Here is a 132,538-nt window from a genome sequence, read left to right on the forward strand (position 1 = left end):
TGCAGGAAGGAAACAGACGGAGTGGCAGTCTAAGCTAAAGCTGTGGTCCCTTCAGGAGAGCCCAGCATGGTGCCCATTTCACAGCAGGGGGCCAATATGTGTGTGTTAGTGTGTGGAGTCGAGCAGCAGGTCTGCGGCGGCGCTGTGAAGGATTGTGGGAGCCCACAGAGAAGCAGCTGCCCACGGCGCCAACACCTACAATCAGAACTTAAAGCAGCAAATTGTTCCTGGGTTCATGTGAGGCGGCAGAGCGGCGACTCAGCAGTTTGGTCCTCACTCAGTGTGAGAGCTTTTCATGACTAAACAAATATTCCAGCAGCACTTAATATTCCTGACAGATGGCTGCTCACAGCGCGGCCCCTCGGTCTGATACTCTAAATGCTGCTGTCACCTTCCAGCTCTTTAAGAGAAACAAATCAATTCTAATGATCTTATTTATTCATTTTTTAAATTATTTGTTACTGTGATGAAAAACAAGACGGTTACTGAGAAGGCTACAGGCTTTTAGTGGGTTTTAATTTGCTTTCATATTTTAATAAAATCCAGAAGTCAAAGTCCAGTGAAGGAGAATTATTGCTTAATAATCCAGTGAAACATTGAAATAGCACAGAAAAATATATTCAAGTATTTTTTAAAATCAGGCAGCTTTTACTCCAGATATCTGAACTGACTTAAGTTGTTTCCAGAGAAAATAAATATTGTTCTGCTTAGAAAAAACACAATAAACATTAGACTTTGGTGAACTTTAGATCATTTATGCAGGAAGAAGTCAGAAATGTTTCCTGCTGTAATTAACGGCCAGGCAGCTACAACCATCTGTGATCTGACTCTTCATTCAGACTCTTCTAGTTTTTCTCTTCAACCACAAAACAAATCCATAAACACAAAATATCCCCAAATATAATCAGTAGTTAGCAACACGCTGCAGAAGCTAATGCTAGCTTGCGCTAACTTCAGTCCAAATTATTTCTGCTTTGGAAAATTGAAATGCTTAGGCACCAATGTAATTCCGACATCATAATTTACATTTTCTATAATCCCAATAGATATTACATTTATATTTATATCTTTTATTGTTGCTGGACGTTTCTTGTTTAAAATAGTTATTGGGAAAAAAAGAGAAACAAACAGAGGAAACAACTTCAGATTTCACGGATATAAACGAAGAATTTGTAACAGTCAAAAACTTTAACATAAATTTCAAAGTCTCTTCAACCGAAAGTTTTCAAAACAGACAAGCATATTAAAGCTTTAAAATGTGTCCAGAAAAATATATTTAAGGGAAAGTAAGTGAACAAAATATTTTCAAAATTAGCAAAAGTGCTAAAATGCTAAAGGATAATTCAGCTGCACCATGAAGGTGCTGACAGTCTTCCTGTCCACAAACTGAGGATTAGTGAGCTAACTGATACATTTGTATTTTTGCTAAATCAAGTAACATTGTTTACTGAACCAAAGATGAACTATAGAGTTCAAAATGGCTGGGATGAGTTATGATTATTAAAATACACCATGTCATCCTATCTGATTGCAGATTTTGGTGATATTAATGGACAGAGATTATGCTGGGAATTAGATGACCAATTGTTATATATTTGGCCATAATAAAAGAGCGTGGGCCTAGTAAAGGCAAACAGAAGACTTTATTTCATGAACTTGAGTAAAGGAGTAATGCCCTTCATAAATCTACCAAAGAAATGTCAAACCTGGAGCTCAAGCCTGAATCCCCTAAATCTGTTGGGATTAACAACCTCTGGCCAACCAAACTGTTTTATGCCAATTCTAATCCTCAAACTTCAAAATCCCTTCCTTTGAAAAGTTTAAACTTCCAAAAAATGAAAATAAGATTTGACAGCTTATCATTCTGCCACCTGTGAATAAACCTGCAGACTGGAGCTCATTTTATGGTGAAATCTGTCGGCGGTGTTGCTGGCATCTCAGATCTCTCTTCAGTTTGAAGGACGTGTGGAAAACCTGGTTTTTGTTTCCTGAATGAAATCAGGCGTCTTTTCATTGAACCTGCCTCTGTGAAAGCGGCTCGTTGGTTTGTTGAAGTATTTCCAACGTTTTCTCCTCTCACACTTCTGCTGATGACGAAGCTTCTTCGGTTAGCTTGGATTTCCTAAAGACGCTCATCTGAACGTCTTTCTTTTCCATCCTGGAAATAAAGAATTAGAAGAAATAGAGCAATTCCAACGAAGCATCTGGAGGACTGACTTTCTAAGATAATTGCTTTCAAGGTGAATTAGAAGTAATTACATTCTCACTACACTCCTGAGGATGAACTAAGTTTGTTTCATGACTAAATAGTTTGGAAAACTAACATTTTCTGCAGGATTTTCTGACTGACGTTATCAGTTCCTCGTCTCTTAATTTCAACCAGCTGAGATCTGGACTTGGACTGAACCTTTTAAACTCTGAATATTTTCGATCTGCTGCTGTTCTCATGGTGACTCAGTTTGAAACGAGCTCCAGGTTTCAGACAGATGGACTCACAGTTGACTGGAAGAGGAGATAATGATGAAATCTGTTTGGTTTCATTTAGTTTAGTTTATCTACACAGCAGATTCTCAACAAGCTCATCTCAAGATACTTTGCAAGATAATCCAATTTATAAACATAGATATTGTTCATAAGTCGGTTACATTTGTTCCAGTGTAATTCTGGTCACATTGCAGTTAAACTCAGTTTATTGTGCTAATCAGTAAATGAAACCCAGCGGATCTGCGTACGGTACCAGGTGGAGCTGTTGGATTATTAGTCATTTATTAGTCATTTCTCTGAGCATCACTCTCGCTCCTGTTGGGCTAAATCTGCTCAAACTTTCACTTCTAGAGACTTTTTCAGTTGCCTGAAATGTTTTCCCAGTTTTTCTGTCTGTCGATGGACTTCAGCTGGTTCGCAAACGTCTTTTTTTATAATCTTTCCCAGTTTGATTCGCCCAACAGAAGCTTTTCTGGATCCATTACTTCAAACTTTGGCATTAAGTTGAGTAACATCTATTTGTTCCAGATCTACAAACTGCCAAACCTTTTGGTTTTATAGAGTCGGTCACACTGATGATGACCAGTTACTCAAATGATTTGATCACATAATCTCATGAAAGCTGCAAGTGTCTAAGTTGGAAGAAATATGGCCTAGTTAAAACCTTCAGAGTTAAGAGTTTTATTGTAATGTGACTAATACTTTAAAAGGGAAGTTTAAGGTTTATAAATTCCTGTTTTGCAGTAAATGAATCAAACTATGTTTGGTTTGAGTTGTGAAGTCCAAGTTTGTAAAAGCAAACAGATCAAATCAGTTGTGAAAAAAACTATAAATCCTGACGAGGCGATAAAATTCAGAGAACAGGCGGCCAGGACCTGAGTAGAGGAATAAGATCCATGATGTCTTCCTTCATTAGCAGTTTGAATCAGAGAGAAGATTTGTTTTAAACCGAGGCTGTTGAGCAGAGCTGCAGCCGAAAGACTGAGACTAAACTGTCTGAAGCAAAACATTCAGTGGAAGACATTTTAATTAAAGTTTGTGCCGTTGTAATGTCGCAGGTATTATAAAGCTATTAGCTTACCCGTTAGCTCAGCGCTGAGCCCTGCAGCTGGGCTGTTTGGAGTCTTAATTACAGGTTTATATCCAGTGACTTTGTTTACGATCCATTTTCTGTTGTGCCAACAGATTCTGCAATGTGAACACTGTTAAAACCAAAGCAGATAAATGAAACTGCTTTTGTTTGATTGAGGGAATTCATGCATCTTTAGAAACTTTCAAGTTTTTCTACAGCAAAAACTAATTTCTTCACAAAGTTTGTCAGACATAAAAGTTGTGGTTTTGTTCCTTTTCCAGTAATTACTAAAGAATCTCCTCAAAATCCTCTTTACGTTCCGCAAGGGTCAATATTTGGCCCCCTCTTAGAACAGTGCAGAGACGAGTGATATATTATAAAACCTGCTTCTTTCATTGTACCACTAAAGCCAACAAGCTAATTTTAGCTGCAGTAAACTTTAGAGCTGTGTATTTATGTACTTACTTACCAACAATCTCATTCGTAAAAGGTAGAGTATCTATAGAAAAGGTTTAAAGTATCCAACAAACTTATACTTGCAATATTTACAAAGTGCAGTTCAGTATTTATCAGGTTCATTAATTGTTTTCTCATATCAATACTTCATATCCAAGACGTATCCAACTACATATATCATGAATAAAAATGTTCTAACTTCTGCATACTTAGTTTTTAGCCAATTCTTGGTAGATTTGCTCTTAAAATGGAACTTATTTTTCTTCACAGTGTCAGATTTTACTTCAGCTTTGTTTTTCGCTCATTTTCCTCAAACGCTCAACATGAGAGAAATGTTTAATTTATTTCGATGTGCCTTTAAATTTGTCTACCAGGCCGTAAAAAAGGTAAAACTCTCACTGCGGTAATCAGTGTTATTCTAATTTGATCTGATCTTGTGTGACTTCAGTCATCATAAATGTGATTAAATGTGTTTGTGTCGTTGTTTATTGCACTCCACAAATTAAAAAAACATTTTATTCAGTTTTTGCTGTTTATTTGCAAAAGTCTTTTTTTAAAATAGTCTAGAAAAACACATAAACACTTTGATCATTTCACAATACAATCATATAAAAATATATATAATCAAATTTGATGAATTGTTCATAACAAAGTAATTATTTTTAGCTTTTCACTTGATCTGAAGGGAAAATTTAGAGAAGTAACAGAATGAAGCTGCAGCTTGTTGGTCTCTGCTGATTCTTCCAGGCATGAAGAACAAAATCAGATGGAGAGAAAGAAGAAAAACTTAGTTTTATCTTTTATTTTTAGGAGTTGGACTTCAGCCTGCAGTTAATATTCCAACGTATGAAGGGAAGCCAAAGGCAGGAGGCTGAGTTTAAAGTCAGAGGAGGAGCCAGAACGGACCTCACAAAGACAGCAAACAAGGTCCCAGTGTGCAGCAAGCAGAAACACACACACGCACACCAACACACACACACACACACACACACACACACACACGCACACACACAAACACACACACACACACACACACACACACATGCATCAGTCACTCACCATGAGGGTGATGAAGTGCTTGGCTCTTTGAAATATTCAAAGTTTGCCCCTGAAGACGGCTGTAAATCTTTCTTTCTCCCCTGAATGGAGTCGAGTTAATGACGTCAGGCCGAGCTGCGCTGCATTCACGTTCCCCACAAAGAAAAAAAAAAAAACAGGATTTCAAACATCAAAGGTCTGAAAAGTCGGTGAACTTCTCATTCATGCTTCCATTTGAACGCGACATCTGTGCAGCTCAGAACGTTTTCAACCCAAATGCTTTTGAAGATGAATTTCTTTCATAACTCTCAGACCCTCAGGTGTCCGAGCCGATGAAGAAATTCAGCCGAACCAGGTCTTCCTCAGACAGCTGGGCCTTGTCCAGATGATCCTGAGATAATTTAACTCAGCCCTCCGCTGGCCTGATTTCAGCAACGCCTGCAGAGTTCCTACAGGAAGTTTGAATCGACAGGATTCAGTTTCATAAAACACAGGAGTTACTGACCACTAAGAGAGTTTGAAACTCGCTGCGGCTCCAGTAATGTGTTTGTTTACCTTGTTGAGAGACAGATGAGTCTGCCGTCGCCTTTTCTCCTGGGAATGTTTGAGTCTCCTGCAGAGGTCTGATGCCGTCTGGGTCGGCTCCTTCTGCTTCACTCTGACTAAACACCTCAGTGATTAATCCGCCGTCTCTTCAGCGGATGATGCTCCGCTCTCAGATTTCTGTCATGGCTCTCATGTCTGTCAGTGTTTTTAATTGAGCTAACAGGAGAACAGAGTCAGGATGAGTTTTTCCTTCCTGGACTCATTCATAGCTTCGTCTCCTTTTGATTTAAAGTTTTCTCCCAGTAAATGAGCTTCCTATTCAACTATCCACCTTTTTAAATTGGATCTAGTTTACCATTGACCTTCCTGATCTTCACATTAGGAAATGAAATGCAAGCTTCTTGGACTTTGTCCTTTCAGTTGGATATTAAAGAGGTGAACAATAACACGTGTAAATCCTTTCCATTTCTTATCTGTGAGGAGAGCAGAGAATGTGACCTGAGTTGATCTGGATGAAATTGAAACTGAAATGGATTTTGTATCCTTTTGTCCATGTCAGCTCGCTCAAGTAAGCAGATTAGGAAAATCCTTGCCAATCAGTCTTTAGGCAGAAACATAAGATGAAGATTTTGACAATATTTTTCATATAATCTACATAAATTCATGGATGCTGCTTTAAGTTTTTTGTTTGCTTCTGTCTTTTTGTTTTCTGTCTTCAAACTTTGCATAAATTCCCAGAAGACTCGCCGTCCTTTAACAACCTTCTGTTTTCTCCAAAATGATGGATTTAGTTTGATTGCAACACTTTCTTGAACAAAACTCCCAGAAGGCTCAAATGAAATGTTTGAATCACAATTTATTCAATAACATTAGTTTCCAGCAGTCACTCAACAGATTCACAAACCTTTCATGTTGTTAAAGAAACTTTTTGGTTTTGCTGGGAGAAAAACAGAGTAAAATGTAACAGCATTCAGAAACTATTGCAGATCCAACATCAATAATGATTTGTCAATAATCATTATTTCATTATTTCATTGCAGCCTCCTGATGTAATGAGAAACATGAAATAAAACATGATAAAACAGGCATGAAATCCCTGTAATGTTTCAGGAATCAGGACCTTTTCTCCAAACATCAGATGGTTTTGTGCATCAGGAGGTTTGAGCCTCAGAAAAAAAGCCAGAACATTTTGGATCTTCCTCCAGAGCCTCATGCATCTCTGCAGATAAACACTTTTATTTGTGGTTCAGTGCATCCAGGGGAGGAAAGATGGTAAAAGTTTCTCCTGCTCCGCGTTTTTTAAAACTAGAGTAATTTACAGAGTAAAACCAGCTGGAAATCAGAGATTAAAACTGAGACGTCCTTCACTGTAAGGAGCAAAAATATGATCAGAACGACTTTTATCCTGTGAGGCTTTTCTGTCTTTTCCAAGAGAAACTACTGTAAGAAAAGGCAGTTCAAAGTGATAAAACCATGATATGATTAACAAATATAATGAGAACATGAAACATTTTCTCAAACCAATCAACAAAGACTTCCTGTTTTTGTTACAGGCTGAACAGATTTCACCTTTTTGTGGATGAATAATTTCACATTGAAGAATATTATCAGTGTTATTCCTGTCTGTAATTATTGTAATATTTAATGAGTTTTCTGTGGATCAATACGCAGCGTTATCAATGATCAGCCACGTTTCTCCTCATGATGTCATCTTGATGTCTCAACAACCAGGAAGTTGATTTTCCGGGATGACCTCATCTCGCTGCAGGTGAAGAAAACCATTGTGCTGTGAACAGAAATACCTGAAGCTTCTCCTCAGGTAAAACCTCAGTAAACGGAAATCAGAACCAGTCAACATTCCTCACTGCTCTCTTTGGTTAGCTTCACTCAACAATCTGCACTTTCCTTGAGCAATCACTCCCATTTGCATCCCAGCGGCTCTGAGTCGTTCTCTTATTGCATTAGAATGAATGTGTTACGTTTCACATCAATAGAGTCTGATTGGAGCCTCTGGGAGGAGTTTCTGAATCAGGCTGTGATCAACCGGCCTGAGCTGCTGCTGGAAAACAAAACACAAAGTCTGATGAATAAAGCTTCAAGCTGTGATGCTCAGGAAACCAGTTTGAGATGGTTTGACCTTTGTGACCTTGCAGCACTGAGGCAGTGGTCAGAAGGCTGTGAGGTTTACGATTCTGAACCGACCAGCTGAACATTTCAGACCAGGTGATGATCGGATCCACTGGTTATCTGAGCTACTGTTGGTTTTTCATATCTTGATGCAGCCGGATCATCCTTCTCTGACCTCTGACCTCCATGTTCATCCACAGACCTGAAGCTCACTCCATGTTTTCTGTTTTTTACACCTTTCTATGGAAACTTGAGAAATCTTTTTTATCTTTTTGCACAGAGTCATTTAAAGCTCCAGAATGTAACTTTTATCAAAAATATGTTTTAACATATTTGTTGAAATATAGCTCACCTATAGTTATTGAGTAAAAGTATTATATTCATGGTCTTATCTCAAATAAGTTAAAGTTCCTCGGTCAAAAGTTGACTGAAGTTAAAGTACTTTTGAAAATCCCCAAAAGTACAAATGATATTTTCTAATATCCGTACGTTGTTGTTTTATGTTATAAGTGTTTTTTCAGAACCTTGAAATACTGAAACCTCCTGATGATGTTCTGACAGGTAGAACCGCTCGGATACAAGACGGCACCAGTAAAAACATATGCAAAAAATATCATAAAAACAATGAAAACTATTTTCATCATGTCTTTTTATTTAAAACGTCCCCACCGCCAAAAAAGTAAAAAATAAAAACCTGAGGAGAAACTTTGTTTCTCCTTCCTGTAAGTCATCCTCTACAAAACAAAATGGCGTCATGTGAAGCAGCAGCTGAGCCGGGACTCTGAAGTATTTCATGTTTTTATTCGGCTGTTTTCTTGTTTTCATTTTAGCAGCTGAATCGTCTGTTTCTGCTCTGACATGCAGCCGTCATGAAAACTGAACAGAGCAGATTTCACAGGAAGACCTCCTGCACAGAGAGAGGGAGCGAATATGAAGCACAATTAGCCGCCATGCGGAGAGGGGGGCGGATCTGTCACATCGCCGCCTGAAGACGAATCTGGCTGAAGAGGATCCCAGTGTGTTTCTAGAGTTCTGCTCAACAATTATCTCTGACAAAGTGGCTTCCAGCTTCAACGGTTTGGAGCAATTCAGCAGAAATGTTCTGTAAGGAAGAGAAGATATTTCAAATAAAAAGGTCAAGATAAAAAATAGTTGTTTTTTTTTGTTTGTTTTTTTGTGACGTGGACAGACATTTGTAGTGATTTGGCACTAGATAAATAAACTGAATTTAATTGAATAACTTCCTAATATATAGCTCATTCAATGACATAAGTTAATGAAATGTACCTCAGTCAGATGAATTTGGTATTTTTGAATCGCTGGATTAATATTTAATTCTTACTGGAAACACAGAAACAGTCAGACTTCAGCCTTTGGTACTTTATTTTTGATACTAACAGCAATCAGAACGCAGAGAATAATTAATATCCAGACATTAATGATACTTTAATTCAACAGCCAGAACTAGAAAATATGATCCACAGGAATTCTAGCATTGCTTTTATTTGAAATAGATTTATTCTAAAAGAAAGTTGAAAGATTAAAGAATAAACATAAATATAAGAAAAATTGTTAAAGACAGGAAGTGGAAAATCTGAATATTTATAAAACTATCCAGTTGTTAAATGGAAAATATGAAAATATGAAGCATCATCGTTAACCTGCTTGTCGTCAACGTTTCCTCTGTTACTCCAGCCTGTCGGTGTGTGTGTGTGTGTGTGTGTGTGGGTGTGGGTGTGTGTGTGTGTGTGTGTGTCAGTGCTCTCCTGATGTTTGGGAATTGCACCAACATCATCTTATCGCCTCAGCAGCTCGATAATCCTGATTTCTTCTCAACATTTTTCTGTGGCAGTAAAAGTTTGTTGCGTTCAGTAAATATTCAGTTTTCCATTCCAGTAATGATTTAATCCCATTTAATCCCGTTTTGTTCTGCTAATGGGTCGTTCATTCAGGATGATTTTCACTAACAGATTGGATCCTTTTTTAAATTTCTCTAAAAAGAAAATAATTTACATAAAGAAACCTTCCTATATTACATGCTGCTGTTTGTGGCTACTTGGATAAATAAATATGATTTTAGTAGCTGTGCAGTTCTGTTTGGTTTATCTCTACATTCAGAGCCAAATGCTTTGAGCTGCTGAGGAGGAGGAACATGTGACCAGTGGAACTGGGAGTTTTTATTTAAAACGTCCCAGAAATCCTGCATAGTTTTAGGCGACTAATTCTGGTTTTATGGATGTCCTTTTGTGGCGCATGTTTCTCAGAGTTTCTGTAAATATCCTTTTTTTAATCTGCTTTATTAAACCAGCTGGTAGAAAGCAGCTTCATATCTTCATATTTTGTACTGAATCCTGTTTGAATTGTTTCATCTGTACCTGAGTTTCAGTTTGTAGAAGTGATTCATCTTCATGGAGCCGTTTATGACAACCTCTGCAATTACAATTTTTCACTCAGCTAACATCTGCTGTATAATCCTCTGGTTTTATACAGGAAGCTACAGATTAAAGACATCTGAGTGGAAATATTTATGAAAACTAATAATAAAAAGGAAGAGAACCACATTTTCTCTGCTGTTTAATGCAGAATCCTGGTTGTGTTTGTGACACTGAGCGCCTCCAGCCCAGATTGATGAAACCGTCTGATAAAAACGTTCTCCTCTGAAGAACACAAAGCAGAACCTGTCAGGTCAGGTCAGGAAAACGTTTCCTCTCAGCGGTCGGACACTTTGATCCATTCATCATCGGCGGCCTGTTTTTGTGAACGTGGAGAGCTGACGGAGTTCACCGTGTTGTCAGCAGCTCGTCTGATTCTCTGCAGCTCATCTTGGAGTTTGATCTGCTGCTGATGACGGCGCCGAACATTAAGCTGAACTTTTCCCTCACAGCAGCTAAAAGCTCAGAACAATCTTCAGATCAGAATTAGGAAATATTCACATTTATGTTTCATAGACCAGAAATGTGACAGTCACAAAAAGAGGGAACACGTCAGATTAAGAAGTTGTGGATTTTAAGATTTATAATGATGTCAAAATGTAAAAAAAAACAAACAAAAAAACAAGTAAATGTGGCTTTTTGAATGTTGGCTCTGAGAACAGGGTGAGAGAGAAAAACTAGTTTTCTGCAAACCTGAGTAAAACAAAACATTAGTAAGTACAACTTCAAATAAAAAAGCACAACATTACCAAAACGACCCAGTGGGAAACTGAAGACTGGTTGGATGTTTCAAACTGGAAGTTATTCTGGCTTTAGAGCATTTGTCAAAAATATGAATGTTACCAGTGATGGAAACATAGTTACCAAAATCATTACTTATTTAGCTTCATCGTACAAAACAAACAGAGGATTTATTGGATGTGAGTTAATGCTGCTACAAACAGTAGGTGGCGGTATTCACCTGGAAGTTGTTTAGAGAGAAGAAGAAGAAGAACGTATCTACTGCTGTATATTTAGATTGGGACGGTAAAACTGTGACTGTCTGCTTATCTGAACAAAGAGAGAGAAAATGCCAGAGTAAGAGGTGCTTAGTTTGTTGCTGTGGTTTACACTTCTGGGCCACCGTACTTTTCAAATATATTAACTCACCACCCAGCACTGACTGTCTATGATGCCAAGTAAAAGTCAAGAAGATTTCCTGGAACATGTGAAACATTTGGCAGACGACGTCCAGCAGGTCTGAACGTTTCCTTTCTTCCATCTGCTGATGTTCTCCTTGAGCTGATGAGTGAAATTCACAGCCAATAAAGGCGGCCATCTTGATCGTGATTCATTGTCCTCCAGCTTTTTGGTTCCAGATGGATTTTTATTCATGAGCATCTGGTTTAACGCTGAACAACTAGACGACACGATGCCAGGATTAAAGAGACCAGGAGCAAGTAAAGTACAAAATAATGGCAGGTCAGGGATTCATAATGATGATTTTATTTTTTTTAAATATTTCATACAGTTCAGTATGGTTCAGTACAGAAATAATTTATTTATAATCAGTATTGAGGATGGCGGTGCTTTGTTTGGGAACCTGAGGATCTTATTTTTATTTTTGCTGGTTTCTGAAAGATGATGTTTATGTTCTGGATCAGTTTGGAAATTGAAATCTATCGATTCCTAAACATAATGTGGAAAAGTAAGAAGTGATGATGATGATGATGATGGACAGATCAGATCTGGACTTCATCAACGTTTCTTAGCTCTGATGTGTTGAAGGCAAAGCTCTTAAAATCTGATAAATTAACATTATATTTATGATCAGTGATTCATTAACATATTTATGATCAGTGATCACATCAGAACATCCAGACCCTGTCATGATCGTCTGGTTTCTGTTATTTCTTTGTTAGTTTCTTCTTTCTTCTCTGTATTTAGTTTTTTTCTCTTGTCAGTTTTCTCCTGCGGTTTGTGGATCGTTTTTAATCGTGTCTCAGCTCTGGGTGCTGCTCTCTCTCCCAGCTGTTCCACGTTTCCTCTAATTATCTCACCTGGCTCTCGTCTGGTTTTCTGCTGCCTGAGTATAAAATCTTCCATGATTCTTTGTATTGTTCATTTCTGATTCTCCTGTCCTCTTTTAATCTTTTCTTTCTTCATCATTAAAACTCTTCATCTCTTCTCTCTACCTCTGATCTTCCTGCTTTGGATCCAGATAAAAACCATCACATTTCAAAAATGTTAATGAGCTTAAAGACTTGATGTTAAATAGCATCTTCCTCATAATACTGCATATTCTGTGAATTATGAATAAGGCATTGAGATTTAGTTGAACTTCGGACCAATATAATTCTTTAAATGGAAATCCTGTGTGTTTATAAATACATGCTGATATAATTTTGTATTAAACCCTCATTGGTCGGATTCTTTATTTTCTCTGGTTTAAACCAAAACACTTCATGTTTTCTTTAACATCAGAGTTATGCTGATTGCGTCTCAGCTGCAGATCTGTTGGAAATAAAAGCTCTTACAGAAACCTGAGCTCTGGCCTTCAGAGAATTGACCAATTACACAATTTCACCTGATTGTGGACTCTCAGCTTTCTGCTGCTTTTCTCCTTTTCACATGCTGCTTTAAACGTCCATTATGGATTCGTCTTTTTAAACATTAGCAGCATTTTCCAGATTCCTTGTCTCTGTCCATTAATGCTTTTAGTCAGAACTTCAAGCTGGAGCTCATCCTAAACCCGTCGGTCCTCTGACGAATGTTCAGGATTTAAAAGCAAAGTTTTATTTTTAAAAGTAGCTCCAGTAAACAAGCCGGCAGTAAATGTGATGTCAGAGAAACATCTAAATGCCAGTTTCTAAACGACTGATGGAGATCTGGCCGGAGTTCATTCTGCAGTACAGCGTCTCATCTGTGGGAGACTCCGGGGGGAAATGGGAGAAATCTCAGTGGAAACGAGGGAGATGTCTCAGTGGAAATGTGTTTCTGTCACCTGGGAGGAAATAAAATGGATGCAGTGACACAGGAAGGAGAACCTGAGCTCTGCCTGTCGTGTGTCTTTTTGCCTTAAAAACCTTTTGAGAAAATTCACGTCTGTTCTTTTTCTTTTTGACATTTTAAATAACTTTCCATGAAGCCATAACTCAGATTGTTGATAAAATAACCTGACCATAATGACGTCACAGCTTTTCAGGCTTCTGATTGGTTCATTCACAACGTTCCAGTTAAATATAGGAGCTACGTTAGATATATTTTAAAGTGTAACTCACTCCCCTGTGAAAACAAAACACAGACAAGTCTTGAAAATGTTCATCAAAGTGGGCGGAGCCTAGAAACACTAAGGGGTGTGGCTAAAAAAGGAGGGCAGCGCTGAGATGGTTTTAGACAGATTTACACAAAAATGTCAACATTTCTACAGAAACATGAAGATAGAACCGGTATCAGTCTGTTTAGGCAGTTTATCAGCAAAAGAAAGTTGTTATGGAGTTTGGTTTCACTTTAAGACAAAACCTCAACCTGTTTATTTGGGTAACATCATAGAAAAATTGTAATTAGATTTCTTTAAGAGGAATGAACATTATATGGGGAACATTTAAATAAAAAACAGTCAGGACATGAAACTGGGACCAAATTAGAAACAAAGTCGATGTTTAGGAACAACCTGGTTTCAGGTTATATAGATTTTATAGATTATAGATATTTATGGGCAGAGCTGGGAAGTCGAGTAAACCTGACCCAGTTCCACCAGTTCAGTCAGAAGGAATGGAGAATACTGGTGAAAAAACAATTCTACAAAAAATGGAGAAACTTCTGAATTTAAAGGAATATTTATAACAATCTCTGTCTGATCAGCAAAGCGACACCAGATGACCGACTCCGTCTTCAGTAGAGGAGAGAAGTGATGGTGGTTAAACAGAGCAGAGAGGAAGTGAAGGAGCGGTCAGCAGGAAACAGAAAGGTTTTCTGTAAGGCCTGAATCCAGCAGAGAGAGGTGAGCCCAACACAAACCGCCAGCTGAAATGAAACATTCTCCTGATGCAAATGTGGCCCATTTAACGGCTGGTAGGAACTCTGATTGAAATTTTGGATGCGTGTGTTGGATGAGAATAAAATGAGAGACGTGGGCAGGAGGACGCGCGCTCCTGCTTTCATTTCCACACATCTCTCCTTCCTCTGTGAAGATACAGCAGCTCAGGTCTCACTTTTATTCCTTATTAACACTGAAGACTATAAACAAGTTGGATAAAAGAACTGCCTGCAACGCCTCAGTAAAATCTGAATAATTATGTTGAGGAAATTAGCCTGTTATAGTTGAAGTTCTTAAAATGATGAGTGAAGCCTGGAGAGGCTGTTGAAGCGTTTATGTTCTTGTTCAGCCGCTGACCCTCCTGCTCCGTACGGCCGAACCGCAGCGCCGCTTCCTTCATTTCCATCCAGTCAGTTCAGCTCAGGGCTTTTACTGCCACTCAAACTGCGGCTGCAAAAACACAATGAGACAATTACTGCGTCAGGAAAGGTGCAAATTTAAATTTATGTTCAAGCAATAAGGTCAACGCATCCACGGAGTCCAAAGTAGCGTCATGGCAGGTCCTTCCTCCCAGCAGATTCTCCCAACAAACTTCTGTTTACATTTCTGCTGTTATTTTCAGATTGTCGTATTAAATATGTTGCGTTTTGCACACAGCTTGTATAATTTCTAATTATTCTGCTCTGATGATTCGTGTCAGCATATTTCTGTCACTTCACTGCTAAAATACCTGAATTTTATTTTGTTGTGTTTTATTGACTTGTGTCTGACTGGGCCGTTTATAGCATTTATAGAGAAACTCATCCATATTTATTAAACTGATGCCAATTACCATCAGGAAAAACACATCTAGTGTAGAAAATAAGGAAAACACATCTAGTGTAGAAAAGAAGGAAAACACATCTAGTGTAGAAAAGAAGGACTCTATGTCAGCAGTAAGACGTTTCCAAATGTTTTCAGAATATTTTCAGAAATTTCTCCTCATCCAGTCGTTAAAATGGATAGAAAGACTTTTAAACTAAACTTTATGAAACATTTTTCTTATCATTTTATTCTCAAAGAAAAAATTTTTTTTCTAAGTCTGCTTTTTCTTGTTGCTAAAGCAAATCAATTTTGCTAAATATTTAATTTTTTTCACTTTCCATTCAGAATCTAACTGTAAAAATAGAGAAGTAGATTGGAACTCTGTTGGTTGTTTACTGTGGTAATTAAAGAAAAATGTTTTCCCATCAGAAATATTTACAGATAGAAAAACTGTTGGTCAGTTTTTGCACAACATAAATTTTATTTTCGCCTTTGGGGGAAACAAAAGTTTTAACAGAATAAGAATTAATCTTCAGATGTTTTTCATTTACAAATGACTTTTAAAGTTGAGAGAAAGAAAAATTGGTCTGACTTAGAAAATGTGTCTTTAAAAACCTGCTTGTTTTTTCCTTTCATGTCATGAAACTGTGGAGCTGCAAATCTGAAAGCAGATCCGTTCTGCATCTTCTGAGGCAATTTAAAGTAAAACAAAAGACAATTTAAATGCTACTGGAGTAAAGCAGCAAATGTTTTAGCAGACAGAAATCTTTCTGAATTATTCTGAATGCAGAGCATCAGTCTGGAGAAGCGTCTATGTTGCATATTTCTATGAACTCATCTTGTATGAGCAGCTTCCTGAAACTGTAAAGGAAAATGATTATTTGTTGGCGCTTAATACAGTTAATCTACGACATGTGTAACAGTTATATACAATACTCTTATTTGGAACAGGTCTCGTCTGAGATGCGGTAAGCAGACAGAGCAGGGCCCTTTGCCTCCCCCACACTAGAGCAATAAATTTGCATTCCAATGGAAGTGGGGACTACGGAGGTGTCTGTGAAATCTCATCTTAGGACGTTTGGCGCCAGGGATCTTCCGTATCAGGCAGCGATGGGCACGAAGTGGTCCGCCTTTGCTTAGATAAAAAAACAGACACCTTTGCTATAAATCAGGAAGTCACAACTTTCTTTGGGGGCCTGAGGGAGTTCTAATTGGTCGAAGAGCAGAACGCCTTCTTTGCATATATTAAATAGGGAAACGCCTCTTTGGTTAAAATTTCAGGGCAGCACCGGAGAGGGGCTGAGAGAGTTTTTTTCATCTTTTCTCCACGAGGGCGCCTTTGTCTGTCTTATATGTTTTGTGTTCGTCTGTCTTCCCTTGTGTGTTTTTATTTTCATGAGAAAATGCATATCTCTGTATCTCTGCAGCTTTGTTGTCGATTGCTTTGTATGAGATTAAACTCTGTGATCTGTGACGTCATTCTGTTTCGCCGTACTTTTGCAGCCGTGATGACATCCGCTCGCGACCCGGCTAACAGGAGGAAAAGGAGAGCCATGCTTTTTCCAAAATTTAAGCTAACATAATAACTTTCCTCTTTAACAAAACCAAACCAGATCTGTAATCTGGTCATCTCAGACTCTGATTGGTCGGGCTAAAGACCCAAACACAGACCCAAACACACACTCCGCAGCACGTAGAGCTGCGATGAATAGATCCGTCCTCTCCCACCCTGAACGCCTCATGGCGACACAAAGGCTGAGCGCTGCACCTCCAGCAGCACAAAACGTTTCCAACGTCTCCTCATAGTCAGGTCCGTCTCACTGAAGTTTCTCTAAAAGCTTTTAGTTAAATAGCAACGCATCAGCAGCGCGGCTCCAAGGGAGAGACGGAGGGCCAGGAAGCAGGTTTCCTGCATTGTGCCGCCGTCTTTCTGTACATTCATTGCCAAGCAACTGATAAATTATGGGAGTGAAAAATGTCAGGTTATTTCACTGCAGAGGCTGAATCATAAAGACTTCATTATCATCTTAATTAGTGGGACACAAAAACACAAAGTCTGACCAAGTAGAAACTAAACCAGAGCAGAAACTTTGGTTTAGTTTCTAATATTTGAGTTCAGTTAAAACAGGATAAGATAAAAGTTGAATTATTTCAACTATAATAAAACATTTTAACCATGTTATAAGTGAAATGATCTGCCAGAGGAATCAACATTATTGATTTTAAATCAGCTCCTTTTCCTGCTGAAAAGTTACTTGTAAGTAATTTTTGTCTTATTTAAAATGTTCTAAGATATTGAATCTGTAAGATTTTGTTTTGCAGTGTATTTTCAGATGAACTCTTTTCTAATGTTGAAGGTTTTTTACTCTCCATGGAAGCAGAGACTCAATAATGTTTCTTTGCATTTCATTTCTATTTTTAATAAATATATTTAATGTCTTTTCAAGCTAAAGTTTTTTTTTCTGTTCAATCACAACCAATCACTTTCCACTCTTCATCTTCCTCACCCTCATCTTCTTCATCATCGATGTTTGGTCGTCTTCCTCAGCTCTACATTCTTCTTCCATCTTTCCTCTCATTCTGCATCGATCTGTTCTTTCCTCCTCCATTCTTCATTTCTTCCTTCCTCTCGTCTCTCTTCGTCCTTCTCGCTCTTCATCGCTCCCATCATCATCCTCTCCTCGTCTTTCCTCCCTTACTTAACCTCCTGCTTTTTATCTTCTGCTTTTCTTGTCCTGCTTTCATCAATCTGCCTCCCACAGAACCTTCTCTCTGCTCTCGTGATCAGAAAGTGGATTTTTATTGTATAGTTCAAATTGAAAACATTTCAGCAGGGCTGAGAAAAAATAATGAATTTAAAGGATAAAAACCCAGACGGTAAGAACATGAAACCCACTCAGTGTACCAACCTTCAGCTCAGAGTGATTTGCTGGAGCAGCTCAGCCAGTCGGTCTCCCACACAGCACCGCTGGCTCCATTAATGTCTAATTGTGCAGAAACGGATCAGAATTTTTTCTGTTGGATATTAGTTTCAGTTTTTACGTTGTTAAAGTGTTTGTGGTTTCTCCTGGAAACGCAGCTGATGTGACCCAGTTCGCAGCGCTCCTCTTCAGGACCAGGGTCAGCTCCGGGTCAGCAGGTGGTTGCCGTGGTTTCCAGAGACGAAACGTTTCTGTAACTTCTGTCCTCCTGGTTTCCTGTAAAGACAAACTCAAGCTCTGATGTTTGTCCTTTAAGATGTAAATGTAATAGAAGAAGTCGACTCCGTTTCATCCAGCTGCCATTCATGTTGGGTGTAAGTTAGAAAAACACAGAAGAAGAAATTCTCTGATCTGTGAGCGAGTCGTTAGTCCAGTCTGAAGGTTCTGCTCGGTTCTCCTGCTGCTGCGGCGACGTTTGTTTCATTTCATTCAGCTGAGTGAAGAAAAAACTTCATCCATCTCCATGCAAACATTTTTATCGGCTCCTAAACATGAACTTTAATATGTTTTATTTGTGTGTTGCTCTGATGTTTAAAGGTTACAGAGGAGCTGAGCTGAAAGGTGAAGCTCATGATTTCACGCTCTGATAACTTTCCAACCAGCAGATCCTGACTGACAGAATCAGAGATGAAGCTTTTAAATATTGATAAATACTTCATGGATATTTCTGTTTATAAAGTGGATTGATGTTTGTTGTGAATCTGTGCTTGTATAAAACCACTCAATGGAGAACTATTGAATTTAACTGAGTTTCAAGGATGGATTTTTTATTTTAGTTTTCCTTCTGCATAAAAAACGTTGTAAATAACATACGGGAGCAATAAAGCGAGATTTTTGCAGGCTGTCGTTAAAAACCATCCAGCAGAGGCAGCGTCTGTTTCTCTGAAGCTCAACAAACAGAGAAAAACAGAAAATCTTTCTTTGTCAGTTTTGCTCTGAGGATGAATAAAAACAAACCCAAAAGTCTGGCAGCGAAAGTTCAGGTTCCAGATTACAAAACATAAAAACTCTACAGGCTTTTTATGAACTGGGATCTCAGGTTTCTAAAAATGAATCAGCCCCTTTGTGATTCTGAATAATTTGGAAAAATCATTTTCACATTCAGCTGTTCAATGATCGCTTAATGAAAGCAATGATTAGGAATCAAAGCACCTTCAGAGAAACGACAGTTTAACTGACAAAAACATGAATTAACCGCAAGCATTAATGCATTAATATTCATAGATTAACCTGATGGGGTGGAGGAGGGTAAAAAAGAGGGAACTTGGGAAAATTACAATCAAAGAAGTAAAAAGGCTTTATTCTATTTTAATGTTAACTTTAATGTTTAATCATGGCCTGAACTCCAGCTCTTTATATTTTCTCACTGAGTTCATTCAGTTCAATATAATTCAGTTTATTTAGTGCCATTTCATAACAAACATCATCTGGAGGAACTTTAGGCAAAAAAGTCGACTAAGTGATGGCAGCATCATGTCAGCTGCTGCCATCAGCTGTCGCTTTTATGGAGAGAAAAACTGAGAAAACACAAAGTTAACGTAAAATATTACAAAATGGAGAGTAGTAGGAAACAAAAGTGAGAAAAAGTTTGCATTAATATTCTGTGCCATTGGATGACACCTTCTTAAAATCCTTAAAGTTGCTCATTTTTCCTGCAGAGGACTAAATGTTACCTTGGTGCCTGACAGATCCGTCACTCTAACAGGTCAGAGGTTATAACGTAAAGAAAGAATAAATCAAACAGGCTTTTTATGAAAGCTTTCACCTTGACAAATATCAGCCTCTTTAATCAAAATCATCTGAAGCTGAACATAAAGCCTGAGAATCTGGGACAGAAGCAGCTGAACTCTGAGGCCGTTTATCATCGTGAATAAACATTTGACCTGCTGTGTGTCATGTAGCAGAATACTGGGACACTTCTGATGTTATGAGATTTATTTAAAAGTTTAAAGTATCACCTCAGCTGTTCTGCTGGTGTTTGTGCTCCAGTTGGGAAAATCTGCATGTCTTTTCTTGCTATCATGTCTGGCAGCTTCCCGCCGCTGAAACATTCATGTGACTCTGAGTGAACGGAGCGGAGACGTGGCTGAAAGGAGCTGCGGTCACGTCACAGCCACGGCGCTCATGTAGCTGTCACCTCCGGTCCGGTCTGCCTTTGTCTCTGTCTACGCTGTGAAAACACACATTCATGTCCTGGAGACGCAGCGCGACCTTAAAACCGACTCAGGAAGTCACTTTATTCTTCTTTTTCCTAGAGAAAGACCCTCTGGAGGGATGCTGGAGTAGAGGATAAGATGTGATGAAAGAGACGGTTGGAACTTCTCCTCCTCTCTGCTCTGCATCCATCAAGCCTCCATCCAACTCCTCTGGGATGTGGGGTCAAAGTTCAGGTAGGATTTGAGCTTTTGAGATGCTGTTTGGCTGCTGTCAGTTTTAAGAATATCATTTTTGTTGCCATGGTTATAAATCACAACAAGCATTCAAAAGTAAAACAATAAGAGCAAAAATCCTTCTAGCTGCATCCAGAACCAGAAGGAAGCATGATCCATGCAGCAATTCAATCCAAAAAACAAATACCATCATCTGGCATGGCAAACGCTGTTTACATGGACTAGGACAGTGGAGGTCGACTCCTTCGCCCGGCAGCGTGACTCCAAGTCAACCTTGTGAGAAACTGAGTCTGAAGGAACCTAAAAACCTTGAGCCAGAAAGCACTGAGCTTCTGAACACGCTGAGTCTTTCTGCTGCTCATTAATCCATACAGCATGTTATGATTTATGACCCTCAGCGGCGCCCCCCCCTGGCCATACGGTCCGACCGCGCGCTGCTCTGCAGCTGCTGCTGGACAGCTGGCTGCAGCCACTGCGTCTGGTTCTGGAGGGATTCAGGTTTTTACACATCTGGACACTTTGCTTGTTTTCTGAGAACAGGTTTTTCACCGGGGACAGAAACACGCTCAGTAAACACAAACCGTACATTTCATTATAAAACAGCAGCGGGAGGTGCTGGAGGAATGAAATGAGACGTTGATGGATGGAGAGAGGAGGAAGAGGAGGGAGAGAAGGGAGGGGAGGAAGAGGAGGGAGAGGAGGGAGAGGAGGGAGCAGTAATAATGGAGAGTCTGGGGAAGACTGGGAAGTAAACACTCATTAACTCCTGCTGGGCTTCAGCTTCCTATAGCGCAAATAAATTGACTGAATCTTTGTGGAAAAATACAATTTGCTTTATGAATATAAAAAATACTTATTGTTATGGGCAAACGACAACCAGGCTTTTCCTCCAAACAAGTAGAACTATCAAAAATTCACAAACAAAAGCAGTTCTGTCAAAGTAACCCGGTTCTTCAGACACCAAGCCAGAATCAAAATGTGCAAAATGAGGCTTTGCTTCTAAAATACATGTTTAGAAAATGTGAGCCTTTTTATGTCTGAATTTCTGATTGTGCAACAAATACGGAGCAATCTGTGATTTTAAACCTGAAAGATTCAGGCAGATTTTCCAAATAAAACAACCTGCTGGATCGTCTGAGCTGAGAGCAAACAGCAGGGATGAGTTCAGACCTGAGAACTGAAAACTGTTCAGAGATTAAAACCCAAGCAGAAGAGGTTGGACCTGCAGTGTTTAAAAGTTTGTGTCGTCGTTCAACAAGACGATCTGATGCAAAACACAAACTGCCAGAGGAACAGATCTTCACCGCTTTGCTTTTTTACTTCACACCACAAGGATCACACTGAGTCGTCTGTAGCCGTTTTACAGGGACGTCGTTTCCATATCGACAGGTGGAGACGATGAATTCTGCATCAGGACGGCTGCTGATCACAGATCAGCTGACAGGGAATGAAGCACCACAAACATCTTGGAAAACTAGTTTCACTTTGACTTCATAGATCTAATTTTCTGCTGCTATGCTGAATGTTTTGATCATCTTGCTTCTCCTTCACAACTAAAACAGTTCTGAACTCACCTGCATCTCTGTGGGAAATTAGTTTTTAACTTTTCTGAATCTAAAAGTCAATGCCACAGCTCCATCTGTACGGCATGATCAGAAACATCCAGTTTTCAGATAAACTGGATGTTTATCCAGTTTAAATGCATTTATCTGCATTTATCTGCTATGCAGATAACATAACAGATAAATGCACAAAAAAGACTTTTTCCTCTAATAAATCAGCTGAAGCCTCACATCCAGGTTAACATCAGCAGTTGAATGAAGATGAAATGAGACAACATTATGCGTCTGGCTGCAGCTGCTGAGTCTATGGCTCTCTAATTTACATGTAAACAGCCCCTTAAATACCATCAAAACAATTCCTGAGTGATTACCTGAGTTTCTGCTGGATGACAGCGTCTGCAAGAATCTTCTTCATTAAGGAGGAGAGGCAGCTCATTATGACCATATTATCATGTTTTCTTTCATGCAGCTCTTGGAGCCTCATTAGAGGAAACATTTGAAACACTGAGAGATTGAAGAACGTAGCTGTCACTCAGATTAACGCTTTTTCTACAGATATTTTCAAAACATAAGACAAACATCTGAAAGGTATTTGAAACATTTAAACGTGTTTTTGTTTTGACAATATGTAGAGTCTATAATCTCTGATCCCAACAACTGCAGCATGTCCAACAATACCAATGGGTCTGCCGGGTGCGGTTAGCTCCACTATGACTGGAGATGCAATAAGATTGAAGAAATGTTATGAAATACATCAAGAAGAGAGAAAATGTTTGATCTGCTGCCGTTTCTTCCCTCTGCGACGTCATAATTTATGATTTCCAGCTCATAGTTTCCATCTGATCCGTCCTGTGAGCGCAGCAATCCCCAGTAAAAGGAACATTTCCAATCCTCAACAGCTACATATCTGAGGAATCACGTTTATTAAGATCAGAGTCTCTGAAGATGACTTCCTAGGAAGTCACCTCTGACTGATAATCATCTACTTCCTGTTTATACATGAGTTCCTGGTTTTTGGCCAATCGTTTGCCGTCCCGTCTTTTTTACAGTCTGTCCAGAAAACAGATGCCTAACCTTTAACCTTTCACCTTATTCACCCTAATGCATGACCTCCAGTCTTCATGCGTTCATCTCACCACCAGCGGTTCGGCGCACATTGATTTCTTTAAACTGCAGAGTTTCTTCTCTGCTGTTTAAGCTCCTGGTTGATCATTTCTGATGCTGCTGAGTTATAATAATTCAAGAAGTAAAATCAATTCCAGCCTTGAAACCAGAACACGGTGTCACCTAATGGAGAGCAGGCGCAAAACGGATCGACTGAAAACCGTTACAATCTGCCTCCAGGTTGCCGTTTATCACGAATCATCAGAAATATTCTGAACTGCATGAGACAGAACCGGCTGCAGAGCGAACTGTGCCTCTTTTCTCCTCAGGTGAAAATAGTTTGAAAAACATTTCAGATTTTTCATCAGAATCTGTTGGACAGATTCAGCCCTCCCTCCGATTGTTGACATTGTTCCTACTGTTTGAACTCGACTGTTTACAACATTAAAACATTTTTATTGTCACTTTTTCTCTCCTGCTGTTTTTGTAATAATTGCACAGCTATTGAAAAGAAAATCACCTCTGATTGTTTCCTTTAAATCTTCTTACTCTGTTTTCATTCAGTTTTTTTTCAGACAGGTTCGATATACTTTCATGAACCAAAAATAAAAACCATGACAATCTATCCGGCGGGTGAAATATGTTCCCTCAGTGCTGCAGCTTCAGGGTGGCAGAAATGAAGTGATTAGGCACCATGAGGCGCTCCGTTATTCGCAGTCATCAGAGGAAGTTTCTGTCTGTCTGCTGAAGCAGCGATGCAGAATCACTAGGAGGGAAAGAAACAAGAAAAATATTTCCATCAGCCTTTCACTCTCTGCAGCTGCTGTTCCTGTCGCTCTGGATGACAGACACTAATATCAGCACCTAGTGAGCAAACGTGTGGAGAGCTCTTCGCACAAAGCATCGGTTTCAAATATTGTGATTAATTCTTAGCTGTCCTGCAGCGGATCAGTTTAGCTGGAGGTGGAGAACATTACAGAGCAGTTTCACTGTAAGGCATGGAGCAGATGCTGAGCGAACAAAACACATTTATACTTACAAAGAAACGCAACGTTTTCTTTCTGCATGAGGAAAATCAAGAGAGAAAACCAAAACACTTGATATGATTCAGGTGGATGAAGAAAAAAATTAATTGTGGGGAAATTCAAAAACAGGAGGAATCCAGAATATTCTGGAAAAACAGCAGAGAGGATCACTAACAGGCCGGTGTCACAATTACCCAACATGATCCAGATTTCAGAAAGACAAACAGGATAATCATGAAGGACTCAGATTCAGGTCCTGCATCCAGACATGAACCACATTTAAATCTGATCTCAGGTCGGATTTAAATGTGGCTCAAAGCATCAGATCCAACCTCCAGAGTTTGTAAAGTTTTCATTCTGTAGTAAAAGATTCTTAATTATAAAACATTTGTCACAAACAATATAAATGCATCATAACCAAAGGTAGAAGTCTGAAGTTTAAATGATAAAAACAGCTGTTAGTACTTCATAGAAGATGGAAATATAATTTCTCTCTCCAGAAACCAGAAATTAAATACAAAACACATTAAAGATGGAAGACGTCTGCTGAGTCTCTAAGATATTTAACTTCATTTAAAGGTTAAAGGTTCCTCACATGAAAAGACCGAAGCAACATGAAAATCAAGATCATTAATGTTCTCAAGGAGCCGGTTTATTAAAATATTACAAAATAACTCTCTGCATTTAATTAGTGCTTCTTAAAATTAAATAACATTGAACATATTTTCACATCGATGTAATTTGACAGAGTACAGATAAAAACGGCTTTGATTTAACTGATGAAATATTATTTCATCATAAAGTTTCTGTTTCCCTGTAGAGTCTAGAGGACCTCATAAAAAGCTACGGTGGGCCGGATTTGGCCCTCGGACCTTGAGTTTGACACAAATGTTAGGATTATTTCTTCTTCTTCTTCTCACTGAGTCGTCGCCTGCACCTGTGTTTCATCTCGTGATGATTCTGCAGATATTCTGGCTCCTCAGCACTCTCTGTTCCCAGCCAGCTCATTCTGAGGAATATTTCATATTTTTAGCATATTTTTGGTTTTCCTGCTGCTGAGCATCTTTTTATTTAAACTGAACAGCTTCAGGTTTCAGGAAGCTCAGTGTTTTAGTCACAGAATCAGGTAGAAGTTTATCATTCATCATCACTTACAGTTGAATTGTGTGATGTTTTCCTGCAGCCTTTAGATGTTTGGAGGTTTTATGATATAATTTCAGATCTGACGTCTGTAAACTGAAGGATCTCCTCTCCTCTGGGGGAAGGATTGGATCAGGAAGATTCACCGTCGTCTCCATGAAGGATTCTGGAAGCTTCCAGCTTTTCTTCTTTAACATTTCTCAAAAAATCAGAAGAAATATTCAGAGGGAAGAACTTCGGTCTCCTGCTGTTTCTGATAAAAACAGTAATTTGACAGCAGCACCTCAAAGTAAGCAGTCAATAAATACATGACTGATGCCAAACTTTCTGCATCAGTTCACTTTGCTTAATAATCTAACAAATAATATGAAAATAAAAAGCTTTGTTTCACAAACTGTCCTTTACATATGAATGTATTTAAAATGAAATTTAAATCTAATCCAGTGGAGCTGCTGGTGGTTCAGATCCAGATCCTGCTGTCCTGAATAACATCTTCCTCTTGGAAGGAAAAATAAAAATCAATTTTCCAGTCAGCCACAGGTTAGTGTCTAACACTCCTGACACTCTGGGGTTCATTTCTTTTTTATGAACAAAGTCTTTTAGCAGGAAGCTCGATAAATGATGCAGCAGATAAGTTGGAAGTCACTCTGCAGAGATTTGCAGAGGAACTTCTCCAAATTTAGCTCTGATCTTCATTCTGTGGATCTGAAACCACAGCGCTCACATCAGACCTCTAATTAAAACTCTCTGTGTTCACAAACATCTTGTGGTTTTATATGGAGGTAAAAACATTTACATTTTCACGTCGTTTTCTCCTCCCACGTCACGTTTCGCTCCTTCGCGTGTTCTCGCAGGGATTTCTGGGAAATCTGGAAAGCCTGAGAGGCAACAGATGAAGCGTTTTTCACAACATCACACTTTCCAGAATCTGAACGTTTCTGCCATCAGAAGGAGCTGCTGAGGAAACGGCTTCATGAAGGGATCAGATTTTACTGTGGAAGGGACAGGAAGGTCAGACCTTCTCCGTTAATCTGCTGACAGACGAATCCTTAGGAGAAACTTCTATAACATGGAAAGTTCAAAGATTATTCATGAGCTGGAAGTGGGTTTCCTCACTCTGCTTTGCTCCGTTTTTCCAAACTTGTGGAGGTCAGAATAACCGTAGCAGCACATCATCATCTCAGACATTTCACAGCCGAATGAGTTGGAGTGAGAGATGCTGAAAACGGAGCAGGAAGTTCATGTTCAGTAGAATCACATCCTGACAAACGTCCGTAAGCAGACTGTACAGGAGACAGAGCGGACCTTCTGGAGTGACTTTAACATCATGGAGGACTCGATGTTCCAGCTCCAAATTCATTCATTTACTAATAATCAATCATCCATTTTCAGCTTTTTAGAGGGAGATAAAAAAAGAGAGAAAAGCTTTTACGTCTTTCCTCAAATGAAGGTAATTTTCTAAATTGAGAACATTTCTAAACATTATGAAAGAACACTTTGATTCCAGATCCTGTCACCTTTTATCGGAGCTCCTTTTCGTGAAGCGGAGGGTCAGCATGGAGAGCATTCTGCTGTTTAACGGGACGACCTCTAAAAACCAGGTGATCCTGAACAGTGTGTCCTCTCTGCTCAGGCCTCTGGACCCATTAGGACTGACAGACAGAACCGAACTGTGATGCTGCTCTTCTCATCCTGGGTGAAATCTTTACGCTGAGTTATGCAACAAACTGAAACTGAAACTGAGCCGCCCGATTTTATTTTAGTAAATGTGAAAGAGTAGCTCTGAATGTGAGTCATGCACACCTTCACCGACACACCAGGAGATCCATTCTGGGTGGTATGTAAAAAAAAAACCTGCTGGAAAAAGGAGGCTGTGAGCTCGTTAAGTTCTGAGTCCGGCCCGGTGGGTTATTTTAGACCAGCAGCTCCTGACAGAAAGATTTTCTTTGGTGCTAAAATGTACCGTCTCTTTAGGCCCCAGGCAGAATACAGAGGGAGCATTAAAGTTCTGCAGGAGACAGAATGTGGTTTTATTTCCTCAAGCTTCAGCAAATTCTCTGTTTATTTAGGGACAAGCTGCATGAGAAGCTGTGAAGGAAAAAACTACGCTTACATCCTGCTTTAACAGGGTTAGGAAGGATTTTCATTCACAGAAAATGTAAAGTATCTTCCCTCCTCATGACGGAGGAAATGAGTCGCAGACAAAAAAAATATGCAGCGAAGCACGACTGGAATCTGGCAAACTCATGAATGAAAGATGGAGACAATGAAACAAAGGGAAGGATTTAAATGAGAAACGAACAGAGCCGTTTGTGCCAGACGGAGAAACGGAGACGACGCTGAAGGATGAGGAAGAATACGTGAAGGAAGCAGCGACACAAAGACGCAGAAGCACAATGGTGGAAAGAGATCTTATGAAAGGACTCAGGCTGAAAGACACGACCGGCTGAAAGTGGAGGAAATCACAAAGAAACCAGGAAACCAGGAAACCGATGGAGGGAAAACCGACAGCATGAAGAGGAGATGGATCTGATTTGTTGGTTTGCGAAAGAAAACCTGAATTAAATCTGAATGACACCAACGCCAACATCTGTGTAGAGATAGCAAAATAATTATTAGAAAATCATCTAACTGTTTCTTAGAACTTGGTAAAAAAAAGAATCTGCAGTTTAAATGATTTCCTGTTTAACATGGAGGTCAGGTAGGACAGGATTAAAGATTTGACCTGTTATTCTTCACCCTAAATATGTTAACAAGGTTTATGAGCATGGAAAATGAATCATGTTTTATTATCTCTTCCACAGTGAGTCACAGGAAAACGGGATGTTTGAGTAAAACGCTTTTCAACCATAAAACCTCAGAAATAATAAAGATTTTCATGAGGAGATGCTGGACTGGATTCATGATGTTCTCCTTCTTTAGAGATGTTTATGAACAAATGAAATATCTACATTATAATGTATGACTCCAGCATCTCTGACTGGGGAAACAGAGCATTAAATGCAGCCTATCAATAATTTGCGAAACCAATTAATCTGCTGGATCAATTAAAATCAATCAATCCGTGATGGTTGACCAGAAAAAGGCTCTGATTTCTTTACTAAATCATCACCAGGTTTTAGTTTTAGAGAGTTTGTGGTGATTAAATCATTTCTGGATTTCTCAGCTGTCTCTTTCTTGGACGTCTTCTTCGCTGCCTCAGACTCTGCAGGACATCCTGCGTGTTTTGGCGCTCCAGCTGAACTCAGCACCATGCTGCCGCCGCCGCCTCCCACGCTGACTCACAGTCGTCTGTGACTCACCGTATCGACGCGGCTGGTCGCGTCACGGCAGCGGCTCTAAAAACCAATGATTCAGTTTATCTGGATTTGACCGATGCTCTCTCCTCGTCCTCCACAGCTTCGCTTCTCTCTCCTTCTTTACTTTCCATCCTCATCTTCTCATCCTCCGTCTCTTTGGTCCTCTCTCTCTCCTCCCACTCGTTCTGCCACTTCTTCCTCACTCGTTGCGTTCTGTTGCTTCGTCTCGCCCCCTTCGCTCTTTCTCACTCCTCCTCATCTCCATCTCACCCGGCATGGAGCTCCACCACGCTTTGACTTCAGACTTCACACTTTTTGTTTTCCACAAAGCAGAACTTTGTCAGGGAAACGAAGCATAAAAACACAAAGTTAACTTCTCGTTTTGAGCAGCTGGAGCAGCAGTAGGTGTTGCAGCCCCGATCTGAAGAGGCTTCATGAAGAACAGATCGATCAAACACTAAAACTGCATCAGGGCTGGAATGAATCACAGAGTGATCAGTTAGTGGTCTTTTGGTTTTAATCTTTCTCTTACACGTTCTTCTGTTCTGGAAGCCATGTTTGGATATTATGATCCTTTTACTTATTAAGAAGTTCAGGAACAGTTTCTTTATTGCAGAAATTTACATTTTAGAAGTGATCTACCAGATTTATGTGAATAATCTCGTTCTTGAATGTGATTCTCTGAAAGCCTCTGTTCACAATCAGACCAAATCTTTTCTGTGCTCTGAGTTTCATGTTTCTGCATTTTGATTAGAGAAGATTCTTCTAAACTATGAGACATTTTTTTTACTTAGTTCTTCTGACATTGTTGTTCATGTCTGGATAATTTACAGATCTTCACCAAACTGTTCCTGAACATTTGTAACCTCTCTGTTACAGGAGGAAGTTCACTGTGACGGATGTGAAGCTCTAACACGGATCACATCAGGATCCTTCCTCCCCACAGATCCACATGTTTTCTTCAGTTTCTCTCCTGCGGAGGAAATAACTCGGCTGTCCATCCTGGTCCCTCCTGCAATGTGGTTCCTTCCCAGACAGAAATGTGTTTTCTGCTGTAATGCTAAAAGTTGCTGTTCAGGCGTCACCTCACTGTGTGCAGCAACCTGCCTGCTGTCCTCAGAGACACAGACTGAGTTTGTTTTCTGAGTCTGTCTTGAATCAACTAAATGTTTTGAGCAACAAAACTTCTCTGTAAAAGAATCAATTCGGATTTATTTATTATGCTGCAAAGTAACTTAAAAACAATGGGAATAGTTCAAGATTATACGAACCATAACCTCACTGTCACGACTGAACCCTGAGGAAACATGCAGCATGTCAGTAACCTCAGTCCTCCTCAGTGCTTTTCCTCTCCTTCCTGCAGGGTGAGGGGTTTTTGTGCAGCAGGGTTTTTGTGCAGCAGGGTTTTTGTGCAGCAGGTGTTGAGTCAAACCTCTCAGTATGCAGAGGGTTGCTGTTTGAACTCTGCAGAGAGTAAAACGTTTTCCACAACAACCGAGCCACTCATTAGTCACAAAGTGACGTTTTTACCCGACTTTAGTGGCTTTCAGATCCTGCAGCAAATACTCAACCAATTTCCTCCACACTAAGGAGGAAACACAAGACTCCAACTTTCACTGAACTTTGACAAAGGGAGATGATGCATGCTGTTATAATATTGAGGAAAACATTGTTAATTCGTCTGATTTAGATTTAATTGTTGCTCCGGTCGTCATGGTTTCATTTTGATGTTGCATGATCTGTTAAAAGTTTAGCAGTAAACATCTGTCGTTATATTTAATGTTATTGATATTTAGTTTAAAACACAGCAGAGAGATATAGATTTAATAATTAGGAAGTTATTCATGTAGTTATCTGTTGATACACTAAGCTACATTTGAAACTTTTATTGATGTAGTTTATTCCTGTGAAGGCTTTGGAAACGTTCTGCTGTAATAAAACCTGCTGATCCTTCATATTATCATCTGGTTACTAACAAACCATCAGAATGGTTGCAGTAACAGCATCGTACAACATGAAGCATCAGAATCCTGCAAACCAGCCAGAAAACTAACTGTAATCATTGATGTTGATCCTCTGAAGGTTTGGGCTACAACAGTCTCATCCTATCTGCACCAACATCCTTCAAAATTGGGATCATTAATATATTTTTTATTCAGTATTGATCTGGGTTTTAATTCTCAGAGCTCATCAATCATGTATCGACTACATTTAGAAGGAATTTTCTCCTTTACATTCTAAGACTGCACTCAGAGATGTAAATACCAGGTTTTATGCATTAATAATGACTAAAGATCGTGGAACATAAGTGCACAAACCTTTATTTATGCGAACCATGACTCATGATTTGGATAGTGTGCTTGTGTGTGACATTTAGCAGGCAAAGGGCAGGTAGCCTGGCCTCCAGAAGGCCCAGCAGAGCAGCCATGCTCCCCTCACACAGGCAGGTTGTTAGTGAAGGCCCCCGGCTGAAGAAGCACCGGACATCAGGCACCGAACACGTGATGCGACTCGCAATGCGACTCACTATGATCCTGTTAGCTGCGTACAAACAGGAAAAGAAAAACTGTCCAGATTTAGCAGCAGAATTCAGAGACCTGAGCAGCAACAGAGTCTTACTTTTACAATTAAAATCTAAAGTTTGAACTTTTTGCCACAGATTTCGGGTAATAATGTATGTTCTACATGACAGATAATTATTAGAAATATGGAGTCAGTGTTTGCCGTTGAGTTTCCTGTTTTCCATGCACGTCTCTGATTCCTGCCGGAGAGGCTGGTGTTTCTCTCCAGGGGTCTTTGGGTGGCAGGTGGACGGATCCTCCACTCCTTTGTGTTTTCATCATTAAATCTGTCACCGTGACAACGGCATTTTCAGAAAACCTCATCAGATAATTGATCTTTAATCACTTCAGAGGTGTCACTACAGAGAAGTTTACTTTATCATTTCTTCCTCTTCTTGCTGTTCACATAATGCTACATGATGTTTCTGCTATCTGCTGCTAGCTTCTCCCATTATTCTGCTGCTTTTTTAATGCAGATTATTTTGGTTCCTTCGGGTCTCACATCATTTCTTCCTTTAACTCGTGAGTCCATCAGCATTCCCTTCACGCCTCAGACATGATCAGATTTCCATATTTCCATATGAAGTCTGTTTTTTCCTTTTTTTCTTTAATCTAACTTTATATTTACTGCTTTGGACTTTTTGCCTCACAGGACCCCGTACTTCACAGATAAACTTGTTTTCCGCTGAAGCGTCTGAAGCACCAGGTTCTCTATTATTCAGCCGTCTGTGACAGATGCGTCTGTGAGTGACGGGAGCAGCGACAGCTTGTGCCAGATTGGACAATAAATCAAATGAGATCAACTCAAAGTCTGTTTTAAACAACATGATGTTCTGACACCAGAGGATTTCGTTTCATCTCATCATGAGCCGTTTATAGTAAAACAGAGCAGTAGTTGTGAAAGCAGCTTATGTTTTCCGCGTAAATCTGCTTAGAAGTGAAAATGCATATAAAGTCTGTTTTATCAATGAAAATCCATGTGAAGCCCATTTTATAGCAGATATAAAAGTCATATAGTCTGTCCTGGGTTTTAACAAAAATAACTACAAAAACACCAAATGGTCAGAAGCTTAATGATACAGCTAACATAAATAAAAAATAATGATAGTCACCTGCATGGCTTTACATATAAATTATAGTCCGCTTGCAGAAAAGCACAATGTGAAAGCAAACCAAAAAAAAATAAAGTAAAGATGTTTTAAAAGCTGCAAAGTTACAGATTAGCTGTTGTTAATGTTTGGTGTTTGATGTTCTGACAAAAATCCAAACAGTGAAAAGAAAATTATCAAATCAAACAGATACGGCCGTGTTGTTCTTGTTCGCTGCTTCCCTGGAGATTAATGTGGATGTTTGAAACGGTGTCATGGTTCCAGGCGATTCACTTTCTCCACATGAAAGCACATTTAGAGCCGTATAATTGGAGCGCTGCGTTTCTGTAAGTGTGACGAGGAATCAAAGCACCTTTCTCTTTTTGAAGTATTAAATTAATTCTTTCATATATTTGTGATTCAAGTTTTTAGCCAAGTAGCGACCTTGATCCGTTTCATTCTTGGTAAAGTAACATGATGTGGAGAACGCAGGAAACAGAAAGTCAGCTGTTTGTTCATGGTGCTGCTTCCCTAAAAGCGTTTTATTTTTGGCACAGCCTGGTTCAGTTCAGGTGAAGGTTGCATCGTTTCTATTTACAGAGAGATAAGCAAAGCTTACTTTCATCTTCAAGAAACATATTTAGAAAGTTCATACCCTGCATGTAAAGAAAGATTTTTACATTAATAAATACCTCTCTGCATAAAGCTGCAGCTCTGATTCACACCAGTGCCGTTTGAGCTGAAAGTGTTTTTCATGTTTTAAGTGGATTCATTGACATCATGTCACATCCCTGAACAGATCCTAACAGATCTGTGTGGATAGCAGGACGACGCTGCAGCTCAGCTTACAGGCTAACAGACGTCCATGTTATCATTTCTTTAAAAAATGGAACTCTGTAAACATTCTGGAAAAAAATAGTTTATTGTCATGAAATGTTGAGGTACAGTTCCAGTCAGAAGATTTCTACGACTCATTATGGACATGAATGTTTTTAATTATGAGACTATTAGGCTGTTCTTTCTCCAGGATGGAGTCATCATGCAGAGGTACTTCAAGATAATCTTCCGTTTTGTTTTTTGACCACAGTACCAAGACGCATGTCAGACAGTGAGTGGAATAATGAAGGACTACAACTAAAATCTCAAATTTCATCTTAGATTAAAAGCTGGACAGTTGACACTTGGAACCGGTTTGGGGCACCGACAGAACAATCATCCCAAACACATTTAAAATACTTTGGAAATGAATAAAATAAGCATTAACATTAAGATTCTGCATTGGTCGTTCCAAAGCCCCGACCTCAACCTTTATGGATGATTTTCTGAAGTTCTTCCTCAGAAACCAACCAGTTCCAGTGAATCCAATCAGTTCTGCCAAAAAGACTCAAACGTCCAATCAGAAGAACCCCAGCAGGTTCCTGATGGCAGTAAAACTTCAGGTTAAGACAAAAATCATTAAGGACAGATTCTGAACCCTGTGAGGATCTGAGAAAACCTCCAGTAAAATCAACACTTTGCACCCAAATCCTGTTTTCATAAATCTATGAAAGACACATCCTGGTAAAGAGTCATTCAATAAAACAATGAAGATATATATAACCCAGATCAACCCAATTAAACTTCCACGTGTTTCATTTTATGGGTCATGGAAGCAGCTGATGTCACAGGGGAGGAAATGTGTTCATGTTCTGATCGTTTTTCTCCTTTAAAGGTTTTCTCTTGCAGAGCAGGTGATGACATGTGATAGTTTCATATAAAACACAAATAGGTTAACAGCATGTGAAATCAGCACAGATGCAAAACTGTTTGTGTAGGATACAGATCTGCATGTGAACCAAACTGTTTGGTACAAACAAAGTAAAGAAATCCATCAAATATTCATTAAAGTGAAGGATCTATTGGCACAAACACACATCACACACTGGTAACATCTAATTAACTAACCTCTGACCTTTATCATGGTTGTTTTGTCCTGTGGTTTCTCTACAAACATCACATTTATTACTCTACTTTTGCTGCAGTTCATGTTTTCCTTCTTAAATTTACACATTTTAATAGTTAATTATCAGCTGACATCTCGTTTAATTGTTTTTATTGATTCACATTTTTCAGGTGGACATTTGAAACCTTAAAACAAAATAAATCGATCAGTCATGGTTTTGATTCTACTGTCAAAAGAACAAAACAAAGTTAGCGTTACCATAGAGATATTTAAGCACATGAATAGAAAATAACTCAGAAAAACCTCATTTCTTTTTTCCCTTCTGTACAAAGTTACAACAGTGAAGTCAGCTTTGTTTGTAAGGCTGAGACGGTTTGGATCAATGATGGGAAACAGAAGAACCAAAGACAAACAACTCAAAGTTTCCTCTTAACGTCACTATTTCTACTGGATGAATCTCATTGTAGTTTATTTATTACGTCCAGGTGAACAGGCCTGATGGCGTCTCCACTGCTGAGTGTGTGTTTTCCTGTGTGTGTCTGCTGGACTCCAGGCTCCATATCTGCTCTGGCAGAACATGGACCACAGCCACTGTGGCTCTGCGCCCAGAGCGAGGGCAGTTCAGAGGTTCTGATGCATGACTGAACCGATCCGGGAACATTTCCTGACCAAAACCCACCAGGACCACTGCAGAGTCTGCAGCTCTGGTTCCTGTACAACCAAATGGACTCAGACTGAAACATCTCCACCTGAAGGTCCGAATGAGAGGAAGATTTCTGCTCCTTCGTTTCTGATTCTGTCCCACTTACAGATTAAAACCCGGCAGCTTCATGGGTTTTGTATATTTTCATTTCCTGCACAGAGCAGCTTTAATTAATGATTAAAGAACGAGTTAAAGGCGTCAGTAAGAGAGATCCACTTCCTGCTCAGAAAGGTTTTCCCAGCCTGCATTGCTCCATCTGCTGCTGCAGAATGAGTCGGTAATGAGGAGGAATTTAAGCCCAGACAGCAGGGGGGGGGGGAGAAGCTCCAGCCTCTCATTGTTTTACACAAAAGAACATCTCTATTCTATAAATGAAACATAAATGCAATTTATGCTGCTCCACTTCAAACACAACCCCAGCAGACTTGAAATTAGACCCAGATTATCATGAACACACAGCAGCTTCTTTTTCTTCACATCCAATATAGTGAATACATATATTTTTTATTAAATAAAAGCACCAGATTCTTGGTTTTTAAACTCAATAATCCAATGTGATCAACTTACAGAAGAATATTGTTATATAAGGTTTAAATCCTTCTGAATCGACCAAAAACTCTCATTTTTGGGAGGAAAGTTGTGGAACAGAGATTAGAGTCCTGATCCACTGTGTTTTATGGTTCTGATCAGTTTCTTTTGTTTTGGTTGCACCTGATTGCTGTTCAGTTTGGATGAAATTAACAGTTGAAAGGTAAAAGATGTTTTGTGTTACATTTCGGTAAAACAGACTCATCCCTGTTTTATTTTCTCAGCAGATTGTTTTTCAGCCTCTTTAAAAAAATGAAATATTAGTTCTTTTAACCTCATGTCTGATATATAAAACATGCAGCGCTTGTTTCATATTCATATGATTTCATTGTTGTTGCATCTTGTTTTTTCCATTTGAGAGCTCCTTGAATATTTCACAGGTTATGAATCATTTTTCTGGCACTTTTAATTTAAAACACACCCACAAAAAAATCCAGCCCCTGTTACAGAAAGGGAAAATTATTCTGATGCTGCTGCCCAAAAATCCAACATATTTGACCTTTCTTCTTTCATGATTATCATCTAACCTGTGACAGAGAAAGACTCTTATTTTAGTGAGTACAGGAAGTCCAGTTAAGCTCTTCCTGTTTGTCATTTAGGCTTTTAGTCCTGAACTGACTCATTTCAAACTGTGATGTAAAAGTTTAAATTAGAGCGGGTCAACAGGGCGGCCGTTATCAAACCCTCTGAGCAAGAACCAGAACCGGGGACTTCTGTAACTGGTTGCCATGGTGATACCCTCTGCATCACTCTGTTCGTTACCTCAAAGAAAAGACAAACTGTGCGTGTTGTCCGAACGATTCTCGAAGCGAGAGCGACTGGACCGTCTGTTGTTCCAGCCTGTGAACTTCAGTCTGACATGTTTTATGTTGGATATCAGGCAGCTTAAAAAATCACTTCCAGCTTGGAAAGAAAACATCAGAGATCAATGAACTAGAGTTTGGGTCTCTGGGCTCATTAAGGAGAGAACTCTGTAAGTCTTATATCAGCAGGACTCACTGTGTGAACGTAGAAAAAATATCTAACAGTACATTTATAAACTGTATATGTGGAGATTAAACTGTGGTCATGAAGGTTAGATACAGAACGTTTCTGTTTCATCGTCACTAAACTTTCTGTGGGAAAAACTTAGATTTGGAGTGAAACCAGTTTTTAAGACGGTAACTGATTCAGTCCAGGTCCAGAGGCTGCATCCTCTGAACTTACCCGGCTTACATCGAACCTAAACGGTCGACGTTAGCCGGGTTCTTCATCGACTGTAACGACTGGAAATGAGCGAGTGTAAAACTGGATGGTCCAAACCTCAGATTTATTCCCACCCTGACCTCTGCATATGCCTTGTCGCCTAGCAACTAAACACAAACCGGTAAGAATTATTGTCACCCTTTTAATATATTACACTTATAAATAAATATTTTAGTAATTTTGTATCAATATTACTACTCATCTACGCAGATGATAAAAGACAAAGACCGCAACCACTTCAAGCTTCTGATTTTGTTCTGTAATATTTGGATTTTTTAGATTTAACTCAGTTCTCCTCTCCTACTCTATCTCCCATTTCACCTGCCATTTTTACAAGAATAAAACTCTCTGGCCGCAGTGCATCTTGGGATAGGATGGACCACGAAGGACAAACTAAACCCTTCAAATCCGGGGACAGAACGATGCATCTTGAGGAACCTTTGAATCCAGACAATCTTCTTCATGAAGCTGTGAGGTAATCGATCTTTAAATGCGGCTTTTGAAGGATGCAGCTCATGAATTTGCAGCCCAAATTTTGGTGACCCATTTCAAATCTGAATGGTGTCTCTGCTGCAAAGTGCAGCTGTGGAGCTACAAGGAGACTTTACACATTTTATGAAGTATTGATGATCATTTCTCATAAGTAATTATTTAGTCGTCTCAGTTTTTCTCCGAGCTTTTGTAGGAGTAATCAACTAGCAATACTGGGTTGAAATTCCTGACAGTCCTTCTACTCTACATTGAAGGAAACACAGAATAGTAATAAATGTGCTTCAGTGCTCAGTGGCCACAACTATAAATAAATAAGTTGAAATCAGTTTCTTCTTCCCTTCCAGTGTAGATCTAAGCAAATGAAACACTGATGAAGCACAAAGTGCAGGTTTCAAAATGAGGCTGTTGTGCCCTGCAACCAAAACATGAAGGACAGAGCAGGAAAAGGCACAGGCACATTCAGTCCAGTGTCTGAAATCATCTCATTTCTCTCCCTGCTACAGGGCCGTGCTAACGTCTCACAGTAAATAAGTTCTGCACTGTTCAGAAGAGAGCTGCCTGCCACAAACATCAGAGATCAGATACACAGAAGCTTTCAGCTAACTATTCTTAAACAAGCATTAAGCACGGTGACTAAAAGCAGCTAGACTCCAATCTGTACATTATTTACATTTTTACACATTAGTCATTGTTTGTCCAGGTGTTTGTGCTGAAGAGCAGGACCAACAAGCAGCTGCAGCTCCTGTTTGGTTCTCCGAGGCTCCAACTGAAAATGAAAGGCAGCGAGACGTGAGCTGGTGGATTTCCATCCATCCAAGCAGAGGAGTGTAAACCAGCATGCAGCTCGATCAGCTGCTGTCAGCAAAATCCAGTCCACCGTAGAGCCAGACATCCCTAATCAGCCTGATGCTTCAAACACCTCCCTCTTCTGCTCCAGCCTCCTGTCTCCTCTGGCCTTAACCTTCATACATAAGAAGGAAATAATCAGTCTGGCAGCAGGGAGGTTAGTTCCACCCTCTGGATGTTTCACGGCTCTCCTGATTGGCTGCGTTGCCTCTTCAGGCGTCTGGCTTCTCCACCAGCTTCAGAGCCTCGTGCATGCCGGCTGCCGACAGCTTCCGGTTGATGTTCCGGTAGCGGCAGCGCAGCAGGTTGCTGTAGGTGGTCCGCAGGTCGCGGTTGAAGAAGGCGTAGATGAAGGGGTTGATGAGTGAGTTGGCGTAGCCGAGCCACAGCAGCGTCCTCTCCAGCCACAGCGGCACGCAGCTGCACTCCACGCCGCAGACAAAGGGCCGGGCCGTGGACACCAGGAAGAACGGCAGCCAGCAGAAGGTGAAGGCGCCCACCACGATGCCCAGGGTGGCCGCCGCCTTCTGCTCCCGCTTGAAGATGGACTGGTTCTTCCTCTTCCTCCGCTGGTAGTGTTCGCCGCTCTTCAGAAGGCGGGACACGCGGCTGCTGCACTCCTCCTCCACCTCCCGCTGCAGCTTCAGCGCCGCCGCCACGCAGTCCAGGCTCTCCTCCTCCGCCTCCTCCTCACATTGCTCCGTCTCCGTTGCCTCGACGCTCCCCGTCTCCCCAGACTCTGACGGCTGCCGGGGCTCGTGCACCGCTCGGCCCCCTCTGTGTGCCGCCCCTGCGCGGTGCTCCCCGGCCCTGGGGAAGCCGGTGATTGTGTGCTTGGCGGCGCTGAGCTTAGCTGCTCTGTAGATCCTGTAGTACATGATCAACATGACCGACATGGGGATGTAGAAGGCCACAGCCGTGGAGTAGACGGTGTAGCCAAAGTCCTGGCTGATGAGGCAGACTCTGCCGTCGTTGACGTTCTGCGCCCAGCCGAAGAGCGGGGGCAGAGTGATGGAGGCGGAGAGGAGCCACACTGACAGGATCATCTTGGCCATGCAGCAGCCGTTCTGTCGGACGGGATAGGTCAGAGGTTTGGTGATGCCCAGGTACCTGCAGGCAAAACAAACACAAGATTTTTACAGTTTAGACTTAGAAATGAGCTGATTGGAGAAATGACTTGCCTCTCATGAGCAATGCTCACCCCACCCCCAACAAGGTGCCCTTGAACAAAGAGCTTAACCACAATCTGTGTGAGCCATATGCAACCACAGATGGGAGCTGTGAGATTTTCTGAATGAAAAGCAGTCGGATGCTGCAGGAAGTCGTCTGACTGAAGGTCCAGGTTACAGCTGGACCTCAGAGAACAGAACAGCCTCCATCTGGGGCAACTGACTCCTAAAGGCTACAAGAACATGCATTGGATGGATTAATAACAGTCTGTGTTCACTGATCTAAGTGCAGAATCTGTCTCAGAGCACAGAGAGCTGAGATCAAACCTTAAATCCTAAAACTCAGATGGAAACAGATCTGATTTTATGACTCAATCACTGGAAATGAAGGATTAACGGATAACAAATCATCCGACAGTCTCAGTTTGATGAAATCTGCAAATGTGAAAGTTTCTCCTGCAACACTTTGTTTCCTGTAAAATTGTGACTTTATGGTTTGAGGTTTAGTTTCAGAAGTTTTTTTTTTTTTACCTGTCAATGCTGATTACGCACAGAGTCATGATGGACGCGGTGCAGCACATCACATCCATGGCGATGAAAACGTTGCAAAAAAACTGTCCGAATATCCACTGGCCGCCGATGAGGTCCGTGATGCTGACGAACGGCATCACTGCCAGCGCCACGGACAGGTCGGCCAGCGCCAGAGACACGATCAGGTAGTTGGAAGGCTGGCGCAGCTTCTTCACGAAGCACACCGAGATGACCACCAGCAGGTTCCCGCAGATGGTGGACAGGGTGAGCATGGTGAGCACCCCGCCGATCAGTACCTTCTCCACGCGGCCGTAGCTCAGGATCTGCTCCCCGCAGCGCGTCCCGTTCGTCTCCATGGCCTGCGGCTGACTGGAGGAGGACGGAGAAGTGGCCGCTGCCGCCGCCGCTGCCGCAGCTTCTGCGGCGTCCTGCGCAATTTTCAGCAGCCGAGGCGCCAGAGCTTCAGAGATCATCATGTTGGTGGAAATGCCAGGCTCTCCGCCGCCGACTGTGTCCTCGATCATGAACGCGGACCTCATGTTGTCAGCGGAGAAAGTTCCGTTAGTCGCTCCCACAACAACCATCCTGGAGTCCGGCGGTTCTTTTTATCCATGGACGAACTGGAGACCCGTCCAGCGGTGACATGGACGCGCACAGATGTGCCTGCGTTGGTGTGAAGAAAGTGTTATTTTCGGTCAGAACACAGCTACGTCTCGGCGAGCTGCGGGGACATCGTGCGCGTTAGTACGCATGGCGCGTCGTGGGCACATTCTCAAACACTCCGACCCATAAATCCCGCTTTGTGTCCCTGACGGTCTGATGTCCAGCAGCTGCAACCATGCAGAAACTCCGAACCCGCCGTGCGCGCGGATCACTCGCAAAAGTTGCCAAGTGACGTCAAAAGGCACCTGGGAGAGCGTGAAAGCAACCCGATCATACCCCCCCCCCCACCCACCCACCACAAACACCCCCCCCTCCCCCCCACACACACACCCCCTACACCCCCCCCCCCCCCCCCCCCCCCCCCCCCCACACACACACACACACACACACACACTCTCTCTGTAATTAGGGTGAAATTCTGCCGGTCATCTGGGCGCTCTGGACTGAATGTGGACCATCTGTGCCAGAGTGGCCATGCGTAATTGCGCAGCAAAGAGGAAATGTTCTGCGGATTGACTTTGTGAATCCATGTGAATCTGCTGACCGGAGAGAACATTAGATCAAACATTTTAATATGAAGCACAGATGAACATTTATAAGATATATTAAAGTTTGTAACAAACACAAAATTTGACTGGAAAGCTGGTTTAATGATCGAGGTAATCATTCTAAGTGTTGTAGAGGACAGGATGGTTACATAACCGAACAGAATGATTTATTTTCCTCCACTCCTGCCAGTCTCAGTCTTCTCATTATTTCCAGTTTAGACTCCAACATCAGCCCCAGTCCGTCTTCACTTCACTTCGCTTCGGTCTCTTGAGGTGGAAATAAACTTCATCTCCCTCTGGAACATTTCAGGAGTCATTTTCTGAGACTCGGTCTGGTTGAAGATTAGATTCTTCCGCCCTCCAGTGGTCACAGCTCAGTATTGCATGCTGGCATGGCGAAGAGCTACTCGATAAATCCTGAAGGAGATACTCCAATGAGGCATAACATTATGACCAGCATGGTCTCTCTGCTTGTCATTAGTCACCTTCATTTAGATTTTCTAAATGTGATGATCCCCTCAGAACAGGAACAACCTTTCAACATATTTTACTTTATGAAGTAATAAAGATGGCAGAGTGAAGCAGGTTAACGCTGAATTAGCTCTGAATGTGTTAAAGTTTTCAACTTTGTCTTCTGATTTAAACATTGTTGAGTCCATGGATGGAGTTTTTTCTTGTTAAACCTTAAATAAATAAATAACATAATATTGTGTTCCATGGGGGTTTGAACTTTAAGTTATTTTCTGTGTTGATTTATTTATTATTTGTTTTGTATTTGTTTTGTTATATCTTGTAATTCAGTTCAGTTATTCTAATGGTTTGTGTTTGGATTTTTATTTAGCCCTTCTGTCCTCCTCAGTGGAGATCAGAACGGAATTTTGTCTTATTCCAAATCTCATTAATTTCATAATTAGGGTCAATACGCTGCAGGCCTGCAGTTGGGCTCATCGGTCCGATCTCTTCAGAACGATGAACCCGGTCCTTCAGTCACCGCCTGTGATTCACACTTTCATTTAGTTTTAGCATGGAACCGTTCTGTGGCCTTGTTCTTTGATTGGCCGCCCCGCTGATCCTGCACAGAAGAAAGTGGGTCAAACAGTGAATGGATGCTGAATGGAGAACATTCATCTCCTCCAGTAACTCACCTCCAGGCGGTCCAGCAGCTCATTAGGCTGTGCAGACCCAGGTCATCCTTAGAGGTCTTCTGATGATGTCTGAACAGTAATTACAATGTTTTGGCTGGTTTTAAAGAATCCATTTGTCCAAAGTCCATTACTTATTCATAAGTGTAGATTGTAAATCATTAGGGTCATTACATGAGCTCCATTTGTGTTACTGAAGCTGGAAAAGATTGTGCTAATGACCTCCATTTGAGTTACTTATTAGCTGGTAAAGCTACTTCTCTATGCAGCCTGGAAAGTTAGGAGGAAGAAAGTTTCTGAGATTCCTAGAGGTCATGACCCAAGACATCACCATGCTTAGCAACTTCAGGTTTGCAAACTCCAGTGTGACTGAATCACACTGGAGTTTCTCCCATAGATCTTCTATTTTCAGATGTTCATGATCACAGCAAATCTTCGACCAAAGACCTGGACCGATTCATTTGGACCAGGTCAGGATGCAGAACCAGCCCAGACTATTTCACACAAACTACCCCCTGTTGGAGAGAACCTGAGCATCCAGCAGGCCGGGGTTAGAATCCAAGACCTTCTGGCTACAGTGGCAACAACTATATCTGCAAATAAGAAAAATTATTTACTATTAAAAAATCTGATATAATTCATTTCATTTATTTGCAGTATTAAGGAAATGAACCCCAGACAACTATGCTGAGGACTAATAGTCTGTATGTGAGCTGCCTGTTCTACATTTGCTGCTACATCTGTTTTTATTTCACAATTAATCAAATTATTTGTGATAAAAAGTTAATTTACTTCATTATTTCAGTTTAAAAACTGAAAAATTGATGCTCATACAAAATTCTCTCTAACACTTTTTCCTTCCACTCAACTTTCCACCAACATGTTAAAAGCATCCTGTGAATATTCATGTTCTTTAGAGACATGACTTTCTGTTCTGCTTGGTTATGGAACCAGTTCACTACAAATATCGTCTAAAAGTCTTTTATAACACAGGAAGTTCAATTCATGTACAGAAAAACATAATCTAATAAATCCGTTATAATCCAATCATGAACACAGATTATAATTTAATTTCATACATTTCAGTTTTTTACTTGTTACAATAAAATGCTGTTCATTCAGTTTATCTCACCAGTTGGTAGAAAAGCAACATTTTGGCCCTGAATCATTTTATTGATTTTATTCTGAGGTTTTCATTCACTTTAAGCCTGAACCTTCAGAGTGGATTATATTATATTACTGCATTAAAACAATCTGTCCTTTATGTGCTTAACTGAAAAAAGAAATACATTCAGAGATATTATATGTTACTGAGATGTTACTTAATACAACATCAATCAATACTTTGATCGCAGTTATTTTAAATATGCATGTAATCAGAATACTAGACTCCCACTAAACTTTTTATTGTTTACATTCACGTTGATACTTTTTATTATTATTGGAGCCACATAATGAAATATTGCTCACTATGTATATTTTAAATGTAGAATAATATGAATAACAATAAATCTGTATGTATATGTTTAATGTGTGAGTAATATTAATGTGGGACATGTGAATGTTTCATTTCCGCTCTGGCAGGTTTTTCCTCGTTCAGCCTGAATGAGGGGATTAACATCACAGCCGCCTGACATTTCCATATAAATGAGATATTTTCATCTGAACTAACTGAAGGGTTTTTCTGAAGGTAACCGGCATTTTGGTTTAGAAGCTGTTAGAATAGAATAGAAATATAATCGTGAAACTTCTGTGCCACAACTAAGAGTGAAGGGGGGAATGTGTTGTCATACAAAGGCAAAAACAAACAAACAAACAAATAAATAAATAAATTAATTAATTAAAATAAATTTAAAAAAAGGAATGAGAATGTTTATTAAGGAAAAGTTTACAACGAAAGAATAAACTAAATGTATATGTACTAAACTATAAATAAAGTTATTAAAAATCCATGTTCTAATGAAACGAATGTGCAGCTTTTTTTAAAAAAGAAAATGTGTGAACAAAAGCCAACAATATATTATTTACAGTGTATCAGTTCATACCTGCTGATGTATGTCTGTAATTACTGCCTGTGGTTAACAGGCACCAGAGGCTCCAGCCCAGGGGCCACACATCCTGTAAATCCGGCCCTGGCGGGTTTATTGATGAACTGATCTAATTGTTCTTACATAATAAAACTCAATAAAATCTCACTCAGACATTCTGCTGCATTTGAATCAAAATCTACAGATCAAACGTATGAAGTGACTGTTTCCTGTGGTGCTTTTATTGTGAAGGTAGAGAGGCTGGTTTCCGCTCTCTGCTTCCTCCACCTGTCCGTGTCCCGGTAAAACCGCTCCAGTGCCGCTCAGCCGCGCTTTGCGTCCTACCCTGGAAAACAAACGGTACATGTTGGGTTGCCAGGTAGGGCAGGAATCCGCCTTTTGGACTGCGGCTGTGATGCCGCTCCGGTCGGGAGGATTCTGGAACCGGATCTGGTTCCTGATTGGAGCAGAAGGATCAGCTGGACCGGATTCCCAAAACGCAACAGATCGGAGGAATAAACGAGTCACGAACAGCAGCGAGGAGGATTTATTGATCCGGGTTTAACGGAGCAGGAGGCCGATGGCGACTGATTATTGATTATCAGCCGAAAGGCGATCGGCTCCGGTCTGGGATCAGAAACCCGGACGCTTCCTGTTCATTCCCACCTTGACGGGATTGTGGCTGGCCTGACATCATTGGCTGCAGGCTGGGAATGAATCATCATCATCATCCTCATTCGCAGCGGGGGGGCTCCGGGATGCTGTCACCGCCTCCGCTCCCTTAAAAAGCCACGCACCGACCCGCACCGACCCGCCCAGGCCCGCTCCCCCCTTCAGCCGCGGCCGCGGATTCAGCATGGAGGAAATCCTGAGGAAGCTGCAGAAAGACGCGTCTGGGCACAAACACAAAGCCGTGCGGGATGCGTGCGTGTGCGCCTGTGGTGAGTGTGCGTGAGGATAATCTGCGTCCCGGTTCACCTGCCGGTGAGTCGGAAACAGGGCGGGAAACAGCGGGGGTCCGTAGCGGGACCCCTGGATTCACGGCGGGGAGGAGAGGCCACGATCAGATCTGGATTCAGTGTTTACACCAGAACTGGAACTGGTTCCAGTGTTTGTTCTGCAGATGGTTTCCAAACAGACAGGTCCTGCTGACGTGGTCAACTCCTCCACGCGCCACTCATGCGTGGATGTTTACCTGAAGGAGCAGAGCTGACTGATTACCCCAAATTACACACACAGGCCTCTGGGAGGCGCTGTGCAAACTAGTTCTATTCTATACTTTAACATTCAGTAAAAAGTATAAATCAGTTTTTATACATTTTTTATTTAAGTCCATTTCAGATAAAATTTAATTTTAATGAATTTTCTGCAGATATTTTCTGTTTTAATGAACGTTCCTCCCATTTGTTCAGACGTTACCTGCTAACTCTGCACCTCAAATCTGAAATTCCCACTTGGAGAGTTGAAGGTTTGATACCAACTCTGACCTGAAAGTCCAACATGGCCGCCGTGTAAATACAGTGTGCTGCTAGCTACGGTACCAACCTGTTTATTTACACTTATTGTGAGCTCCATTAGTGAACATGTTGCTTTCCTGTTTGTCTGGATGAACTGCAGAGGAATCAGAGGAATCAGAGTTAGTATCTTGTCTTGGTTCCATCAGCTCACAGGATTCTGACCTGAAGCTGCAGAGTTCTGAGAAGTTGTGAGTTTTTCTGCTCAGCCGTGTTTCTCACCTAGATGAAGCCACTGATGGAGCTTCAGCTGCCGTTATCTCTGTACTCCCTTTTTTATCATAGAAGGTTCTCCCGGTCCTGGATCAGTGCTTCTGTGTTTTTGTGTTTCTGCTTTGTCTCAAACCCAGTGGGTCACGGCAGACATCCAGTTCTGGTTCTGTTGTTCCTTCCTGTTAAAGTGGAGTTTTTCTCTCCACTGTCGCTACATGCTAGTCCAGGAGAAGTGATGTAACTTTTTTAACCAATCAGAAAATGAACTGAGCCTGACTGTGTCTAATATGGGCTACAGAGACTGAATCTGCATGATTAGACTGATTATTTTTTTATTGCCTTCAGATAATATTTGTGGTGAATTGGAGTTAAAAAAAAACCTGAACTGAATGGAAATTGAATAGAAGCGGCTACTGCAGTGTTCATAAGTCAGAGCTGTGACTGTAATTTTCCTGTATTAGTTCTGGATAGAATCCATTTGTTTACATTGTAATATGACTTAATAATGTTTTATAATTGAAATGAGTTGGAACAGTGATGATGTTTCTAAACTCTAAAAATGGATCATTACATTTATTTACATTTGAAAACACGTTTGATCAGAATCAGCGGCAGGTTTTGTTTAGCAGCAGCGTCACATGAGCGACTGCAGCTCTGAGCGCAGCAGCCCGACGGCCCGGTTTTATTTTTAGAGCAGAACTTGTGTGTGTGATGCTGAGACACATTTAGAACCTAAACAACGGGTTGACTAATATTATCTGTCATCACAGTCATTATAATAAATGCTGTGATAAACTGTTGGTCTATGTTGCATTCAGAACCGATTTCTAGTAGAAACAGCTTGGAAGTCCAAACCCGGTTCTGCAGATCTTGTAATTTCCAATCTAAATGGGAGCAAAGAAAAGCTACAGCTAACCAGTCCTTTTCTGCATGTCAAAAGTTTAAGGAGCCTAAACCAAGCACTAAATGAAAAGTATCAGCAGCAGCATGAAGAAATTTATTACTTAGATTCTCATTTTAGCAGTAGCCAAAAAAAGACCAGATCAGAACTGAACCAAGTCCAAATTCTCCTCTCTTGTTGTGTTTCGGTTGATTTTTCCAACTTCCAACTTTGGACCTCCATTTATTCCCAGAAAAACTAAATGGATCTCCATCTGGTTTTCATCTGATTTACCACATATTCCTACATCCACACAGTCTGAGTTTTTAGAAACATCCGGTTGGTTTTCCACCTTCTGACACCAACAGCTGGTGCTTTATGTTGCCTGGACATTGGAACATGGAGGTCATTGGAACATGGAGGTCATTGGAACATGGAGGTCATTGGAACATGGAAGTCATTGGAACATGGAGGACATTGGAACATGGAGGTCATTGGAACATGGAGGTCATTGGAACATGGAGGTCATTGGAACATGGAGGTCAGAATGGCATAAAATCTGAATGTCTAGTTTAAAGTGATCTGCAGGGAAAACAAAATGTTTCAGGGAACAGGTGAGATCCAAACGGTGAGTCGGTTGAAACTTCAAGAAGAAATATTGATGAAAAATAGATTCTTCAGTCAGATTTGAGGATAACTAATCATTAAAATTATATCTTCTTATTTAATTTTATGGTTGGCTTTGTAAAATCATGACTAGAGATTTTTTTCTTATTAAAATACCTGCAATAAATGCTGAACACCTGCTTCATTTAAAAGGGAAACAGTTCTGAGCTCCAACGTTAAGATGATCCGGCAGAAATGAAGGATTTCCTGTAAGTGACACGGAGCGAAACCTTCGTGATGCTCAGGAAACATCCAGTTAATCTCTGTGACTCACTGTGTTACCGTGAGGAGAACATGGTTTCCTCTGATGTCATAGAGACGCTGCTAGCATTAACAGCGGTAGCGGCGGCAGAATGACCTTTCAGGATAAAGGAGGGTGAGGAGTGAAGCTCACAGAGGAAATCTCAGGTTGTGCTGACGGAGGGAGAATCAGGTTCTCTCCTAAACACAGTGGAATATCACAGAAACGCAACAGGACCTACTGAGACTAAACATGCAGCAGCATGGTAACAAAATATACAACTTTCAGTTTTAAGATCTTCTCTTTGGGAGGAACATCTGCAAAATAATAAAACTCCTGCTCTTTATACAGAAACTTAATTTTGTACTCAGGAGGGGAGACATCAGGAAAGATGTCAGAGAAGCATCATCAAGTGAATCCAGGGAGAGTTTAACGTAACGTTAATGTGATTTAAAGTCCCTCATTCAATTCAGAGAAAGTTTAGAAAATATCTAAGGCATCTAGAAAAGACCAAACATCTTATTCAAACTATCAAACACGGTGGGGGAGGGTTGATGATTTGGGCTTGTTTCCATGTGGACCAAGAACTGTTTATTAAAATATTCCAGAGTCAGATGCTGCAGTTCAGTCCAAACTGGGTCATCAGCAGGACGATAATCCCAAAGTGACCTGCTGATCTGTGACAGAATGACTGAAAAAGAAAAACATCAAGGTCTTGCAATGGTCTAGTTAAAGTCCAGACCTTAACCTGATTGAATATGCTAGATAGACACAAAATCAGACTTGTAATTTTATATCCAACTTTTATTTTTTTAAACAACTTGAAAAGTCTGCTATTACTAAAAAATACCAAATTTAAAGGGACAGTTCACATGAAAGTGAATCTGTTAATGCTGCAGCCAGAGGCAACTTTATAAGAAACTTAAGAAAATGTTTTATTATTTTATGTTTTCTTGTAGCTGAACACATGATTCAGTAATAAAACAAACACTTTTTATTATTTATGTAGGGAAAGTTATATCATTATGACAATGTTCATCAGAATTATTGCATCAATTTTTTGTTTTGTCTAAAACAAAGAACACAAAATATTTGATGCCGGATTTTTTTGTCTGTTTTTTCAGAAACTCTGGAGGCTCAGAAGGGATCATTCAAGATTTCTCCTTCACAGCTTCGGTAAGTTCATTTATTCATTCAGCTCATGTCTCAATTCTTCTGTCTTGGAATAAAAAAGAGAAAAAAGTTTTTGTCTGTTTAATGGCATCATCCTTTGTTGCCTCTGGTATTAGTTTGTGTTTATTGTTAAATTTAAAGTAGAGAAATTGAAGCAGAAGGTTTGAATATGCTGTCAGAAACCCTTCATGGTTTATTGGCCCAGTTCTCTAAGGATCTCGTTTTTCTGGCTTGTCATCAACCTGTATCTGCTGGGAGAAGATTTCCCTGACATCTTCTCCATGTTGTCGCCTGCAGCAGTTTGGGAATCCCACGTCTTTAAACTGTTCTGGTCTGATTTGAATATATTTAAATCATCCTGGAATCACTCAGCTGATAAGGCAAATAAAAAACTGAGCAGTGAAATAAAACCAGCCTGTTAAGGTAACGGTTTTCCTAAACTCTTCCTGACATCTGAGGAACTTTTACAAACAGGAGTCACTTTAAATGTCTGTCTACGATCTGAAAATGAAAACTGAGAAACCAGAACAGAATTTCAACTGAAACTAGTATTATACCAGACTCATGCTGCCTGATATCTGCTGGACATCTGTGTGTCGATATTTGCATGGTTTGGATATTCAAAGACTACAGTCAGTACAGCAGAACCAGTTCTCTGTCTGGTCTAACTAAGCCCCCTGTAAGGAAAACCTGCCCCAGACACATTTTTAAAAAATGTCACCAAAGTGGGTGGAGCCAAGGGACACTGAGGGGCGTGGTCAGCGTGGGGATGAGAGGATGGTGGTAAACGGGGTTTTGGTCTAGACAAGAGTAAGCAATGTTGCCAACTTTTAGCAACTTTTTAGACCTCTCTAGTGACATTTTGTAAAAAAAACCCCAGCAACAACTCTTAATTCTCATGGAGAATGTTTGTGTGGCAGAAGAAGGCGAAGGCTGAAGATCAGCGGTGGCGCCCCCTGTAGAAAGTAGATGACAGAAAAAGAAGCTGAAGTTCTAATGATGAATTATTCATTAGCTTCTGTTTTATTAGAGCTGATTAGATTAAACATTGATGAAATCCTCAGTAATCTGAGCAGTTCTTTATCTGCAGAATGAAAAAAACCTTCTGACATTAAAGCATGAAGCAAAGCATGACTGAAATGATTGACGCAATTGTGATATTTGCCGTCAGTTCTGGGTTTTATATGAAAGTTTCTGCCAGTTTTATCTCTGATTTTGTCTCTTTCTGGGTCGGGTCGCCTCATTGTTCTCCCCGTGGCTCAGTTTTCTTTCTTCAGGCTCATAAAGAGACGGCGGTTTGATTTAACTGTCCTGCGCTCTGCGGCCTGTTTGAAGCCGGAGGAGCTGAGCTGGTTCAGCGGCGTCTGAAATCCATCAGCAGCAGAGAGTCAGCCATGAATAAAGAGAAGGAGATTCAGTTGGAGAGAATGGAAGAAACACAACAAGACAAAGAGTCTCTGAAGACGGGAGGCTGTTTCTGATCAGACACATAGTTACATAACGGACCCAGAGCTGAACTATTCAGTTCATCAAAGTAAAGTTTTCTGTGTTAATCACATTAAAACTAGCCTGGTAAAAAACAGCCTCTTGTTCTGTGATCTGCTTAACGGTTGGGTGAGACGTAAATAATGCGGCAGCTTATTGAAGCTTAGCTGTACATTTATCTTGCCCCAACTTTAATTTCTTAATATTTGGAAGTGTGACAAACAAACTGCTGCCGCTGCTAAACTACAAGCATCATTATTTTGCTGATTGGTCCAGTTAAATTTCAACTGGAGAAATGCAACTCAATGGGAGAAATCCCAGATGGAGACCTGGAGGGAGATGAGAATCAAGTGGAATTGGCCCGACTACATTAAATCAGCATCAGAACTTCAGTAGATAATGATGAAAAATGTGTGCAGTTATTTTTAGAGCCTAATATTAACATTTAAAATCAGTGGAAGATTTCATTTATAATTTGAAGATGTACAGTTGTAGAAATAATTAGCATTTTTTTCTGTCTTGTTTCTAATTATTCGTTTAGGTAATGTTTACTCAAATGTGTGTTTTTTAATTGTCTTTTGTTTGTAGGTTAAATAAAACTGGAACTGATTTCTATCTTCCCTGGTAATTTAAAGATCTGAATCTGATTGTTAGAGAATCTGGAGGTTTGTTTTTCAGGTCTGGTTTATGTGAATATGAATTTATGGCTACAGATTTAAGCTTATTGATTATTTAAGCTTATTGATTTCGTCTCTTCTGACCTCATCCATCCATGACGCTCAGTGTGACTCAGTGGTGAAAATCAAAGGCCAGATAAATAATTTCCTTCTCAGTTGGGATCTGATGTTCATCAGAGAAGAAGAAGGAGCTTCAAGGCTGAACCAGAATTTTACCATCCAGTTTGTTTTTACTGTATAACAGATGCAAACAGTTAATTTATTGTTTCCTGTTTGGACTCTTTCCTGCTAGATATTTATTTATTGGTGCATCTGAGTGTTTATTAATATTTCAGGTCAGTAACGTCTCTGTTTTCTGTTGCTCTGAGCAGAGAGCGCTGCCTGCTGCCGCTGCAGATGGCTCTGGAGTCCAAAAACACCAAACTGGGTCAGACGGCGCTCGCTGGCATGCAGGTACTGAACATTATCATGATCCTCCCTGCAGCCTCTCTGGTTCCGCCTAACCTGTGAACTCTGACCTCGTCTCTCATCAGAAGTTCCTGTGTGACGACCGGTTTGTGGGCGGAGTCAGCTCGGAGGTGGAGGTTCTGGAGAAGCAGCTGCTCAGCCAGATGTTGGAGGCCATCAGGGTCACCCCCTCCCTGCATGAGGACCTGCAGGTGGAGGTCATGAAGGTAACAGACCGCGCTGCTCTGCTGACAGTCAGATGAATGACCTCTGACCCTTTTGTCTCAGCTCCTGTGCAGAACATCAGAAGGATTTCTTTCTGTTTGCAGGTCCTGCTCTGCATCACCTACTCTCCAAACTTTGACATTAATGGAGACTCCATCTTGAGGATCGCTCAGGTAAAACAATCATTTCCAGATTTGATACTGTAGAAGCAACAAAAACATCATTTACCTCTAAAGATGACTGAATGGGGTTGTTGGTTTGCTCCAGATCAGGACCAATATTTATCACACTAATATCTCTGCCAAGTGTTTGATTCTTCTACCTGAACTGGACCAGTTCAAACTTTATTGGAAAGTATCGTCAGAAACCTTCAGGGTCTGTTTCAGTCCTGATCTGTCGTATTTCTGTTGAGCTTCATGGTGGAAACTGAGTCTGACGTGTTTCATTCCTCCTCAGATTCCACTGACAGAAAGGAAGAACACATAATAAACATCATTAATAAACTCCCCACTGGGGGGAAATAAAGTTGATTTTTGTGTTTGCAATCTCAGTTGTAGAAGTAGAAGAATAAATATTTGAGTTTACAGAAACTGATTCTTTCCTGGATGGTAAACAATCTGTGAAACTCTACAGTCACAGCAACCTCCGTGAAAATGAACTCATTCTGTCAGACAATCTGACATTAATGTGTTAAAATGTCTGCTGCCTCCGACTGCGAACAAGGAAGTCTATAATTCATGCCATGACCTCTGTGTTCATTCTTCCCTGTTGCTAAATTTGATATTACCTCATATCCCAAACTCCAGCTGATTCTGTCGTCCAGGACATTTTACCGCAGAATATCATCTGTGCTGCTTTGATATTAAACTGTTAGCATGTCAGGATAGTCATCATACTGTCCTACAGCAACAGTCTTCAGTCAGAGGCCTCTTTGGATTCGTTGCAGGTCTGACTGCTGTAGGAGTTCCTCCCCACAGCGTCGCCGTCCACAATCACTCTGAAGATACTTGGATGATATGAGTTATGACAGCATTTCATTTCCCTTTGGATAAATAAAGTTTGTTTGATTTAATTTACCCAACATCCCACTGATGTTCTCATGCTCCCGTTTTCTGGGGTAAATTAATATATTTTATTTAGTTTCCTGGAACTGAAACAACAGGGACTGGAAAATGGCTCATAACAAATATGAAGATGTTTTTTTGTGTTTTTAACAGAACAAGTCTATGAAAGTAAAGTGAAAAAATAATCTTTACAGATGGGAGTCTTGAACCACAGTGGCTAAAGAAAACTAGATCATCTGTTTCAACATCCTGACGTTGAGTTCAGCTTGTTTTAGTTTATAGTTCTACTATAAACTATAATAGTAAAACATTTATTGGAAACAGAAAAGCTTTTTCAACTCAGAAAGAAACAGGAGATCTGAAGAGTTCAGAGATGAAATCCTTCTGATATCTGAGGCAGTATGTGGATGTTTGTCTGTCTGTGTCCTCAGCGGTAACACAGTCAGAGGAACACTCAAATTATCCTGAGAGGGTTTTATGTACGATCAAAAATCATGTAAAATGAAACTCAAATAGCTCAAATTTCTGACTAAATGATTAAACTGTTCTGCTGTTTGACCGTTTTCTTTCTCAGACGCTGCATAATGCATCACTTAAAGCTAATAAACCAATAAATGCTCCTTTGTGCAAATGTTTGGAGGTTTGGGAGGATTTCTTTGTCATTTCAGTTCAGTGAGCAGCAGCTGCAGCTGCAGGACACAGGAGATGTTTGCTGCCATTAGCGGCTGATAAAAGCTGCTGGTGTTGATGCATTCAGAGCCAGCTGCTGTTGGAGAGGGACAGAGAGTATCTGCTTCTGTTTGTTTGGTCATAACTCAGAGCACCGCTCTGAATGCTGTCAGCAGATCTTCATTAACCGTCACACGCTAACACGCTAACAGGCTAACAGGCTCAGGGATTTATTCAGCACCGAGACGGTTTTACACCTGCAGTTTATTATTAATAGCATCTGAACTTACTGTGTGAACGTAGTTTTTTGATTTAATGATGTAGAAAGAAAAATCAGTCTTTGGTTTTAGATTTTGTGGCTGTGAATAAAACTCACTTATTATATAGAGGATTCCTTTGTAGTCAGAAAAACTTTATTGTTTCCAGATTTATTTGTTTCTAATGAACTTTCCCAGTTCCTTCACTTTAAATATGTGACTTCCTACCACATCAGTTTCCAAGTTGATTATTTAGACAGTGATAGAGCTGGATGTTCTCCCTGTGTATGCATGGGTCTCCTCCAGGTACTCCAGCTTCCTCCACTGTCCAGAACGTGACTGTTAGGTTATTGGTTGATGTAAAAAGCCCACAGGTTGTGGTGGTTTGTTATGAACTAATGACCGCTGCAGATGAGCGCCAGCCACCCTGGCAGCTCCAAACAATACATGACTGATTGCAAAACCGCAGACACTCAAACGCCTCTCTGGGTTTCATGTTACTCAGCTGATTGAGCAGCTCGTCCATGACGACCATCTGTCCTTCTCCAGTTATAGATTAGAAATGTGATAACATGAAGTCCAAACTGTGGACATTTAGTTGGGAAAATGTGTGAAATATTGAGCTGAAACATGAACCTGAGAAAATCTGTTCTTGGAGAATCTGTGATTTAAATCCGTGTTGCACCTCAGCAGACTGCAGCATTAGTAGAGCTGTGAGGTTGGATGTTGGAGGATGTATTGATTTTTCATTGATTAGGTTTAAAATGGCCCAGGAGCTGCAGAGGCTTTAAATCTGAGTCTAATTAGCTGATTTCAGTCTTTGTTCAGCTGACAGACGAGGCTCCAGGTTCCTGCTGTCAAACCTGTTCAGAGCAGATCCAGTTCTAATGGAAACGCTGAGCGTTTTATTATGTTAAACACAGAAAATATACATTTAATTAGTTCATTAAAGTCGGTAACTATAAAACTGAACTAAAGAGGTGATGAAACGATGGAACCATGTTCTCAGTGATGAGCTCAGCACCAATAAGGTGTCTCGTCTCTGTAACCTTGGTGATGGGCTGCTGCTGTCTCTGTTCAGACAGATGATCCGTATCTTTAGCAATCGTTTGCAAACATTCGGAGCTCCATGTGGCCCCCAGGAGCCTTCATTGAGGAACAGGAAGGACGTTCAGGCTCGATCCTCATGAACTTTCTAAAAACTCTGCAGGTGGAGAAAATTAATAAGGTTGTAAAAGTTTTTGTCGTAGATGCAGTTAGATCTTCTGGTTTCTGTATTAGGGCTGAAACAATCGAATTAATCACTTATTGAAATAATCAACTAATTTAGTAATATATTAATCATTAAATGGAGTATACAGACTTTAAAAAAGGCCAGTTACTGAAAGAATATCACACTCAGGGAAGTAATTAAACTAAAACTGTACAAATATATATATATATATATATTATATATATATTCAATTTAAGTTAAAAAAAATATTTTAACTTATTTTAGGTAAATTTTTTTTCCTATTTAATTTCATTATTCATTTTAATGTACTTCTAATATTGTATAAAAAGACATAAGTAGTTAAATGAAATATCAACAGAATGTGCCAATTAATAATCAGAATAATTGATTATTAAAGTACGTAATTGTTAGATGAAGCCCTAATATGTTTTTAGAGTTCATTGAATCCTAACAGGTATTTGGTTGCAGAGATCTGATTACCTTCAGCTCATTTTTCTGATCTCTTTGCTTCACGCTGTCATAAAATCTGCTGACGCTGCAGACATCTTGTCTTTGTTTGTCTCTGTGCTCCGTTACTGCTCAGCGTCCCCAGAGTGTGACCTCTAATCTGACCATAAGATGTTCTGCAGGCTGACAACACATCCCAGTGGTTTACGCCACTCCTGGTCACCGTGGCAACCAGTGACGCCATGGAAGCTTCCCATAAATCTCCCCGACAGCTCAACGTGGCTTGGTGGTGCTCTCTGGTGCTCTGCGTCACTGATGTCCTGTTGTGTGTGTGTGTGTGGGGGCGTGTGTGTACAGGTGTGTATTGAGACCTACATGTCCAGTTGTCACCAGCGCAGCATCAACACAGCAGTGAGGGCCACCCTGAGCCAGATACTGGGGGACCTGACGTTGCAGCTGCGCCACAGACAGGAGGTCAGAGAGAACACCCCCACGCACACACACACACACACCCACCGACCCACACCCACACACGCACACACACCCCCACACACACACACACACACACACACACACATTTGTTTTAAACAGACCCGTCAGCAACAAAGTGAGCAGTGAGGACCTTGAGGTCTTTCTGCTGCTTTGTCTTCAGTAACATTGATTCCTCTTATTGCTCTGAGGTTCTACATACAGCAGCACAATAAACTGTTTGTTGCTCATCTGGTCAGTTATTTATTTCTTTAAAACTAAACCAAAATGTGAAATTTGTGTGAAAATCTATGTTCATCTTTAATCTAACATCTTTACTCTCAGTAATTGTTGAGTCTCATCCGCTGGTGCTGGTTAAAGACCGGGGTCAGGCCAAGGTTCAGTGGTTGGAAGGACGACCTCAGATTTAACTGAGTTCATGGTTCAGTCAGTGACGATAAGAATCATCAAGGGAATCATATTTTTGTAGAATAACGGACAGCAGACTTTACACTGTGACTCTTTCCACATTGATGAGGATCTTCTGACTCTCTAAGGTCATTGTTGAAAAAAGTTTCTTCTAAATATCATTTTTAAAGACACACTGATATAAAAACTTAGTCTGATATTTATATCCCATATTAATAATGCAGTGATGATTAAGAATCAGAAAGTTTATTGATCGTGTTCCCAACACTCTCCCCTCCTGAAACGTTGACAAGTAGATGGAAATAAACATCAGTTATTAATATTGGCCCATACTGATCATTTAAAAAATAACATGTAATTCTGATCATGCATCCCTAATTATTTTAATTAATTTTAATTTTAATTAAGCAAAAATCTTCTGATATGTCAACAAGCTTACATCAGACTGGTAAACAATGACAACACAGACTGAGAAATTTGGAGATTAGCAATAAAGAGCATTGAATCGTCAGCATAAAGAAGAACTGTACAGTCCGTTGAATTGGATTTGCTGCAAGGATTTTGCCAGAGGGTCCAGTAACTGAAAACGTTCTACTAACAGTTGCTTCTCTGAGAAAATGGCTGACTTCTTTCCTTCGTTACCTGTGTTAACACCCACCTGCATGCTGAGATTAGAAACTGATAAACTTACTGCTTTCATCAAGCTGTTCTTGCTGATGATGAGCAGTTTGTCAACACATTTGATCAGAAGCATCTGGTTGATATTTTTCCTCTTAAATCCAGTCATGCTGCATTCATCTTGTAATATTTTGTCATCAGTCATTTTAAAGCATAAAATTAAGCTTTTTTCCCCCTTCAATAAGCATGTCTTTTCTTTTGCTCCTTAAAATCTCCTTAAAGTCACAAACTCAGTGACCCTCCCTGGTGTTGTGTGTTGCTCTGCAGGGAGCTGAAGGAGATGAGGCGACCGCGCTGCCTCTGCAGAGAAAAGGTACACATCATTCTACACATCTGCTTAGTGAAGAATGAACAGTGTCTGTAGTTTCTACATGAACAGTTTGTAATAGTTGTCCTGGTGTATGGGTCTCTATGAGGGACAAAATAGATGGAGTAAGAAGAGCAGCCATCCAGAAAACATGTTTTATGAATGTAAAAATGTGGAGCTACACTTTGGAAACACCTGCAGGATAAAACTTAAACATTTTTCACTTGAAAATTCAAGAAAAATGAACAACTGGGTGTTTTAGTGCACACCAATACCAGATAAAGCTTAAAAAAGTAATGTCAATCAATAAATAAGCTGCACAAACTAATTTAGAGATGATTTAAAGCCTCTTTAATAAGCTTCCCTCTGTTTCTGCTCTGTCACCTCACTGGTGTTCTTCCTTCTAAGTAGCTTTAATATTGACTGCATTGTTTTACCCCCATCTGTTAGTCTGGATAAAAGCGTCTGCCAAATGCATAAACATAAACAATAAATAGTGACACATAAGTAAACTGAATGCATGGTTGGAGCCGAACTTCCCCCTCAGGAATGTTAATTTCTTACAGATTAGAGGCAAACGAGGAGGATTAATTAGTTTGTTTTATCACTTAGTGTAAAAGTTGGATGAATGAACTTTGTGTGTGTGTGTGTGTGTGTGTGTGTATGCAGATGTTTCCCCCACCAGCCAGGCTCTGTGTGAGGACGTGGTGATGGTTCTGACCGTGTTCTGTGAGAAACTGGAGTCGGTGGACAGGTAACGCTGCAGGTGTTCTGTCAGTGACCTCACTTCCTCTCTGTGACTCATTGACCTTTCCTCATTCTCTCCTCCTTTTAGTGACAATCAGCTGTTGCAGCTGCTCTACCTGGAGTGCATCCTGTCCATGCTCAGCAGCTGTCCTCCCACAATGCACCTGTCCAGAGGTTTCACCGACCTCGTGTGGTACGACTCTCTGTAGCTGCTGAATGTTTCCTCACATGTTGCAACCAAAGCGAATGCACAATGTTGAAATATAAAGTTACTTCATGTTGGAAGTTAAAGAGACAAATTTTTTAGAGACAAACATTTTTTATTGACTCATGTCTTGATGTAAATTGACAGCATTTCTTCTTGCAGGAAGCAGCTTTGTCCGTCTCTGGTGGCGATTATGGGAAATCCAGTCAATGATAAAACCATCACTTCTCACCACGGCTACATGGGGGCGCTAGAGAGAGACCGGCTTTCAGAGAGAATCGCTCAAGGTAACGCATCCATCCGTCCATCTGGCCATTTATCTTCTTACTCGTCTCTAAATGCCAGATTGTTTCCTCTTCCTCTCCCAGGAATCTGTCAGGAAGTGGACTCTTCCAGTGGAGGAGTGTCCGATCAAGGCCGGGGGTCCGGCTGCTCCTCCAGCGCCCCCGCCAGGATTGCGCCGGTGGTGCGGACGGTGTGCTACATCGCAGCAGAGCTGGTGCGCCTGGTGAGCTGCGTGGAGTCGATGAAGCCGGTGCTGCAGTCGCTGTACCACCGGATCCTGCTCTACCCGCCGCCCCAGCACCGAACCGAGGCCATCCGCATCATGAAGGAGGTGATTCCCCATCCGTCCATCAGTCCTCTGCTCACTAAACGAAGGAATGTTAACATCTTTCTGTCCTGGTCAGATTCTTGGCAGCCCACAGCGCCTCTACGACCTGGCTGGGCCGTGTGTAGCCGAACCTGAAACCAGGAAACGCTCCTTCTCAAAGAGGAAGTCCCACCTGGATCTGCTCAGACTGTCAGTAAACAAACCTGATCCACAGCTTCACTCACGGGATTATATTAGACAAAAGATTATTATCAAGAAAACTAAATGAAAAATAAGCATTTTGAAGCTGGACTCAGTCTGGATGTAATGTTCTGTTTTCAGAGTGATGGATGGGATGACTGAGGCCTGTATGAAGGGCGGCATCGAGGCGTGCTTCGCCTCCGTTTCCTGCGCCTGCGCTCTTCTGGCTGCGTTGGATGACCTGTCACAGGGTCGCGGCCTCCAGCCTGAACAGGTAGAGTCATGACACCAAGAGAAAACACAAAGCGAACCTCACAACCGCTTTCTGGAAACTTTGAGTTTGGAGACAAGTTGTCTTAGCAAATATTACCAACAATTGCAATTAATTAAGTTTAATTCAATATATTGTAGTTGCTTTTATGCTGCTTATGAATGGATGGATGGATTTGTAGCAATAATGAATGAAACTAAAATAAATAGTAAAAACTAAATAACTATCACTATAGGCTACATTTAAAAGTATAAATAACTATTAAAAGAGGTTCTTGAGGTTTCTGCCTTTTAGGAAGAAGGTTGTGGGTTCAAATCCCAACATGGTGACTTTTTGCATTGAGTTTTGATGTTTCTCTCTGTGCATGTGTTGGTTCTGTCTGGATGGATCAACAGCAGTAAGAGTCTCTGTGTTTCCTCCTGCAGGCTCGGTTTCTCCTCAGACGCCTGGACGACCTGAAGGACGGATCGGAGTCCACCCGAGAGTCCATGGAGATCAACGAGGCCGACTTCAGGTGGCAGAGACACATCCTGTCCTCAGAGCAGCCTCAGTGGGACCCCAGCTCCGCTTCCTCCAACATGGCCACCGCAGGCGCCACCGAGCGTAGCCCTGACATCAGCATCAGCATCACCACAGAAACAGGACAAACCACCCTGGACTTGGAGATGGGGGACTTGGGTCTGGGTCAGGGACACACGCCTGAGGAGTGTGGCGAGGACGCACGCGTCCATCTGAGCTGTCCCTTTGGAGGCCAGGAGAGAAGCCAACGGGAGCCGGCAGGAGGCGCGGCTCCGAGAGGAGACAGGGCGGAGGGAGGAGGAGGCCGCGGCGTGGAGGCCGAGGGACAGGAGGACAAGGACAGAGGAGTCGTTCCTCCTGACGTGGTGCAGAGGAGCCATGTTCTCGTCTTCCCTGACATCACCAACTTCCTGTCAGTGGACTCCAGGACGCGGTCGCACCATGGGCCGGGGTCCAGGTACAGCGAGAGCAACTTCAGGTACGACTCCTTCAACTTTGGGGTTCATTGCTAGGATTTTTCAAACTAAGTAGTTCTCTTTAACGCCATCTAGTGGCAAACATGACAGAAATATTTAGCGCAAATGTTTTTGTACTCTTGACAAGACAAAACTAATTTTCAAGTAAATTTTTAGCAAAGTAAAGGAGTTTGTTTTAAGTCAATAATTACTTATTGATGAAAACGTCCTCGTTCCACTGGCAGATTATTTCACTTATGGGAAAAATAAGTCGTTATTTAGAGTAAAGTAAACTGCCACAACTAGAATTGTTGGTTTGAAACAAGCTCCTCCTCCGTCTTGCTGGAAAGTTATTTGTAAGTTAGTTTTGTCTGATTTCAAGTGTGCTGAGATATTTGCACTAAAACGAGACAAAAATACTTAGGATTTTGTGTGTTTGCAGTTTTTCTAAACAGCTCTGTGGCTGTTTATGATCACTTCCAGCTGCCAGAATAACTGACCAATCAGAACCAGGCTGGTTGGTGATTGGTCTTTATTGTGTCTGTTTTTCTAAGCGTATTAAAAACAAGTTCCTCACCGTTTCATTCATGACTCTGGTTGTCCTGCAGCATGGAAGAGCAGGACTTGTCTCGGACAGAGTTTGACTCGTGCGATCAGTACTCCATGGCTGCAGAGAAAGACTCGGGGCGCTCCGACGTGTCCGACATCGGGTCTGACAACGTGTCTCTGGTGGACGAGGAGCAGCAGACGCCTCGGGACTGCCCGGGCCACCGCTCCCTGCGCACCGCCGCCCTGTCCCTCAAGCTGCTGCGCAACCAGGAGGCGGACCAGCAGAGCGCCAGGCTGTTCGTCCAGTCGCTGGCGGCGCTGCTGCCCCGCCTCCTGGGACTGGCCTCCGCCCAGGAGGTGGACCTGTCACTGCAGAACTTCTCCTCCACCTTTTGCTCCGGGCTGCAGGCTGGTAAGCGAAGGGAAGAGGGATCAGCAGAGATTCAGTGAGATGATGATGTAGTTTTAGAACAGAACAGACTTTGTTTGGGTTGCTCAGTAACAAACAGCATGTTTACTGACCAGCTGACTGAGCAGCTCTTAGTGTCTCCACTGTTTAATTCAAGCAATCAAATATTCTGGAGGAGGAAGTTTAGAGTTCACAGATGATAAAACGAACTCAGCTACTGCAGAAGATTTCTGTGAAGTTAATTATCCGTCATGATTTGTAATGGAAAAACAAATCTTTTAGTTTTTTTACCATTGGATGTTCTGCCAGAATGTTATGATGGTCCTGAACGTCTGAAATGTTCTTAAACTTTTGGATTTAAATTCCTTTCACTCACAGTTTCACCTCCTCATGTTCAGTTTATAGATGAAAAACTGGATATTTTTGTCTACTTTCCCTCAGTTTTCTGTTAAATGAGTCCAAGAGACAAACTCAGATGTAAATTCACTCCTATTTATACTATTTGGTCTGAATTTTTTCGGCTCCTTTTTATCTCTTAGATCTCACATGAAACTCAGTAGATGCATCAAAATGACAGGATGACATCAGAAGGTTCCCATTCTCTAAGATACCATTTATATACCATTTATTCTGTATTGATTGTTGTCTTAAATTCTTGTCTGTGTCTCAGTTGATAAAAACAGTGGCCTTGTGAGTGCTTGTCAGGGCTTAAATGAAGTTCTACTGTTTAATAATGAATTTTGAAGTTTGTTGTTTGGCTGAGATTCTCTAAAGCTAGGTGTTGATGTTTCCTTCGTTCAGGTGGGATTCACTCTCCAGGCTTTGAATCGGGCAACTCTCTGAGCTGCCAGGCTCTGATGAACGCAGACGGTCTCTACCTGGTGTCGTACTACGCTCTGCTGCTCAACCTCAAGCTCTGCTGCTGCGACTACTACAGACGGAGAGAGCTTCCCCCCGCCCTCAGCCTGGTGAGCAGAGCCACAGCGACAGCTTCTCTCCTGAGGCTCTGCGCAGCTGATGAGCGTTTCCCTTCATGTTCTGCAGAAGGAGTTTGTTCGGCTGATCCAGAGCAGCGGAGTCCTCGTGGTTCTGTGCCAGACCTGGATCGAGGAGCTTCACCACCAGGTGTTGGAGCGCAACCTGCTGGCTGACGCCGGGTACTGGTGCTCACCAGAAGACCGCACGCTGCCGCTCATCACCATGCTGACAGGTCTCCCTGAAAAGCTGCTTTTCTTATATTCTTCATGCTTCTTCAGACAGAAATCCAACTCACCAGAGAAGAAAACCTCATGTTGGAGCTGCAGTTGCATTTTGTTTATAAATGGCAATCTTTGCTGTATTTATGGATAATTTTCTCCAGAGGAATCATACGTCTACACATCCTGCTGGTCTCTGATTGTTTTCCATTTCATTGTATCTCTGTATTTAAGGGACTGAACTTCAAACTGAAGTTCTTACAGTTTTAGAGTTTAGGAATGGGTCAACTGTGGGGAAAAATAAAACATGTATGTAGTGGATTGTTTCCAAAAGACAAATATCTGAATGAATACTTGATGCAAGTTGTTTTTTATTTTTGTCGTCTCAGACATCGACGGCCTGGGCAGCAGTGCTATTGGAGGTCAGATGATCCGGAGGCCGTCCAGTCAATCAGCGCTCAGCTCTGAGAGGCCTGGAAGTGACACAGCGACTGCAGGTCTGTAACGCAAGGCGGACATCTTGGTTAGAGTCATGCATTCATGCTAATGCTTTACTGTGAGGACCAAGAGGCTGATGCTCAGATCTCCTATTGCTGGTTTTGATTTGCTTCTCATAAAATTTTATTGTGTTTTGAACAAACAACAGCAAATTTCCTGCAAGTTTTTCTGCTGTGGAAGAAAATTACCTTCATCTTAATAGCTGAAGGCTGAACCAAACGTTGGCATTGAAGGCTGGATGAAAAACAAAACCAATAAATAATTAGCTCTGAGATCATTTTCTTTATAAATAAATCTTGTTTACTTCATATGTGTTGATATGTAATAGTGAAGTAATATCTTAATGTTGCATTAGATATGTCTAGGGTTTATGCCTTTAGCATATCAGCAATAAATTCCAGCAAAAGAAAATATTCAATAACCTGCAGTTTATATTTACTTACTTGAAATTATGTGTCAAAATTTACAATTTGGACACAGAAAAATATAGAAACTTCCATAAAATATCAACAATTAATTTTAAGAAAGTCAGAATATATTTTTTCTTCTCCTGCAACAGCAAATTATCCTAAACTGAACAGTTTTTGTTTTTAAAACAAAATCAGGTGTATTGTTTAAGTATAAGTGATTTTACATGATTAGAAAGCAGAGCTGGCTGTTCCTGTCTAGACAGAAAGAATAAATATTTGGTTTAATGGATACTTTATTAAATTATGAGGAATAGTTTTTTAATATTGCCAGCTCTTTTTGAATCTGTCATCAGAGGTCAATGAAGAAAGCCTACAGAAGAGAGAGATGATAGAAAATAAAAAGATGAAGACAGATATGGAGGAATGAGTCAGTGACTTCATCTGCAGTCTTCTAACACTTTATCTGAAGAGATGTGCATAAAACTGACATGGCACCTGCACTAAAAGTTGCATTAAAACTGTCAACTTTGCATTATTCAGTAAATAATGACGCTTATTATGATAAAAAACTCCTTCATGTTCATGGCAGCTATTATGTCCTTCAATTAAAGTGTTACCACAGAAACTTTAACCTCGTTAACCGTGAGTCACGCCTCATGACATCATCGTTTTTCTTCTCTTCAGGATCAGAAACCAGCTTGTGATGCTAGCTGCAGGTTTCTCTCCCTCCTTTCTTTTTAATCAGGTGCCGTGTTCTCCCGCTTCATCCTCACCGGCGTGTGGAGGAACCTGATTGATGTGCTGTCCACGCCTCTGACGGGCCGCATGGCGGGCAGCTCCAAGGGCCTGGCCTTCATCCTGGGGGCCGAGGGGCTGAAGGAGCAGAGCCAGAGGGAAAGAGACACCATCTGTCTGAGTCTGGACGGCCTGCGGAAAGCCGCCGCGCTCAGCTGCGCGCTTGGTGGGTGAAACCTTTGACCTGTGTCTGCTCTTTCTGCAGAAACAGGGATGGGTGTAATAAATCAAGTTTAAAGACAACCAGGGATTCAGCAGAGTGGAGAGCGGTCAGGGCGTTCCTGGACAGCTCTGTCAGGAAAACGTAGCCGGCCAGCGGGCTGAGATTTATGTCTGGATACCACAAGGTCACGAGGAGCACAGCGTTGGTCCTGAAGGCAAGACGGATGGCGTTGTGATGAGTGTGAAGAAGGGTTTGATGTGCTGCTGGATGCTGGGGCCTGCAGCAGAGTTTCAGACTTAGCTGACTGTTTGTCATTGTTTGGACTTTGTTGCGCTGTCAGGTGCTTCAGAAGGCAGAACTTAGGATTCTTTAACAACTCAAGCAATCACTTCAACTGATGTAGAGTCAGAAACAACAACAATAATATCTAAACATCAATTTTTCATACCAGTTTAGCTGCGGAGGATCCCAGGGCTCTGGCGCTTATCTCCTACAGTCAGAGTAAACCCAGAACTGATCACCAGTTTATCACAAGGCAACAGGGGAGATTTAGTGTCATCTGAATAGAAATGACTTATTAATTTTTTTAACAGGAAAAGGAATTGAGCCTGTCTCAGTATAATTGCTGTTTTACAACAGCTTCCTGTTCTGCAGAACATAAAAAACACAGAAATACCAATAAATACAACTTTGTGGTAATAAAATATTTATGACAATATGAAAAGAATGGGTCTGAAAACGGACCCCTGGGGAACTCCATCAGTGACTGAGTGAGTTTGTGTTGTTGCATTAGAAACCTGCTCGGTTCTGCCGGTGAAGGCTGATCTGAACAGGAAGTGATGACGCCTCTGCTGTGGCTGTTCCTGCAGTTTGGAGAATCATCCTCATCTAAAGTTTAAAGGTTTCACTAAAGACCCCAAATCATTGTGTTCTGATTCATTTTATAAGATTCAGACAAAGGTTTTGCTGTGGTCATGAAATATCAAAGAGATTTTCCTCATTTTTTTCTTCATGAATTGTTTTAAAACCTCAGATTATTCAACAGGAGGTTTGAAACTAAATATTGTTTTCTTCTCTTTCTGCAACCATTTTCCTAATATATTGAATGGATTTATACTAACAGCAGGGAGCTTTTAAAGGGATTTTATATTCACACACAGATTACTGTTTTCCTTCCCAGGAGAAAACCTCTGAAGCTAACTTAGTTTTGTTGATTAAGTTAAAATTGTTTCTCAGGTTAAATTTTTTTAGATTTTTGGTTTCTTCCTGTCTGTCAGTGATAGAATATTTCACATTAACCAAACATGGTGAATAATAACCAGAACCAGTTAATTATCACTGAGGAATCCAGGTTGTAATTATCACAGAAAGATGAATGAATATGAATGAACAGATGGTGTCAAACCTCAGCTGGGTTTCAGTTTCATTTCTGATCCCTGGTTCCACACCAGTGGAACAAATACTAATTTTAGAAAACACAATAAAGACATTTCCTCTTTTGATCTGACCATGAACTGAAGCTGATCATGTTTTTTGGCCGTTTTCCTCTTTCAGGCGTTGCTGCTAACTGTGCATCAGCTTTAGCCCAGATGGCTGCAGCCTCCTGTGTGCAGGAGGAGAAGGAGGAGAAGGAGGTGGCAGAGATGGGAGACGCCATCACACAAGGTACCGAGTATGACAGCGCCATCTGGAGCGTCAAACGTGCACGGATCGTTTTCATTAAAGCAGCTTTGTCCACGGCTTGAAATCCGAAAGAGAAAATTCTCCAAATGAAACGCCTTTAATATAAACTCCTAATTCAGAAATAGCAGAGTGAGACGCTAATCTCAATCTGTGTGCATGACTAAGGATGGCTCAGTAAGAAACGGATCTCTACTGACATCTAGTGGCCAATTTGGAAAACAAAACTGGAAATTTCAGATAATGATTTGTAAATACATTCAACATCATTTTCCAACTGACTTGACAAATATTTTTAATGAATAAATCATGCAGGGCTGCAGCTCAGTTGTTCTAGTTTTCAGTGTAGCAGAGGGGATCATGTTCATTTAATTTGTTAATTTACTAGGAAATCAGTAAATTATGGCAAAGTGTGAACATTAATTAGTCCTTTTTCTGAAGAATATAATCTGGGAAAGCCTAAATAGAAACAGCTGAGTTCTGTTTAACCACCAGTTATTGCTGAGATGCTCCCCAACTATTAGAAAAACATTTAAATATGCATAAACTCCATCATGGGATGCTTCATAAATTTGCAGTAAGAAACACTGATAGATTTCTCTACAGACTGTAAGCAGTTTTGTTTGATGAGAGAAACACGAAAACACAATCACAGTTTATGTTTGGGTTTTAAAAATAAACTTAATGGATATGAATTATCTTCCTTCACATATTCATTTGGAGCTGACCGGCCATTTGGTCTGTTAGTGTTCATGTTCAGAAATGTGGATAACTAAAAAGTGGCTGCAATCTGCGATAACAGTAGACTTAAAATGAGAAATTTGATCTATTACAAGTTTTAGGAGTCAGGTCCTCAAAAGTATTCAAACTCTGAAGTTTATTAAAGTCTTTACAGTTATTTTCATTTTTATGTTATGTGTTTTTTTTCTGTAATGACCTTCCTTCATGTGTGGATGTGAGCTGAGCTCAGGTCTACGTCCTGCATGCCTTTGCTCCATCTCTGCCGTCTTGTTGCTGTTGACAGTGAAGCAGCGCGTTGAGCAGCGGCTGGAGCAGATGGGCCGTCCGCAGGGAGTCCGCCTCCACACGGCTCATGTGCTGTGCATGGACGCCATCCTGAACGTGGGCTTAGAGATGGGCAGCCACAACCACGACTGCTGGCCACACGTCTTCAGGTACCAACACCCAAACCTCGCCCTGCTGAAGCCGTAAAGTCATAAAGACTCACCACGGTCCGGCTCTGTCTCAGGGTGACGGAGTACATCAGCTCTCTGGAGCACACCCACTTCAGCGACGGCTCCCTGCAGCCGTCCTCCCTGACCACCATCACCCAGCAGAGCCAGCAGGCGACGGGCGCGGCCGGCGTGGACCTGGGTCTGGAGCTGAGCTGCGATCCGAGCCCCGAGGCGGCCGAGCTGAGCCTGAGCCAGCCGGTCATCCAGCCGCTGTCCATCCAGGAGCTGCTGAAGGAGAGCAGCAGAGGGGGGCGGGGCCTGGACCTGAGGAGCGGCAGCCTGATGATGGGGACCAGCGCCGCCAAGGCCGTCTGCACGCTGTCCACGCAGGCGGACAGGTTGGACCTCGCTCTGAAGTGGCTGTGATGTTTTAACCATGTGATGCTGGAGTCTGACTTAGACTGCTTTAATTCTACAGTTGTGATTTCAGTTAAAACACATTTTATTAGTGTGTTTTATAGGTTTATTAATGTATTTATGAGGGTCAAAGTGTCGCATCAAGCATCCACCATGAGGTGCTGTGCTGAGGTACACCCAGCAGGTGGCAGTAGAGTGAATCCTGCTTGGTTCTGTGTATGAAAGTGTTTTTATGTGTACAAGTTATCATAATGCAGATAAATTCATAAAATCAGGTCAGTTTGTGTAACAGTCAGGGAGTTTTCTGAGAAACAGAGTCAAGATTTCAGCTGACGTCCTTCAGTCACATGTGCAAAACATTCGACTCAATATGAATGAGCAACACACGCACGAAAACACACACCCACGCGCACCCCCCCACACACACGCTGTGAAGTGAAGCTGCCTCTGTGAGTGTGTGCTTCTGCTTAGACCAAGGATCATCTCTTATGTAAGCACTTATCCGAGCTGCTTTTGCAGGGAATAAAGAATATTCTCTCTGATCCTCTGGAGCAGATGGACTGAACACATTTCTGATGTGAAACTTTCGCCAAACAATAGTAAACAGACCAAAAAGGCTGTCCTCACACACAGCTGGACCCGTTTCTCTGCATCTTCATTTATGACTCCTCAGTTTAGCAGCTCTTTTTCAACTAGTTGTTATAGATGCAGAAGGATCTCTTGTAGAGGTCAGTGTTACAGTGGTTTTTATGCAGCCTCTGACTGAAGCCACTGTCTTGTTGTATAAGAGTCTGATGAAGAGGATGATGAAGGTCATCTGTAATGTTCTTCATGTAATTTAGAATCCTTTTCACACCATAATCTCCAGAGATTTGAGATTAGAAAACTTCTAATAAATTATTATTAAAAACTTGAATTAATTGCATTTACGCCCTTTAGTGAAGAGAACCTTCAGATCTTCCTATTGTCCTTATGATGGTAATGAGTGTGTGTGGGCGTGTGTGTTCCAGGCTGTTTGAGGAAGCGGCTACGAAGCTGAACCTGGTCGGTCTGGTCGGCTTCCTGCAGCAGCTCAGGAAAGCTTCTCAGTCTCAACTCTTCAACTCGGCTACAGAGACCGGAGATTACTCTCTGGCAATGCCGGGTAGGAAACGCAACCTGCAAAAGTTCACACACGTTTCTGTCACTTCAGGGAGAATACTCACAGCCTGAGGAGTCAGGAAGAAAACATGGACAGTAAAAACATGTTGACAGAGAGCCAGGGAAGAAAGTCACCAGCAATGACCTTAGAGACGTAGCTGTTACTGCTGCCAGTAAGGGAAGGTCAGAGGTCATTTCAGGTTGTTTCTAGGAGGAAAATATTTCAGAGCTACCAGTCTGAGTGGACTGGAGATTCAACCAACCAGTCCTGCAGATTCAGCCAAGTTCAGAGTATTAAAAAATGAGGATCATTAAATGCTAGCTTTGGACAAAACCTTTGGATCCTTCCTCTTTTCCTTTTGCCCGGGATCGAGCGGCGTTCTCCATGAGCGACCCGCAACCGCGTGCTGTTAAAACGAAACAACAACAAAACGTGTTGACGTCACAGATCACGGAGTTTAATCTCATACAAAGCAATCGACAACAAAGCTGCAGAGGTACAGAGATATACATTTTATACAGACAAGAGAACAGACAACACGAAACACAAAAGACAGACAAAGGCGCCCAAAATGTGGAGGAAAAGATGGAAAAAACCTCTCTTGCTGGCTTGCTGACCTGTACTTTTTTATGAAAGAGGTGTTTCCCTATTTAATATATGCAGTCAAGGCGTTCCGTTCTTTGACCAATTAGAAACTTAGAAACTCCCGGAAACTCCCCTTCTTTACAGCTCCGATGTCTGGTTTTTATCTAACCACTTCGTGCCCATCTCCGTCCGACCTGGCCGAGAGGCGCCAAGAAGTCTGTTCCCCCTTTTCGGAATGCAAATTTATTGCTCTGTCTTCAGCGGGGGAGGCAAAAAGGCCCTGCTTTGTCTGCTGAATTCCCAACTGCTCAACAGAAACTATTCCAAATAAGAGTGTTGGCTATAACTGTTACACATGTCGTAGATTAACTGTATCAAGCATTAAAAATAATAATTTTTCTTTAACAAGAGAAATGACAAAAACCTCTGAGCCCTCCTCCTGAGACTCTACAGGTTTTAATGGACTAAAAGTTCATAACACAACAATCAGAAAAAACCGAACAAGTGTGGCAGAAGGAGAAAGTTTGAAAACATGGAAACATGAATTAGGTTTGACGAACAGACAAATTTCCTTTGGACAGATGAAACCAAAGATGAGATTACTGTCATTTCTCAAAGTAATGTTAATATCCCAGATAATGATCAACGTAAAGAATAAATAATCGTCTTCAAGCTCAGACTGTCTTGTTGCCGTGGAAACCTTCATGATTTTCTCTGGTTGTGTTCAGGAGTAGCCAAGTCGACGTCGGAGCGCCGCAGCGCTCTGCATCTCTACCGTCTCGGAGAGGCCATGCTGAGGATCGTCAGGAACAAGAACCGGCCGCTGCTGCACATGATGAGGGCCTGGAGCGTGGTGGCGCCCCACCTGGTGGAGGTAAGGAACTGCAGCAGAGAGGAACTGGAGATGGTCTTCTGAAATATTCTTTCTGCTCCGATTGTCTCGTTTCTCCTCAATCACTCCGTTAATTACACTGCAAAAACTTAAAATCTTACCAAGTATTTTTGGTCGAGATTCTACTGCAAATATCTTAGAACACTTGAAAATAACTTATAAATAACTTTTCAGCAAGGAGGAGCTTGTTTTAGGTCAATACTTAATATAACAAGACATTATTTCACATATGAGTGAAATAATCTGCCAGTGGAACTAGAACGTTTTCATCAATATTAAGGAATTATTGACTATAACAAACTCCTATATCTTGCTGAAAAGTTACTTATAAGTTAGTTTTGTCTTATTTATTAGCACTACAAAAATACTTTCTAAGATTTTGTGTTTCTGTGGTGATTGATTTATGATTTATTTTGCATTCTGGGGGGTAAAAAATGTTTCGTTTCCAGGCTGCTTGTCACAAAGAGCGCCACGTTTCCCAGAAGGCCGTTTCCTTCATCCACGACGTTCTGACCGAGGTTCTGACAAGCTGGGCGGAGTTTCCACACTTCCACTTCAACGAGGCGCTGTTCAGGCCGTTTGAGCACATCATGCAGCTGGAGCTCTGTGACGAGGACGTCCAGGACCAGGTGAGGTCCGGTCCGGTTTGCCGCAGCACAGGGAAGGTTCCACCCACATGCTCCAACCCGGTCGTCTCCCCCAGGTGGTGACGTCCATCGGGGAGCTGGTGGAGATGTGTTCCCCTCAGATCCTGTCCGGGTGGAGGCCTCTGTTCAGCGCCCTGAGGACCGTCCACAGCAGCAGGGCGGAGACCAAAGACTACCTGCTGGGAGAATACTCCATGGGTAAACTGGCAGACTGGAGACAGACGCTGGTTATCACAGACAGTTTAACAGTTCAGATTATTTCCTCCTGTTCTGGCCTCTCGCTCCATGCAGGGAAGTCCCAGGCTCCCGTGTTCGACGTCTTCGAAGCTTTCATCAACACAGACAACATCCAGGTGTTCGCCAACGCCGCCACAGACTACATCATGTGTCTGCTGAAGTTTGTCAAAGGCCTGGGTGGGTTTGGGTTTTTTTTTTTAATCTCTTCACATTTCCAGACCTACAGGATTTATTCCTGATGGAATCAGAATCCTGCGTTTGCCTGTTTCATGTCTTTGTTCAGAGCAGCTGGGATTAACATTTCTCAGAACTTTCATTTCATTTTTGACCTTTAGATGTGACTGTTGTAATTGTGCATCACTTTTTGCTCGTAATGCCAGTTTTCTGTGTGTTTGTGTGCAGGAGAGGTGGACTATAAGGAGATTGGAGACTGTGTTCATGTGTCCGGGTTCAGCTCCACTGACCTCTGTGTTCCGGCTCTCGACTACCTGCACAAATGTTCCCAGGTAGGACCTCGCCTGTCCTACTTCGTCTGCGTCGCAGCAGTTTGTCGCCTCTCATCAGGTTCTGTTGGGTTCTAGCTGCTGGCTAAGATCTACAAGATGCCGTCCAAGCCGGTGTTCCTGGGCGCCCGGCTGGCCAGTCTGCCTCTGCGGTCGCAGGAGTTCTCCGTCAGCAGCGAGGACGGAGTCGACTGCGTCCTGCAAGAGTTCGACGACGACACAGGTGAAGAAGACTTCCTGTTCCTCCTGGTTCGTTTCCTGTTTGGGGTCCAGCTGAGGTTTCCTCTGCGCTGCAGGTTTAATCCAGGTGTGGATCTTACTGCTGGAGCAGCTGACCGCCGCCGTGTCCAACTGCCCCCGGCAGCACCAGCCCCCCACCCTGGAGCTGCTGTTCACGCTGCTCAGAGAGGTCACAGCCGTTCCAGGTGACGCTCAGGAACACAGCAGAACCTCTCTGGCTTTACTGTCTGGTCTACAGAAATATTGTTAAATATTCATAAATCTGCATAAAAAACAGACGTTTGTTGGGATTTCATAAAATCTGGAAGTATCGACTGTTCTGTGCCAATGATGCACACCTTGATGACTCAAATATTGCAGCATATGTGTTCAGTATGAAGCAGATGTTAAGGAGTGCAGCACACGTCATAAAATCCACATCTTAAACAATGATGCTTTAAATGCTTTATTGTTCAGGGTTTTACCTTCCTGTGTCTCTGCCCTCAGCGGTTTAACAAACTAACCGCTCCACACCACCTACAGGTCCGGGCTTCGCCATCTTTGCTGTCATCCAGCTGCTGCTTCCTGTAATGTCGCTGTGGCTGCAGCGTAGCCATGGCGACCACTCATACTGGGACGTGGCGGCAGCGAATTTCAAGCATGCCATCGGCCTGTCGTGTGAGCTGGTGGTGGAACACGTCAACAGCTTCATCCACTCAGGTGAATCTCCACCTGTCCTGCCACAGAGCTGATTCTCGCTGACTGAGGTTCTCCTGATGTGATCAGGAGGAAATGGAGCATGACTGATGTCTTGTTTCTTCCTGGTTGTTTGTTTCTCTCTGCAGACATCGGCTACGAGTCTCTGATCAACCTGATGCTGAAGGATCTGTTCAAGCTGCTGGTGGCCTGCGTGTCTGAACCTGCAGAGACCATCTCCAGAGTGGGCTGCTCCTGCATCAGGTCGGCACTCAGACCATCGTTTTCTACTGGCTTCATGAGTCACAAGAAAATATTTCACTGTAAAATTATTTAGCATCTTTAGCTGTAAAAAAAATAACCCCTCAAGTTCTCAACTTGTCGATTTTGACCTGTGCAGGTCAAGCAGTTGGGCCCCATCTGGTCTAAAGGTTTTATCATGAACAGCTGCAGCAGATATTTTGTTCTCTGTCCACTGAGCAAAATTATATATATACTTTATGACAGAAATATTACACTAATTATTTTGTATATCTTCAGAGACATGATATGAAGGTGCCTTTATTAATATAATTTACCTTTAAACAAAATGTCCTCCAGGACAAAGATGGTTGTATAATATGTAAAACCAGTGTGGGAACCATGGAAACCATGGGAACCAGTCATATAGACATGATGTTCTGTCTTGACTCTTAACTGCTTTGCTTCATGTGTGTGTGTCTTTGTGTGTGTGTGTGTCGGTGTGTGTGAAGGTACGTGTTGGTGACTGTGGGTCCGGTGTTCACAGAGGAGATGTGGAGGTTGGCCTGCTGCGCTCTGCAGGATGCGTTTTCTGCAACATTAGAGCCTGTGAAGGTACACACACCCACACACACGCCCACCCACGCACACACACCATCAGCTGATACAGATAACAAGGCTGCATGAACTCAGAACTGCATAAGAACAGATTAAACTGACCCAAGACATCTGAAACTGATTGGAGCAAAAAGTATCAGAACTCTTTAGCGACTAATGCTCACATTAGGCTTTTAAACAGAAGTTTAACTCTCCCTCTCTCTCTCTGTGTCTCTCTCTCTCTCTCTGTTTCTCTCTCTCTGTGTCTCTCTCTCTCTCTCTGTTTCTCTCTCTCTGTGTCTCTCTCTCTCTCTCTCTGTTTCTCTCTCTCTTTGTCTCTCTCTCTCTCGTCCTGCAGCTTTTCGTGCCAAAACATTGTTTGTTTTTTTGTTTCATTTTAACGGATTAAAGTCAGAAACCAAAACATTCAGCCTTAAGTAAAAATAAAGCTTCAACAGGCTGAACAAAAGGAGGCATAATGACTTCTTTAAAACATGTTATTGTGAATATCATAATAATGAAGCTAAGTATCAGCCTATCTGTCCAGGCTTCACACTGATGCATACAAGACAAATGAGAATATGAAGACTACAGACAGAATGTATATTATATAGTCTCACATTTCAAAAAGCAGCATCTTACTGCTGCCAGTAAGAATGAAACATCGTTTTTATCTCAGATTTGAACCGAAATGAAAGTTGCTTTGATTTCCATTGACAACATGCTGGAAAGGCTTCATCTGACCCAGAACTAAAACATCAGATGGTACCGAGCTCTCGTGCCTGTTTCATTTGATTAAACCCCAGCAGGCTCGGCTTTATGAGGACTTTGTGTTAATTTGTTGATGACGGCACCTGCTGCGTGTGTCTGGGTTTACTGAGAACATCCTCAGTGAGTCGAACCCCTGCTGATCCACTTCATTCCTGGCTCCGGTTAACATAGAGGGGACTTCAACGGGAATCTGACTCTGGAATATTCCTGCCTGACTGCAGCTAAGCAGCTTTACTGATTAAACCTCCTGTGTGTGTGTGTGTGTGTGTGTGTGTGTGGTTCAGAAAGAGAGATGATGACATCTATTGATCCTGCTGTCAATGGCTTTTTTTCCTGAATCCTCAACAGATCAAATAATTTTATATTCACAATAATCAACATGTTCTTAAAAAAAATTAAATAAAACACACAAGATGAACTTAAAAAAATGTAATTAAATAATTTAAAAACAGGAATAATGTCTTTTATTATCCATATCAAACAGCTCAGAGATGCTCTGATAGAAACAGGTTTGCCTCATTCTTCATGTAAAGGTAAAATTTTCTGAAAGTTACAGTAATAGTGACGCTCTGATCATTTTGTGTTTCTAAGTTGGTGTGACGGTCTCAGTGCTACATGGTATTTCTGTATTTTTGGAGTTTTAGTGTAACGGCTCCTCTGGGGTTTGAAACAACCTGGAACATCCAGTCCAGCTCTGTGAGTCGGATCAGTTTTAAGGAACATTTCAGATATTATATAATTTATCTTTAGCCTTTTTCACTGCTAATTGATATTGGAACAAAGATCAAAATAATGACCAGCAGCTTCTTGTGTTCCTTTTGAATAAAACTAAAAACTAAAAATACTAAAACTTCATTTTGCTTCTTTTTCAAAATTATTTTCTACTTTGCAAGTCCATCTCATAAAATCCCAACAAAAGTTTGTGCCTGTTATACCACAGAGTGTTTTGTAAGGCACAGTAATTGGGTTGGAAAGTTTATTTTATTATTAAGTATTTTTATTGATTAATGTGTCTTTATTATTTAAGACAAGATTCTGCCAGTCTTTGTGCATCGCTGCAGGACGCTCGTTATGTTGACATATTGTCGTGTTTTAGGTCTCAGTCTTTTGTCTTTTTATTGTCATTGGCTGTAAAACCAATCAGCTTCTGAGGTTTTGTGAAGCTGAGTTACGAGTGGCTCGCCTTCAGCTTTACTGATTTTTACTGTACGTGTCTCTTATTAGTAGAAAATTACAAAACAAACAGCTGAAGTTAATAAAAGTCAGGACAGTTGATGTGTGACGTCTCAGGTTGGATGTGACAGTCGTCCTCTGCTTCACTCGCAGCTTAAATCTGCAGTAAGTGGCTCATGCTTCAGACATCTGATCATGTGACCTTTGACAAGCTTTATGGAAAAGCTTCTTTTGTTTGTGACACATTCAGGTCACGCCTGATCCAGAGTAAACACAATATTTATCTACAACCCAGAGAGAGTATTACTGGAGCTGATCAGGTGGCTGATCAGGGAAGTACGTTCCAGGATGGGAACATTCTGGAGTTCCTCAGGGTGTGTCCTGTTGGAACCGCTAACAATGCAACCAGACTCCACATAGATGGACAAACATCCTCCATTGACTCTGGTTTGATGAGAGTAGCTGAAGTTCTGCTTGCCAGCAGAACGTATAGAAAACTCATCACATCAGCAGATTTCTGACGGGGATTGCTTTGTTTTTGTCTGTAGAACCTTCTGGCGTGTTTTCATAGCGGCTCTGACAGTTTCTCTGGAGACGCCTGTGAGGTGAAGGTGGCGGCTCCGTCTCACTCTCCATCAGCTGAGGCCGAGTACTGGAGGATCAAAGCTATGGCTCAGCAGGTCGGTTAACAGATCCTAAAACTAAATGAGACATTAACTTTTTACACAAACTGTTTCCATTAAATGAATTAAATAGATGAGTGTGGCATGTAAGACTGTAGCAGAGCAGAGGATGATCCAGAAACGTTTGAGTCATGTCCTCTCTGTGTCTCAGGTCTTCATGTTGGACACTCAGTGCTCTCCAAAGACGCCCAACAACAAGGACGGCTTTGAGCATGCTCAGTCCTGTGTGCTCATCATCGAGCTGCCAGCTGACCAGCAGTCCAACGGGCATGCTCAGAAGAGGTGGACCCTGGTCTCACTCACTGATGCATGTTTTAATTCTCTAACCCCAAATCAAATCTCTCTGCTGGTTCTCACTGACATTCTGTCCAGCTGGCACATTGCTTCTGGTTTTCTGTTAAATCCAAATCAGTGTCTCCTCCAGGTTGTGCTGCTGAGATTATTCTCTCCATGTCTGTCTCATGAACTCTCTCTGTTCTCTTTCTGCTGCTGTGCTGCAGGAAAATTGGGTAAGGCAGTTTTCTGACATCACTGTCAGATTTCTTAGAGAGACAGATGCTCACATGCAGCAGTCATCTGTAGCGCGTTCATAATCACACGGCATCATTCACCATCAGATGTGCACAACACGCAGAAAATGAACAGACTGTAGCAGATTAAACATTCCTGTCTGTGTGACAGGATGACAGAATGAGTCTCTTCTCTGACCTGCTGCTGATGATTAAAAAACATCTACCTTTAACTCTGATCCGGGTTCACATCAGCTTTTAAATCAATTCATAACTTATTGTTTTCAACCAAAACAATTCTTACGCTGTCATCTACAGTTTTTAGAGCTTATATAAAAATGTACCTGCTGCTTCTCTGAAATCTTCTACATGTTTAATATAATTAGGATAAAGTGTTGTGTAACTCTGTTCATCATATTTTTCAAAGCTTACCTCATTATGTTTCTAATAAACGTAGTGAATAACAGTGATTCAGTGGGATGTGATTATTTTTATTTTACATCTAAAATCCTGTTTTAGTTGATTTTTCTGTAGAAAGTTGAGACAAAGATTTTAGTTTTATTGTTAAAACTGACTGAACGTGATTTATCATTTTTTTCCCTCCTCCAGGATCCCGTTCCGGACCATCGTGGTGAGCCTGCTTTCCCATCAGGTCCTGCTCCAGAACCTCTACGACATCCTGCTGGAGGAGTTTGTCAAGCAGCCTGAAGGCAACGAGCGGGTGACCCCTGTGACCTCTGACCCCAGCAGACCCACCGCCGGCTTCCTGCGCTACATCTCCATGACAAATTTAGCCATCATCCTGGACCTGCTGCTGGACTCTTACAGGTTGCTGCTGTGTTTAACATAAACTGGGACAGCCAGGTTGTACTGGTGCAGAGCGGTTCTGACCAGTGCGTTGGTGTTGTCTCTGCAGGACGGCTCGGGACTTTGACACCCGGCCGGGTCTGAAGTACCTGCTGATGAAGGTGTCGGGTGTTTGTGGAGCAGCAAACCTTTACCGTCAGTCTGCGATGAGCTTCAACCTGTACTTCCAGGCGCTGCTGTGCGCCACGCTGAGCCAGGCTGAGAGCATGACCGCCCAGCAGGTGGGAACCAATCAGCAAAATGACCTCAGAGTCACTCAGTAATCCCTGCTGATGCTCTAAATGACCATTTTGAAATTGACTGTGGGTCACATCGTATTTTAGAGTATTCTGATGTTTAGCAGCAAAAACTGATCCCAGTTTAAATTCAATAGTTAAACCCTTTTTCATTCTCCCAGTTCAGCATTAAGCCAAACATCCAAAACTGTTTCTTAATGCATCAAAATATTAAACCAAAGTTATGTTCAGCCTGATTCAGACATCTTTACATCTTTAGATCTGAATTAATTACTCACCTTTTCTTTCTATAAAATATGGCGATGAAATGAACAAGAATATAATAAATATTCCGCCTGTGTTGGAGGAGTTCAAGGAACTCATTCGTCCCTTAATGAGTTCAGTATTTTCCTGCAGCTGGAGTTTAGTAAGAGTTAATATAATAATAATCAACAGAGGTATTTATAGATCAGAAATGTGTCAGATTTTTCTGCAGGTGTACTGAAAACATTTAGAGCAGGTATTTGATATGTTTGGATTATATGAATTGATGTCATTTATTAAGTGTAATAATCTGAATACATTAGTGTCCACAAGTCACACATTGATGACCATCAGTTTCCACCTAAAACATTTACTAATAAGTATTTTGTAATAAGAAAAAAACATTTTCTCCTAATTAAACGTTTATGTTCAGGTGAAGAGGATTCTGCACGAGGAAGAGGAAGGCAACTCTGACTCCTCCCACCCTGGCTCCGCCTCCTCAGAGGATGAAGATATCTTTGAAGAAACAGCACAGGTGATAAAAACATGGAGCCTGATTGGTGGAGCTGTTTGTGTTTCATTTGGTTACTATGAAGTTTAAAGTGTCGCTGAATCTGTCCATCTCATATTTTATATTCTCAGAAGAAAATAATAGCTAAAACTCTTTTCCAAACAAGTTTATATCATCCTAACTGACCTAAAACAGAAAGAAAATCATTTTTCTTTTTTCATTCAGTCGTTTAGATCTCAGGTTTCAGTTGCTTGCTGTGAGTCAGGTCATTGAGTCGGTTTCCTCTGGCAGGTGAGCCCCCCTCGCGGCCGTGAGAAGCGCCATCAGTGGCAGGCTCCTGCCCCTTCGCTCAGCGTCCAGCCTCTAGGGGGCGCCGACTGGGCCTGGCTGGTCAAGCGTCTCTACAAAGTGTGCATGGATCTGTGCAACAGCTACATCCAGATGCACCGGGACCTGGAGAGCACGCTGGAGGAGACGCCGCTGCTGAGAGGAGGCGGGGGGTCAGGAGGAGATCACGTTTTCTTCCTGCCTCTCTTCCATTCAGAGACTTCCACTCCGACGTCAGCCGGCGGCTTTTCCGCCAGGGGGACGCCCTCAGAGGAGGGAGGGGTCAGAGGTCAGGGAGTAGATCTGAGTGCAGCTTCACCTGGAGAAACACCAACACCCAGCCCCAGATTCAGGTCTGACATCTCTTCTGCTACTGATTAATGATTATTTGAACTTGCAGCTACAGTATGTCACCTCTATACAAAATCTATTTTCTACAAATTTGTTTAAACTGATATGTTGCATTGCATGAGGTAAAATCTATGAAAAAACTCTCCTCCCAGTTCTACTGCAGTGATCAGTCAAAACAACCAGTCAGATCCAGGAGTGTCTCAGCGCTGTAAATTACTCATGTGTACACGCTGCTCAATGTGCTAATGACAGAGAAACAACTTACTGTTACAGAAAAAAATGTCTATCTACCGTCATCTGTGACTATGCTAACTAGCTTTAGCATTCATGGCAGCCTCAGATGCAGTGAACCAGCTGTAGCGCAGCAGAAAGTGTGAGTGGTGCGTACACTATCATGACTGACAGCACTAAGACCCTCCTCCTGGCTCTGATTGGTTGTTTCTGACTGAGTGGTGAATTTCTGCAGTTCGCACTGTGTGAAGACAGAGGAACTCGACTTTTTTTTGTGTGAAAAAAGTGACATTTTTAACAGAAATGTAAAAAAACTATTTTTATAAAGTTTACATTCTGTAACTAAATGTCTTAACCTTCATTCATCTTCTCAGCTATTTCTATATCTTCCAGCTTCACAGGCAGTCTGCCGCACCACTTCCAGACCGGAGCAGAAAAGAGAGACTGCGGCATCACAGGGAGCTCGGTAGGAGGAGTTCCCAGCAGCGCCGCGCCCGGAAGGAGGAAGGAATGGTGGGAAAACGCCGGTAACAAACTGTACACCATCGCTACAGACAAAACCATCAACAAGCTGATGATGGAGTACAAACGCAGGAAGCAGCAGCAGCCGGTGCAGCAGCAGCAGCCGGTGCAGCAGAGCCACATCAACCTGTTCATGAAGGAGCAGGGCCGGGTGGCGCCGGGAGGAGCGGTGGGAGGAGACAGGAGGGGACCCGTGGAGCTGCAGAGGCCCCAGCAGCTGGTGGACCAGCAGGGGCCCCCGCTCAGGCACTCGGTCAGCGCGGGGCCCGAAGTGCTGAGGCAGGAGAAGAGGCCTCGGTCAGGATCCACCATCAGCTCACACAGCGTCTCCCTGAGGGACTCCGAGGCCCAGATACAGGTGAGGGAGGAGAGACGAATTTTACAGCTAAGAAACAAACTCTGATGTACTTTCATTACTTTTCTTTAAAACTGAAACTGAAGGGTTTGTTTCACCTGTCAGATCGCCCACAGAGTTTATATACATGTCACACACGCCTCGTAGTTTTTTTTACCAGCAGTGAAATCCTCCAACATCTAAAGTCTGACACCACTCCAATTTTATTTACAATTTCTGAAGAAGGAAGTTATGCTCAGTGTCTTTTTAAAAGTTTCCGTGTCGTTTCCTTCAGTGGTTCTTGGTGCAGCGCCCCCACAGGCCAGGAGGGGAACAGGTTGCTCAAAAGGTTCTGTTGGTTGGACTCAGAGCAGAGTGGAAGAAAACCACAGCAGCTGGAGTTGGGACAAATGTTGCAACATGTGTTGCAACAAGTTGGTGCTCCCTCCAGCTTGCTTCAGTTCTGACCTTTGACCCATCTCTCTCTGCAGGCGTGGACCAACATGGTTCTGACTCTCCTGAACCAGGTCCTCCTCCTGTCGGACTCCACCTTCCTAGCGCTCCAGCCGGCGCTCTACCCGTGCCTCAGCCAGCTCTCCTGCCACGTCACCGACTCGCGGGTCCGGCAGGCGCTGCGCGAGTGGCTCGGCCGGGTCGGCAGACTGTATGACATCATCATGTGACATCACCGGGGTCGATCAGGTGTGGCTGGGTGAAGGACACGCTGAGGATGTTGAGAGAAAGAAATGACCCTTTCACAGAGAGACGACTCAGTCAGCTGGACGGAGGAACTGCTGATTAAATGAATAAAGTTTGTAAAGAGTTGTTTGTACAATGGAGAGCATTTAAATATTAATGTGCCATTTTTGCTCTGGTTCCTTGTTAAGGTCTGATTTTCTGAATGGCTTTTATTTATTTCATAATATTCAGAGCTCTTCTGTTTTTGCTGGTACATGTTTCTTGTCATCTTGGTACCGTCTGTGTTGTGTTGCTTCATATTTATTGTCATATTGTGATGCTTCCTTGTGCATCGCAGCATTCCTCTGAGACTTTTCCCACCTTTTATTGCATATTTTGTGGATTTCTCAAAGTTCCAGCAGTCAACATGTGCATTCATGTTGTTGCTGCTGAAACAGAGAAAACAGCTTATTTGCTTTAAAACAAAAATGGTAAAATAAAATAAAAAAAATCCACAAGGTGCCTTTGGGGGAGGATTTAATAAGCTGTTGCTTATCATCATTTCTGTTTTTAGTCAGTTACCAGGAAGTTTGAAGGAAGTTTCTGCTTTAACTAAGATCCAGCTTCGGTCTTTGGACCACAAACATTTCATTTCAGAGTCAAACAGGCGACTTATTGTGGATTTAATCCGATTGTGTTTTGGTCGTCTCTTTTCTAGCTTCAGCTCTTTGTGTCTCTGTAACGCTGAATGTCACTCCTGTTAAACATGGAACACTGAGGTATTTATTTAAACCAAATACAACATGCAGAATATGGATTTATGGCCTCTTCTTGAATTCTGCAATGTTTTTATGCTTCTTCTCTCACTGTGAAGATCATTTTGTTTGAAATTTGACATGTGAGAAACGTGAAGCTGGTTATGGTGTTACTGCTGTCTCTGTTTGTTCCTGATCTGTCTGCAGCTGAATCTCTGAGGGCTGAAACTGAAAGCTGCAGGTTAACAAAATCTCCTGAAACATGTTCAACATCTTCTGTTACTGATTGAATGTCTTCATTTAAAATACAACCAGATCCAGCTGAATTGTCCAAGTGGACTCTTGTCTTCTTTATAAAGGAGTAAAATGTGGGGCCAAAACATAGATGATTATTGAAAGTAATGCTCTGTAGTGTGAATTTAAAGTTAAAAGTCTAAATAGTTTGTGTCCAGGATGTGGGGGATCTGCAGAGATGTTTTCCTGACCATATTAAGACGGTTCTGTCCCAGTAAAGATCAGGCAGTTTTTAGCTCACTCGATATGAAGGTCTTAGTGTGTCGTCATGGTGACATCTGTTGATGTTGGATCATGAGAAGAGAAAGTTTTAAACTCACTGGTCACACCATATGACACCAACAGCCTCTTTATGTCCACAGCTGTAAGCTAATGCTCCTGTAATGTTCTCAGTGGTTTGCACATTGTGTCCAGCTGATGTTTTATCAGCCATAATGATCTCGCCATAAAAGGAGCTCAAACAAGCGAGAATTAGTCGATATGCCAATAAATGGTGTGTGAATTGTGACTCCTTTAGGATATGATGGGTTCTCTACTGGGAGTAGTTTCCACAATAACAAATTGCACCAAAATATGAGGCCCTAAAATCATTGTTAATATTGAGAAGGAAGACAGTCAATCAGAGGCTCATAGGTTCATCTGGTTTCATACACAACAATCACAACTCAACTCATAAAAAATAAGTTTAATATTTTTGTTCTTGCCTGCATGTTTCCTTGTAACGGTACTTTCTTGCATTTGTACCTTGAAATGAGGTTTTGTAAATTTGCCCTGACCGCACCACGTTGAGACGGCCGGTTTTAATCCAGGGTGAACAGGTCTTAGTAGAGCTGTTGTTCCAGAGACGGTTGAGACAATCAGCCTCTGCTCATCCTTTTACCGTCTGCTCTCCACACAACACACTATGACCTCATTTTTTGATTTGGGTCCAAGTGTTTTCACAAGCTGCATAGAATAGTTTCACAAGATAAGCCTACAGAGAAAACCACTCTAAGCTGGAGCTGCACTGACCTCCATTAACACCAAAGTCCACTTTAGGATAGATTATGACAGAGGCATGTTGCACTGATGCGAGCGCCACTCACTCGGATCATATTGAGGACAGGAAGGCCAGTTGGTTTCTGATTCTCCTAAGGAGATTTACTCTTTTCACCCACTTCATCAGTTTGTCCCAATCATTTCTAAGTACTTTCTCATTCTTCATTACTGCTTCATTCACTCCATTTGCTCCAGTTTTCTCTGACTGATAAAACAACTCAAACCCAACCGATTGGTGTCAAGTCAGTTTTTATTGGGCTGTTTATCCAAACAATTCATCTTCAACTATTTATTTCACAATCAGTTTCTAATTTGGATTCCTTTTATTTCAAAAACTAAAACTGATTTTGAATGTAGAAAATAATGTGTGGCTCTCTTACAGTAATAATATTTCCAGAAGATTTTCATCTTACCAGGTAAAACTCCAGTTAGCATTTAGACGCCTCGTTGAGTCCGACAGACACCAAGACTCTTTGACTCCTTCTGATGTTTTGCAACTAAAATCAAATCAAGTGTTTGGAGAAATAACTGCAGGATGAAGAACATTTCATACACCTTACAGGTATTTGGTGTTTGTCCAAAAAACACAGTTAGACTTAACATGGTCTCTGAACATATCAAACATAATGGTTAGCTGATGTTAATAAATAAGTTTTGTTCAGCATCTGAGTGAAAGTGATCACAAAGTGATTGAGTGCATAAAATGTGGAGAGTTAGTGATGCAAAGCTATGAAACCATCAAACTGATCTGTAAGGATGAAAAATCTATCTGTCTGTTTCTGTGAAGCAGTGATTACAGACTGAACAATGACAGTCAGCAGAATGTTTTTTGTGTCTCTCTCTTGCTTTTCCGTGTCTCTCGGTCTCATTCTGTCCCCGCCCAGTGTCCCTGACCTGTCCTAATTCTAGCTGTCTGAGGGCAAGCAGAGAGTGGACAGATGTTGTCAGCCGTCAGTGTGATCAGCAGTGAACAGAAAGGATTTAGTTGTTAAGTCCATGACTAAAAAAAAGCTGTTGACTAATGTGTCATGCAAACATTCATCACAAACTGATTTTCCTTCCTCCTGCTTCACTCTGATTTTTATTTTTTGAATCAGCCGGGATATTTGTCTGTGCTCTTCAGAGATATTCCCACTTTTAGTTCTTCTGTCTGGATTTCACACATTTAACCTAAAGCTTTGGCTGAAAGTTTCAGATCTTGTGATTGCCCCACACTGAAGATCTTCTGTCCAAACATCATCTGTTAATTTTATTTGTAAAATTATTAGCATTTTGCTTTTGTTTTTTGCTTGGAAGCCCTCATCTTAACTCATCCTGTAATAAACAGAGAAATCATCAATAGTTTGGTGACTTCAGTTACAGATTAGTGGGGAACTAAAAAAGCAAAGTCTGACCTCGTTTACTTTCGCTGAGATCAGACTTTAGTTGTGCTGCTGGGCAGATGCAGCAGACTGTTTCATGATTGGCTGTGTCATTGATAGATGACAGTTCTGATTACAGGAAGGAAAGCTGTTTGTCTGGTAATCGAGGAGCGGAGCAGTTAAAGCAGCTTTGATACAGCTGACCTGGTGTTTGACACGGCCAGAGAAAGTATTTATGTGACCCAGACATGTGACACAGTTTCTGAAGTGGATGGTTCCGGTACAGAGGGGTCAGAAACACGCTGCACCAACCAAACTGGTATTTTGAGTCTTTCTAATCTACACCATGTTTGTAATCTTTTAATCTCATCCAATAAAGAAAGAAAAACTTTATTTCTAGATTTCTATAAATCTACAATTGAAAGAATAAAGCTTTATGAGGTGCAGAAAGTAGTAAGAGATTTTTTTGTCTTGTTCTGTATTTTGAAATATAAGGATAATAATGACATTTTTTATTCAAATATTTCAGCAAGATTCTTTAAACTCCCCTCAGTGTCTTATGTAAATGATGCCCTGAATAATTATTCAGGAACTCACATCCGTCCCTCCTTTTGAGATCAGGTCACATCATTTCTTTCTCCCATCTCCTCCTGGATGATTCCAAACTGGTCCTGGTCCTGGAAGGAGTACTCTGCTCCTTAACTGAGTCCTTCTCAACTCTGGACTCTCCTTTCCTTTGATTGTATCTGAAGAGAGGTGACCAGGAGTCTCCAGACGTTGCTCACCTCGTCTCTGACGCAGTCTGACCACCGTTTTAGGGAGGTTCAGCTCTGCTGAAAGGATCTTATTCATGATCACTGGAACTCAGACGTATCAGGACAGAGAACATGGATGGAGCTGAAAGCTAAAGCTGCATCATCATTCACAACACAGCATTTCAAGGCACTTTACAGAAAAAAAGTTATCATCAAACAGTCCATCAAGTTCAGTTCATTACTCAAAGTAGTTAAACAAGTTTTCTATCTAAGGCACTGGTCTCAAGCAGCAGTCCTTAAGTCCTGCGACCTTTAGATGTATTTCTGCTTCAGCACACTGGAGTCCAATATTAGCTCATTAGCAGAGCTCTGCAGAGCGTGACTGCATGCTTGTGAGACAGTTTTGTGATTTAGGTCAAGTGTGTAGGATAAGGGACACATCTAAAAGTTGTAGGACTCTGGCCCTGATCTAAGGAAACCCAGCAGATTGATTGAGTCATTGATTTGCAGCATTCGCTCCTGGACATAGCGACAGTAGACAGACACCAGCGTTGTGTCCTTGACTTTGCAGCAGTTCCTCATACCAATCATGCATGTAGCGACAGTGGAGAGGAAAGATTCCCCTTTAACAGGAAGAAACCTCCAGCAGAACCAAAACCATCAAGTTTTCAGTTGTTGCTTTTAACAAAGATCCTAAAAAGATCCAGATTAAAACTGTTTGTTTTGATTCAAATCTGCCTCTTTCTCTGAGTTTGGAGCCTTTCTATTACAGGACTGGATTATTTCTGAACTTTCTGCAATTCAAAACATCATATTTTTGTTTAAAGTGGATCATTTGCATTGATTGATCAGGATGAAACTCGAATTGAATCAAGAGTCCAGCTGTGTTGTTGTTCTGATGATCTGCCCATCAGAACCAGTGACGTCTCTGTTCCTCTCCTCCTCTGGATGCTCTCTCTCTGTCTGCTGCCCTCATTTCTCCCCTCCCACTCATCACTTTTTATTTCAGCCTGATCACTTCGGCGCCGCTCTCAGTGAAACCATCAGCTGTGAGCAGACAGCTCCTCCGCTGCGCCTCTTTGCTCCACCTTTACTTTCTATCTACTTGTGGCCGCTGTGGCCTCTGGTTTCAGCAGAACTTTGGATCCTCCTCCAGCCCACCATGCGGTCTCTGCTGGAGAGCAGCTGGATGAGGTTTGGCCCTGCAGGTCGGGACTCTCTGGACTGGTCCACTGTCCCATCACCGCTGCCGTCCACCGACAGACAGGCTACGGTGAGTCCATGCAGTCGGAGCGACATACTGCTGCTTCTGTTTCACACAGGTGGTGTTGTGAATGAAAAAAGGGGGAAAATCCTAATGAACCACAACTAAGCATGTAAGCTTTTATTTTCAGATGAGCTTTTCAGGTTTAATTAGGAAAGAAAAATTCTCCAATTTTAATAAAGATTAAAACTTTTTACTTCTGCAGTTTCCTGTAGAGCAGTTTGTGTTACTATTTCAAAATGTTGCTCATCTGAAGAATTTTTTTTTATCTGTTTGGTTCTGGTTTCAGAAAATCAAGGCAGCAGAATGAGCAGACATATTTACTTTAAAAATACATATATGATAGTCACATTTACACATAAAATATCTCCTATTTTAAATGTAACAGTTAACCAGGCTGGTTACATTACTCTACATTTATATGTAAATTTGTTTTTACATATAAATATCTGTGGCAGCTAAAGTTTATCCTCAACAATATATATTTAAATCAAACTTAATTCAAGTAAATGGTTCTCTTTCCTAGTTTGTAAAAATAATTTTATAATTAAAACATTTTTAAAGCATAATTTAGACACATATTCATACCATGTTTTACAGTTTTACTCAACATCAAGACAAAGATTTCTTTTTCTTTTTCTACCAACCAGAACGCCATCAACATTTAAATCAATTAGGAAATCATAAAGAAGAACAGCTGTTCTTGTAATCCTCACAGTTTACACTTGCAGATTAACATCTTTTAAAGAGGACAAAGTAAATCTTTGACCTACAGCGCCCTCCAGTGGCCAGATGTTGCCTCTCTGTTTATCAGACAGACAGATGAATGCATGCAGGGGTGGACATGTGTGTATTTATGTGTGTGTGATTATTTTCTGGTCCTAACTGTGTCTGGCTCTTAGGGTCAAGGTTCAGGTGAAGCCATCATCAGCACCAGATCCATCACCTACATCGTCATAGGAACGGCTTCCTTCCTCGTCCTTTTGGTGAGCATCCTTGGCTTTCTGATTTGTCGGCGCCGGCGGGGCTTCCGTCTGGATGGGAAGCTGGATTTGGCCAACGTGATCGCCCTGGAAGATCTGCAGGACCCGGAGAGGAACTGTGAGCTGCTGTCCTCCCTGCGCCGCAGCAGGGGCCAGTTTCCCAGCAGCAGCTCTGAACAGGATGTGTCAGATGGGGTGTTCCTCATGGTCTACCTGCCCTCGCCCTATGAGCAGACCCTCACCAGGATCGCCAGGGCGGCCAGCACAAGCAGCTCCAAGGATGTGGAGCTGCTGCCATCCAGTCCTGGACCAGAGACAGGAGAGTCAGAGAAAGAAGGGATGGGAACCAATGATGAAGTAATACTGAAGGCAGAAAACATGACTGAATAAATGTGAAACAAGAAAGAGGACACTAAAGGACAGAATTCAACAATAAAAGACATTCATTATCCAAATGATTTCTTCTCTCTAATGCCTCTCGGTGAGCCAGACTTCTTCAGAAAGGTCACATGGTAGAAGAAGAGATCACTGCTCCTGTGCATTTAACATAATTTGGCTGACCAGGATTCAGAACATACCATCGATCCACCGATTCATTTGCTGTTGAAAGGGACACTGTTGCCACGGTTTCCCTATAGATGACCATTTAAAATCACACAAACACAGAACTATGAACTAGAACTTCCTCCCCATGAAGCCGACCTGAACCCAGGAGATATTTACAGGTTAAAATCCTGAAACATCCCTCGTTCAAAAACACCAGCAGAAAAATCCCTGCTTATTTTACATTACGGTTTGTAAAAATGTAAATCTGCGCTAAAGAGATTCTATTTTTTACTTTACTTGTATATCTGTTTTATTAGCTGTAGCATGGTTGTGTTTTTTACCTTTGAACTTTCCTGCTCTTGTATTTGAACAGAACCAGCTGGATTGAAAGTTACAGACAAAGGTGATTATTTGTACCCTGTCTTTGAAGACTACTAATAAAGTAAGCTTAAAGCATGTGGTAGTATCTCACTTTATTCAGCTTAAGTTTCATGAAATTGAAATGAAACAAGGACACAAAAAAAATGCTACTGTAAAACAAAAATGACATTCAATGATTAAAATAAAGACTTACAACGGAAGAGAACAGGAAATGGAACTGCCTGGAGCAGAAACATTCAGGGCTGAACAAAGGAAAACAAGAAGCTTGAATACTGAGAAAATGATGGAGAGTGACATTTGAGTCTTGTTTTGATGATGCAGGCGATGATGTCCAAAAAGGTCAACAACATTAGGCTCAGAAAGGAGAACATCTCATAGCAGCACTTGTGCAACCAAGAAGAGACAAAGGCAGGGAGGAAATTTAAATCTCTTATTTCCATCAACATTTTTGTGCACCTTTTGGGGTATTGCATAGATAAAAGTTGATGGAAACAGGAACATTTGAACTAATTTCCTCAGTTTTTAAAATGTGTTTACGCTTGCTTGAGGTGTGTTTTGTTTTTAACAAAAAGTGTCAATTAGCTGAAGGGGATGGAGATGCAGCTAACACGTATGCATGGATCAAACATGCGTGTTCAGAAACATGCTTTGCAAATTAGACATAATTTAACCTCAGCCATATTCATTCACCAAGTTTTTATCCTCATTTCATAATGTACCTCCCACATAATTTATGAAGGTAATGTGGTTTAATTATTATCAAGATATTTCTATCTTTATTTTCTGACACACCTTAGAACATAAAATCATTGCCTTTATTATATTGCTTTGTTGGCCTTTGGTTTGCTGTCGTCACATTTTGTCCTGTTAGCCAATCTAAAGTCCTACTTCTAACCTAATATATCATAATTGTTGTTTATATGAATTTGCTTTCCATTCTGTATTTTTAAATGTATGATAGTTATAACACATATCACCATCAACACAGAATCTTTCAACCTGTTTAATACAAACATGTACACGTCACACGTTTAAATATTAAATAAATTCCCACTAAAACCTTTTTTAAAATATGAGAAAATGTAAGAATAATTCATTTGCAAGGCACTCAATTCAAAAACACCTTAATTATTTAGTTGAGCAGCTGAAGAGCAAATAATAAAATGATTTATTTCATTTATTTCCAGGATTGACTTTGGGCACTACTGCTTTAGGTCAAATAAATTTAGCTTGTTTTAGATTTTGAAACTAAATGTGTGAGTTTGTGAAACAAACTTAACGTAGTAAGTTGTGTTAACTTTTTACAAATTTTGTCAAACCTCCAGGAGTTGAATAAACTAGAGTTTTTAGGCTAGCACTTAAAAAAGACAGGAGTGGAAACTTCAATTTCTTTTTTAAAACTAATACAAATTTCTTGTTGACTTCAGTTGCATCTTAAAGGCAGCAAGTGGACTTTCATTTTCAAGTTAAACCACCTGTTTTACAGTGTACATACTTTAATATTGACTTGTGTTCGTTGTACACGCATAGATATGTAATTATTCATCTTCCACCGCTGTCATGCTTAATAATTATTTTCACATTAAATGTTTGCCAGTGTACCATTTCAGCGTTAACAGCCTGATGCCTGCATACACATACAGATGGTTACCATGAATTCAACATTCTGTAGACATTTTAGCTTCTTCTATCTATGAGCCCTTTGCACTTTAGGTCCCAGATGGCCTGACTAAAATACACGTTACTTGTGTTGCTTTCCCATGGACATAAAACAACAGACTTAACAGACATTAGAATGATTGTTTTCATGTTTAATGTTCTCACCTATTGATTTCTATTTGCAGTGATTAGCTGATATGTCTTGTAGGAACCCCAGCATGAATCTATTCATAAAAAATGAAAGGTTTCAATTCAGGAACTGTTACCATGGATGTAAACATTGAAAAGTCAAGCTGTTTCCAAGGTGAGAAGCTTTTAAAGTGACAGTGGCTGTGATTCTTGAATATTCTTACAACTATGCTGACCTTTTCTTTTGTTGTATCACAGGGCAATGATTAAAGGTTGTGGCATTCATTAAGAACGATTCATCTACTCAGATCAAACCCAAATACTGCTTATACATTAAGCACAACTTTTTTTATTGGGCTGAGGAGAAGAAAAAACCTCATTAAAGACGTTGGACTGCAAATCCCTCCGTCAGATGGAGAAGTCAAACGTTGTTATGCATGAATAAACATTGACTATGTTGGTTTGGGGTAAATTTCTTCATCAGTTTGTCTGTCATGGAGATTATTAAGGGAAAAAAATCCTAAATTTCCTTCAGATTGAGGGGAGGATACATACATTAGCAATTTTCTCTTTATCAGGAAATTATTTAGTGGTAGAATTTGGGTTATTGTGACTTTTAACTGTTTGGTTGGATTAGGCTTAAAATTTGCAAATCCTCCATTTTCTATATTACAGCAGTGTGACCTCTTTCCAGGTTCTTGTAAACTCACATGTAGGATTTCTCTCTTGGAATGTTAAACAGGTTTTTATGTCCCTCTGAGGCCTGTTGCATAATCCTGATGTAAACAAAATGTGATGATATCAAATCAAATCAAATTTTATTTGTATAGCACATTTCAGCAGCAAGGCATTTCAAAGTGCTTTACATCATTACAAACACAGAAACACAAAGCAACATAGAATCAACAATCAAAACACAGCATTAAGTAAAGTAGATATAACTATGAAAAATGCATAAAATAAAATCTAGACCCACAGCTTCTAGTTTGCTTTACATGGAATAAAGAGCTTAACGTTTTCTCTTTTAATTTGTTCTTACAACATGTATTCAGTTAATCTGTAGCATGAAGAAGTTTAGCTTTAACTTCTGTTATGCACTTCATGCTCAGTATGTTTATATCAATCAATCAATCAATCAATCAATCAAATTTTATTTGTATAGCACATTTCAGCAGCAAGGCATTTCAAAGTGCTTTACATCATATCAAACACAGAAACACAATGCAACATAGAATCAACAATCAAAACACAGCACTAAGTCAAGTTCCATCAATAAATTTGTAATTGATTACATTTCAAATACAATCCTAAACAGATGGGTTTTTAGTCGAGTTTGCATCCATAAAATGTTTACCTGTTACACTCCTACTGTGTTATATGGAACAAAATACCTTTCTATGTGTGCAAGCACTTGTGATTGTGTATATTTATGGTATATGTACATGAACTTGTTTGTTTAAAGACTTTTTGAGTTGTATAAATTCACGCAGTAATCATGAAAATATTGATGTTAAGAATGATAGGAAGGAGAATGAAAATGATTAAATAAGTTTTATTCACACCCATTTTTCCCAAGCTTTTTTCCTGTAATAAATGAAATAGTCTTTTGTCATTTACTTTCTATTTATGTCTGTTATAAAAAATTTGTTTGATGATTTGGAACATTTAAGTTAGACAGAAAAGTTAGAGAATAAGAAATCTGGATTGAAGTTAATTTTCATAGCACTGCACATATATTCATGATGCCCTATAGATAAGAACAGAGAGCATCAGAAGTCAACATCTTACAGTAAAACACAAGTGGGAACACAGATCATTTTTAACAATACAGAACAAGTGAAGTCCAAGACTGGAGTAAAAGAGAACTGTTTATGTAAAATGTAGTTTACAGATATATAATTCTGATCCGCATAACAAAAATAAATAACCATATAGTATTTTCATTTATAAACCATCCTGACAGCATTTTAAGCATGATCATAAGTTGTCAAGTTCTTAATTTGTTATCAGTCTACAGTTAGCCTTAAGAATTGGCTGTGGAAGGCGTATCACTCGTTTGGACCTCAAAACCTAAATATGTCACAACCGCAGTAACTTGACTTGAAAACAAATGAACAATTTATATGTCAACCATAAAGTATGGTATGGAAGGCAAGAAATTAATACTCAACACAGGAACACTGAGGAACCCGGTAGGACTGTAAATCCAGGATACAAGGTATCAGTGAATGTGGTGTTGAAGGTGTGGAGGTGGATTAGAGAGTCAGAGGAAACTCTGTAAAAGGACAGACTGCCAGCAGGACAGTCCACATACACTGCTACTCTGTTAGAAACAGTGGAAAAAGAGGATGATGAAAGGAGCTTCCTGTTCTTATAATGACTGACAGTGTAACCGTCGTCAGAGCAGCTCAAACTCCAGGAATCATCACTCTTTGCACACACAGAGTCATTAGTAAGTCCTCTCCTACGGATTCCTCTATAAGTTACTGATATCTCTATTTTTCCTCTCCACTCAACCTCCCAATAACAGCGATCACTGATAACATTTCTACACAGCAGCTGAGGAATATTTCTTCTGTCTAGATAATCAGTATCTGAGTGAGCCTTCTGCATATCTGTCACCTTCCTGTCGTTGTTTGAAAGTTGGAAGTTTTGGTTTATTGTGTCTCGGTCAAATGTCAGCTGACATGAATCTGATGGAGAGAAAAAACAATCTGAGTACAGTTACTGGTTTATTGACACTTTGATATATCACAAACAATGAATGTGGTTGTGTATGAGTTGCTTTTATGTCATGAATCAATAACAGAAACAAACTTACACCTCCATGGACCTGGTTTTAAATATCGGTTACCAGCAGGCTCCACCCTGAAAGAGAAAAGGATGAATAAGCATAAGTCTCTTTCAACATGCAAACATGGTCATTATATGGCTCTCATAAAAAATGCTCTAGTTCCTTTTCTTGTTCATGTATATGTAAAGCACAAATATGATGCAGTGAGAGTTCAAGGACAATTGTTATTCACAGCTAAGCTGTATAATCATATAAGTATAGTCATGGTCTCAGAAAAAGCTAAAACATAGCAGATTATGTTTGCTATAGTTTGCTGTAACACAAATTATGAAAATTTGTGTTACTGAGTCAGAGTAAATTCCTCTGAATCACAGTAAAATACATTTTTAAATAACTAAAATCACATTACTCACAGTGAAAATCTACATGTGAATAATGCAAAACTAACCCAATTAATCTATGAATTATTAGATTATGCTGCAATAACTTTTTTATTTACTTATTTCGAACATGATAGAAAGCATGATAGACTCATGGCCTATTTTCAGATGGACCCTCATTATTAATTCAAATAAAAAAATAAAAAAATGAACATAGGTTGATTAATTTTCCATTTATCATGTCTAAATATATACATCCATACATCCATACCCACACACACTCATATGCGTTAGCCTCAATTTACTCTCACCCATATTTCTATATCTTGTGAAAATGACCTACTTATATTTCCTTTTAAATTGCATTGAATTTTGACTTTGTTTTAACTCCTCATTTAACTTGTTCCATAATTTTACACTATGAATTGACATACAAACTCAGCTTAGCTTAAGTTTGTCATATAAAAAGCAATTGACTAATGTACCAGTTTCTCCTTGTTTCTGCCCTTGGTGTAAAGCCAAAAGATGTACTTGAAATATCTCTGCACAGAAAAAAATTTAATCCTTTATTTAAAGCCAAAAAAGATGTTCGACACAATGTAGGTCTAAATATATTTTCTGTCCAATGGGAAAGTACTAACGTATTTTTCGGACTATAAGCCGCTGTTTTTCCCCCATGTGTTGAACCAAGCCGCTCAGAGCCTGGTGCGGCTTTTCTGTGTATTTTTCTTCAGCTGCCACGGGGCTCTTTAGCAGGAAGTGAATAATTGGAAGTCAAAATTGAAAATCAAAGAAAAAAGTGCTGATTTTTATTTAGAACAAGCATGTGCTAGCAGCAGGCATGATGGAGAAATGATTTTAAACTCATACCCCTTCATCATGCAAACAACACGGAGAAGTTTATATGATGCCGCTTTTAAGTTGAAGGCTATCAATCTGGAAGTACAGATCGATAGCTGCTGCACATAAGCTCGGCGTGAACGAATTCATGGTTCGGAGTTGGAGACGCAGGGCTGCGTCCTTAATAGCAGATTTATTAAGGACGCAGCCCTTCTGTGAGTCCTTGTGGAAAACCGAGAGCGGTGGAGATATCAGCGGCTTTTAGCCCGGTGTGGCTTATATGTGTACATTTGCAGTTTTTTCAAAAAACTTTGTGGGTGCGGCTTTTTGTGGGTGTGTCCATAGTCCAGAAAATACAGCACTCCTGGAGACTGTGAGCTTTTCTGTTTTTGTAGCGGCAGAAAAAAAAGCTACTGTATGTGTAACTATTACTGTCAATATTTTATCCAACATAAAAGAAAAAATACTTCAGTGACAAGAAGAACAAGCCTGTCATCTTCAGCGGTATGGCTAAGGTTTTGCCATACCTTAGCATTTCAAGTCTCCAATGTGGATCTCTCAGTCCAGCCGAAAGCATATTCACTCCTGAGTCACCTGGGTGATTGTAGCTCAAATCCAACTCTTGAAGATGATGGGGGTTTGATTTGAGTGCTGATACCAGAGAAGCACAGCCATCTTCTGTGATCAGGCAGCCTGACAAGCTGCAATAACAGAAATCAACAAACATGATTTAATATTCTGGTACTCTATATTGCAAAAGTATTGATACTCTATATAGTGAAGGTTGGGTTGATTTTTGAGAGAGAAAGTCTAAAAAACTCTACACTTGATTTTTTTATGTTGTTGACAAAATCTATCCTTTATGTTCATCGGCAGAGTTCTATTTTCTAAAACTCTAAAATCTATTAGTGTTTTTTTTTTTTTATTTCACACTATTCATACACTGTTTAAGAAGACAATATACTGTAAAACAATGACACCTCACAAGTTCATTTTTATAATTTTCTGCAGAAATGAGTGAAAAAGCGCTGAGAATTCATGAGAATTTTTTGGAATATTTTATACTTTTAAAAAAAAGACAGACATTTTGAGGCTTGAGTGTTTAAAGGGTTATCTTAAGACACACATTTAAAAATTAAGTAAAACTGTGGTTTGAATTTTTTGAAGCAACAAGCAGGGCAAAGAAGTTCACTTAAAGTTCCAGCATGTAAATACCATTTACATCCCATGTAAATGGTATTTACACAACGTGTATAACATTTATGTAGAATATATAAATGTTATGTATTATACATAGAGAAATCCATTATGAACAAGCTTAGGAAGTCAGATCCTGGTTTCTGATACTTACGTTAGTTTCTCTAGTTTGCAGTATGGACTCTTTAGTCCATCAGATAGAAGCTTCACTCCTGAATCCTTCAAACTATTGTTTTTCAGGTCCAGTTCTTTAAGACTTGAAGACTGGGACCTGAGAACTGAGGACAGAGCTTCACAGCTTCTCTCTGAAAGGTTGCAGTTACTCAGTCTGAAGAATGACAATAAAAAGGTAGTAAGACTGATGTTTAATCAATGAATTAACTTTTGCCTAGACTAGTTGATTCAAAATAAAAATAAAATTAAATTAGCATAGTGCTTCACATTTAGAATTATGAATGAAGTAAACAGTTTGGTTAAGTAAAATTTTTAGTCATCTCTTTTCCAATGATGTCTTGGAGTTATTGCCAAAAAGTGTGTGTAAAGTAGTTTTTTCCCAACCAACATTATGTTTTCAAATAGGCATGCCACTTAAAGCACTCCATATAAAACCTTCTAAAGTGAAGCTGCATGTAAACCTTCATGGGCTGAAGGTTCTCCATCTAACAACACAATGTCCCTAAGCACACAGCTAAATAACAAAGGAGTGACTTTGGAACAACTTTTGCCCAGCTACTAAAGAATGGCTGGATCTTTATATCAATGTGAATCTTTTGATTTAAATACCAATTTCAAAGCTTACAACAGTGACTATATTAAAGTTCAATTAAATATGTTTTAATATCCTCCTGATTAAATATAAATAGTCAAACTTATTTCAACAGATAAACAAAAAACCGCCCATGGTTGCTTACAGAGCTTTGTTGGAGGCTTTAACCACTGGCAGCAGCCTCAGAAAAACCTCCTCTGAAGCAGAGTATTTCTTCAGATCAAACACATCCAGATCTTCTCCTGATGACAACAAAATGAAACCCAGAGCTGACCACTGAGCAGGAGACAGTTTGTCTGTTGAGAGACTTCCTGAACTCAGAGACTGTTGGATCTCCTCCACTAGAGAACGATCATTCAGTTCATTCAGACAGTGGAACAGATTGATGCTTTTCTCTGCAGACACATTCTCATTGATCTTCTCCTTGATATATTGAACTATTTTCTGATTGGTCTGAGAGCTACTTCCTGTCTGTACAAGCAGACCTTGTAAAAGTCTCTGATTGCTCTGAGAACCACTTCCTGTCTGTGTAAACAGACCTTTAAGGAGTCTCTGACTGGTCTGCAGTGAAAGTCCCAGCAGAAAACGGAGCAGCAGGTCCAGGTGTCCATTTGAACTATGTAAGGCCCGGTCAACAGCATTCTGGTGTAGAGATATTATTTTTGATTTGTGAAACAATGTAGGGATAGCTGATTGTTTTTCTTCCATCAGGTTGACACCAGAGTTGATGAAGGTCAGATGGACATGAAGAGCAGCCAGAAACTCCTGAACACTCAGATGGACGAAGCAGAACACCTTGTCCTGGTACAGCCCTCTCTCCTCTCTAAAGATCTGTGTGAACACTCCTGAGTACACTGAGGCTGCTCTGATATCGATGCCACACTCTGTCAGGTCTGATTCATAGAAGATCAGGTTTCCTTTCTGCAGCTGATCAAAGGCCAGTTTTCCCAGAGACTCAATCATCTTCCTGCTCTCTGGACTCCAGTGTGGATCTTTTTCTGCTCCTTCATCATACTTGACCTTCTTCACTTTGGTCTGAACCACCAGGAAGTGGATGTACATCTCAGTCAGGGTGCTAGGCAGCTCTCCTCCCTCTCTGATCTCCAGCACATCCTTTAGAACTGTAGCAGTGATCCAGCAGAAGACTGGGATGTGGCACATGATGTGGAGGCTTCGTGATGTCTTCATGTGGGAGATGATCCTGCTGGCCTGCTGCTCATCTCTGAATCTCTTCCTGAAGTACTCCTCCTTCTGTGGGTCAGTGAACCCTCTGACCTCTGTTACCATGCCAACACACTGAGGAGGGATCTGTCTGGCTGCTGCAGGTCGTGTGGTTATCCAGAGGAGAGCAGAGGGAAGCAGTTTGCCCCTGATGAGGTTTGTCAGCAGAACATCCACTGAGGTGGACTCTGTAGCATCAGTCAGGATCTCCTTGTTGTGGAAGTCCAGAGGAAGTCGACTCTCATCCAGGCCATCAAAGATGAACAGAACCTGAAAGTGCTCAAAGCTGCAGATTTCTTTGGTTTCGGTAAAGAAGTGATGAATCAGTTCCACCAAGCTGAACTTTTTCTCTTTCAGCACATTCAGTTCTCTGAAAGTGAATGGAAATATGAACTGGATGTTCTGGTGGGCTTTGTCTTCAGCCCAGTCCAGAGTGAACTTCTGTGTTAAGACTGTTTTCCCAATGCCAGCCACTCCCTTTGTCATCACTGTTCTGATTGATTGATCTCTTCCAGGTTGGACTTTAAAGATGTCTTCTTGTCTGATTGTTGTTTCTGGTCTGTGTGGTTTCCTGGATGCTGTTTCAATCTGTCTGACCTCATGTTCATCATTGACTCCTCCAGTCCCTCCCTCTGTGATGTAGAGCTCTGTGTAGATCTGGTTCAGAAGGGTTGGACTTCCTGCTTTAGCGATTCCCTCAAAGACACACTGGAACTTTTTCTTCAGACTGGATTTTAGTTTATGTTGACCAATTGCAGTAAGATGTTCTGAGTGAAAAGACAATTATTTATGGAAACAGTTACTGATGGTCTATTTAATATCTTATTCCACAGACATCAATACTTGATTGAATAAGTGACTGAATTATCAGGTTAAATCTTGGTATAGATTCTCTTACTGCGCTGGAGTCGCTCAACCAGCTCCTCCTGTTTCATCCTTCTCAGGAAGTTTATTGTGATCTTCATCACTGCCTCTCTGCTACTCTTCCTCTGCTCTTCATTCTCACCTTCCAACTCCTCATCATCTCTCTCACACTCTGACCATTCTGGGTCTTCTGGACTCAAAACCTTCTGGATCTTCTTCAACTCATTCGTCACAAAAGTGACAATGTTTTCCTTCAGTAACTGGAACAAAATAATAAATGAAGAACTCAAGCTAAAATCATGCAGCCAATATATCTGTTACTTGTTGCACAGACTGACAGCCCTCTGGTCATGGAGAATACTGTGCAAAGAACGCATGGAAAAGTAGTTGTTGTACAGACCATAAATATGGAGTCCAGCTGTGTTTGATATTGGGGGCCAGATGGACCACTGGGAATCTCTGATATCTTCTGGCTCATTCTGTGGATAAACCATGAAATATCTGCTCACATAGTATCTAGCCACACAGACCTGCACACGCACATTTCACTCACAAACAAATAATAAATGTCCATGAAGGGATATATGTTGGTGAACTGAAACATATGACATTCTGTAGTGCTGAAAGATTACCCATGTTGTTCATATTGCAGATAATATCAACAACATATTATATCATGTTGTTGAAATTATATATATATATATATATATATGTATATATATATATATATATATATATATATATATATATATATATATATATATATATATATATATATATATATATATATATATATAGCGAGACATCGACTCACTGATCCACACCACCAGGATCTACAGCACGGACATTGGGATGTCATTCGGACTAGAGAAGTGTGGTCGGCTGATCACAAAGAGGGGGAAGGTCATCCGCACAGAAGGGGTCTCACTCCCAGAAGGAACAATAGCAGACATAGAGGACAGTTACAAGTACCTAGGTATACCACAAGCAAATGGCAACCTCGATGAGGTCACAAGGAAAGGAGCCACAGCTAAATACCTCCAACGAATAAGGCAAGTCCTGAGAAGCCAGCTCAATGGCAAGAACAAAATCCGCGCAATAAACAGCTATGCCCTCCCAGTAATCACATACCCTGCTGGAATAATTAGCTGGCCAAAGGAGGAGATAAAAGCCACTGATATTAAGACTAGAAAACTACTAACAATGCATGGAGGATTCCATCCCAAATCCAGCACCCTGAGACTGTACACGAGCCGCAAGGAAGGAGGCAGAGGACTAGTGAGTGTGAGAACCACAGTCCAGGACGAAACAACTAAGATCCATAAATACATCAGGGACAAAGCCTCAACAGACAATGTGCTCAGTGAATATCTCAGACAACAGGGAACGGAGGTTGAGGTGCCAGAGATACCATCATGGCAGGACAAGCCCCTACATGGGATGTACCACCAGCAAATAACCCAAGTGGCTGATATCAGTAAATCCTACCAATGGCTGGAAAAAGCTGGACTCAAGGACAGCACAGAGGCCCTCATCCTGGCCGCCCAGGAACAGGCCCTAAACACCAGAGCAATAGAGGCCCAGATATACCACACCAGACAAGACCCAAGGTGTAGGTTGTGCAAGGAGGCCCCTGAGACAGTCCAGCACATAACAGCAGGGTGCAAGATACTGGCAGGGAAAGCGTACATGGAACGACATAACCAAGTTGCAGGCATAGTGTACAGAAACATCTGTGCAGAATATGGACTGGAAACCCCGAGATCAAAGTGGGAAACACCCCCAAAGGTGGCGGAGAACGCCAGAGCTAAGATCCTGTGGGACTTCCAGATCCAGACAGACAAAATGGTAATGGCGAACCAACCAGACATTGTCGTAGTGGATAAACAACAGAGGAAAGCCGTTGTGATAGATGTAGCAATCCCAAGCGACTGCAACATCAGGAAAAAGGAGCACGAGAAACTAGAGAAATACCAGGGCCTCAGAGAAGAACTGGAGAGGGCCTGGAAGGTGAAGACCACAGTGGTGCCTGTGGTCATCGGGGCCCTCGGGGCAGTCACCCCCAAACTGGACCAATGGCTACAACAGATCCCAGGAACAACATCAGACATCTCAGTCCAGAAATGTGCAGTCCTTGGCACAGCCAAGATACTGCGCAGAACCCTCAAGCTCCCAGGCCTCTGGTAGAGGACCCGAGCTCAGAGGATAAGAACCACCCGCGGTGGGTGAGAAGGGAATTTTATTTTATATATACAGTATACACTGCCTGGCCAAAAAAAAGTCGCCACCTGGATTTAACTAAGCAAATAGGTACAAGCCTCCTATTGGATAAGTACTGCATAGGCGATTATCTTTCAGCTGGCAACAAGTTATTTAACCCCAGCTGATGCAATGAGTAACTCCTCATTTCTTAAACAACCATGGCAAAAGACACATCCTGTGGTCGTGGAAAAGACGTTAGTCTGTTTAAGAAGGGTCAAATCATTGGCATGCATCAAGCAGAGAAAACATCTAAGGAGATTGCAGAAACTACTAGAATTGGGTTAAGAACTGTCCAACGCATCATTAAAAACTGGAAGGATGGTGGGGAACCATCGTCTTCCAGGAAGAAATGTGGTCGGAAAAAAATCCTGAATGATCGTGATCGGCGATTACTTAAACGTTTGGTCAAATCAAATCGAAGAAAAACAACAGCAGAACTCAGGAGTATGTTTAATTGTGAACGCAAAAGCATTTCCACATGCACAATGCGAAGGGAACTCAAGGGATTGGGATTGAACAGCTGTGTAGCCATAAGAAAACCTCTAATCAGTAAGGCTAACCAGAAAAAAAGGCTTCAGTTTGCTAGGGAGCATAAAGATTGGACTCTGGAGGAATGGAAGAGGGTCATGTGGTCTGATGAGTCCAGATTTACCCTGTTCCAGAGTGATGGGCGCATCAGGGTAAGAAGAGAGGCAGGTGAAGTGATGCACCCATTATGCCTAGTGCCTACTGTACAAGCCTGTGGGGGCAGTGCTATGATCTGGGGTTGCTGCAGTTGGTCAGGTCTAGGTTCAGCAACATTGTGTGCCCAAAGAATGAGGTCAGCTGACTACCTGAATATACTGAATGACCAGGTTATTCCATCAATGGATTTTGTCTTCCCAAATGGAACGGGCATATTCCAAGATGACAATGCCAGGAATCATCGGGCTCACATTGTCAAAGAGTGGTTCAGGGAGCATGAGACATCATTTTCACACATGGATTGGCCACCACAGAGTCCAGACCTTAACCCCATTGAGAATCTTTGGGATGTGCTGGAGACGGCTTTGTGCAGTGGTCAGACTCTCCCATCATCAATACAAGATCTTGGTGAAAGATTAATGCAACACTGGATGGAAATAAACCTTGTGACTCTGCAGAAGCTTATTGAAACAATGCCACAGCGAATGTGGGCTGTAATCAAAGCTAAAGGCGGTCCAACAAAAATATTAGAGAGTGTGACCATTTTTTGGTGGCGACTTTTTCTTTGGCCGGGCAGTGTATATATATATATATTCAAATTAATGGCTCAAAGTGAAACCACAGGGAAAATGAACTATTGAATGAAATCTAATTTCTACCATAATTTTATTGTTGTTTCCATATCAGTTGAAATAAACATTCCTCTACAATACTCTGCAACAGTGACCCAATCACAGTAAGTAAACAGTAAAGAGTCTTTAATGAAGGCGACTAATCAATGAGGCCCAAACTCAACAAGACCAGAGCTGTTAAACATGAGATAGAAGCATCCAGGACACCTCCAAGAACATCTGTTCTTTCCACCTGGTCAGAATAAAAACATTTCAGGCTGACTCAGTGCTCATAGTTGCAACAGTTAGATACAGCTCACCTCTCTGGTGGTGGAGGTTGATCTGATTTAAAATCCCACCACATATCCCTTGAATCATGGCTTTTGAAGGACAGGTCCCTAAATTCATGCTCGTTTTTAAGTGTGACTTTCTCCATCCTATAGAAAAAAAATAAAAATAAAATAAAATAAAACTGCTCAAAGTAAAACCACAGGGAAAACGAACTTGAATGAAATCAATTTCTATCATAATTTTATTGTTATTTCCATATCAGTTTAAATAAACATTCCTCTACATACTCTGCAACAGTGACCCAATCAGAGTAAGATAAGTTCAGGCCAAATATTTCACTTTAACAAGAGAAAAGTGTTTAATGAAGGCGTCTAATCAATGAGGCCCAAAATCAACAAGACCAGAGCTGTTAAACATGAGATAGAAGCATCCAGGACACCTCCAAGAACATCTGTTCTTTCCACCTGGTCAGAATAAAAACATTTCAGGCTGACTCAGTGTTCATAGTTGCAACAGTTAGATACAGCTCACCTCTCTGGTGGTGGAGGTTGATCTGATTTAAAATCCCACCACATATCCCTTGAATCATGGCTTTTGAAGGACAGGTCCCTCAATTCATACTCGTTTTTAAGTGTGACTTTCTCCATCCTATAGAAAAAAAATAAAAATAAAATAAAATAAAACTGCTCAAAGTGAAACCACAGGGAAAACGAACTTGAATGAAATCAATTTCTATCATAATTTTATTGTTATTTCCATATCAGTTTAAATAAACATTCCTCTACATACTCTGCAACAGTGACCCAATCAGAGTAAGATAAGTTCAGGCCAAATATTTCACTTTAACAAGAGAAAAGTGTTTAATGAAGGCGTCTAATCAATGAGGCCCAAAATCAACAAGACCAGAGCTGTTAAACATGAGATAGAAGCATCCAGGACACCTCCAAGAACATCTGTTCTTTCCACCTGGTCAGAATAAAAACATTTCAGGCTGACTCAGTGTTCATAGTTGCAACAGTTAGATACAGCTCACCTCTCTGGTGGTGGAGGTTGATCTGATTTAAAATCCCACCACATATCCTTTGAATCATGGCTTTTGAAGGACAGGTCCTTGGATTCATTCTCGTTTTTAAGTGTGACTTTCTCTATCCTATAGAAAAAAAAAATTAAAAAAACAGAAAACTTTTATAGTGGATAGGGCTTATCGGTTCAAGAAGCTATGATTAAAACTGCTAAAATATAATTTGTTAGTGTTGCTGTTAAGCGGATGTAAGTTCTTGTTAAACAGAGAAATGGGACAAAGTAAAATTTGCTATTCTGTTTGCAGATACAGAATGCTACACAATAATTGTGCAGAAATGATGCACTACACTAGTGGTCCCCAACCTTTTTAGTGCCGCGGACCTGTCGAGACTTCGCATATTTGCTGCGGACCGGGGGGCAGTTGCTGCTGTTTCTAACTCATTCTGCTGCTTGTGGGCTCAATGTTGACACTCAAGATGTAACCGACAGAATCCAGTTAAAGGATTTTCAAAATAAAAGATCCTCCAGACTCAACACATAAAACGGAAGTATTTAATTATTTCTTGCGCGCCCGGTACCAATTGGTCCGCGGCCCGGGGGTTGGGGACCACTGCACTACACAATTTAAACACAATGTAGCCTCACTTTTTTACATTTCCATAGTGAGGAACAACAGTATCTATTTAAAATGCACAGTGTTGTGTTCACATACTAAATTCATATTGTCATGAGTAGACAGATTCACACAGTGAGTCAATCAAATCCTGTCTAGTAGCCTATACGCTATACCTATACTACATATTGCTTTGTTCAAATTCTTCAGGGGTCTGTTGGTTGAAAAAAGCTGTAAATGTGTTGGAATTTGGTGATTTTTTCCTGTGGGGCTTGCTGAAGCCCACAGCTCTAACCAACAGGCCGCTGTCACTCAGCTGCTTCTGCAACATGGACTTGCTGGCTGGAAGAAACTCTGACACCAGGTTGGGCTGCTCTGTTCAGTCTGGATGAAGCACCAAAGAGGAGCAGCAGCTTCATCACCACGTCTGTTTGGCCCTGATATTGTGTGAACGCTGTGTGAAAAGGGCTGTGGACACTTAGAGATGGTGACCTCACCTCTGACCTTTGCTCTGGCTCTCATCTTCACCACACAGAGTGGTTTTAGAGGGAGGGACTCCCTCCTCTCTGTCCTCACACTGATCCATGCTGCTGAATTCACTTCAGCTCACACACACTTTCTACCTTCACCTGCAGAGGAAACACACATCATTCATCAACTCTGACCATCCTTTACATCATTAGAGCTGGAAAAAGATCAGCTGCTCCTCCTCTGATTGGCTTCTTCTCTGCTTCATGTCAGTGTCAGTTGAATGCAGTCAGAGGAAGCTTTATCAGCTGCTGCACTTCTACTGTCAGTCCATAGATGGAGACATGGAACAAAGTTTTCATTCACTGACACTGATTCACTATGGAAGCTTCAATCCATCACATTGACTCAGTTCAACATTTGAAACCATTTCAGCTGATAGATTAAACAGCAGAGGATCATTGTGGTACAGTACATCAGACTTATTTTTACTGGCTAGTTTTCAGAGAATTATAAATCACAAAATACAAACCAAGACACATTTTAGATCTCAGCTGCTGGGAGGAGAAAAACTGAAGCTAAATCAAATTGAACACCTGAAAAATGAAGAAATTGAGGAACAAACAAAAAGTAAAGGAAGGAAGTTATTAAGATTTGTGCTTAAACCAGAGGTGAACATGTTTTCCAGACATCAGACAGCAGAAACAAACCGGACAGATAGTTAAGACAAAGTTCAATTATAAAACAAAGCAAACTTACAGTTTGTTCATATGGTCCAACGAGTTGAAGTGTGGACCCAACCAACTGTGACAGAGTTTAGCTGCTTCCTGAAATGAATTGGAGCTGCGCATGTAATGGAGGCGGGACAGGTAGGAGGGGTAGCAGGTCAGGTCAGTTAATATCAAAATAAAAAATAGACATCCTGAAGTTTTTCTGAGCACCAAAAACACATGGAAAATAGAATGTCATTGTGAGTTTGAGTAAATATTAATAACAAAGATTAAAAGTTGATATAAAATGGTTCATGATGGAATGATGAAGTGATTAGAGCTTTTGGTTGCTTCTTGCCTCAGTGAACAATACATGCTCTGACTGGTCAGACTGGTCTAACTAGTGAGTCAAAGAAAAAAAATCACGTGATGATGTCTGAAGATATGAACCTTTCACATGATTCCCAGTGTGAACACAAACTAAAATTTTATTTAATTATTTTCCTGATCCAAGTTCAGTTCTGGAAGCGGAACTGATAATCAGCTTTAAGTGGGAACCAACTGGATCTTTTATTAGTGGGGATTTGTCTCCCTCAGGTGGTACAAACATAAACTATTTGATGTCAGTGTAGTAAACCCATGTGACTTTTTTCTTTTTCTAATACTATAAAACCATTTACCTCAGATACGTTAAAAATAAAACATAACCTCTTCCACTTAATATAGTTATAGCAATAATACAAATTAGCATTATATATTTGAAATGAGAAAAATGTAATAATAAACATCATGACACAATAAATGTGTTGTTAAAGGTTGTTAGTCATTTAACAGAAACTAAACAAATTTATGGAAGGAACATTACAGAAAGCAAATCATGAGGTCAATTTGTTTTGAAATAATTTCAGACTAATTTATTAGATGTGACCGTACATTGAAAGCTCCAGCCTGAGGAGTAATAGCATCTTTGTACTATAAGGCTGTCACCAGATATCTAGCACAACCATCTTGTGCCCCTTGCCTCTATATTTAAATTTAAAGTGATCCCAAATTTTACAAAAATAATTAAAACACCACCCCACCTTTGTCTTAGCTAGTTATATATGGCCAGTTAAAGGTTCCAAAGCAACTTTTTCAATGGGAAGAGCAACAGTTTCTCCAAATACCTTGTGTTTTTCAGGTCATCACACTGACCTGACTTTAAGATTAAAAACTCACCTGATTAGAGTTGCTTTTGATTCACAATAACTGGAACATTGATCTGTATATTTGATGTATATTTGCTTCATGATTTTGATTATGGCATTTGACAAAATGCAATGTTTCTTGATGTTTCATAACTTGTTACTGTATTATGGCCTATAGTGTAAAGCACTTTGAACTGCCTTGTTGCTGAAATATGCTATATAAATTAACTTGACTTGACATAAGTTAACCTAGATATCACCAAAAGGGAAATATAAATAAAGACCCCCTTTCCTATATGAAATGTTTTTTATCCCATAATGGGTATTTCATTTTCTTTTGTCCAGTACTGACAGGTTTTAAAGCTTGCCCTAAACAATAACTCATCCCCTGATCCCTTGGACAAGCCAAAGCTGTTTGTAGCCAGTTGAACCTGATTAAACTTGCCAACAAAGGAGACATAATTCTCAATTTGACTCTCTAATCATTGATTTTCCTTTACTGTCAACTCCAACTGTTCTAACCAGTCTCACCACTCAGAGTATACACCCATAAGTATTTCTGTAATTAACTTTGGGTGAGGTCATCAGCCAACAATAAGCATTATCTGACTTACCCAATGTCTTTCACCACAGGGAGAAGCAGCTTAAGCAGTATATTTCCAATCTGTATTTCAAACAACAGACTACCTTTTACCTAAAACATCTACAAATTACTCTTTACAAAACATATTAAATATAAAGTCCACACCTTTTAATTAATGACCATTTATGTTTATTACATGTGTCTAGGGTTACCTAGGAGATGTTATTTTTTCAAAAACTTTGGATACTTGCATATAGGACACTAAGAAATTTGCAGAAGTTAAATATAAACTATTTAGAAGGTACAGAGTCATGTACAAAAACCTTTCAGCATGGAAACCCGTGCAGATATATCAAGTCACCAACTTTGCAATAATCCATTCTCCTGAATGAGCATACTGAGCATGCATGATGTGACTATGAATAAGACAACTCCTTTTCATCAGGAAGGATGCTGTGGGAGTATCTGATTAGTGTTGCCAGGCTCAGGAGAATGGGAGTTTAAGATGACAGAGCAGCAAAAGATCCAGGAGTTCTTAACCAAGAGTAATTTTTCTAAGTTGAAGAAATAGTAGAAAGTTAACAGTAACATCAGTTAGTTTAGTTCTTTCATTTAGGAGAGAAGCATAGCTGAACAGACTTGAATTGAATTCAAATACTTTATTATTCCTGGGGCACAATTTGCTTGCAGTAGTTTCCAAAATCCACATGAAACAATATTACTCACAAGAACAAAGCAAAAGAACAAAACACACACATATAAAACATTATATCAGTACTCCAAGAATTACACTAATCTAGAATTATTTAGAACTCAACTGGACTGAGAAGATCAACTTGTTAGGTGGTAGAAATTAGGTTACATTCTGTCATTCTGTAATACTGATCTGTAATGATTGAGTACACTCAGTGGTATACTGAGTGGATAAGAGCAGTAAAAACTGGAGGAAGGTCTGTTAAATTACAGATTAATTAAAATCTATTAGTAAACAAGAAATCATATAAACAAGAGAAAAAGCTAATAATACATTTAAACAACAGAGTAGGACTATATAATTAAATGTATTATTATTATTAAAGCTAATAATTCATTTAAATCACAGAGTAGGACTATATAATTAAATGTATTATTAAAGCTAATAATACATTTAAACAACAGAGTAGGACTATATAATACATTTTTTTTATTCAATACATCTGTTCTCTAACATGGGTACATCAAAAACGGGTGTTTTCTCCCCTTTTCCCCTCTTCATTTCTCCAATTAACGGTACTAATCTGTCTTTCTTTGTTTTTGCAGGTCAGTACATATCAATGAAATTCTTTAGGCAATTTACAGGGATACAAAATGATACATATTTTTAGAATCAAAACCAGACTTGAATAGGATTCAACATAGTCATTCAAGAACACATTCACATTCTGATAAAGGCAAGCTACTGGTTTATAGCCTCAGTTACAGACTCACTGTGCCCCAAAGATGTTGCGTCATCAGCCTTTCTGAGCAATGGCAGCAGTCAAGGTGGGTGAAGTGTCTTTCCCAAGGACACAATAAGAGAGGCAGATACAGTGGAAATCAAACTAGCAACCCCCCATGGTTCCAATATTGTTTCACCATTGTTCCAATATTGCTATCTAGAATATTAAGCATCTTTTCACTACATTAATTGTGCTGTGACATATTGAAATACATGTTATAATCAGAAACATTTTCAAAATATGTGTATGAGAGAGAAAGTCTTAGGTGTCCGAGATTAATTTCTGTGTAATAAAATAGGATCAATAATTTTTAATAAATAAATTGTGCTACTGACTCCTCTTGGTTAAAGTTATGGTGAAAGAGTCCCAACCACTGATGCAGAAAATATTTGGTGTGTAACAGACAGAAACAGAACATCTACATCCAAGAATAATTCTAATTTCCATGTGTCTGTTTTCTCAGAGACTCTTTAACCTAACACAGACAGATCGAGGAATCAGGAAATATTCTAAATCCAGCATAAAGAGGTTCAGTGAATGTGGTGTTGAAGGTGTGGATGTGGATCAGTGTGTCAGATGAGACTCTATAAAAGGACAAAATCCCAGCAGGATAGTCCACATACACTGCTACTCTGTTGGAGACATAGAAGGTGGAGAAGGGGGAGGAGGAAGAGGAGAAGAGGATGGGTGTTTTTTTGGCATTGTGCCACACAGAATAACCCTTATCAGAGCAGAACAGACTCCAGGACTGATGATTCCGTCCAAACCAACAAGCGTCACTGTATCCTCTAATTCTAATTCCTCTGTAGCTCACAGATATATCCACTTCTCCTCTCACCTCAACCTCCCAGTAACAACGACAGGTCAAGCCAGTTTGACAAAGCAGTTGAGGGACATCAAATCTGTCTGGATGGTCAGGATAAGACTGACGGTCCTTCACACGTGTAGCCTTCTTGTTGTTGTCAGACAATCTGAGCTCTCTGTTCACTGTGTTTAAGTCAATTGTGAGTTGACAAGAATCTGATGAAGAGAATAAAGAAAACCCAGTTACTGATAATTGACACATTTGAGACCTGAAGAATTTGAAAATGGTTGGTTGTGAGATGCTTTGTTGTTAATCATGAAATGACAAACACACTTACACTTCCTCAGACCTGGTGTTAACCACTGGACTCCGGCAGGGTCCACTCTGAAAAGGCGAGGGTTGAGGGGTCAGACCATCAGTCTCGTTCAGCAGCAAGCACAAACATTTTAAGGCACGATAAAAAAACCCTACTTTTTTATTTTACACTTAACTACAAAGAATTACAGAAGTTGAAATGAAAATGTAAAAAAAATCACATAATAAAAATAATTTTAAAGTAAAAAATAGATATAAAAACAAAGATTTACATAATACCTATTGAAATTACATATGACAGCATATGTGACTAAGATTATGTGGTAACTACCTAAAAGATTGTTTTTCCTAAGAGAGTAGCTTGGTTCAAAATCCAAAATGGGGAACCACCAAGTAATCATACAGTCTTGAGCCAAAAGCAACTGCTGCCAGTCTTTGAGTGCCAGTCAGACAGACAAACCACTCACAGAGCACTTATGTTGCTCATCCCTCCTGTTGCAAATGGGGAGAGGTGGTGGAACCGCAAAAAAGAGATAGATGTTGGTTTAAAAAAGTTAATTCCCAGGTGTGACCTTAAAACAAACATATGTGTTTTTACCACAATGTTTCAGATAATCATTTATGATTTTATCAATTATGGCAGGTCACATGTGGAAACTTATGAGTCAAAAAAATATTTATTTCCAGGAAAAGAAAGAGAAAAAGATAACAGAGCTTGCTTTTTATTTTTTCTCTTCTCTTCTACTAAATACTCTCTGTATCAGTTGTCTCCATACCTTAGAGTGTTTAATCTCCATTGTGAATCCTGCAGTCCAAACGACAACTGTTTCACTCCCAACTCTCCTAGACAATTGTAGCTGAGGTCCAACTCTTTCAGATGAGAATGATTCATGGTCAGAGCAAAGGCCAGATGAGAACAGCCTTCGTCTGTGATTAAACAGCCCGACAAGCTAAAAACAAAGAAAATTCATATCTTTTTTCAAAAAAGGTTCAGGCTGAATCAAATTTCTACAAAGTTAGGTTTTCCAAATAAAAACTAAGAAACAATTACAACTGATTAATAAATCCAATGTGGAATGATCCTGAAATCAGAAAATCTTGAACAATTTCTTCTTGATAATTAACAGCTTGTATAAAGATAGATACATTTAGCCCCTACAATTTTATAAACTGATTGTAATATGTTTATACACATGGCTTCATGTTACAATGTTTGTTTTCAAACATACAACAAGTATCAAAGAAACAATAAGTAAAAAAAAATAACACTTACAGGTGTTTATGAAAAAAGATAAAAGTCTAAAAGTTCTTGTATAACAGAAACCAATAAAGGAAATGTAGCCTGTTTATAGGGTCATTTTATAGGGACAAATTATTTTTAGAAATAATTTTCCTGACAGGGGTTACTTTATAGCATCTGCTAGAGGGAAGAAGATGAAAACACTATGAAGGCATAATGAATGGTACTCTGTGATCCAAGTACCTTTCCTGACCAGCATGGCACAGCTCAGCAGCAAGTGTTGAATTGAACCAGTAATTTTGTTGACAGAAATGTTTTGTTTTGTGTTTCATTGGATTCAAACTGTATTAGGAGATGTTGAGATATGGGAATTAATTCAATTAGTGTCTTATAAACCAATGTCAGTGCATTTTTATGAATCAAACACTTCTAGTTTTCTTAGCAGGTGGAGAATTTGATAACCCTTTTCATAAATGAGGGCCACATGCAGGGAGAAGAAGTCAATTATCCATTTCTATACTGAGGTATTTAAAGAATTCAACCAGCTCCACTGATACTGGATAACTAATTACTTAACAAGACACTCCAAAATTTTATCATTGTCTGTGCAACACAGCTTTTTTCTTTTGGGGATATTTTCAACACGAGTCCTGTACAAGAGTTTGGGCTGCCAAGTTGCTAACCACTTTCCCATGTCTGGTGCATTTAGAAATGGAATTTAAAAATCTGTAGTTTACCTGAGAATTTCTATTTTGCAGTTTGGACTTTCCAATCCAGCTGAAAGTAGCTTCACTCCTGAATCTTGCAGGTTGTTGTTACTCAGATCCAGTTCTCTGAGACTGGATGACTGGGAGCTGAGAACTGAGGACAGAGCTTCACAACTTCTCTCTGACAGGTTGCAGCAACTCAGTCTGAAGCAGAGTATAAAAATATTTACTAATTTATTTTAAATCAATTCTCTTTAGTTATTTGTACTGCATAGCCTCGGTTCCCAATTAATATCCTCTAAAGACACTTTGCAAAGAAATAATCTGATCAATGCAGTTATATAGGCACATTTAAGTCTTGTAGTGCAGCCAAGTTCAATTGTTCAAACACATAAAAATTTTCCATCTCAGGAAACTTAGTTGATTCCATTGATTCCATTGCTGTAGAGTCAGCAGTCACTCCCTCAGATGGAGTATGAAGTGACAGTGGATAGTCGACCTCATCAAGTCAATCAAGTAAATAGCAGTAGGAACTCCTTTTGGTCACCTTAACTTGCTCTGGATGAGAGATCTCTGCAGAGTTTACAACTCAAAGCAACCACTTTTTCTGACTTACAGAATATTTACCATTTTGTCTTTTTATGATCAACTGTGTGTTATTATATTATTCTGGTTGATTTGAAATAGAGTACATGATTTTATGTGGATGTGATACATTACTAAATTGAAGGAATGCCATTTTCCTTTAACTGAATTTGGTATAGATTGTTTCCTTGCCTCTTCAATTGTACTAGTTTCTCTTGTAAACTATGTGCTGTCTTCATTATTTTATGCCATTGGATGTGATTTGACGTAGATATAAAAAACTGAATTTGGCTTGAAAGGAAAATTCATTTCCATGTCCCTGATAATTACCTAAGGGTTTTTAGGCTGTGATTTGAACTCTCAAGTCCATGTAACAGAAGGTGCACTCCGGAATCCTTCAGATTGTTGTTACTCAGGTCCAGTTTTGTGACAGTAGTGGACTGGGACCTGAGAGCTGAGGACAAAGCTTGACAGCTTTTCTCTGAGAGGTTACATCCACACAACCTAAGGAGTCAATAATAAAAAAAAACTATAAATAAACATAATCAGTTCTATCAACAGCAAATAAAATACAGAATAAATACTTGACCAAGCATATTTGATTTGCTTGATATCCAAAACATACAAATGTATAAATTATTGTATAAAAGAAAAGTATTTACAGAGCTTTGTTGGAGGCTTTAACCACTGGCAGCAGCTTCAGAAAAACTTCCTCTGAAGCTGAGTATTTCTTCAGATCAAACACATCCAGATCTTCTCCTGATGACACTAAGATGAAACCCAGAGCTGACCACTGAGCAGGAGACAGTTTATCTGTGGAGAGACTTCCTGAACTCAGAGACTGTTGAATCTTCTCCACTAGAGAACGATCATTCATTTCATTCAGACAGTGAAACAGATTGATGCTTTTTTCTGCAGACACATTCTCACTGATCTTCTCCTTGATATACTGAACTGTTTCATGATTGGTCTGAGAGCTACTTCCTGTCTGTGTCATCAGACCTTGTAGGAGTCTCTGATTGGTCTGCAGTGAGAGTCCCAGGAGGAAGCGGAGGAAAAGATCCAGGTGTCCATTTGAACTCTGTAAGGCCCGGTCTACAGCTTTATGATGGAGAGATTTTAGTTTTGGCATTTGAAAAAAAGTATACCTCTTTGAGGATCTTTGTGCTTCTTCCATCAGGTTGACACCAGAGTTGGTGAAGGTCAGATGAACATGAAGAGCAGCCAGAAACTCCTGAACACTCAGATGAACAAAGCAGAACACCTTGTCCTGGTACAGCCCTCTCTCCTCTTTAAAGATCTGTGTGAACACTCCTGAATACACTGAGGCTGCTCTGATATCGATGCCACACTCTGTCAGGTCTGATTCATAGAATATCATGTTTCCTTTCCGCAGCTGATCAAAAGCCAGTTTTCCCAGAGACTCAATCATCTTCCTGCTCTCTGGACTAAAGTGTGGATCTGTTTCAGCCCCTCCATCATACTTGACTGTCTTCACTTTGGTCTGAACCACCAAGAAATGGATATACATCTCAGTCAGGGTGCTAGGAAGCTCTCCTCCCTCTCTAGCCTTTAACACATCTTCTAGAACTGTAGCAGTGATCCAGCAGAAGACTGGGATGTGGCACATGATGTGGAGGCTTCGTGATGTCTTCATGTGGGAGATGATCCTGCTGGCCTGCTGCTCATCTCTGAATCTCTTCCTGAAGTACTCCTCCTTCTGTGGGTCAGTGAACCCTCTGACCTCTGTTACCATGCCAACGCACTCAGGTGGGATCTGATTGGCTGCTGCAGGTCGTGTGGTTATCCAGAGGAGAGCAGAGGGAAGCAGTTTGCCCCTGATGAGGTTCGTCAGCAGAACACCCACTGAGCTGGACTCTGTAGCATCAGTCAGGATCTCCTTGTTGTGGAAGTCCAGAGGAAGTCGACTCTCATCCAGGCCATCAAAGATGAACAGAACCTGAAAGTGCTCAAAGCTGCAGATTTCTTTGGTTTCGGTAAAGAAGTGATGAATCAGTTCCACCAAGCTGAACTTTTTCTCTTTCAGCACATTCAGTTCTCTGAAAGTGAATGGAAATATGAACTGGATGTTCTGGTGGGCTTTGTCTTCAGCCCAGTCCAAAGTGAATTTCTGTGTTAAGACTGTTTTCCCAATGCCAGCCACTCCCTTTGTCATCACTGTTCTGATTGGTTGATTGCTTCCAGGTGGAACGTTAAAGATGTCTTCTTGTCGGATTGTTGTTTCTGGTCTATGTGGTTTCCTGGATGCTGTTTCAATCTGTCTGACCTCATGTTCATCATTGACTCCTCCAGTCCCTCCCTCTGTGATGTAGAGCTCTGTGTAGATCTGGTTCAGAAGGGTTGGACTTTCTGCTTTAGTAATCCCCTCAAAGACAAACTGGAACTTCTTCTTCAGACCAGCTTTAATGTTCTCCTCATAGACTGTAGCAAAATGTTCTTAATTTAAAAAAACAGACAAAACAAAAACAATCAGTATCTTTAACCTAGAGACAATGATTTTATTCTTATTTAGATTTAGATTTTATTTGAAGAGATTTTGTTCTGTCTGATGTATGAATGTCTCATGTGTTCAGGAGATACAATCTTAGTAGATGTCTTACTGCATTGGAGATGGTCAGCCAGGTTATTCAGATTCATTATCCTCAAGAAATTCAGAGTCATTTTCATCAATGCCTCTCTGCTGTTCTTCCTCAGCTGTTCCTTCTCACCTTCCAACAACCCACGTATCTGACTCTCTGGGTATATTTTGGAAACTGGACTGAGAACCGTCTGGATCTTCTTCAGCTCATTTTTCACAAAAATGACAATGTTGTCCTCCAGCAGCTGGAACAGAATAGTTTGTGATTTAAAAATAGTTTTGCTAATGATAGATAGGTGACCAAGAAAGTTCACAACTGTTATCTTGGACACCACTTACATACAACCTTGAGCTGTTGCAAACATTGCATGTAAAGTCATCAGTTCTACTATTGCTAAACTACAGACAATGCCCCAGTGTATTCATGAAAATATCTGATATTTTAATCATGCCTCACTCTTGGCTATGCTTTTAATGTTTGTCAATTGTTTTAGAAAAAAGATATTGGATTTGTTTTATGCAAATGTCAAGGATTCATATTTCTCCAAAATAAGACATCCTCTCTGAAAATCAAACCACATCTTTGTTTATCTATGCTCTTAATATACACCTCTTGCTTAGAGACAATTGGTAAATAAAATGCCTGTGAGAAAGTGGTGACATGAAGCTAACAAGGCCCTGCAGAAATGTTTTGAGGGTACAGACTGGATTGCTCTTTTCCAGCAACATGGAGAGGACATCAACGCCATGTCTGAGTATGTGATCAACTATATAAACTTCTGTGTGGACAACACAATTCCCACATGGTAATGACAAACTATGTATCACCAATGATCTGAGACCATAATAAGAGAGCTTTCTGGCAGGGAGACAGGGAATTATTGAAATCCATACAGAAGCAGCTCAACGCTCAACGTCAAGATTAGACGCAGCAAGCAAAAGTACATGAAGAAACTACAGAACAAACTACAAAGGAATAATTTTAGAGAGATGTGGTCAGAGATTAAAAAGATCACAGGGTTCAAGTAAAGGAGAATTGGATAGGTGGAAGTCTGGATAGATTCTGGACAGATTCAGTTCATTAACAAGCTTATTAACCTTCTCTTCTCCGCCCGATCAGAGATCCCACCCTCCTTTGTCCCATCAAACTTGAGATGTTTTATTTTCCACTTTAGTTATGAGGTCTTCTGCTTCTACAAGTTGGTCTTCAACCAATTTAGGAGATGTTGCTGCTCTCTTTGCCTCCACCTCCCATGTGTCTGTCTCTAGAGGTCAAGTGAAGAGGCAGCTGGAGAAATTGAACCAGACAAGGCTGAAGGTACAGATAGAGTCAGCCCAAGAGTCCTGAAGGCCTGTGCAGGTGCAGAGCAGCTCTGTGGGATTCTGCAGCACCTCTTCAACCTTGCTTGGCCCAAGAGAAGGTTCTGTTATTGTGGAAGATATCCTGCCTTAACCTGGTACCAAAAAACCTCACCTGCCTTGTGATTTGAATGTGACCAGAACAAAGCAATTGTTCCTTCCTTCAAGCTTTGCAGCAAGATGCTGCATATCTTCTGTGAGTCTGTTGTTGAGAGTGTTAATTCTTCTGCTGTCAATTGTTTTATTCTTGGGAGTACTGATGAACCTCTGAAGATTATGGTGCAAAGAAGGATTTTATGTAAACTCAAGAAGATTATTGGAAGCCTTTGGCATTCTCTTTATGAGACTGTCATGAAAAGCAGCTTCTTCAGTTGGAGGCTTCTTTTTTCATATTAGACTCATAATATAATAACATTTTTGAATATATGAAAATTTTTGAATGTTCATACAGAAAAAGGAAAACAACAATCACAAGAACAAGACAAAATTTGTACAGCACCGATACAAAACAGGCAAGAGTACTTTATTCTAACTATTTAAGCTACTTACAATATCTCAAGTATCTTAAATACTTAAGCTACTTAAGTAGCTCAAGTATTTAAAATTGTAAATTATTTTTGTAAATAAGATTTATAACTCATAGCCAGCACAGATCACTTCTCTTTGCCTGGCGCAACTCCTGCATGCAGCTTTTTAGCACATCATCTGGTTCAAACCTGCTACAATTTTGATTTCTGATGGGTTATTATCACTTGCCTTGTTGGATGCAGCTATATCTTAATTATCCTGCTAACTGTGACCAAAATATCAAGAAACTATTTAATCTGTCCTTTGAATGCTAAATATGAATGTTTTTTAAAAATGTAAATTTGCATTTTAGGAAAACTGTATTCCAATGTCCTTGCTCACCAAGTAAGTGTTTGTCTCATTTAGAGAGACTCAACATATCACATTGAGAGCAAATGATCTTCCGGTGCACAAAATTGCTTTAAAAGTGCTAGTAAGTGTTGTCTGACATTTGGGCCATTTTCACTTGTCATTTATTGATTCACCTGCAATTAATGTGTATGGGTCATTAAGACGTATCTCATTCCCTAATGTCAATTTGGTAGCATAACTTATTTTGACATGCTGTGATAAAGAGTTACAGTAAGCTGACAACATGCTAGCTCATGTCAAACAGCAAGATAAATGCAGGTAATCATAGTAATCAGTGAGTGTTTAAAGGCCTGCCCTGCTCTTTCTGCAGTCAAGTTGTGCATGTATCCGCTGTGTTTACAAACCAATACTCCCTCTATACATCATACCGGTTGACATTATTGGACTTTTAATTTTGAGACAATCAAGAACTTGTTTCCATTTTTTAAAAAGGGGAATGGTGTTTCCCATTCAGACAATATCTCAGTTCTTTTAATACAATAACTTCAGAAATTAAGTTTGAATTTCTGGATCGAAGGGGCACCGCAACCAACCCATTTAAGCACTATATAGTTTCTAGCCAACATCAGTAGGAATTGTATAATCTCTTTGTGGCAGGTGGCTGGGTATGAGTCCAAGGAGACACAGAACTGAGGGAAGGGTTTGCCCTGTAGCAGAGCTATTTTTCTACATTCTGCCTGCCAAAATGCCTCTATATTTCACACTCACATAAGTAATGAAATCCAGTCCCTGTGGCTAACGTACATTTGGGACAGTTTCAAGAACTTCCCAAACATGTATACTTGCTACATATATAAGGCATAGTCAAAATCTCTTTTAATGCTTCTGAATTGGTTTTAATTTTAAGTGTTGTGTTCCAGATTAATGTTAAATTCTTCCCTCTATCTTTCCGGTTGGAAGCTTCTTAAGATTCTATCTTATACACTTCTTAACAGGAGATCTTTCCTGCCAATAGCCATCACCATCTCTTTGAAGAACTTTGAACAATGTGACTTCCAACATTTAATTTCAATAAAGTACTTCTGATTTGAACTGAATCTGAATGGCGAATACCGTAAATAGAACAAACAAAAAAGTAGATTTTGTACATTTACTGACCTTAAATATGAAGTCCAGCTGCATTTCATTGTGGGCAGCTTGACTTCTGGGATCATCAGAATAGTGATGATCCACTCTGTGAAAGAAGCAGGAGCAATTTATTAGTAAATAAATGTACTAATAAATTGATTTCCTAAAATAAATTTCTTAGATTTTAAATCTCCAAATATATTGCAATAAAAGTAATTTTAAAAGTTCATAGCATCAAATAAACACAATACAATAAGATTTAATAAATAATTTAATAATTAATAAGAAGAGGAATATGAAATATAAAGGTGAATGCCCACATAGCACTGGCTTGAACAGTGACCATGGGTTGTGAGCATCATCTCATCAATATCTTCACTAATTTTCTCCACATATAATGCTAGAAAACATCCAATACACCCAATTCAGTACGAGAATAATCTATGAAAAAGATATCAAAGTTCACAATCACATGGTGGAATTAACTTGCTTTACTCAGTATTCAGAAACAACTCACCTTTCTGCTGCTGAAGGTTGATTTTGTTTAAATTCAAACCAAAGATCCTTTGAAACATGGCTTTTAAAGGACACATTCTGGTATGTGTGCTCACTTTCAGCTGTAACATTCTTCATTCTAAGAAAAAAATTCTCTTAAATATTGCTAGCACTTTATTTCACTCAGATGAAGAGTTTTGACAAATTCTATTTGCAGAGACTGTCTGTATGCCTCTAAAGCTATTGGCAAACCCTGTTTGCAGCAACGTTAATCTGAATTATTTTTTTATAGCAAATTAAAAATAACAAAGATAGACCAGCGTGCTTTACAGTGAAATCATGCAAAACAGTAAAACAGTAAAAGGGATAAAACAAAAAGGCAATGGTAAGTCAACAAACAAAACACTTGTTAACACTGCAGACATTGCACAGCACACCCTGTGGTAGAACCAATTGACCACCCATGCTGGAGCTCAGCTTGGGCTGGTCTTTGCTAGCCCAAGCAGTGCCTGCTGATTTGTGACGTTAAATTTGGAAGGTTTTTGAAACAGCTTATTTTCCAGACACCAAAACACATTAATTTATTCCCCAAAACAGTTGGATGGTGTTTAAATGAAGGTACAAAAATAGGTAAATTGTAGATTTTGTATAATAGGTCCCCTCTGATATTTTTTTTAAAACCAAATTTCAAAATACATGGATTTTATCAACTATAATCAGTGTAGCTCTTTATATGCCCTTCCCTTTATATATTTTACATGTATAAAATAAGTTTAATAAGAAACAAAAGTTTTTACACTAATCATTTGTTATCATGGATGCTTTTTTGTGTCAGTATAAGCACCTGGAAAAGAACAGGAAATGTGTTGGGAGTTTGTTGTATAATTTCAACAATTTCTTGGAGGCAAGTGAAGGTTATGGAAGCCAGCATTTCACAGAATGACAAACTGTTCCTATGAACGTTTACTGCATTATTTCAGAAAATATATTTAACACACTCTGCACTGCATGAAAATAGCAGTAGATGAAAAAGATCTAAACTGACCTTTCAAAAACGGTGGAACTGACTCAGTTTACACAGTTACAGATTAGAATCACTTCACCTTCCTGCAGCTAGATGTCAGTTTTGATTTAAAGATTTAACAAAATATATATTAAAAATTATTTTCTTGTCTTTTAAAAATCATATAGAATATCCAAGCAAAAAAAAAAAGAAAACTGTAAATTATCATATTAATATTTTTCAATTTAATTATAACATAGGGTATTATACTTTAACATATAGAACTATATTTACAACAGATAAATGATCATTTGTTTCATCTGCAGAGGAAACACATCTTTCATTTGCACATCAACTCTGATCTTCATTGACAAGTTTTGCAGGAAAAAGATTAGCTGTCGCTGAAACATCATTTTAATGTCAAAGAGCTAAAAAATATGTTCTTTTACTCAGAGATGGCTGGGTATGTTGATCTGGATCAGTCTTCTGTTCTTGGTTTTACAAACTGTCTAAAACACACCAGCTCATTAATAAACCTTCTGTCATCCTCCGTTTTTTGTACATTGTCCGTATTTAATTCCTGGGCCCTTTAGAATAGTTACTTTCTCATCTGGCTCTGCACTCACAGAGTCAAGCCAAAGAGTTGCTAGCTTTTTGTGGCTGTGTGTGACTACATCAGACTTGTATTATTGGGAAAAGGAAAATTAAAGGGGTTTTATATAGTAGATAAAATTATTGTTAGACATCAATGGCTTATAGGTAACTTTGAAGTAGGTTTGTTAAAATAATTTATATCTCTATTAATATTTTAGTTCTACTTAAAATAGATATATTTCTAACCTTAGAGCTCACCTTTCTGAGGAGGGTCCAGAAGATTCAAAGTCAATATGAAAATCATAAGAGCTCTCGCTCACAACTGACATGAGGTCAGGCTGTGGTTCAAGTTCAGGTTCAAGTTGGAATTTCTGATGGGTCCTGAAAATAGAAATATTATTATAACCCATTTTATAAGATTCTGTTTACACAACAGCCATTGGATGAGAGTCCAATATGGACAGTGAATAGAATGAAAAAGGGGACCTAATAATTGTCTTCAACAATACCGGGGCTTTGAGATGCGTCGCGACTCGCGGTGACAGTCGCAGTATCATGTCTTATATCAGGATGTCTGATATAAAGACAGAAAATCTTTCTATCTGTCAGTGGGACCGACTCAAACTGCCTGTAGCGAAATGGGCATTTGGGAGAATGATTAAGTTAAAGTCAGAAGTTTTTTCTGCAGCCGAAGCATTTCTGTGCTTAGGGGCAAGGCAGGTTTTGTCCTGCTATTGCGAGGACAATTATGGAAATATAAATAGAAACAGTTTTTCTAACGTCAACATCAGACCTACGTTTTTATTCACAAACCAGTGTATGAAAAAATATTCTTGCCCATGATTTGATCGTTAGAGGCACAGATCCGCCCCCCTCCTCCTCACCATGGACCCGGAGTCTGAACAACATGGAGGCAGAGAAACTGAGAGTAATTAGACTGAGGGCAGCCAGACTAGTTTATTTTGCTAAATTATTATATTTAGCTAAATATTATTGCTGAGAGGCACAAGCAGGCTTTCTGACAGATTAAAATAAATAATACAGATTAAAATAAATAAATAAATACATTTTTGGAAAAACAAAAAAACCTCAAAAAGGGCACTAGGGGCAACAAGGATAAAAGGGGCAGGTGCAGCCCCCCCCCCCCGCACATGCCTGACCACAGGGAAAAAGAACTATTGAATGAAGGAAAAAAAAATATATATATATATATAAATATATATATATTCTTTTTTTTTTTCAAATTAACGGCTCAAAGTGAAACCACAGGGAAAATGAACTATTGAATGAAATCTAATTTCTATCATAATTTTATTGTTGTTTCCATCTCAGTTGAAATAAACATTCCTCTACATACTCTGCAACAGTGACCCAATCAGAGTAAGATAAGTTCAGGCCAAATATTTCACTTTAACAAGAGAAAAGTGTTTGATGAAGGCGTCTAATCAATGAGGCCCAAAATCAACAAGACCAGAGCTGTTAAACATGAGATAGAAGCATCCAGGACACCTCCAAGAACATCTGTTCTTTCCACCTGGTCAGAATAGAAACATTTCAGGCTGACTCAGTGCTCATAGTTGCAGGAGTTAGATACAGCTCACCTCTCTGGTGGTGGAGGTTGATCTGATTTAAAATCCCACCACATATCCTTTGACTCATGGCTTTTGAAGGACAGGTCCTTGGATTCATTCTTGTTTTTAAGTGTGACTTTCTCTATCCTAAGAAAAGAAATATAAATGTTAAAAAAACAGAAAACTTTTATAGTGGACAGGGCTTATCGGTTTAAGAAGCTATGATTAAAACTGCTAAAACATAATTTGTTAGTGTTGCTGTTAAGTGGATGTAAGTTCTTGTTAAACAGAGAGATGGGACAACCTCACCTCTGACCTTTGCTCTGGCTCTCATCTTCACCACACAGAGTGGTTTTAGAGGGAGGGACTCCCTCCTCTCTGTCCTCACACTGATCCATGCTGCTGAATTCACATCAGCTCACACACACTTTCTCCCTTCACCTGCAGAGGAAACACAAAACAATTATCTGCACATCATCTCTGATCATCCTTTATTTAATAAGATGGAAACAGATCAGCAGCTCCTCATTTTCCTATCAACGACCTTGAAAAGCTCTCCTAGACAGCTGAGATCTTTTTCTGGGTCAGTTTTCTCTGCTTTGATGTGCAAACTGTGCTTTGTGAGGTGGAAACTCAGCTTGGAGACTGCAGCTCCAAGGAGGAGCTTTGGGAAAATGGGCTGCACAATTATATAAGATCATGAATAAACATTCTCAGAAAATATTTCCTATTCCACCATTAAATGGGCTGCTCTTCCCTCTGTTATTCTTTCTTTGTGCTTTTGCTCCTGGTCCTCCTTTTTCCATGTGCTCTTCCTTACTTGTGTATTACCTTCATTCCTTAGATCTTTCCTTGCTTGTCTCATATTTACTTTCCTTTCTTTCATCCTTCTGGCATTACTTTCTCTGTATTTCCCACACCATGGTTGAATCTGGATCCCTAGAGATTCCTGATGCATTTTTGTTTTGAAGATTTTAAGCTAAATTTAAAGGGCTGGAAATCCAGGACTGTTGACTGCAAAAAAAACTTTGGAATTGTTCTTGAAAAAGATCCAGGAACCTGGCGAACATGCTGGTCAGTGACCCAGTTTGTGTGAAATCTTCTGATCCAGATTAAAAAATGAAGGTATTTGATTCCACTGATGCAATGACCAACTTCTTCTGTTTTTAACCATGACTGAATACATGGGACTTTGGAATGAGTGACCTATTGAGTTGTAATTTGTCTAGTCATACACAAACCGATTAGTTTTTGGGTCATGATAAACTCCGACCTACACACTGCCATATAAATATACTTTTACACAGTGAACAGCACCCTGTTGTGAAGCCAAAACCAGAAGGAATGGAGCAACAGTGAAATCCAGGGATAATTGAGCCTGTGAGCAGCAGGAGAAATACATCATGAGTTTGAAAATATTGGAGGCAGAAAGTGAAGCAACTGAAGCAGGATCATAAAAGATCAAAGGTCACAATAATCACAGTGGATCAGATGAGAAGAGCAATAATGGTGGATTTTACTGAACTTGGTTCTGAAGAGACAGCAACTTTTAATCACACAGCCCAATAAACAGAGTGAATTTAAGATGAAAATATTATCATCAAGTTATTTCTTAAAGTCTTTATTTAGGAAATATAACTCTTAACTCTAATAATTGTCAACACCTAATGGGTTGACACTGTAGAACAGTACAATGATCACTTTTGGGATGAAATAAACCTATAAATCTGATTACTGCAAATAATTGTTGTTTTATTGATGGAATCTTTAGATCCAATATGAGTCTTTTGTGCTTTATGATGTAAATCACTTTGAACTGTCTTGTTGCTGAAATGTGCAAAGAAACTTGACTTTTAGATTATCTGTCTTTTTTCATGAATTCCAGTCTTAAATGTTTAATATGCAAAAGTTTAAAGTTTTATATTTTCTGATCTGATTCAACACACCTTCAGGTATTCAGCTGTTATTTTAATCTGCTCTCTGAACAGTTGATATTTTACAGCTGCTATAAACAGCAAGGAGGAGGCATATATGACAGAGAAACACCACAAGTTCTGCTTTTATCACTCTCTACATTTATCAAATGGGCCTTCATTCTTAAAGGGACAGAAATACATTTTAAAATGATCCAGAAGGTTTAACTGGTGGCAGAATCTTAAAGAGACGGTTCAGGTTTCAAGTGGATTTTTGTATCTATACAAATCAATAGCAAAACCTGCCCACAGTTCTGCTTTTAAGCTCTGAGATATTTAGGTTTTAGTCAAATCATTTTGGAACTGGTTGGGTCCACAGAGTTCTAACGATCTAAATATAAAAACCAACTGTTTATCATGTTGTTTAATTCCAGTTCATCATCAATCTTATAATCCTGTAATTCAGTCTTGAAACTGTAGAGATGAAACTTTGTGCTGAAATCATTAGTGAACATGTTCTCCAAATGCAGATAGGTGAAAAAAACAGGAAAGTTCCTCAAGACAAATGGGAAACAAAACAAACTTACAGTTTGTTGAAATGGTCCAAAGAAGAGTTGAAGAAGAACATCTGAACAACAGACTTAGACACAGGTGATCTGCTTGAAAGGAGGTGGAGCTCCACCCATGATGGAGGTGGGACAGTTAGGCAGCAACAGGAACAGAAGTGGAGTTCCTGGAAACTTCAAGGTTCAAAGTTTTTTTTTCCTGATCCTCAAGAAGCCATTTGGTTTCCAGCTTCAAGTCAGACATCAGAACAAAAAACAACACACACACTAAACAGCAACTCTATTTCTTGGTGTTCCTATAAAAACCTTAGAGAGCAGCAGGATTCAATGTGTTCTCCAGAGTCACAGTGTGTCTCTGTGCACTGAGGAATCCAGTCATCTTCACCCTGCAGCTGATTCTGGTGGTCAACAGGAACTGAGGTGTGCCTGCAGCTCATTGTGCCAATGGAGTTAATGTTTAAACTAAAGAATGAAGTTTAAGTCCAGATCAAATAAATCATCTGACAAGAAATGGAAATAAAACCTCCAGGTTGCCTTTAATCAACTTTTTGTTCGAATTGATTGTGTCTCTTTATTTTATAGCTTTGAATCATCCTCATGTTTTTGTTTAAGACTCATTCACATGAAACCAGGCCTCTTGCAATGCTTGCTCTTGTGTATATCGAATATATTAAACATCTGTCAGGAATCAAAAGTTTGCTTTACTGACTTAAAAAGAAAGGATGAGAGCTCTCATGTCACAGTCCCCCTTGACCATATGTTGTGAACACTCAGTTGTGTGATGGCTAAAGGAGTTGAAAACATCCTAGATGTAGATCTGTTTAGAAAACAAAAATGTGTCTTTTAAACATTTTTTGAAACCTATCCTCCCTTGGTATTCCTGGCATACCTCATACCTGTGGCCCACATGTGCCAGGGCATTTTTTTGCTCAACAGAAAGAATGTCTTCAAATAGTATTTTAATTACATGTGTGACTTTATTAAACCAGTTTCACAATCATGGGGAAAACCACATTAATTCCCCCATCAATAGTACTTTTTACTAATGATAAATTTTATTAGTTAACTTCAAAATAGCCTGAAAGTCATCCTGAACCATTTTCTTTGTATAGCTTCTGGTTTGGTGAGATATGTGTTTAGCAAGAAAGAAAAAAAACTGTTATTCAGTCTGTCACTTTGGAAGTAAAGAATCTCTTCTTGGCTCTTTTGTCATGTTCACCATGGTTTTTCTTGACTTGGAAATCTATCAAGTTGGAAATCTATTACTGTAATTTTGGACATTTTTTTAAGTCAATGTAAAAAAATGTTTTAATGAAATAACTATTAGTCTTGCTGAAATTATTGAATTGTTGAACATAATAGAATGAGAAGCAAATTATTCAAATCCAGAAGAAAATCTGTTTATTGCTTAACAACACAAGTATAACTGAAGCAAATATACAAAAGGAAGATTTAACATTTGAATTCAAGACATGTTTAGAAAAAAATAAACAGATAACATAACATTTAAATAAAATGTGACTCATGAATGAATGGATAAAACCAAGAGATTATCAACATTCTGATAATCTGTGTGAAATATTTACTGGATTTGGACAAAAATTATGTGGATTCTGGAATAATCCCAATTTAGGACTGGAAGAGGAAGACATTTCCAAGAAATCATTTAGAAGAGTTTCAACAAGAAACGGATTGAATTCATGAACCTAAAAATGTGTTTCTGAGTAAAAGACACAGACATGAACTATCCATTAAGCAGTGAGAGTTTCTCTGACAGGAGGAGACTCAACTCAGCACAGACACACAGAGGAACCAGAAAACCAAACTCTAAATCCAGGAAGTAGAGGTTCAGTGAATGTGGTGTTGAATGTGTGGAGGTGGATCAGTGAGTCAGAGGAGATGGTGTAGAAGGACAAAATGCCAGCAGGACAGTCCACATACACTGCTACTCTGTTAGAGACAGAGGAGGAGGAGGATATGGGTGCTTTTATGTTATTGTGCCACACAGAGTAACCATGATGATCAGAGCATCTCAGACTCCAGGACTTATCATTTCCTCCAAACATACAGTCTTCACTGCATCCCCTCCTCTTGATTCCTCTGTAACTCACTGATAAATAAACAACCCCTCTCCACTCGACCTCCCAGTAACAGCGACCAGTCAGACCAGTTCCACAGAGCAGCTGAGGATGCCTGTAATCAAATCTGTCTGGATTATCAGGATATGACTGAAGCTCCTCCACATGTGTCACCTTCCTGTTATCTTTAGACAGTTGGAGATTTCTGTTCATTGTGTTTGTGTCAACAGTGAGTTGACAGGAATCTGATAGAGAGAACATACACAATCCAGATGCAGTTATTGATTATTTATTGACACTTTTAATGATGGATCAATGTGAGCTGCTTTGTTGTCATGAATCAGATGAAAAACACACTTACATTTCCTCAGACCTGGTGTCAACCATCGGACTCCAGCAGGTTCCACCCTGAAAGGAGGAGAGGGGTCAGACCATCATTCTCTTTCAGCAGCAAACATGGACATTACATGTCTCTCAGACACACATTGTTCTCTACTGAGAGTAGTGATGGCCAAATGAAGCCTCATGAAGCAATGAAGCCTCCTAGCCCATTGCTTTGCTCAAAGGTTCATTACTCGGTGGTTCATTCATTTCTCACAGGACACACAACCATGCACACATACACTAGAGACCAATTAATCTGAGAGGCATGCACAGGGAGAACATACAAACTCCATGCAGAAAGACCCTGGGCCGGGAATTGAACCAAGAACCTTCTTGCTGCAAGGTAACAGCTCTACCAACTGCACCACTGTGCAGTCCTCAGATAGACATACTTAAAAATTTTGTAAATGGTATTAAAGATAATCCATTTGAGAACTCGGCCAGATCACAGACTTGATTGGCAACGGGTGTTACATCCAGATCAGGAATTGGAAAAATATGTATATTTTTCTGAATAAAAATGGGAATCATAACAGTATATACCATCTTGTGGTGGTACAGAGTCAGACTGTCTCAAAACAACTCGTGCGACACTGCAGCAGTGCCTGCCATAAAGCGGACCAAAGCACAGCATCAGCTTGAAATGGGAGCATTGTTGCCAACTTAGCAATGTTGTTGCTGTATTTAGTGACTTTTCAGACTTGTGCATCAAAAGTTGCTGGAGCATATTTTTGTCCAGCAATATTGTCACAAAGTTTTTGTCAAACTCATGTTTAGTAACAGGAGAGTTAATTAAATCCTATTTAACCAATCTTTTTTAGTTATTAAAATTATTTGTAGCCAATCCTGGTATATGTTGACTATGAGTGGCTGTTTTCTTTTGTCATCAACTGATTTGACAATAGACATTTATTTTAGTGTATTCAGAGTGCAGTGCTTGTTGGGGCAGACAGTATTCCTTGAGATTTGATTTGCCTCCTGAGAAACTAAAATTCTTCAAAAGTTCTCTTTTCTTGGATTCTTATAGGCTCTCTGACCTGATCCCTTATATTTTTACTCACCAGGCCAGAATTTTTCTCTTCCAGCAGCTTTACGTCTGTTTCTGCTGTGCAAGACTGATATATCTTTGCAGAACAAAGAAATAGTGGAAATTTCAAGAAGGTGAGAATTTTGGAGGTGAAGGGGTTAAGTCTTTTTATTTAAGAATCTTGTGAGCGATCATCTCGAAGTTTTCCCAGATGTCAGAGTTTTTCTTGTTGCTGGCTCCATTTAAATCAAGTTTATTTGTGTAGTACATTTCAGCAACATTGCAGTTTCAAAGTGCTTTACATAATAAAAAACACAAATATAAAGTCACAAAATATACCATAATCAACAAACAGGTAACAAACATTACATTTTGATGAGTGCAATCATCAAAATCTTTAATATACATGAACTATAAAAGGTTCCTTTTATTTCGGCCACTGCTGAAGACAAATACTCCTCTGATGCGCGATCAAATACAATAACCCATGCCATGTAGCAACACGGCTCATCACACTTTTATTTTGAAAACCGACTCGCAAAATGAAGCAGTCACGAGACCCATGCAATGCGAGGCATTGTTTGTTGCCAGTCACGTGGTTTTCAGCAAGACGACACAAGCATCGAAGTGGGGCTTCATCTGACACAGCCCCTTTTTATTTGGTACACACCTCGAAGCTGGCTTCAGAAGGCCCATCAGTAGTTTTGAGCTTTTAGCCTTCTACTCATTCTGCCTGGACGTCGGACTTTTGTATATCTGACAATGTCATTAAAATCATAATTTTCTTCATTTCAACCTGGGTCCACAACGTCTTCCTCTCCACCTCTAACTGCACTTCTTGACAATGACCTTCTTCACTTCATCTTTATATTGTGTATATAAAAAGTTTCTTACACAATAAAACATTTATTTCAAACCCTTAAGCCTCACTACCTGGAGGTTTAAGGGTAGTGATAAACTGGTTTGCTTCTATTTTTGTCCAAACTGTGCAGTAACAGAATAAAGCTCCTAACTTTCATCTTGCCTAATGGCTTTAAAATTTCCTGCTGGTTTTATGCTAATTCTTTTTTAGTTTTGTTTCTTCCTACCCTTAATGAGGCCACTTAAAAAAACTACTGCTTCTATTGTCACTTTACATTTCTAAAACATGAATAGAACTCAGTTTTTCTTCCCACTGTTGCAACATTCAACAAGAGAATAGGCTATAGTTAAGAATAGTAGAAGCTCTGAGTTAGAATGTTTAAAACAGACTTTATTTAGTTATAAATCTAAACACTCATTCACAAACCATCTCCATCATAAATCTGAAATGACCCCACAAAGTTTCTCTAAATGTTCATAAAGTACTGTAGACTCCTATGCTACTCCATACCTGAGAGTTTCCAGTCTCCAGTGTGGATCCTTCTGTCCAGCCGATAGCAGCTTCACTCCTGAGTCTCCTGGATGATTGTAGCTCAGGTCCAACTCTTTGAGATGGGAGGGGGTTAAAGGTCAGAGCTGAGGCCAGAGAAGCACAACCTTCCTCTGAGATCAAGCAGCCTGACAATCTGCAGACACACAATGAACATAAATGATCAACTATGAATAGCATTATGGATTGTTCATTTTAGTCGTGAAGGGGCAGCTAAGAAACCAGAAGCATCGGTTATCAAAACAGCCAATGATAGAAAATACCAAAATACTTCTGATTTTAATTTAAATTATAAATTAAATATTAATATATATTTAATTTATGTATTAAAATGAATACATAAATTAAATATTGATTGTAGACACAGAGGAGCTTGATTTTTTACGGATAATCTGTCTCATACTATACTGCGACAACAGTGACAGTTTTATGTAAAAAAACACATTTTTATAAAAGTGGAATGAAAACAGATTAGAAGCACGTGTACTAACCGAATCATCGACTCCTAATTAGAATGTTCAAAGCGAGAACAGAAACCATAAGGGGGGAGCAAATTATTTCATTAACTGTTAAAGAGGTCTTTCTGGGGAAAAATTTGACTCTTGAATATTGGGGAATTGAAGTAAAGACCATAAAAGAACTTTGACAGTAACTTTATATAAAACTATGACTATAGTGACCTTTTATCTCTTATAAGTATTTTTTTTACAACTGTGGGACACTTCAATTGTGATATAAACCAAAATTTTGGCTTACATCACCATGTTAAACAGGCAACAGACAATTCAAGAATGCAACAATAAATTAATGAAGAAAAATAAATGTCATATCTGTGCCCATGGTAAAAGTATGTCAAACTTTGACCCCTCTTTTACAGAAATAACAGACAGGTACAATAGACAAAATTCTAGTTGACTGTGTTCCTGTCTAATGAGATATCAAACAAAAAGTCGTCATATTTGGGATTTACTTGAGAATTTCCAGGTTGCAGTTTGGACTCTCCAGTCCAGCAGATAAAAACTTCACTCCTGAATCCTGGAGGTTGTTGTTACTTAGGTCCAGTTCTCTGAGACTGGAGGACTGGGAGCTGAGAACTGAAGACAGAGCTCCAACTTCTCTCTGAGAGGTTACAATCACTCACCTGCAGGGGGAGCCGGTCCTGGATCGGTTTGGGTCGTCTTCTCTGTAATTACTGCAGCAGGCCTGAAGGAGTTCTGCTGCTGGTCCAGAACAGAAACACGGTCCAAATTAGAGCAAAACACACATATTTTAGAGTGTAATGACACGTTACCCACGGCGACCAGAGGACCATGTTTTAGACTGCTGGTTCCAGTCCAGGACAGATGTTCACTAAACGGACCAACACTGGATGGATGGACGGATGGATGGATGGACGGATGGATGGATGGATGGATGGATGGATGGATGAAAAGATGGACAGATGGACGGACAGATGGATGGATGGATGGATGATGAAAAGATGGACAGATGGACGGACGGATGGATGGATGGATGGATGGACGACGGACGGACGGATGGATGGATGGATGAAAGATGGACAATGGACGGACGGATGGATGGATGGATGGACGGATGGATGGACGGATGGACGGATGAAAAGATGGACAGATGGACGGACGGATGGATAGATGGATGGATGGACGGATGGATGGACGGATGGACGGATGGATGGATGGATGGATGGAGGGATGGATGGATGATTTAATGGATGGATAAACTGATGTTTTTTCATTGGTCGTGTCTTCAGCAGCTGGTTGATGATGTCACCAGGAAATGGGCGGAGCCTCCCACTGGTTCCTATCGGACCAGAGTCGGTCCAGAAACCAGCAGGCCTGGCGCTGACTCGGCGTCTCTGTGGTTTCTGCTGGACTTTCCCCAGAGGCTCAGTTTAGACTGCAACATGCAGCGTGTTTACGCGGCAACAGAAGTTGCATTGCTGTTGTCTTTGGCAACCTCTACTTCCTGTTGCTCACGGCCAATCAAAACGTTTTGTATAACCTCGTTAAAAACACGATGAAAACATGATTAATTCACTTTTTCTTTTATTCATGACATTTTAAAAGTTAGAAATCAATTATCATAATGTAACTATATATTTTATTTATAAATATTCCATTTCCTTTGGAATATTTCTGGTATATTTTGACCCACTGATGCTCTACAGATGTTAATAAACTTACATAAACATCTTAATGCATAATAATACTCAGATTCAGCTCAGTGATAAACTGCCAGCCATCTTTGTTGAATTCAAGTAACCAACCAATTGGAAGAAGCCTAAAGACTCCGCCCTCCTCATTTGCATAATCAGGCAGAAATGCATAAGAAAAGTTTAAAAAGGAGGTGAGGCAACACAAAGAGAACAAATGCTTGTATAAGGAAAAAACAAAACAAAATATACATATTTCTTGATGAAAATGTTAGGAAAACAAAAACAAAATATATAAATTTTATTTTTTAATTATGTCAGCTTTGGTCCTCCGTAGGAAAGCTCCCCAGTCGCTTTGTTTTGCAGTCGGTTGGTCAGTGTCAAAAGCTGAAAAAAAGCAGAAGTTAGTCGGGCATCTGGGTGTTGAGGTCAATAAATGTCCTGAAAACTGGCTCTGAACTGTTGACATGCTTGTAAAGGCAGCAGCACAAACAGACGGTCACACGGCCTGACGGGTGAAGGCGGAGAAAGGGTGAAAAAACAGATTTAAAAACAAGTTGGATGATCTTTTTAACACGTCTGAGTGAGAGTTTGAGGTTTAACATGCTGAACATTCATGAACTTTTCTGCATTTATCTTCCATGGTTGTTGCATAAAGCGTCGCCCCCGACGACGCCGTCCTTCTGCCGCCATGTTTTACTGTCTTTATTTATACATTACAACATTTTTTTCTGACTAATTTGACATTTTTGTTACGTTATGTCTTGAAAAACAGCAACATGAATCCAACACTGATGAAAGAAGACATAAAATTTTGTATTTCAGTCAAAAATGTATATATTTTTTTAGCAAAAATACGTAATTTATGTTAAAAGTTCTTCTCTTTTTGCAAAATAATATAGTTTGGTCATGACATCACTTTTGCATTTCACTTTTATACAAACATATTTAAAATAAAATGAATCTGTGCATTATTTGTTTTGAATAGACAGTATTAAGGCATATTTTTATGAAATACTCTGTTATTTCTCCATTGGTTTTGGGATTTTAGACTGAAAAACATTGAAAACCTTCAGATTAGATGTGTAAAATCTGTAGTTAGTTTAAAAATAACTAGTCCATATAATAATAAATCAATTATAGGACAAAGTGTTTCTAATTTGAGTCAATCATGGTTGATTGTAGTTCCATAAAACATTTAGAAAAGTAAATTTTTTGGTCATTTATATCCGCAGTACGGTGAATGTAGCTCAATGAAGTTGAAGTTTGACTCATATAAATACTTTAAATGTTACACAATAGTCCAGATTTATTTAAAAAGAGTGGCCTAGCCCTTTAATTTATGACTCACATCTGAACTTGAGTCAAATGTTCTTATCCTGCTCACACTGAACACAATAAAATGCTCTGTTAGCTGACAAGATGCAACAAGTTATTTTGTTTTTGTTTGTTTTCTTACTGATGAAATTGTGCCAACTGGTAGAGCTGCAGATGAAACATTTATGGCACTTTTTGCCATTTAGTAACTTTTACATGTTGCATGCAGTCATGTAGTTTCTCCCTCTGCAGAAATCTTCATAAAACAGTCATGGACTCCCAGGCAGCTAATTTTTGATTAACAATCTGGTTTTTGTGAACATCGGCAAAAAGTTCAAGTTTCTTGATGGTGGATTTTATTTTCTGACATTTTAACCTCCCAGAAGTCAAAATTTTGCAGATTTTATACAGAATTGTAACCAAACTGACAGTTTATTGTCTGTAACACTAGAAAATATGTCAAACAAAACAACAAATAGGAATATGGTTATTAATCTAATTTACAAACATTTAATACAACTCAAAAGGGAATAGATAATGCACTCTCAGGTTATCTATATTTAATTTTTTTTTTGATGATGATGATTTGAAACATTTAAATGCAGCATTAAAGCAGAAGTATTTTTTGTCAGCTGCAGTCCCAGACCTGGAAAAGCAACGCTGCGTCATTACAAAGCTGAGCA

General features: G+C 40.2%; 5 protein-coding genes across 9 annotated transcripts; 2 read left to right on the plus strand and 3 right to left on the minus strand.

The window, feature by feature from the left end:
- Positions 1-33,030: 33,030 nt before the first annotated feature.
- On the minus strand, positions 33,031-40,603 carry LOC116712766 (5-hydroxytryptamine receptor 7). The gene is made up of 2 exons (XM_032552600.1): positions 39,644-40,603; positions 33,031-39,053 (listed from the first exon to the last, which is right to left on the minus strand). Exons 1-2 carry the CDS (start codon positions 40,225-40,227, stop codon positions 38,156-38,158), a joined length of 1,482 nt encoding a protein of 493 aa, XP_032408491.1. The 5' UTR covers positions 40,228-40,603; the 3' UTR covers positions 33,031-38,155.
- Positions 40,604-44,499: 3,896 nt separating this feature from the next.
- On the plus strand, positions 44,500-81,653 carry arfgef3 (ARFGEF family member 3). Of its 2 annotated transcripts, XM_032552588.1 has the most exons (42): positions 44,501-44,964; positions 48,662-48,713; positions 51,244-51,325; positions 51,406-51,546; positions 51,649-51,717; positions 55,573-55,689; positions 57,058-57,103; positions 57,767-57,851; positions 57,933-58,037; positions 58,212-58,336; positions 58,418-58,665; positions 58,739-58,851; positions 58,984-59,116; positions 59,539-60,110; positions 60,696-61,048; positions 61,847-62,013; positions 62,090-62,255; positions 62,631-62,738; positions 63,895-64,110; positions 65,662-65,772; positions 66,812-66,962; positions 67,037-67,360; positions 68,390-68,523; positions 69,834-69,979; positions 70,447-70,626; positions 70,701-70,842; positions 70,936-71,058; positions 71,284-71,387; positions 71,463-71,607; positions 71,681-71,809; positions 72,147-72,323; positions 72,449-72,563; positions 73,052-73,154; positions 75,629-75,760; positions 75,915-76,045; positions 76,264-76,272; positions 76,882-77,100; positions 77,189-77,360; positions 78,052-78,153; positions 78,421-78,809; positions 79,432-79,918; positions 80,386-81,653. In XM_032552588.1, the coding sequence occupies exons 1-42, from the start codon at positions 44,880-44,882 to the stop codon at positions 80,575-80,577; spliced, it is 6,900 nt and encodes a 2,299-aa protein (XP_032408479.1). In that variant the 5' UTR covers positions 44,501-44,879; the 3' UTR covers positions 80,578-81,653. The 2 variants fall into 2 exon arrangements, with proteins under 2 accessions (XP_032408480.1, XP_032408479.1); XM_032552589.1 differs by lacking the exon at positions 76,264-76,272 and having other exon boundaries at positions 44,500-44,964.
- A 129-nt stretch (positions 81,654-81,782) lies between these two features.
- On the plus strand, positions 81,783-88,024 carry LOC116712769 (uncharacterized). The gene is made up of 2 exons (XM_032552603.1): positions 81,783-86,048; positions 86,942-88,024. The coding sequence occupies exons 1-2, from the start codon at positions 85,629-85,631 to the stop codon at positions 87,410-87,412; spliced, it is 891 nt and encodes a 296-aa protein (XP_032408494.1). The 5' UTR covers positions 81,783-85,628; the 3' UTR covers positions 87,413-88,024.
- A 3,093-nt stretch (positions 88,025-91,117) lies between these two features.
- LOC116712761 (NLR family CARD domain-containing protein 3-like) lies at positions 91,118-104,599 on the minus strand. Of its 4 annotated transcripts, none has more exons than XM_032552591.1 (11): positions 104,511-104,599; positions 102,681-102,797; positions 102,179-102,295; positions 101,677-101,793; positions 98,200-98,278; positions 97,834-98,059; positions 95,860-97,702; positions 95,103-95,276; positions 94,279-94,452; positions 92,559-92,605; positions 91,118-92,430 (listed from the first exon to the last, which is right to left on the minus strand). In XM_032552591.1, the coding sequence occupies exons 1-11, from the start codon at positions 104,519-104,521 to the stop codon at positions 91,904-91,906; spliced, it is 3,432 nt and encodes a 1,143-aa protein (XP_032408482.1). In that variant the 5' UTR covers positions 104,522-104,599; the 3' UTR covers positions 91,118-91,903. The 4 variants fall into 4 exon arrangements, with proteins under 4 accessions (XP_032408482.1, XP_032408483.1, XP_032408484.1 ...); XM_032552592.1 differs by lacking the exon at positions 104,511-104,599 and adding an exon at positions 103,781-103,869; XM_032552593.1 differs by lacking the exon at positions 102,179-102,295 and having other exon boundaries at positions 104,511-104,598.
- Positions 104,600-107,361: 2,762 nt separating this feature from the next.
- On the minus strand, positions 107,362-121,541 carry LOC116712759 (NLR family CARD domain-containing protein 3-like). Its single transcript, XM_032552590.1, has 12 exons — positions 121,299-121,541; positions 121,020-121,136; positions 119,677-119,799; positions 117,844-117,960; positions 117,357-117,432; positions 113,983-114,205; positions 112,024-113,818; positions 111,692-111,865; positions 110,807-110,980; positions 109,606-109,779; positions 108,852-108,898; positions 107,362-108,729 (listed from the first exon to the last, which is right to left on the minus strand). Exons 1-12 carry the CDS (start codon positions 121,385-121,387, stop codon positions 108,185-108,187), a joined length of 3,654 nt encoding a protein of 1,217 aa, XP_032408481.1. The 5' UTR covers positions 121,388-121,541; the 3' UTR covers positions 107,362-108,184.
- Between the last annotated feature and the right edge of the window lie 10,997 nt (positions 121,542-132,538).

This window comes from Xiphophorus hellerii, chromosome 22 (assembly GCF_003331165.1).
Source record: "Xiphophorus hellerii strain 12219 chromosome 22, Xiphophorus_hellerii-4.1, whole genome shotgun sequence".
Classification (NCBI taxonomy): domain Eukaryota; kingdom Metazoa; phylum Chordata; class Actinopteri; order Cyprinodontiformes; family Poeciliidae; genus Xiphophorus; species Xiphophorus hellerii.

Excerpts from the sequence above, each read along its gene's own strand:
- LOC116712759 (XM_032552590.1), bottom strand. The coding sequence starts at position 121,387 with ATGGATCAGTGTGAGGACAGAGAGGAGGGAGTCCCTCCCTCTAAAACC. Across the intron at positions 119,800-121,019 it reads CAACCTCCACCACCAGAGAG|GACCCATCAGAAATTCCAAC; the intron begins GTGAGCTGTATC and ends TTCTATTTTCAG. Across the intron at positions 111,866-112,023 it reads AAAGCCTCCAACAAAGCTCT|GTTGTGTGGATGTAACCTCT; the intron begins GTAAATACTTTT and ends TTGACTCCTTAG.
- LOC116712766 (XM_032552600.1), bottom strand. The coding sequence starts at position 40,227 with ATGGTTGTTGTGGGAGCGACTAACGGAACTTTCTCCGCTGACAACATG. Across the intron at positions 39,054-39,643 it reads TGCGTAATCAGCATTGACAG|GTACCTGGGCATCACCAAAC; the intron begins GTAAAAAAAAAA and ends TTTTGCCTGCAG.
- LOC116712761 (XM_032552592.1), bottom strand. The coding sequence starts at position 103,869 with ATGGATCAGTGTGAGGACAGAGAGGAGGGAGTCCCTCCCTCTAAAACC. Across the intron at positions 101,794-102,178 it reads CAACCTCCACCACCAGAGAG|GATGGAGAAAGTCACACTTA; the intron begins GTGAGCTGTATC and ends TTTTTTCTATAG. Across the intron at positions 95,277-95,859 it reads AAAGCCTCCAACAAAGCTCT|ACTGAGTAACTGCAACCTTT; the intron begins GTAAGCAACCAT and ends GTCATTCTTCAG.
- arfgef3 (XM_032552588.1), top strand. The coding sequence starts at position 44,880 with ATGGAGGAAATCCTGAGGAAGCTGCAGAAAGACGCGTCTGGGCACAAA. Across the intron at positions 58,852-58,983 it reads CACCTGGATCTGCTCAGACT|AGTGATGGATGGGATGACTG; the intron begins GTCAGTAAACAA and ends TTCTGTTTTCAG. Across the intron at positions 71,388-71,462 it reads ACCTGCACAAATGTTCCCAG|CTGCTGGCTAAGATCTACAA; the intron begins GTAGGACCTCGC and ends GTTGGGTTCTAG.
- LOC116712769 (XM_032552603.1), top strand. The coding sequence starts at position 85,629 with ATGAAACTCGAATTGAATCAAGAGTCCAGCTGTGTTGTTGTTCTGATG. Across the intron at positions 86,049-86,941 it reads CCACCGACAGACAGGCTACG|GGTCAAGGTTCAGGTGAAGC; the intron begins GTGAGTCCATGC and ends TCTGGCTCTTAG.